Below are 105,445 nucleotides of genomic sequence, written 5' to 3' on the forward strand. Positions count from 1 at the left end.
CTTCACCAGGGTTCTTTTTGGGAAGGAATTGTTGCTGCAAGCTGTGGAGTTCCTATTGCCAGTGTTGCCAGTGTGGCTTTTACATGGTCCTTTGTAGGTTTATGGAAGTTTTGCCTGCTTTTTTGACTTGAGATTGAATGAAACAACAGGGGAATTATACTGAAGAAGTGGAAATTGGTTGATCGGGAGAGAGGGAAATGCATTAAGCTGACAAAACTTGTGCTGATGACATTGCACAGTCAGTATCCCATTTGTTCAAATACAGGAAAGGATGTAGCTTCTCACCTACAGTCCCTAGAATCTTTGTAGCCTATTTAAATGGTGGCAGCCAGGCAGGGATCATGCCTGCAAAATAGATCAAATGTATGCAGACACATAGAAAAAATAAAAGGCATCATGCTTTTGGCTAGTCCTACTTTTCCCTAGCACCTCACTATGACTTTTCTGAAAGCCAGTCATTTCAAAATCTTCTAGAACATTTGACATTCATGAAATTTCAAATAACATTAAAAGGATAATCATTAAATCTTCAAATCTTTATCCTTGAAACTTAGTTTAAAGGACACAATTGCACTCAGGCTTAACTGATAAAATTAACTTAACCCAATCTAGTCAGTGAATGTATGTGGAAATCAGTGTGTGACTGCAAGACTGGCTGCAAGGCTTTAGCTGACAACTTGCATTTATATCCTGGCATGGAGAGCTGACTGCCATAATGAGTGCTACAGAAAATCTCCTATGTGTGTCTAAGAAACTGAAATTTTAATGTTAATTAAAATTTAATTTTTAAAATTTAATTTTTTATTTTAATTTTTTAATTGCTGAAAAAGCCTCTGTTGGAAAATTGGTTTTTGAAATCTTGTTTAATTTTGCAGTGTAATTTTAACTATCCACCAGTTAAGAATCAAATTAACCCTGCTACTCCCTATAATCTATTTTTTTGATTTGTGGAATGTGAAGTAAAAGAAGCCAATTGTTATTACAGCATCTTCAGGTTCCTATGTTTCATCAGAACAGCAGAATTTCCCTACCCATACAGAGCATCTGTAGATTCTCTGCAGACACTACTAAACTGTTTCCAATAAGAATGAAAAATACTGCCTAAAATATACCCAAAAATTAAAAGCCTGAGGAAATGTGAGGCGCCAAAATACTGTATGAGCTGTCCAAGCTAACACAGGAAGTACTGTACCCAAAAAAAAAAAAAAGAAAAAATCTGTTTCGCCGAATTCTCCTTAAATGTTCAATCTTACAATCTTAAATATGGAATTTATGTGGGATTCGAATATGTCCTAATTTTGGAGTTTTTGACTAACGTCTTTAAATAGTCACAGTTTCTATTACACCCACGAATGATAACTTTGCATTTGCTGGTTGTCTCCTTTTTTTTCCCCTCCACCCTGTGGCTTGCAGTGACAATGTGGCAATTCACAAATGAGTGGGTGACATAAAAATGTCACTGTTAATCCTCACTGCTATTGATGCAAAAGGTCTATTTATGTTTGCTGGCTAAATCCTGCATCTAACAGAAGGCATTTATTAGTCTGTTGTTAGAATAATTGTTTCTTTAATGACATGTGATGTTATATCTGATTATGCACAGAAGCAGAAAAGACAGCTGATAGAATTATAGTGCAAATTGCAGTCTCACAGGGAGATAATAATAAAATCTTAGGTGTTTTTTTCCTGAGAATTGTTCTGTATTACACTAATTTACGTCCATTGCTTCTGCTTCACTCCAGAACTATGATTAACTAGAACTTCCTTATGTTTAACCTTAGCTACACTTTGTTGATGTCAAGTGCTGGAATAAAATTGGGGCATGTATCTATCAGGCAACTTATATTTTATCAGCAGCAGTATCAGTATCTTGATTGAGCAGGATCTACAGGACTAATATTGTCATCAAGAAGTTAAATTACTGTAAAAGTTATTCTTTTTAATCTTTCTAAAGTCAAAGGAGGCAACAAGGACTTTCTGAGAGGAGAAATACTTTTAAGCCAACGTAAATTGTTATGGTAATTATGCAATACAGAGGCAGAGTTCTCCATGATTTGCATACCACAAACTATGTCACAGCAAATTAAGGCATTGCAGACCAATTGTTAGTCCACGGATTAGAGTCAGTTCAAGAAGTTACTCCATCCAACTTTTATTTCTTTCGTTGTTCTGGTAATTAACTTCAAAAGAGCCACATGAATGTAAAAGCCCTGTACCACTGTGTGAATAACCAGCTGCTTCTCTGAGCTCTGCCACAGAATGCTCTGTGCCTCAAAGCTTCAGAACTGCTGCTCGGGGTAAAAAGTGTTTCTTCATTTTGGAAACACTGTAATAGTCAATAAGCACATTTGGTGTTTTGGAATCCTGGCCATCAGAAAAGCTCTGAAGCAGCAAACCAGCACCTGGAGGTGACCACACACGATTCTTGATCCTGTTCTATGGTGTGAAGTTATACCTATGCAGGCCCACCTGAGCTTACACTGGTAAGACATTAATTCCCCCTGTTCCATCCCTATCCCACTCCCAGATATACGTACCCACAGCCTCTTACAAGGGACCATGAAGGTGAGGTCCTTTAGCTGCTACCAAGACTGAAAGCTGAGCTGCCATTGCCATCAGAATGAATTATGGTCTCCCTGAGGACTTTGGTGCTTGGGGAGTTTAGTTCTGCCTCAGGGTCAAAACCAGATGAACAAGGATTTTATGAAAGAACTTTTTGATTTGGACAGTAGGAAGTATTTCAAAATCAAGAGCTACAAAGGGGGTTGGTTCTTACTTGTTTTCTTAAAGGGACTTGGTTTGTACTCATTTCCTCAAAAGGTGTTGGGAAGGTCACAGGCAAGGATATTGAGTCTATTCTTTCAGGAGGGGCAGTAGGCTGATGGATCTTGTATGACTAGCTAAATTAATTTTCTATGTAACTCTGCAGTAATTCTCATTGGATCTCTTTTCAGATATATTCCTTTTTTCTCTTTTAAGAATTTTACAGATTTGTTTCCTCACTTCATATTACAGTGTAACTCTGTACAAATAGGTAATGGTGTTCACACCAGGGAGCTTCCAGGGGCAGAGGAATATAACACTTTGCAGCACACAAGACTGGTCATCTGCAGCGTTCTTTGCAAACTATTCAGCAGGCATTCATGTGAGGGGAAAAAAAGGAACATTGACAAACAGAAGAGATGACTTAAGAAGAAACCTAACACCTCCCTAGTTTTTACTCTGAATGTTGTATCAAGCTGCAGTTTTCCCATTCTTGGTTGTCAAAGAATGGGAACTAAAGCTCCAAACCCATCAAGCTACCTTTGCTCATGTAAGATTTAAAAGAAACAATGGCCAGAAAGCAAGCAATGGAAATTTGTACTGAACTAACCAAATCCTCCTTAACAAATTTTTGTGGGTTTGAAAAAAAAAAATAAAAAAAGAAAGAAACAAGAAGTAGTCAGAAGTTTAAGAGAACAACATAATAACAGCTCCCTTTAAAGTAATTGAGATAAACTCTAGCACAACTGGCTCCTGCTTTACCAGAAAAAAAAATAATAGCAACAGTGGTCAGTGCTCCTTTTGCTGCCAGGGTTTCTAGATAGTTGTACCCCTAAATGCTAGCTTGATTTTAAGAACTTGATTTTTTTTTTTTTTTTTTTTTTTTTTTTGTTTAATCACTATGGAAAGTATTCAATTTTTCAACACTTTTGTATTTGTAATAGTTTTTCTGTGTTTCTTTTCTGTCATTATATTCTATGACCTTGGTACTTAAAAAGGGTCAGAGCTGGAGCTAGTACTGCTCAGGAAGACTCTGTCATTCTGCAATTAATTAATTTATATCAAACTTTTCCAAGCTGGACATGGGGATTTCCTCATGCTATTTAATAAAAAATATATTGCTAAATCTCCTTTCCTGTTCTAAAAGTCTCAAATTAATATTTTCTACAGAATCTCAACCTCCCAAATACATTTGCAGTTTAAACTGTTCTCCTTACAAGCTCTGCTTGGACTCCAGAAGGTCCCTTCCCATCCACATTCCTCAGCATTTCAGTGACTGTCAAGTTGGGATAGCAGCACAAAAGGCAGGAACTGCAACTGGTGTTGCAGTGTTCTTAGGAGTAGGCTGTGTACTGAAACCCATTCAAAACCAGGGCACTTAGTCAGACAAAAAGGAATTATGCCAGCAGTAACCCATACTGACGTGGTTGCATCTGGATGACACTTCCAGCTGTCTTCACGTTATTTATCTTTTTGGACTTTCTTGGTAGGAATAAACCCTGGGTATTTGAGGCTGGTTTGTTGACATGATGAGAAACAATGATGCTGTAAATTCACAGGATCTGGGAGGAGAGAAAAAAGACAAACTTTGAGCAATCCTCACTCCAAAGCCATGGCTTTCTCTGGCACTGTTTAGAGCATGTCTACCAACTACTCAAGACCTCTGCTTCTTAGTGTAAGGGGTACATACTCCATGGCCCCAAACAAACTTTTTTTCATCTAAACTCAGAGGCTCTACACAGAGAAAAAGGTATTGGAGCATTATGAATCCTGGAGAAAGGTGATGGATTCTTATAGCCCAGGAACAGACTCCTCAGAGTTATACAACCAGAGTACAGGTAAAGTACATGAGCTCCCAGGTGCTGCAAACTGAGCTCTGTCCTGCTCACACTGGGTGAGAGACCTCAATCTCTTCCAAGAATGGAATGAAGCACCAGCTGAAACTGCTTGTCCTGACCAAAAATAACCCTACCAAAAGTACAAGGTGAGCAGTTTCTGCCAGGTGAGAATTGGTTCACAGGTTCAGATCTGAGGGACAGAGATAGGACAGAGCTAGTTCCAGTGGAGAATGGCCAGGCTGCCCCTTCTGGCAGGGGCAGAGTTCTGGTAACCCTCAGATTGCACATGTCCTCCATGCATCCTGAACACCACATAATGTAGTTTAGCTTAAACCTGTTTTACTGTCGTTCCCAGCTAAAGGCAGTTATTTTCTTTGTGGTTTTCAGGGTTCTCTTAGTGCTAGAATTCACACAGATGTATTTTGCAATTACAGTTTCTGTGCCTTAAATTTTTATCTTACTTATGCTAATGCATTTTTCATCTAGCCCAGCTTTTCCTTCCTGTGAGGACTTCTGTCTTCTTCTTCCCAAGACAAGTGAAGCATCACCTCTCCTGAGACCAGCAAATGCTTCCAAATGCAGTACTTGGCAAATGGCAACTCACAAAAGAGAGATCTGATGAAAAAATTATTGTGCAACTGAATATGCAAATGAAGGAATTGGTCCCTCCTTAAGTGTGCTCAGAGAGAATGAGTACAAGGAGACCAGCCAAATCAGAACAAAATGGAATGAAGATATCCTAACCACTTAAATATGCTTGCTTCTAAATGACAATGGAGTCTCACTAGCCAAAACCTACTGTACAGAAGACTGGTTCAGCTGAATACAAGCCCCACTACTGCATCAGAATTTGGTGCTGTGTTTTATAATTATTGTGTCTTTGCTTTGCCCTATGCCAAAATACTTTTTTTTTTTTTTAATCCATGGAGTACATAGTGTATGCAGAAAGCAAGCAAACACTACATTGCAGCAATATGTCCTTTCAAATAATGACATACTGCCAAAATACTCCAATTGGAAAGTTTCCACTGAGTTATTTATGAAGATGAGGCTTTATCCTTACGGGTCCACTTATGCCTCACACACCTTACAGTTCCATCTTCCATCAGATTAATATAAATATGCCTCTGCAGAGGGACTCTTCTTCCTATAAATAAGCACTTCCACCTCAAGATGGTTAAGCCATTACAAGGCAGTACAGTTCATGTGCAGATAAGATTTTAGAGCTGAGACATCCTGCCCTTAGGAGGTTTTTCATGGTTTTGGCAGAAATGTTTTTTTCATTCTCTGTATTAGCAGCAGCAAATAGCTGTTTGATAATGGCTTTGAAAATACAGTAAATACAACTGTTAGGAAGATGAAGAAGATGTAACCTGAAGCATAAATTGAAAATCAGGCAGAAAGTGATTTGAAATTTTGGGGTGGAATTGAAGGATAAACAACAGAGCTACCAATACCAAGGCTCATGTTTTCCCAGCAGAATCACTCAAAACATGAAATCAAGGTGCCCAGTCCCTTTGCTCTTAGAAGTGGGAGGCTGGTGCATCAACAGCTGCCCCAGAGGGGAGGAAGAGAAGAGAGCCCCTTCCTCTGGAATTTCCTCTGGGTCAGGGTGGCATCTCAGGCGCCACACACAAACAGGGAAGGGGTTCACAAAAATCAGTGTTCTAGTGTCTTAAATCCATATATACAGGAAATGTAAATGGATTACACTGTCAGTCAGAATTTCTGCTTATTTATCATCCATATGGAGGTCTCGCTCTCTAAATGGATTAAAGTTGTTTCAGAACAAGGGGTTTTGATTTTCTTCCACTGGCTCAAGACTTCTCCATCTGTGCTCAGTGTAGGCTGGGAGTCCTGTGTGGATTAATTTTCTCTGAGTCCTGCCAGCAAACCAGGACTGGGGCCCCTCAGGACATTCCCCAGAGGAGATGGGCAGCAGGGCTGCAACTCCTGTCTCCCTATGGCTGTTTGCATCCCCTCCTGTTCTCTTCTCTTCCCACCTGGAAAACAACTTACATGCACAAATGTGGGATTATTTCTCCCACAGAGAAGTTTTGGTAATGCTGCTAGCTTTTGTGATTTGATGATGGACTATAATTGTCCATTAAGAGAAAAAAATAAAAATCTTCTTAAGAAAATAGTTTGTTTCACTTCTGCATTTTTTCAAGATGAAATAGCTTTCTTTTGATCTTTCTGACTTGGTAGTTCCTTGAAATTTACTTTCTACTATGTTTCATATGTATGGCAATTCTCTAGGCAGAAAAAACAACGCTTTTTAGTCAAATCGAGTATTTTATTTATCCTGAAATTATTTTTCTCAAACCTTTTAATTTCACCAGCCATTTCTGAAAGGTTTCTGTTTTGATGCAACTTAAAATTATTATTCCCTGTCATTTCTTTCTGAACTACCTGTGCTTCAAAATATCCATTATTTTCATTATCCCATTTCCAGGTAACATGAATAACCAGCATCTGGTTTCAGAGGAAGATATTTTCCTTATTGATAATTCTACGCAGAAATTCTTAACTTTCTCATTAAAAAATCGAAGTATTTGAGATCCCTCATCTTAATAATAGCTAGAACACACTGCCTGTGGTAAGTTCTGTAGAAACTATGGCTCTTACATATTATCTGAAGCTGAGCCAGAAAGTAAAAGGACATGAGAGGAGATGTGGCATCTTGAGAAATGCATTGATTTCAGATCTGGCTTCAGAGCATTTTCACTGTCTGTGAAAGAGTATTGGAATTTGTCTTTCAGAAATCCTTAGGAGACAAATTTTAGATATTCAGATTCATGGCATTCCATGTGGATTTAATGTTTAGCTTATTTAATTTTTTTCTATGAACTCAGTCCTTGTCACTGTGCAGGTCTGACACTCCAGTCCTTCCAGCTATTTTTAAAAAATCTGTTAATCAGAGATAATGCTGATATCTTCCTCTCATGGTTCCTTTTACTCATAGCTCCTTTCTACAGACCACACTTCAAGCACTCCCAGGAGCTGGGTTGGTTCTCTGCTAGTTTAAAGGATCATTATTTTCTGCAGAGGAATATGTAGAACTGCAGCTTTGGATGTCAGCATGTATATTGTAAGCACTGGGGCTACTTATGTGAGAGGACTGGCAGAGCATTCTTTTTCTGGAATATGGCACACTTTAAAAAGAAGAGTTTATGAACAAGGCAATGGTACAAAAATCATTTCACCAATACCCATTACACCCAAATATCTGATGTGAAATAATTAAAAAGGGATTGTTATCTAAAAGAATTTTATATCTGGAAGGGATTTTGAAAACAAGCACACATCACAGGCTTAAAAAGAGGCTAAAAAAAGTAGACAGATGGTCAGTTATCGAATTAGATGCAAACAGGATATGGAAAGATAATTTATTATATTCCTTCTTCCCAACTTTTCATATAGACACTGGACTTGGCAAGCTCTTTTTCTGCTGAGTGCTTGCAATAGAACTGAGAGCTCTGAACACTGTTAGACCCAGCAGATCTAGTTTTTGCAGGCTTAGTCCTACCAGCCACTATCCCTGAGGTGCTGAGTGCTTTGGCCTTGCTTGTTCATTTGCCCTGCCTGTGCCCATGATTTCACAGTGCAATAAATCCAGCATTAGGGCTCTGAGGTCAAAATCACTGCAGCCACACAATGTAAAGTGCTGACTTACACCAAACCCTTGCTGATGAGTCAAGTTCTCACTGTTAATCTGATGTGCTGGCAGTGTTGGGACTTTTTTTTTATACGAGCTTTAGTATCATGTTTGTGTTGCTCAAGCTTTATGCTGGATCACCCATCATCTCCTGTGGCCAGCCTAGGGATTCACAAATCCCCTGTCACCCTCTTGCTGACCCCATGGGGCTGGGGCCTTGTGTCTTTGCCTGATCCATGTTATCTCTGGCCTGTCATGTTCAGTGCCAGATTCTGACACCCTGTTTTCTGCTGCATGTGTACAGCTCAAGGCTGAGTGCCTTTTCAGTAGCAAACGTGTTCTGGTTATTCTTTCACTTCCCTGGAAGGTTTTGGAGCAAATCAGCAGAGGGGAGGGAATGCAGTAACCAAAACAGGATGTGGGACTACTGCAACTGGAGCTAGGGAAAGCCTCCTTCTCTGTTTCTCCTTCCCTTGGCCATATCTCTGCTGTCCTAGACTACCATGAGGCTTCCCCCAAGTCAGAGTGAACCCCAGCTTGTTCCTGCAGCCTGTCCCACTGCCCTGCTCACTGGAGGATGGAGCAGGGGCTGAGGCTGGCCCTGCTGCCAGGATTGCACCATGAGCAGTATGGATGCAATTAGACAAAACCTACCTGCTCCCACCTGCTCCCTGCCTTCCCAGGCCCTGCTCTTCCCCAATATGTAATTCCTTTCTTGCCAGCTATCTGGCCCTTTAGTTCCCTGCTAAAGACCCAGCAGGGATTCAGTTTTCCTTAATTTTCTGCCATCTTAATGAAATAACTTGGCTCAGAGAAGGGTAAGAGAAGCACCAGTGTCCAGCCAAATGACATAGCAGTAGAAAATATTTGAGAGACTGAGAAAGAAGGCAGTGGTGGCACTGGCACAGCAGGAGGCTGCCTTCAGCAGGCTTTAGTCTGTGCGGGCTAACCAGTGATACTATTTCCTAAAATCACTATGTCAGAAACACTATAAGGTAAATATGACCTATGAAGCCTAAAACCAGCATGTAACACTGGATATGTGAAAGGTGAGAAAAGCAAGTCTGTGATCATTTGTCTGTGCTTGTCCCCATCCTGTGACCTGTGCCACTGGCAAGGGAAGCACATTAATGTTTAACTAATGTGTTTTTCCAAGGGCCAGGTAGAAATTTTCAATGCACTGTAACCACTCAAAATGTTGCTCCTCTCTGCCAGTGGAGCCCTCTGACAGGAGCCTATTCAAGTTCAGTTGTTCTGTCTGACCCTGGTCCAGAACTATTTATCTCAGCAGGTATCCAGGAAGGACAGATTTTATCCTGCCATGTTGTGGCATTTTGCTATTTTATTTCCTTCTCAGTGAGATTTAAGCTGTCAGAGATTTCCTAATTTCCATGGTGATGCAAGAGCCTATACTGTAGATCTACATGCTGGAAGACAGGGGTTTTTTTAGATTATTTCTGGCTTTTCCATTTCTGCAAATAAGGTGGAGAATATGGCAGCCAGTTTGATACCCCAACGAAAAGGAAAATAACACAACTGCCCTTCAGAACTACAGTAAGTGCTTTGGGCACTGCCAGGTTTTCCAGAGGTCCTTTGAAAGAGTGCTACCCCTCTTTAGTATTCCCTCAGCCATGGAGCCCATGGACTCCTTCACCAACACACCAGGGCTGGCTGCTGACCCCCTGCCAATCTGCAGGGCTTGTTTTGGGTCCCCTTCCCCTGCCCTCTTCCTCTCTTCAAGGAATCTGTCTTGAGGGAGTGCTGCCATCCTCCTTGGTCTTCACTCAAAATTGTGGAAGTACCACCTCTATTTTTTTTCTGAGGCTTAGCTAATATTTTAAATTTTAACAAACTTTTGGGTTTTTTTGCTTTTTCCAGCAAAACTGCCTTGAGAAACCCAGATGTTTCCCTTTCCAGTTACAGGCATGACAATGTCCCGCAATTTCTGGTGAAATCTTTCTCGTTTCACCTCATGTCTGTGAAATTACAAAAGCAATTAGTGCAGATATTAAAATAGACCAAAGCACTTTTCCTTGAGCTTATTTTAGAGTGTTCCTGATACAGTGCAGAGTTACCTCCATGGAAGCAGGTCACAACCCATGCTATCAGGCAGGGGATTCCCTGTAACTCCTTCCATCTACAGGTGATGATGGGATGGAGCCCCAGCTCAAAAGAAAGATACAGAGGATAATGATTTACCAGCCACGTAGTGCTTCAGGACACAGCTTGCAAGTAGAGCCCAGTTGCTCCAGCCTCCTGCTGATGGACCAGGGACCCTTGCCAGCACATCTTCTCCTAGGTCATCTAACAAGGTGGCTCCTAGGTTGGCAAATTGCTTTTGAAGCTGTAAACAGAAAACTAGGAAAGCTTATCAAGGCCACTTCCTGTTTGGAATAAGTCACACAGTTAAATTTACTTGAGTATTGTTCTTCTTGAGATACTGCATGTTCTGTAAAACCTCCTCCAGATAAAAATAGATTGAGAAGATAAAAAATGCTTGAAGTGGTCCTAATCATCATGATGAGAGCCAGGAGAAACAGATTGTCCCTTGTCTGCTATCAGTGTAATTAATGGCCTCAAGTTATGCTGGGGGAGGTTTAGATTGGATTCTAGGAAACATTTCTTCACTTGAAGTGTTGTCAAGCACTGGATTAGGAAGTGGTGAGTCACCATCCCTGGAGATATTTAGAAGACATGTGGCACTTGAGGACCTGGTTTAGTGGTGGACTTGGCAGAGCTGGACTAACAGTTGGACTCAATGACCTCAAGGATCTTTTCCAATCTAAATTTTTCTGTGATTCTGTGATTCTGGGATTCAAATTCGCTTGGGTTTCTGTTCCCCCAGCCTGGCAAACTTCATAGCTAGATCTCCATTGCTTCAGGGATGTCATGGCAGAGTGGCTGGGACACTTCTGTTCTATGGCAAGACTAGAGTTACTGGCACCAGCCCTTCTGATGGAGCAGCAAACACAGGCTTACAGATCTCAGCAGCACTGCCTAATCAATGTGAGTAGTGAGGACCTAAGCCTTAGACCTGCCCTGATACCTCTGCCACATTTTCTTGTCCTACTAGTAAGTTTTCCCATCATGTATTGGTTTTTCCGTATCGTGAGGTTGAGAAATTAAATTCTATATGTCTGATACTTGCTTTATGCAAGGACTTGTCATCATCCTGGCAGCACAATTCATCCTTTTTTCTTTTTTTTTTTTTTTTAATTTGTTCAAAGCAGAAGTGAAAAGAAAGAGCAGCAGGTACCAAGCACCTCTGCTAAATGCCCCCAGACTTGCACAAGAGCATAATTGTATCCTGAGCTGCACAGAGAGCAGCACTGCAGGGGCAAGTACCAGTTCCTACAGGCCTGCTCACTGCTTTTACTCATCCCCTCCCAGCACTTTATGTGGACAAATTTTAGGTTATGTGAATGCAGCTATTTTGGCCAATTCAGTGTTTGCAAAACACGTTGGCATGGTCACAAGAAGGGTACCTGGGAAGGGCTATGAAAGCCTTGCCAGCTTTCTGTTAACTCAGGAAGGCCATAGAAAAAGCTACCTCACTTTTATTACACATCTTGTACAGACATGTTCACACAAAAATGTGGCAATAAAGATGGATCACCCCTTGAAAAAAATTCCCCGCAGCTGAAGCATTACATGTGATCAACACAGAGCCATGGGGTCCTGCCACCTGAGCTTCACACTTACAGATACTTTAATTTAGGTCTGGATCTGTCCCTTCATGCCCACAGGCAGCATGAGATGGGTAAAACAGCAAAAGGCTGTAGTCTTTTAAAATCAAAATTCTCTGTAAAGGGGCACTTTTTAAATATAGCCACTCAAAACACAGCTGGGAAAAAGAAATCCAGCTCCTATCAGTGCTTGTTGTATGGAAGTGAGGCCTCCTGCTTTGATCCAGCTTCAGCTGCCATCTGCCACCTTTCCTCCCCAGCCTCTCTCTGTCTGAAGCCATCTGAGCAGACACAGCACCCTGGGCCAGCACAGCCAGGCAGGGGGGACGACAAGCAAGCAGCCAAGTTCAGAGCCCCAGACATTGCTACTGGGAGATTTTTCCACCTGCCCAAATGTGCTCTGATTCACCATCTGCTCCAGGCTGAACAAAAGAGGAATTACATCTGAAAGAGCTCCTGAAGGATACGGCTAAATGTGTCTGCAGTGCCTTTTGCCTACTTGGCTGCCTGGCTCCTTGTGACGGGTTTGTGGCACCTACCCAAACCTGACTCAGAGCTGCTCCAAGAAATACTGGGGATTTGTTAGTTTGTGAAAGGAAAAGAGAGTTGGACCCTGCAGGTTTTGCAAATGGGTAGCTGACCTCTGAAACAGAGATGGGAATCACTCACCTTGGTGTCAAACAGGACAGCTAGGGGAGAAAGTGATGGCCTTTATCCCTCCCTGTAGGCACAGAGAAAAGTGAAAAGCCATGTAACCACCTGCAGAAGTTTTAATAAATAAGTGCGTAGTGGAAGTTTAAAAGCTTGCTGCTCTCTGCTGAGCAGGCTGTCTTCTGGGGCTGTGGCTGCCTGGCTCCAAGAAAAACGTCTGTAGTTGATGCTGACACCTCGGCTGTTTACTGCAGAAAAGAGGTGGCTGCCATCCCACAAAGGAAAAGCTGAAATCTTAATGCCATCAGTAAGAAATGGGAGGGAGGAAGGAATAATTTTTACCACACATAGTGAGTAGTAAAATGAAAAGGAAGTTGCCACCTTCAGGTCTGAAGCTGAGTCCCAGTTTTACAGCTACAGACTGGAACACAAATGATTCTGGCCAGTAACTGAGTCACTTCAGAGGTCAGAGATCTGCTGGTACCTGCCCATTACAAACATCCATAATCTGATGGTGACTACTGGCTCATGTACCAAACAGTAGATGAGGATGTACTTAATCCATCTATGTCACACCAAGATTGCTAGTTAATTAAAAATGGAAACTCAGCCCCAGGTCTGAAGTGATAACGTCAGATGAGGATATTATTGGCATTAAATTGCTTCTCTCTCACATCCCATCTCTTCCAGATGGGAATTATTTGTACTTGGATATGTGCAAAGTCTTTAATTAGCGTGCTCAGAGAGTCATAGATTAGAAGATCTAAACAAGACAAAAATAGTAACAATTATTATTCCTATGGTAATCTTTTCCATTACTAACTGTTTAAAAATATGTTTAATATGCTAAATACTTACTACTTATTATTTCCCCTGTTTAACTCTTCATTATTTTAACAATTTACAATTTTTTTTTACTACTTTTGTTTTAGCTCCTCAATATCCTTACCATGAGCCTGATCCTGTTGGGCTAAGAGGTCCAGAGGAAAGGAGGAGATAGTCATTACCCCAGATTTTATAGTTTGATTGCAGTACAAGACAAGGGAGTGATTGAGTGCTGAGGCAAAGCGAGGCCATGCAATTTGTAATAGTTGGCCCGCTGCTTGCTGGTGGGTGTCTGTGAGGTTTGGGACAATGTCAAAGAAGGATTTTGAGGAGGGGTTGTAAGGAGGATCAGGGGAGCACTTCAACAACACCTGTGGGAATGGGCATTTCAGGGAAATGGGAAAAGTCTCGGTGCTCCTCTTAAAGGTGCTTAATGAATGGGGCTACTCAGGCAGGGGCTTCAGCCACCCTGGCTTGTTCACTACATGTTTTGCTGCTAAAGGAGGTCACATCTGCAGTGCAGAAGTGACACAACTGCCTTTGTGAAATGCTGTTTAAGTTACCCTTTGCATAGGAGAAAATCGTAGAAACTGAGAGGAGTCAATTCCTGTGTTCCTCAACATTTTTGTCCTTCTTGTCAAAGAAGGACGTGAGATCATTTGTACAGCAGTGTCACAGAGATTTGCACTTACAGCCATGAAAAAGGGCCAAAGTCTGAAGGTTTGTCTCTCACCACTACTTCCTTTCATTGCTCTTCAGTCATATCAGGGAGTGACTGTGTGAGCAATTGTTTACAAATACCATCCTGCAGTCTTTTCCTGGATCACATGCTCATCTTTCATGGAGCCATCACATACTGCAGAACACTGATTTTACCTATTTTGTGGCTGAAAGTGTGGCCAACTGCACTTCAGATCGACTGTACTTGAAATAGTTGTTGATCTGTTACCCAGGTATGAGCATGAGCATGAGCAGCCAGCCTGGGCTGCTGCCAGCAGGGACAGAGCATGGAGATGGTGAAGAGCAGGAAGATGATGTGTTCTGAGGAGTTCTGCTTGATCTGAGGGCAGCTGAGGAGTGGGCACCTCCACAAGCAAGTGCCATAGCAACTGGGCAAGACAGGAATCTTTGCAGAGACAGGCTTTTTACACAGAAAAGTGTTTAGGCAGTGATGGTTCCAACCAATCCCCACTCATGGTAGTTTTCTGTTCCAAGTAATTTGCAGCAGAGAGCTACATCTCCAGTTATTTACTGCTTTGCATTGAAAAGAATAGAATTAAGGTTACAGAAATTAGGAGGTACTATTTCTAAACAGATCACTATCAGTGCAAATAGGAGATGTAATGGAATATGTTAGTGGCTTCCTGTGTTTTCTTAGAAGATTGATGTGGGTTTGGCCACATTTTCTTTGGGAAGAACGTGGTGAGACATCACCACTTTTTTACTTTGCTAGTTTTTACATCGTGCATGCCCTACATTGGAGACAGTAATTCCTTCTAAATAACATTATATTCTTTCCATAGTACACCCTGTGACTCAGGTACAGAAAATCTGTTGCTAAACCTCTATGCTACCTGCCAGTGTACTGGAAATGAGTAATCCTCACAAGTAGCAGCAGAACAAACACCCTTAGAGAGGAAAAAGGCCCCTCCTTTCCTAAGAATGGAAAGCTTGATAATGGTCATTATTTAACAGACTTATTCATAAGCAAAGAGAAAAAGAGCATCCCAAGAGAGACACAACTAATTCTAAGGACATTGTCTTCTTAAAAGTCAGGCTGGCATGCCAGACTGCTTTGACCCTAGACAAATGCCCTGCTTGAGAAGCTGAAACTTCCCTAACATTTCAAAAATACTAAATACTAATATACTAAATTCAAATATACTAAAATAATAATCTATTATTATTACTGACCAGACAGGATGAGAAAGGATGAGAATACTTCTCTCATTTTTTAAGATGTGTGCACGTTTTAGAGGTTTCAACACTGACAAGGACTTCATATGCAGAAGCACCAGGGCATTTTACTTTGAACATGGCTATAGGACAGAGACTCAAGTTCTTTCTTTAACTCCTCTCATTTCCACATAAAAAAAATTGAAGCCCAACCATCAGTCTTCTCACCATGAGCCCACAGGTAAATGAAGGAGTTTCAGTCTCATAGCCACAAAGAGTGCAAAGTACACTGAATCAGACCCCCTAAAAACTCCTAAAAATGAGATTTAGTTTTCTTCCTTGGTTGTAATTTTTTTTAAGTTACAATCTTCTTTTAGTTCAAATATAGAAGCGTAGAAACAGAGCTTTTTATTTTTCACTTTTTAGTCCTTAAGGCTACAAATAATTAAAATTTTGCAACTTTTAATTTACTACTGTTTTTAAAGAGACTTTCCTCTCTAAACTGAGGAAAGAAACTTTCAGAATGAAAAGACCCAGCATTTGTACTTTTGGTAAAAAACCATTAAATTCTACAGTCCTGGAATATTATAATGAGTATATGCAGTAATTAATGCTGCAGTACAATACACTGTGGGTATATTGTGGTATATCACATTAAAAACCCACTTTCAGTGAAGGTAAAGACCTTTGATGAGAAATAATAGATCATTTCCCATTTGATGGAGAGAATGGTTGATGGTGTCTTCCTAAGGATGTGTTTTTCTTTTAGCCACATCTTACATTTCTCATCCTTCTCTGTGTCCTCAGCAGAATCTAAATGAGTACAATAAATACTGCAGGAAAATAGCATGTACAGCAGGTAATTAATTGCAGAACAACACACAGAATTTTTTTTTTTAATGAGACAAGAATTACAACCAAAACCCACCTTCCCTATATTTTATACATGGTTAATATCAAAGCACTTAGAATATCATTAAATTTTGATTGCTCAACAGATATCAGTTATCTTCAGGCAGGTTTCTGGAGCAGATTGGGCTGCAATGCCCATGCATGAGAGCGAAAGGAAGCTTTCAGCAGAGTGAATGGGGACAGACAGAGCAGGGCTGAGAATTCAAATGCCCAGCAGATCAGCTCACTCAGTGGTAGATAAAGAGGGGTGAGAAGCTTGGGAGGAGCCAGTCTGGAGATCAAAGCACAGTATTTCCCTTAATGCAGGTCAGCATAAGGCCTTGCCATCTGGCCACAGACACTGGCAAATACACTTGAGCCATGTTTTAATAAGGACTTAACTGTGTGCTGCTACCAGGGCTAAACCATAAAACTGTATTTCCTGCTGGGATGAATGCTAACCTTCACTGAACCAAACTGACTGTTCCTGAGGGAAACTCCCAGCACTTTTCCATGAACTGAGTCTAATCCTTAAGACTGGCATAACTCCTGGAAGAGTAGTCATTGAGTTCATGATGTATTTGAATGTTGCTTCACCTCTTTAGGGTATGTGCTTGTAAACATGGCAGGCCCAGTGAAGACACCTGGGAGAGGCTATTCTTTGCAGTGAAAGCTAGTGACTTTCTGCAGTTGTAAGAAACAGTGTTGCAGACACATAATATAAAATATAGTGCACCTGAAATAACTCAGAGGACCAGGCTGTACAGTCAGTAATTCCTGCACCCATTACATTTCTTAACAGGTTGATGACAGACCCTGAGACTACACATTCACAGAGTATTCAATCAAAAGCACAGGCAGGTTACATGTGGGTGACAAGGAATGATGCTGGGACAGGTGGAATCAAGTGGAAATGCAGAGATCCCTATTACTGCAGACAGAGGGCTGTGTGCATCTTTCTGGAGTACAGCATTCTAAGAGCTTGATCCAAAAATGACTGCTTAGGTTTCCTGTACAGTTGTGTCTGAAGCAAGACAGATGAAATGCCTGCTGGAGATGCATACAGGTGGCTGTTGCTCCCTGGCCACAGAAGGAGCCCAGGCCCTGCACTGGGAGGATGCACCAGTGCTCAGCCAGCCACAGCTGAATGGGGGATCCCACAGAGCATGATTAATTGTGTGTGCAGTGCTCAGACCAGGGCATCACGTCCCATTTCTTCTTGTAGGCAAATAGTCCTGTGACTACAAAAATGTCATCAAGAGATGTCCTGTCTCCAGGAGCAGCATTTCATGGGAACTGAGTACTTTATTGCTCTGGAGAGACACTGGTGTCCAGCTGATACCCCTATAAGAATCACACATTCAGGAAATACACGTTTTGACACACACATTTTGAAGTGACTCAACCAAAAACATCTCCTACTCTGGGATATAAATGGAAGGCAAGATCCTTGGAACTTTCATCTGTGAAAAGACAATGGGAGAGACACTGTCTGGAGTCATACAGGAATGGTGCTGTCCTTCCCATCCCTGCAGTGAGCCTGGGCTTTTCTGCTCCCCCAGCCAGTCAATGTGGAATGAATCACTACAGCACAGCTTGATGAAGCAGCAAGCTGTGAACACATTTCCTTGTGTTATCTAATGGTGAAACACAGAGGATGTGGCTAATTAGGGAATTATCCTCACCCTGGCAGATTTTCTCAAATGGAAATGGGTTTTGAGGTTTGCTGGCTGCTAAGGATGAAGCTGCTGAGTACATAGTCACAAAAGCATTTAAATGTACATACTCCTCTGCAGGTTACCTGCTATGCAGCAGTAGCCACAAATATGGCAAAAATGTAAAAAATGCAAAAGATCAAAAATACAACCTTTTTTTTTCCCTTAGGAAAATTCAGAGATTGTGTGCTGTTAATTCATCTGAAACCATGATGAAGCTGTGGATGGTCATGTCAAAGAGCTATGGATGGGTGATGAAAGCAATTTGCTGCCAAAGGTGGCAATAAACCCACACACCATCTGAGTGTGAGCCATTTCTGTAAGCAGATGCAGCTAGAGCTTTTTTTTTTTTTTAATTATTTTTTTTGCTGTGAATAGTACCCTTGTTTCTTTCTGTTCATCTTCTCAGGAAGAGGATTTTTGTGTTTGTTTGTTTTGCCTTTTCCAGGGTATTTGGAGCTTTAGATCACGAATGTATTTTTATGGGGATAAAAAGGAACTTGGCTTAAAGAAACATAACTAGAACTAATCATTGAAGATATGGTTGATAGTTCTGGCCAGAAAAATACCTTGGTTTCAATTGTTTATAACTTTGAACATATGGTCTGAAATTTTCCATTTGCGGACTTCAGTTTGATTTAAGCAAGGGCTTTGGGCAGGGGGATGCTTGTTTCTTTCCATGTCAGCTGAGGGAGATAAGGCACTGCAGAATAACACTAAGTGGGGGTTTTCACATAAAAAACTATGTAAAGATTGCAATATCACCATCCTCACGATGAAAAAAATTGCAGTTTGGCATGAAATGTGTTTTTTCCTATTTCCAGGTTACAAATGGCAGAAAAAAATGAGTTGCATATGCTCAGTAGAGACAAGGTAACAACTTCTACATTTCTTTTCTGAAAACATGGTCGAATTTAGAGTTGCATAGACCCTTCTCTTTAAATGCAGTTTCTCTATTCTCTTGACTGTTCTGGGGCTAGACAGAGGAGCTGAGACTCGGAATCCCAGAATCACAGAGTTGGAAGAGACCTCCAAGACCATGGAGTCCAACCCATGCCCTAACAACTAAACCATGCACTGAGTGCCACATCCAGTCTTTATTTAAACACATCCAGGGTTGCCGACTCTACCACCTCCCAGGGCAGACAATTCCAGTACTTTATCACTCTTTCTGTAAAAAAAAAAAAAGGAAGCCTTTCTCTTCTATGCATTCAGAGTCCCAGAATGAATTTGAGAATAAACCCTTTGCTCCACGCTGCCCTTGGGTTACTGGCTTTTGATTTAAGAAAGTACAGAACAATAAGATTTTCAGAGGGTCTAATTTGCTTTGGTAGTTTTAAGTTACAGCCTTAGGAGGTGTCAGCCTCATGCACAGCATGCCTGGTTGTGCTCCCTTACCTGTTTCTGCCTTCTCTGCAGCAGGAGCTGGTCTGACCTTCCCAGTGCTGACCATGGGAGTGATGGTTATGAGAGAATCAGGCACCTTGCAGAGATGACATACCCTTGGATATACTCCTGTCTAACAGCTGTGACAAATCCCCAATGATTCCAGTGCCTACCACTGCAGTGGGGAAGGAGCTTGAATTTATTAGTGAAGAGATACGAGTGCTTGTTCCAACACAAAAACAAAACAGAACAAAGAAAAAGCACCCAAAGTTGCCCTCAAAACATCAAAAGCAGCAAGACTAGTTATTTAGTACTAATTGTGCTGCAATAGCTGGAATTCAATGTACAGATCTATCTGAAATCTACTGGGGAGATGCATTGTAAAAGAAAGTTGTCAGCAACTATGTGGTTGAAATATGAATAAATACACTGTTTGTTGTGTAAGTAAATACACAAGAAGAAGAGAACAGGATCCACAAAAATACCCATCATTCACATGGCCAGGGGAGCACATGTCTCCCGCCTGGGTAAGCTGGTATCTCATTCTACCTGAATTTTCACTCTCTGACCATCAGTTCATGTAAGTGCCAACCTGCTTGATGGGGAAAGAATGAGACCCTTCCAGGAATATGGGCTTGATCTCAAGTTCCAGAAAAAAGCACTGCCTTACCACTGTTTCCAGCAATGCCTGTGCAGAAGTGAATCCAAGAAAATGATCTTGTTCACATCCCGTTGCTGTCAGAGCCCAAAGCAGCAGCAGGCTGTTGGCTACTCTTTCATAATCAGTTGCAAAGACTGAGGCATCTGTAACACATCTTTGGGGTTTTTTTAAAAACTGGTGGTGCTTGTGGCAATGGACTGGAGTGATTGCAGAAATGTGCAGAGCAACCAGCTCCCTGGCCAAAAGCCAGGCAGATCCCAAGCATCAGGGAAATGATGTAGCTGCAAGAGCTGCTGAGGTCAACAGCTGAAATCTGTTCTTTGTTGGGTTTTAAAGTATTTCCCACCAGGCTCCAGACAAAAGTTGCCAAGACAGATTGAAGCAAGAGCAATTTAACAGCATGTTGGGAATTAAAAGCCCAGCTCTGCAGGTGGAAGAGGATCTGAGCAGTGTGGCAGCAAGGGGGAAGAGCAGCAAGGGAAGGAAACAGCTGGTGCAGGTGTTCCCACCAGAGCACCATGGACAGGAGCAAACCCTGTATCACTAAGGCAGGAGATGTTCTGCATCAAAACCAGAGAAAGAAGGAGCAGTTTTCCAATTTGACTATGCATAGCCAAAATATCTCAGGAACTCCTTCAAAATTTCATCCACAAACCTATGAAATATGATCACTGTTGTTTTCATGGGATTTCCAGCATTGTCAGGGAAAATTACACTGAAAAGTTTTTTTTGAAAGACAGTGTTATTATAGCAGAATTTAAACTTAAGGCAGAAAAGTAATTCAAAGGCAAACAGAGTCTCCTCAACTAATCCTGCTCAGAAATCTTTTCTTAGCATGAGATAAAAATGCATGTTAGATCCTCTCCTGTTTGGAGTGAGGACATTTTACAGTTGTTACTGTACAGATTACATCCAAACAGTACTCAAAATATGGCAGAAGTTTCAATAAGTATCTTTTATCTTAATTTAAAATCACAGTGAAAAGACATTCAAGGGTCACATATCAGGCAGTGTTGTTTCCACTCTCAGAAGGAAGTTTTCTCATCTGCAGAACCTGAAGTTCTCTCTCCTCTTTCTTGAGCAAGGTCATCTGTGGGCAAACCGGGGCCCAGAAAGTCACCATTAAAATCAGATGGCAACTTCATTCCTATCCTCACTGCAAAACACATCAAATCTTCACACCTCAATTTACTTGCCAATAACACTTTAGAGTGGAAGGACAGCCAATGTAGGTTCATCAATTACCAGTTAAGAAAAAAATTATGTAATCAGTGAGTCTGAAGTTCTACAAAACACAAGCTCTAGGAGTGTCCCAAAAGAGATTAAATTTGAGTCAAAATTACTCCTACAAACCAAAATTCATGCAGGGAGTCTTTTATCTTAATGCTGTGTGTTTGGAAACAGGTGGGATTTTTTCATCATGATAGCTTGCTGTAAGACAAAAAAAGAAGAAATCATATTGAAGGAAAACTTACATTTGAATATGTCAGTGGTAATAAAAACATTCAATTTACTCCAGTAAATTTAGCATCCAAAAAAGAAGGTTTAAGCCTATCTCCTTTTTTTTTTATTCTGAACTTGCATGGTCCCTCTCTCCTCTCCTCTCCTCTCCTCTCCTCTCCTCTCCTCTCCTCTCCTCTCCTCTCCTCTCCTCTCCTCTCCTCTCCTCTCCTCTCCTCTCCTCTCCTCTCCTCTCCTCTCCTCTCCTCTCCTCTCCTCTCCTCTCCTCTCCTCTCCTCTCCTCTCCTCTCCTCTCCTCTCCTCTCCTCTCATTACTGCTCTCATCAGAGTGGAATGTGAATGCCTTCTAACCACACATTAAATGATGCCTCGAGGTGCTGTCATACCTGGTTTGCTGTCTTCCTTATCATCTCCCCAAGGCAAGATGGGTATCTGTGGTGTTTTCAAAGAGGCTTTTTTTAGATATACCTGCTGCTCTATGTTTGTATTAGATTAGACAGATTGAAGAAGTACATGTGATGCTCACTGTAGATGGCAACACACTTGTGTAATTCCAAATGTCATCTTAGTTGTTTAGTCTATTTATTTCAACACTTGTTTTTCACACATTTTGTAGCTTTAACATCCTTGTCCCTAACACAAGCTGCTTCCTACTTCTTTTGCAAACTCCTGTATGAATTACTCTTGTAATGATGTATTTAAAAACTGCTTGTCCTCTGCAGTGCATTCCTGTCCCAATCACAAGTCAGTGTCCTCCTTGGAACTGTGAATAATGGGGTTTTTTGTAGATAGTTACTTTTTAACGTTGTTATTTCTCTGTCCTGGCTTGTCCTACCCGTATGCAAACAGTCAGCAGAACCAGGAGGAACAGGGTGAACAGCTGGGCTGGGGGAAGAAGTGGGAAATTATTCAGCTGCTTTCATTGCCAAAGCAAACACATTGTGTACCTGCACCATCAGCACATGGTAGTCAGGCTTTAAAAAAAAGAAAGAAAAGAAAAAAAGAAAACAGGAACAAAGAAAACTCCCATGGTACAGAAGATGTGTCATGCACAGTGCAATGTGGTAAAGGACAGTAACCTCAGTCTGGTCTGTGGTGAGGCTTCTGCATGCTGAGCCCCTTGCATGAGCTGCTGTGTCAGAAAAACGTCTGCTGCCTTGGGGTAAGTGGCAAAGGGTGTTCCTGCACCCAGTAGTCATTAGATGTGAGATTAACAATTCCCTGTGTTGTGTTATTCCCTATAACCAATTGTAGACTCAGAGTGCAGGCTCTAAATTCCCAGATCTGAAAAGAGGCAGAGGGGAAAATCTCACGGTTCTGGTGAACAGTATGTTGTCCAATCTCTTGTCCTAAGAACTCTTCCTAAAGTTTCACAGTTCTGGAGTCAGAAAAAAGTGTTCTGGGAACACTGGCACAGTGGTGGATGTTGTGGTACTGTTTCAGCCAGAGCAGAGCAGCCAGCCCATGTACTCCAGAGCAGTTATTCTAACAGGGACTGCTTGTTACACTGAATTGATGCAGATAAGCTGTGCTGACTTTAACAGAAATGCAGTTTCACCCATGCTGGGGGGATACATTGCTTTGACTTGAACTTGTCTTATTGCACTGATGGAAAAACCATGTACAGGCGAGCCCTAAGATCCTCAATTCCCTGTTACTTGTTTTTGACTCATGGCCATGCTGAGAAAAGGCAAGACTGTGCTTGTTTAGTCAGCAGATGAAAGTTGTCATACTAGAAACACCATTATGGCAAGATTAGCACTGTGTGGAATTGCAATCATTAGTTAGCACACCAGCATATAAATAAAAAGACAAATTGCTGACAAAAAGCTTTTTTATATTGGTTGCAAATGAAAGTTGAGAGGATGGGTGCTTTCAAAATAAGGAGGAGGTATGACAGCTTTTGTTTGACCTATGACACATCCCTTGGGATGAATACTATTTTCTGTGGGAGTATTTTGATATAATTCCTATGGTGGCACACTCTGGCTGCTTTATTAGAATTTAGCCAAACATCCACAGGATATTAAACATAGAGATTAAACCAGTTCTGAAAAACAGATCAGCATTTTCCAGCAAAGCATTAAAAAGGAGTTTTTCTTTATGAACTTAGCAAAAAAACCACAAAACATTGAATCAATTCTTGTAATTTAGGGAAGGGCGGGTGTTCTTTTGCTCTAATTTTTTTCTTTTTAAATGGAATTGAAGATCAAACAATGCACTTGGTAAGTGTCCTACCTCCTGTTCAGGGCAGATGAAGGGCATGGGGGGTACTTTGTCACACACACTAATGCTGTGAGTTTGAGTTGCCTGCTTGCAGCCCTCTCATGGCTTCAGCCAGCTCTGGAGCCACCAGCACTGGCCTGCAGACATCTGCTCCCCTCTCCTGCTGACAGACTTAATTTTAGCTCCAAGCCAAAGGACAACACAAAGGCCACATTTTCTTGTTTGTTGTCCCTGCATAAATATTTCCTAACCCAGTATCATGAAGAGTATTTCAGCCTCAAAGGAGTGATTTGGCAGACAGCCTAAGAGGTGTACATACCAAAGGACACAGAGAAAGGGCAGCAAGTGGAATCAAAACACATATTGCTGGTGAGCAATGTGTGTTCCTCCTCATGGCAAAAGATGGAACACAGTGAGGCTTCTACCAGGACAGGACAACTGGATGGCAGACAGGAATTTCAGTATCATGACCACATATGCACAACTCCCTCAGCAAACCACAGAGCCCATGACATGGCTCAGATGGGATGGGCCCTTTGTTGTAAACTAAGCCTGTGCCCGATGCAATGCATGGATAATCTCCTATAGTCTGAAGTGGGATGGGCTTTCTGCAGTCTTGCATATGAGTTTCCAAATTATATACCCCAGAAAGTCTATCTGTCATATCTCCACAAGACTTGCAGGTGTTTTCTACCAAAGGCACACAGGGCTGTACATAACCACAAGCACAAATCATAAGTACATTTCTTGTGTCTATTTTAAAAGTGAGCAGACTGCAGAATTACCAGAATTACAGAATTATCTGTAAGCAGATTACAGAATTGCCTTCAATGAAACTGTATGATGAAGAGTTGAAGCACCATGTGCTAAACATGACAGGGATGAATATTATATTGTAAAGATGCTGTAATTTTTATGAGTTTGCTTGGTTGTAAGGAGTTATCAGAAGCAGGTAATTCAAGGGGCAAAAAAATTGGGAAAGGCAATAATGGCAAGGCAAGGTGGGGTTCAGCCAATACCATAAGCCCATTGCAAAACAGCAGGGAGATGGGAAATGCCCTGGTGAGAACCCAGAGCTGGAGCTAGGACAAAAGAGGAGACCAAAATTTGAAAGGTGCTGATCTGCAAAGAAGCCAGGTGGAGGGTGTATGCAGCTGTGTGTGTGTGTGTGTAAAGGGAACTGTCAACACCTCCTGGGTGAAACATCCATAATAAATGGTGACCTTGAACTCAAGAATGAGAGCAGCCAAACCAACACCTACAGTTAATGGGGAAATGTATGCATGGGCTTCACTCTCTCCATCCTGTCTTCTGCTCTTTTCCTCACTTCAGAGGAATAAACAGTGTTTTATTTCAGTGAATTTGTGTTTGGATGATTTGTCTGTCAATCACCTCCCTTCCTTTCTTACACATTTGGGTCAGGTCTTGGCTGGACACCCGTGTCCTGTCTGCAGCCAGGGTAGAGTCCATGGTGGGAGGCAGCTCCTCCATCCCCAAGGATGCCACAAGAGCCCCTGAGCCACTCCCTGGTGGTACCCACCACATGCCACCAGCTGGTGGGGCAACTTGGGCAGCAGGCTCAGGCCAGACAATCAAAGCTAAACGAGATATGATCTGCTGTTGGCATCAGCCAGACTCGCCACAGACAGAGGCTGCAGGGTGCCCAGAAGAGCTGAGACTGTTGGATCAACAGACCTGGTAATGCCTGTGGGCAGGAGAGACTGGAGAGTGCCCCAAAGGCACAGACTTACCCCAGTGAGTACCTTTAAAGAGAGGCACTTGTGAAGAAGGGATGTCCCTGAGCACACCTTTTTTTTCTAGGGCCTTGGCTGGTTTTAAGAGAAATGACTGCATGGAAACACACATTAAACCATAAGCCAATAAATATTGTGGGCTTTTTCCTACCACAGTATTTTGCAGTGGTTTTGAGTACACAAATAAATGCTACCTGAACCCTGAGTAAGTTTGGTGTTGCCTGCAGTGAAGTGATTAAATTCACTCTCATCATCTTTGTTTAAATGATTGTGACACCATAATCAAATATGTAGAGATGATTCATGCCAATTTAAATTAGTGTATTAAGAAAGCACCATAGTTTCCAAGAACAAAAGAGTCAAGCAGATGCATTTAAAATAAAAATATGTTGCAACGAGAGGGAGGGGACTATACAGTAGAAAAATAAAAACAAGCACTATAAAGAAATTCAAGACTTACAATTCTTAAAAGATTCTCAAGATTCTTCCTGGACATAATCAATGTAATCAAACTGGTTACTGGTGACACTGCCTTTCCTTGGGTTCAGCTCAACAGGGTTTGGCTATATGTGTCCTGCAGCATGGATGAACAGAGGTGTTTTGAACTTCTCCTCCACCTGAGATCCACATTCTTGAGAACTGGTTTATCATCAGGACCCACCAATGTGCCAGCCTGACTGCCCCAGCCCACATCTCTCACATACTCCTTTCATACCTCGTGTACAGCCAGTGACTCTTGGCAGAGTCAATGCTGTCAGCCTCAACTGATAATGCCAGAAGTCATGTCCCACCAGAAATAATCTGAAAATGCAAGGGCCTTATGAACTGAGCTTGCCTACAGGGGTTTGAATTCCTTCTGCATCACATGTGATGGCAAAATGAATTCTAACTGAATTGCTGAAGGAAAGCCACAGTGACATTTAAGAACCGCCAAACACATTAACAATTGCATTTGGAGACCAGCAATTTTACTCTGAGCTCCACCCAAGAAACTGGAACAGCACTATTTGCAGTCATGATTATTCTTAGCTAAGTTGCCATGGAACAAAGCCTGGTTAATCCTAATGGACTGATTCAGGAACAATCTCTCTTTCTAATCTTATTGCCTAATTCTCTATCACTCCCATTAGGTTAGTATTTATTTAAGAAGAAAGAGCAGCAAGATTTTCAAGCAGTCGTCATTTCACTGTGTAGAGTGGTAGCAGCAGCACAGTCCTATCACTAAGAATAATAAAGGATGTTTTTGTTTCTCTTTGAAGGAAGCAGGGTAAAGAATTTTTCCTTCCAGCAGCAGATCAGACCTCCATTGAATTTTCCTTGAATTCATAGGATTTAGTACATATGAGTTCATGTGTTCTTTTGAGCCTTGGAAATGACAAATGTTTGGTCAGTGATACCTTTACCAGAGAAATGAATGTTTTGGGCAATGTGCATATAATAAGACAGATGTGCTGTTAAAAGAAGTTGCTGTACCTTGCCATTTTTCTGATGCCAGCTTCATGGGCACCTTTCTTCTATGACCTAAGTGATGATCCAGCCTCTTCTATTTGCTGATAGTAATACATAACATTGATTTCAAACACCTCACAAGCCTCCTGGAAACCAGTCAAGAAGTGGTGTACATGCTAGCATTCCCTAGGGAATGCAGGCAACCCAGCAGTACAGCAGGAGCCTGCTATAAATGGCCTTGTGTTGCAATCAGTTTGTGGGGGAGAAGCTCATGCAATGTCCAGTCACTTGGCTCCTCCAGGCTCTGCCATACAAGTGTAAGCAAGGCTCCCAAGGTAGCTGACTCATATATTGTCACACAGTTCTTGGCAACAAGGTGTGTGCAGAAGTACTGTGGGGAGAGGTAAATTCCTTGTGGGTTTTTTGAGAATTGATATATCAGATGTGATAAATCATGGTCAGGTAGTGAAAAGGAGATACTGGGGAGAAGAATGCCATTCATGTTTGCAATACGCCTCACACAGAAACACACAGATCTGCTTTAATAAATCCTTGGGAAAAGCCATGCAAGCTCTCTGCTTGCAGAGCTAAGCTTGCAGTGATTAAAGCCACAGCAATATTTTCTTTACAAGAAATAGCACCATAAGGTCACTGCAGACATCACCACTCTGCTCAGGGTTATGGAGAATAAGGTAATTTAATTTTAAAGTGCCTCGTCACTGGAATAAATTTGAGAAAGATATTAAAACCAGCCCTGACCTGAAAATAGAGGTATCCAAAGCAAATAAGAGTTTTGATGAAACAGATGGTAACCATAATTAACTTTGGCATTTTCTGCCATAAACCACATAGTTTTAACTCAATTACTTGGCCCTTCTTTTCTTTTTTTTTTTTTTTTTTTTTTTTTTTTATTAAACAAACCCACTTCCATCTAGTCAGCAGCAAGCTAATAGCCAAACAATAAAATAGCCAGTTTTAAGAAATCTGGATAGGACACAGCCCAGGCCAACAGCCATCAAAGGCTCCAGTGCCTGTTTTCTCTTAGCTGGGAGATCATGGAGCTGCTGCACCAGAGCCTGGCAGGAGGCCTGCCCTGTGCTGGGATCATATCTGCTTGTTTACACAAAATGTAAAAACCCATCCTGCAGCTGCTGCAAAGCAATGTGAACTATGCTGTACAAGCCAGGGGCGGTGGGTTAATTTTCTGTTATTTATCAGCAAAACTGGAATCTTCAGCTATTCGCACATAAATGTGCCGACATAAACCAGTTCAGATAAATAGCTCTGATTCTGTTGTAAACACAAAGGTATTTGAATCTTTCCTTGCTGCTTCAAAACCACAATGAAGGCTATGCCAACTATCCTGCTTAAGATCATTTATCTTATTTTGTCAGTTCATCTTGCAGCGGGAGATCATTACTCAAAAGGAGAATTGCGTCCAAGCGATGCGACCACTCTTGCTGATCATTTTAATACAAGTAAGACATCCCTGAAGTTACTTTTGTCGCTTTAGTAAAAAGTCAAATTTTTAAAAAATTCTCACTGACAGGATGAAAAAATCAGATTGTGAAAATCTTCTGACTTCTTTTTTTTCTCTGATGCTTTTTGCAACACCCAAGAGTGCATGTGTACCAGAAAAGTCTGAAATTGACTATGAAATTGAGGGAATTAAGGACTTCTGATATTTTTCTACTATAAATTAAGCAGGAAGGTTCCCATGGCCAAGTCTGTATGTTTGTATTTTTTTCCAATTTCAACAACATTTTGACCATGTCAAGGCCAAGTTCATAATTTTTTCAGTTTCATTATTGCCTGGAGTAATGAGAGCAGAGAGAGAAAATGCTGGAGATGGCCCAGACCACAGCAAGTCAATGCAAAATGATGAAGGACAGACATTTCAGGGCTTGTTTGTATTTTGTATCTGCAAACTGCTTTTGCCTCTGTAAGTCAAGTTGTGCACGGCCTCACTCATGCAAAATTCCCTAGGATTTCAAGGGGAAATATGACTGCAAATGGGCAGGCTGCATCTGAAGGCAATGACTCAGAGCACACATGTTGCAGATAATTCATAGAATGCTTTGGGTTATAAAGGATCTTAAAGATGATCTCATGCCAGCTCCCCCTGCCATGGACACCTTCCATTAGACCAGGTTGCTAAAAGATCCATCCAACCTGGCCTGGCAAATCCAGGAACAGAGCATCCATAAATTTTCCGTGTTCCAGTGCATCACCATCCTCACAATAAAGTTCTCCCTTATATCTAATTTAATATTAGATATGATATGAAAGATAAAAAAACATGTCTCCAGCACAGTGACAGCAAGACTGTCACTGTCTTGCTGTGCCTCAATAACAAATTAGTGCTGTCAGTGCTGGAAGTGGAAACACACTAAACCCAGCCAGGGCTACCACTGCCTTGAAGGCAGACTTCCTATGACACCACCAACTACACCTGGATTTGTATGCTCAGATTTCTTACTTAGAGATTGTCCTCTCTCTATCTGCGGAGAGCTTAACCTGGATCTAAATTTGGTTTCTCACATTTCTCTTTTGCATCTCACTAGTTCCCTCCAGTGCATTTCTGGGTGACTCTGAATCACTGTGGGATTTCTGTGTGTCCTTTTCAGTGTAAGCTTTGGGTGAGAAACTGTGCTGGGGTCTTCCACAAAAGCAGTGGGAGCTGCAACTGCTGTGAGTGAGTGTAGGATAATAGTTTGTAAGGATAGTGCAGAAGGCAATCTTTCCCAATGAATTACACTATACTGATTATTGAGGAGTAAAAACAGCCTTGCCTGCCCAATGAATTTGGGTGTTATAAAAGAGTGGGCTAGCTGGCTGTAAGTTAGAGTACCAGAGTCTGCTGGCTGTGCTGTGAGGAGGAAGAGATATGTGGCTGTGCAAGGCAAGGTAAGAAGATGCTGTGTAAGGGACTGACAGGTCAGGTGGCTGGGAAAGTGAAGCTTGGGGTTAGCCAGTCGTGCAGAAGGAAACTTGCAGAGAGGAGTCAAAGCTGTGTGGAGCTGCCTGTGAAGAAAGGAGTCAGTGCTGTTATGGAGTTGGCTGAGAGAGGGCATGAAAAGTTTTTAATAAGGGACTGGTGATGGTGCCAGTCATGTCTATCTTGACATAATTACTACAAGCAAGACCTGAGGGGAGTGCTCATGGCCCTGCTTTATCCCCCATCTTCTGTCAGTCAACAGGTCTGAGATTTTTAAGCCCCACTGTCAGCCACAGGCTGTCTCTCTCTCGTGTGCAGCAGCTGCTGTGACTGCACTGAAATCCTCTTTGCACTTACAGAGCTTATGCCCAGCACGGGTCTGGGTACAGCAGGCTGGCACTGGAGGGTCTCGAGTACAGCCCAGAACTCCAGTGCCCCCATGGGAAGGACAGACCTCTGAAACTCCCTTAGAGCTTTTTCTTTCTGAGGTGAGAGGAGTAGTGGCCTAAAGAACAAAAGAGAGGTCATTTTTTGGTGATTACATAAATGTTTTGAGCACCTTTGTAAATAATGCATGTGCTGAGGGAATGGGAGTCCTGCACAGCAAGGAGGAGAGTCAAAGAAAACAAACAAGTGCTTTAAAACAAAAGACTTGGGATACAGTGGAGAGGAAATCAGTCCTAGGAGAGCCAAAATGAATTCATCACAGCGAGGACAAAAGCCCAGAGCCATTCTGAACCACTCGTTGGTGTATCATCATTATTACTCTGTGCGTGTATTTAGCGTGTTTAAAGCTGATCTGCTCATAAATTGCTCTGTAGCTCCCTCTAATGACAACTTCACCAAAACTGGCTCCGGGAGGGAGAGAACAATGAAACCTCTGTGCCCTTGATGTAGCACAGAATCGTACAATCACTGAATGACTTGGGTTGTAAGGGGTCTAAAAATCCTCTGTTTACAGCCCTTCTGCCATGAGCAGGGACACCTTCCCCTAGACCACCTGGCCCTGAACACTTCCAGGGATGGGGCATCCACAACTTCTCTGAGCAAGACATCAAAGAAATAAAAAATGGCTGATACAGTCAATCCTCAGGCAGATTTCTTTGCAGCTACAACAGAGGTACTGCCTAATCACGAAATGTGTTGCTGATTTCAGAGCAAATTTTAAAACTTGGATAATAGGGAGACTAAAAAAAAATTATGTGATCTAGTAATGCACAAACAGCAATGTCAGAGCTGGATCATTTATAAATGGATAAACAGGATCATTTAAAATATGATAACATCCATATTGAATTGGTTGAAAATTAAGTCTAGAAGTCCATGTATTACAATTCAATGAGAAGCCATAATTCCTCTTGTGTAGATTAAAATATACACCAAATCTTGCAACACATCAGTGAGAATTTCCATGCTAATGTTTTCTGACACTTAGCACTCCTATAATCATTGTGAATACCCTGGAGATCAGCACAGTCCAAAGAGGGGGTAAAGCCTGTTCAGTTTCCAGTTCTGAAAATTATTTTATTTGTGAAATCTTCAGGAACTTAGATATGAGAGAAAGCTGTAACAAAATCTCTTACATGTGAACAAGTGATACTAGTAAAAACCATGCTGTACTTGCACACATATGCCCCTTTCTCTCCAATGTGTATTTCTCTCACAGGCATATCAGGAACATTTAGTTTAAGAGTTTGTGTGAACTGCAATCTGCATTTAGCCACAGCAATTATTTTTTTAGGAGAATTTAATATTCCATACTGTCACTATTTTTAATGCTGACTTTGAAACAAAGACACTTGTTTCAGAGTACAGAGAAAGAGTCTTAATGGACAAAAGGTTGGGTACAGAACAGCATTCAGAAATTAGAGGAAAACAATATTTCACAGGTTTTTTTGTATAATTTCCACATAAATAATTGATTTATGCAGTAAAATACTTCAAGAAAACCATTTAACATTCTAACACACATTGATATGCCTCACAGTGAGGTAGAAAGCATTTCATTTAACAGGGAGGTCAGTGGCTCAGCTGATGCAAATCCCAGAGTGTTCAGTGGCACGGCCTTGGAACGAACCTGAAGTGACATGCAGTGAAGGACTCATTCAAACAGGAATATTTTGGTCCAGATAGGCTACATCGTAGAATCACAGAATCATGCAACACTTTAGGTTGGAAAGGTCTCTTAGTTTAAGTCCAGCTGTTAGTCTAGCACTGCAAGCTCCCCCACTAAACCATATCCCCACGTGCCACATCTATATGTCTTTTAAATACCTCCAGGGTGGTGACTCCCTGAGCTGCCTGCTCTAGCCTGTCTTGACACTCCTTTTTTCCTACTATGTGCATGCTCTTTTGCTAAGAAATATGTAATTACCTAACATTCACCCCCACGTGACTTTTTTTTGCCCCTTTTGGATGTTAATACCACATTTGCACCACACTGGGATGCTTTATTTAACCATAAATGTAGTCAGAAATCATTCAAAGCATTTTGAAAAAAATATATATAGTCAAGATATTTAAAGGGACTAATTTCTGCTTTACAAATCACACAGGTGAACAGTTCAACCAAAAGGGGCTAAGGAACAGAGCACAGACAGAAGGAGTCAGGCAGCTGACAGCAGTAACCCCTTAAGCCAAAGCCACAGCAGAAAGGTCATTACATTATCTTGTCAGTGCACATATGGTCCTCATGTAAAAAGCTTCTGTCCCATCTGTGAGGTTGCTCTACCAATATGTGTTAATGACATGCTGAGACATCATTTCAACTACAGAGTTATTTTATCCAAACTCTTCATTTGGTCATTACCAGCTCTCCTCCAAAATAAAACAGCATGAGGTACCACTGAGCCAATTCAGGTCTGCAGCAACTGCATTGATGAGTCCTTATAGTGTTATGTATTTGGAAACTGCAGAATGAGGGAACATAAAAGTAGCTTTAAGATTTCTTCAATGCACATCCCCCTGCTTTCCTTTAATTTTCAGAAAGATTCTGTCCTTAGAGTCAGCACAAGTATTAACATTTATAGAATGCCAGTGATATCTGAAGTATTCACATTTAACATATTTTCATCATTTTTTATCAGAAATATAGAAACTAAATATTTGCCAGCAGGGAAATCTGGACCATCTTTCTGTACTTTTTTGAACATGGGTGCAGCATTTGCTCTGCAAAGACAGGGAATTTTTCCCAAATTCAATCCAAGATGATTTACAATAGCTGCGGACATCAGCCAATTCTCAGAGCACCCTGGACACCACCCCCAGGGTGCCACGGATGTGCATGAGTTGAGTTCTCTCGACTCACTCCTGACTTAACCCTCTCTGATGGTAGCTCTTCCACTACTTCCACTCTGACTAAACAGAGAGGTGTGGGAGACCTTGCTGGTGAGGAAAAGACAAAGGTGGCACTGGATACTTCAGACTTCTGTGTGCCTGCAGCCACGAATCCATTCACCCCATTTTCTTTGCTCCACCAATGCAGCAGTAAGTTTTGGCTTTGTGTGGTCAGGCTTGGGGGTGGGTGGGGGGGGTGTCTTCTGAGAGAGGCTGCCAGAAACTTCACCCTTGCTGAAGTCAGTGAATCTTTGAACATCTGACTACTCCTAAGTAGAAGTACATAGCATGGATGCTGTAACAAATAAAACTTTTAATCTTCTGCAAGGTCAGGATGACATATACCGATATTAGGTACCTTTTTCTTAATACAAGCATTTAGTTTTTCCTTATTAGGTTCAAAGAATTTTTTTTTTTTTTTTTTTTAATGCAGGACATCTGGAAATTACTTAAAAGTTGTTTTTCCTCAATATGTTTCAAGTTTTAAGGCTTTGCATGGAGGAAGAATGAGGAATAAAACTAAATGCTGAGTGTACAAAGAGCAGAACAACTGTTTTTAATTTTTTCTCTTGCAGCACTGGAGGAAGCCTCTGGGAATAAATGCCTGTTTTTCCACTGAGTTTCACTTAAACTTTGGTGTTTGAAGTTTTGGGTTTCAGAAGGTTATACACTTTGATGAGTCAATATTAGTATAAGCATTTGAGACAGGGAATCAGAACATCTGGTTTTGATACCTACACAAACCTCTGTTGCAGTTATGGAGTGTCTAGGTACAATGAGGGCTACCCTGCAGCTTCAACAGAACAGCAAGTCTCAACTACAACACCAAGGCTTAGCTCAGCTAATGAAACATGAAGTACATACATGCAGTTTATCCATTTTGTTGGGGGTTAGCACTTGTGCCTTGGGCACTCTTTCATGAGGTGAAAGAAAAAACTTGCCTGAGCATTCAGTAAGACAGACTAAAAAGGTAGAGAAGCAGTCAAAGAAAAAAACAACCCAGCAGACAACTGACAGATAAGGGGCAGGTGTGAGGAAATAATGCAACTGAGTTGGCAGGAGATTACCCATAAGCAACTTAGCCAGCATGTCTGTGAATTGAGGGTGCAGTTTCAGAGTTACCATAAGCCCATCTGAATTTACTGCCCCTTCTGCCCAAAGCAGGAAAGAAAGCTTTTTGATTGTACAGCTCAGAAGAAACACCTGGTCAAGTACTCCAGATAACACAAATTAGCAAGAATTCCTTTGACTTGACTTCTACTAAATGAACTAAAATTTAATACTTCTTTTATAGAATCTTTCTCAGCATAGACAACTGTGAAGCACAGAATTCTTACTTTAAAACACTGAATCCTAAATGATCTTCAGGGGTTTTTTTTTAATTAACACAATTAAATTACTTATTAATGTAAGACTAATCAGTGCCAGTAACATTGTGTGTTCATATACTGATGGTTACACTCCACATGATTTCTCTGATCTAGACATGAGCAACATACGGATATACCAAGACAACTACTTAAACTCTTAGCTATGCTGAAGATAAAATATTACTGAAACTAGTAATTCTTGAAAGAATGTCCCCCCAAATATCAAATGAAATGAAGTTGTAATCTGAGACAAAAATGGCCTTTTCTGACAAATACCTCCAAGTTCTTTGCAGATTATTAGTCTGATTGAATGAAAGCTGGTGAAAATGCACTTTAAAAATGACTGGGCATTCCATACAACTAACCACATTTTGCCATAAAAAGATGAAGGTATGTTTAAGTATTGCACATGCAGCCACAGCTAGCATCCTTCTCTAACAACCTCCTCTGATGTTCCTTTATTGTTTCCATTTAGTACTTTCCCTTGAGCATTCTTCAGGAAAAGGACTGAAACCAATGTCCTTCCAAGAGTACACAGAAGAGATTCCTCTCCAAGGATAGGGATCATATAAAAGGAACTGCCTAAAAGTTCATACAGAAGTATTTTCTCAATCATATATATGATCTATTAATGTAACAGCCTTTAAAAAGTTAGAGAACCTGCAAGTTGAATATTGAATAATATATTACACTGAAGTATATATTGAAGACATTATGCTAAGTCAGAAAATTATTTCACTATGCTGACTTTCATTATTAAATATTATTTGCCATTGCAATAAATAATATTTTCTAACACCTGGGAAGTAAAGAATGACTGTATGATTCTGTGCTGTCCTGAATAAGTCACTTTTACTGGCTTTTATTTAATGCCACCTTCTACACTGAACTGCAGCCACAGAATGTCACAGAATGCATTTGAATCACTCATATAGACAGGATAGGAAGGCAACTCTCACTTAATAAGCAGCACTAAGAAGTCACCTGAGTGTAGAGCTTTAAATACCACTGCCCTTCATTACAGAAATCCCCTTGAAAGACAACAAAGATATAAGCTTCAATCAAACCAATCTGAAGCTCTGGTTGGAGCTTATACTTGGAGACTTTATTATTAATTTAATATTAACACCTTCATATCCTAAACCCATATTTAAAACAGCTTGTCTAGGTATAATTCAGCTGGAGAGGACTTCCTTCTTCCTTTTGCTGCCTCCACTTAAAATCTACATTCCTTCTGAATTATAAAGTACTTATGTGTTTTTAACAAATAACACACAAATCACACAAAGGGCAGCATCCTAAATAACAGTGCATAAATTCTTGTTTTCCTTCATTTACCTTTGACATGTTCTTCTGAAAGAAATGGGAAATTTAGACTAACCTTGCTTAGGGACGACTGAGACTGACAGATGGAAAGTTGAAGGTTTCAAAGTAGACCTCCTAGGTAATTTTGTATCTCTTGTTGCCAAAATTACTTTTAAGATACTACATTGAACACAAATGTTTTGTTCTTGACATTAACAAAAAAAAAATAATTATGGCCAACACCAGGTTGGGTTTCTTTTTATTGTTAAAACATTAAAGCATAACATTTCACCAAATACAGGAAATTTAGGGGTTGTCTGACATTACAAACATCTGGATCATCAAGAGAAAGTGTTGAGCTATACATAGTCTGACGTTAATCTATCAATTTAATGTATATTAGTATGATTAAAACATGGCCAAAATACATAATCACAAAATAAGTACCTTGATGCTTCTAAATCTGAGACAAGTCAGAGAACTGAGTGCAATAAATTTCCAACAAATGTCTATACACTCAATTACAACCTTAGGGCAGAATTATTCCTGGAATATTGGTAGTTCCTCATCTTCTGGCTCATTCACATTCAATGTAGCGAAAATTTTGATTTGAGAACTTGATTAAAAACATTTTTAAAAATACAACATTTAACAAATGTGAAAAAAGAAGCTGTCTTCACAGGAAAATATGGATTGCTTGCCACTCCAGTCCTTAATTTCCTATATGTTTTACAAATCTTTACAAAACTAATTTGTATCCATTTTGGTTTCAAAAACATAGTACATCTGAAAAATAAAATATGACTCTACTGATGGGTAATACAAAGACATGATCACGCATTTAAAATTACTTTCAAAAGTAAATCCTTTAAGTAATACAGCTATAAGACAAGTTAAACATAGTACAATAAACCATGCATCTTCTGACTTGTCAGATCAGCTAAACTACTTGGTTAACATACAGTAACACTTTTGAACACTTTGTAAATCCAGCTTTTCTAGCACAAGGAAAAAAAACAGATTAAATTTGTTCTTCAAGTGGTTCAAGGCTGTCCAAGTGTTTTTTAGATATCTCATCACTATGACGGCTTTGGCAATGGGTTAAATGTTTCTTAAAGCCTCGGGGAAAATTTGATTCAAAATTACAACGGGGACACTTCAACAAACTTTGACCATGAGCAGCAACATGATTTTTAAGAAGAGACTCCAAGAGAAAAGCTTTGCCACATATTTTACATTTGTATGGGCTTTGAACGTTATGCTTGTTAACTAAATGGTGCAAGACAGCACCTTTTTTCATTGCACGACAGCAACAAATTTTGCAGTAATACTTTCCCTTGCCACGCTTCATGTATTTTGCTATTTCTTCCTCAGAGATGAAAGCCTCTTTCTCTTCAGTAAACTGAAGCACACACTGTGGCTGCGTAGGAGTAGTTGCATCCATTTTGCTCTCTTTGCTGTAATCAGATGACTCCATATCATACTGCTCTTGGTCACTGTTGGATTCTTGCTCCTTTATCTCCATTGAGTCCATTGCTGTTTTTCCACACTCACTACTATTTAGTTCAGAATCTGAGTTCTCCTGGTTTTCCTTCTTGGGCTTCTTTCTTGGGCATGAATATAACATGTGTTCAGGTGATTCTTTGGCTAATATTGATTGTTCATCCTGTGAGAATAAATCATCCAGTGGTTTCTGATCGTCTAAAGTGTGAGAGAGAAAGTCACTCTCACCAGACTCACTAGGTGTTTGGGGCTCAGAAAAAAAGCCCGAAGCAGACTTGTGAGGCTCGGAAAACAGGATGGTCTTCTGGATTTCAGAAGGTACAGTAGTTTCAGCATGTCTCTGGACATCAGAGGTTAGAGCAGCAGCAGGCTTCTGCATCTCAGAAAATACAGCATGCTTTTGAACATCAGGGGAAACAGCAGATTTCTGGCAGTCTGTGAAAACAGCTTGCTTGAGTGTATCAGGAGAAACAGGAGTAGGTTTCTGGGACTCAGTAAAGAGGCCGTGTTTCTGAACTTCAGGAGATATGGATTTCTGAGACTCTAGAAAGGAAGTAGACTCCTGAACTTCAGAGGAAATGGAAGTGAGTTTTTGGGCTTCAGAAAACAGGGCATGCTTCTGGACTTCAGAAGAAACAAGAGCGGATTTTTGGGCTTCAGAACACAGAGCTTGTTTTTCACCTTCAGTAGAAACAGCAGAAGTAGACGTCTGATTCTGGGGCTCAGAAAACACAGCACGTTTCTGAACATCAGCAGAAGCAGTAGGATTAGATTTACGAGTCTCTGGGAACAACACTCTTTTCCGAGGTTCAGGGAAATGAGCCCGTTTCTGAATCTCAGATGAAGCAGCAGAGGGGGATCTCTGAGTTTCAGGAAAATACATAGGTTTCCGTGACTCAGTGAGTTTCCAAGATTCAGGAGATACTGAAACACCAGGCTTACGGACCTCAGGAAAGAAAGAAGGCTTCCAAGAGTCAGAGGAAACAGTGTGACTAGACTTTCGAAGCTCAGGAGAAACAGGGGGAGAATGCTTCCATGTGTCAGGGGACAGAACAGGTTTCCAGCCTTCAGGGTAAACAGATGAGATGGGTTTCCAGGGCTCAGAAGAAACAAGAGTAGACTTCTGGGATTCAGAAAAGGACGTAGACTTACACGAATCAGAAACAAGTCTCCTAGATTCTGGCAATACAACCGGACCAGGCCTTCGGGACTCGGGGGCAGACCTCCGGGATTCTACGGACACCGACATGGCAGGCTTTGAAGCCCAGGGAGAAACTGGGGAAGACTTCTGCACTTCGTGAGGTGAAGACCTCCAGGGCTCGGGGGAAACAGCTGGCCCAGGTCTCCACGACTCTGGTGAAACTGCAGAAGCAGGCCTCCGGCTTTCAGGAGAAGAAGCAGACGCGGGCCGACGCGTTTGAGAGGGATGCCGCCGTGGCTCAGGGGACGCCGCCGGGGCATACCGCCGTGGTTCAGGGGACACTGCTGCAGGAGGTTTCTTTGGCTCTGGGGACACAGCTGGGGAGTATCTGCGGGGCTCTGGAGACACAGCGGGAGAATGGCGCCGGGGCTCTGGAGACATGGCAGGGGAATGCCGGCGGGGCTCTGGAGACACGGCTGGGGAGTGCCGGCGGGGCTCTGGAGACACGGCTGGGGCTGGCTTCTGTGGGTCAGGGGATACAGCAGGAGAGGGCTTCTGTGGGTCAGGGGACACCACAGGGGATGGTTTCTGTGGGTCAGGGGACACCACAGGGGATGGTTTCTGTGGGTCAGGGGACACCACAGGGGATGGTTTCTGTGGGTCCGGAGATACAACAGGGGAAGACTTCTGTGGGTCAGGGGACACAACAGGGGAGGGCTTCTGTGGGTCAGGGGACACAACAGGGGACTGTTTCTGTAGGTCAGGGGACACGACAGGGGACTGTTTTTGTGGGTCAGGGGACACGACAGGGGACAGCTTCTGTGGGTCAGGGGACATGAGAGGGGTGAGTTTCTGTGGGTCAGAAGACACTAGAGGGGACAGCTTCTGTGGGTCAGGGGACATGACAGAAGATGGCTTCTGTGGGTCAGGGGACACAGGTGAGACTAACTTCTCTGGATCAGGAGATGTAGCCTGGGCTGACTTTTCTGGATCTGGGGAAACAGTCTGGACTGACTTCTCTGGCTCTGAGGAAGTCACCTGAGCAGACTTCTGGGGCTCTGGAGACACAGATTTCTGAAGCTTGGGGGAAACAACAGATTCAGATTTGGGGAGCTCAGGAGAAAGGGCAGGCTTGAGTGACTCAGGGGAAAGGGTAGGTTTCTGTGGCTCCAACGTGACACTCTTTTTGGATGAATCTGAATCTCCCTCTATCTGTTGCTCTTTCTGCTCTTCATTCCACTTCTCAGGTGCTGAATGCTGTGCTTTGATGTGATAATATACGTTGCAATACATCTTGCTGGTAAAGAAACATTTATGGCAGTGAAACAGTTTTGCACTTTTTTGATAAAATATAAGTTTACCCAAACCAGCAGCATCCATTTCATCACAACACTCTGGGTGAACGGTACCCATATGAATTTGTATGTTTTCATAGTCAGTTCCCCTGAAGCTGCAGTAGTCACATTCCAAGCGCTCTGGGGTTTTACGTAGTATCTGCAACATGTCCATTTTTCTATAGGCAGTAACAGTTTCCACAGCTCACTGCACCCTTTAAAGAGGAATTTTCAGTTCCTGCAATAAAGGAAAAAGATCTGTATAGTTATTTGTCCATGTTAATTTCAACTCTGTCATTCCTAAATAATCACATGGGCTTTTCCCTGGTCACCTTCCTCCCATTTTAGAAAGCATAGATTTTGCACAGATATTGACTACTGCATAGAGAAATCCAAATATAGGTGTCACCAACTCCTGAAAATCATTTTGCATCAGTAAAAGTTGAAAAAAGTGTATATTTAACAACAGGCCTTCCTACCTATGTAAAAAAACTGGAAGCAAATGATAAAAAAAAACCACAGATGATGAAGAGCAAAGTTTGAATTTCATTTGGTAAATGTGACTTGTTTTCTCCATTGTCTTCTCTTCCCATATTTGATGTGCTTTTATTGACATTGTATTATTTACATTATGCATGTAAACTGAAAACAAAAAGTACTTTGGAAAGTACTTGAAATATTGCCACTGAGATAAGGCATTTAAAAAATGCATCTCCATGATTAAATTTCAAAAGTAATCAGCAGTTTTTGACAAAGACGAAGAAAAATTCAAGAAAACAGCAGCCTAAAGCCTAGGCTGTTTTCATCGGTCAAATACTGACTTCCTTTCACTAATTACATGAAAAAAAAATAATGCTGATTATGAAAACTTCATCTATTATGAAAAGGACTTTTCCTGTTCCGTAATTTCATCTGTTTCCCAAATAGCAACTAAAATACTATTTTAAAAAAAAGCAGGGTTTTTTTTTTCCCAGTTGGTATATTTAACAGTCCACTGTATCCAGAACACTGTTTTCCTCACCCCAAACATGGAAATTTCTGAAAGTTAATGTTTTTCTGCAAGACTTCAAAAAACCCAATATAACAACAACAAAAACAAACCAACAAAAAACCCATCTCAAAAACCAAACAAAAAAACCCCCAGACAAAAATAGCTTTTAATGATTTGGCTAGATTCCCTTATTTCCAACAGAATTTTACCAGATTAGCTACAATAAGCAGAAAACCAAGTCTAGCCATATTCTGTAGTTACATCGACATAAAACTGGAAGACAAAAAGGACATTTAACTTAAATGCACACACTTTTTCTTGTAGGTTGAAATTAAACAGTTGTTACATGTTTAATCATGCTAAGCTATCAATCTAATTTTGAGGATTGTAAAACACACTGCTTCAAAACACTCAAAACTGTTGTTTTATTTTAACATTAATTTATCTGTCTAAATATATATTAGACTAACAAGTCTAAAAATATTCATTCAAAGCAAGTTTTCTTAATTTATTCCTAAAGCATTTTCCCCCTGGTTTCTTATGGAAATTAGGCTTACACAAACACATTGCCCTACAGCCAATCAAACTGGACAAAGCAATCCAGCCTTACTTTGCATTTCTACACCTTTCATGAAAATCAGGAACTAAAGAATGCAAGTAATGCCTCCACTGAGGCAGAATATGTCACTTAGCAGCAACTTCTTCTGTTTAGCCTCTACACAAATAGTCTTGAAACATTCAGAGCAAGCAGTATCTGATTCAGCTTGTAATTAAGGAAAAGGGGAAGGAATTAAAAATACTATAGCAGTGAGCTGCTTTGGGCTTGGGGCAGGGACAGAATGAAAGCAAATTAGCAGCTCTGCTAAAGGATGAGATGGATACAGCAAAAAACAAGGAAAGAAGGATTGGCTGAGGAGCAAGGGGACACAAATTCTTAAGAAATAGCAGTTCACTAGCTCTGCTACTTATGGAGCAACCTCCTTTGCATGCACTACGCATACACACTTCACATTAAGTCACAGGAACAGTTAGATTTCCAATTGGGAAGCACGGCGGAACCACATATGGAACTTTAAGAAGGATCCTGCTTTACAACCATGATACAAATGCACAGTAACCAACCACAGCCTAGCTACAAATAATTATTCTGCTCTGCAAACACTGAAGTGGAAGGACCTTTGGGGTATAAGTTGCAGTTTCCCAGCACTTCCCAGCCATACAAAAGACACCCCAAATTGTAGCCCACACCACATTGAGTGTTGACCCAAAACACTTCCCAACATCTTATAACAAATTTTTTAGGTCTGTAGAAGATGAAAACAAAACACAAAGATGACAGCAGCAAACAGTGGGCTGTATCCCTGCAACAGAAAATAACTTGCCAATTGTAAAAATCCATAGCACATCATGTCTTAGTACTCCAAAGGACCTTCAAGTCTTGATTAATTATAGTTTATGGTTTGTTTGCAGGACTTGGGAAAATGGGAAGAAAGGAAGATTTAAATTTGAATGCAAAAATTTCTCAACTGCTGATATGAGTGAAATAAAATGGGTTTGGGTTTTTTATCAAGTCATAGCAGAGCATAATTAGGACAATAAGACATACTGCAGTAATCACATTTTTAGACTTGAAAGGGAATTTGTCAATCCCAAAATTGGTTGTAATCCTGTATTATCCATTTTCTTTTCACTAGAAAACCAAAAAAGGGCTTTTCCAGTTTGAATTTGTCACAGTTTACAACAAAGTTTACCAGACAATCTTTTCTACTCTCTTCATACTTTCCCTGCTCTTCACATGTCACCTGTTGCCCTTGCTGCAGTTTTTTGTTATTCATTGAAATACACTTCACCCCTCCTCCCATCCTCTTCTTCTATTGATGTCTACCTTACCTTATGATTAAAATTACCACTTTCTTTCCAAATACAACAGTTAGAAAAAAATCAGTGGCTCCCTTCTGTAAATTGTCCAAAGCTGCTAAGCTTTTTTGACCATGAGATTATTCTGGAGCAAAGAAGTTACAGGCACAGTCCAGACATCCATAAGTCTTTATGGTCAAGCCTTTTGCATAAGAAATAACACTAACGAGCTGAGAGCACTTTCTCTCACATTGCCGTCACTCACCATTTTTAGTTCTGTAACTCAACCCACTGTATCTGGCAGTCACTGAAGTAACTGCCTCTTCTGCTGAAATCTCTACTTCATTGAGGCATCCTACTAAGCAAGACAAGTCTTCGTTATTGCAGCACCTTAGGCTACAAGTCCATGGAATAGTAAATCTAGTTTTAGATTAGTTACTGAGATCAGTAACAAACAGTGCCGAGCCCCCACTAACTCACGTTTGTAAATTTAAATTTGCTGAAGCAATTCTGAAAGAATACACTTGGTGATGTTGCTGGTTCACTTAGCACAGATCTAAATAGATAGTTTGAAAGATTTTCCTGTGAAACTCTCCAGATTCTGTCTCAATATTGAGCTCCAAAGCCACTGTCTCTACGCAGTTTTGGTTGCTGCCCTCCTCTGTACTCAGGTTTATCACACAAATTACTCTGCTTCACACTGCTCATAGCCATCAGCTCCTGCATAAGAACTTGTTCTGCACTGGATCCTGCCTTGCCTAGACGGGTAAAAATGCAAGGAACAACATGTCACTGTTTTCTAAAGAGTCCCACACCAGCAGAGCCAGCCAGCCTAGAAACCATATGCTCAGAAACCAGGTCCCCACGGTCCTGGTCCAGCATGAACTGTGATGTAATCTGTGCTCAGCAGCATCTTTTTGGCAACATTAACAGAGACGGACCATGCTCCCTCTGTGTAAATGCATTATAACAGACATTAAATGGAACTAGTTCTGTGCTGCTGCAAATCAAACCAATAAACAGGGTACGGAAAATAACTGGTGTGATCAATCTGTTGGGTGCTCCAGGGGCACTGCAGAGAACTGGACTAAGTTCTAAATCCCAACATGATTCTAGTCCTCTGAAGCTCTTTGAGGAAAAGTATGAATTTCAGGATGAAGATCAAATTGTCATGAGCAACAGCTTTTCCATGAACAAAGCAGAAGACAGATGGCCACTGGAGTATCTCTAAAGACTTCTTGAATACTCCTAGGAGGACAAAGAAGCTGCCACCTCTATTTGTACCACCAGTGCAAATAACTGCTGTGCAGGCCCCAGGCCACTTTGTTTAGCTGAACATTCTGCCAGGCCATAACTGTTTTGTAAAAAGACACCTGAGCATTTCCCTGTTCAAACTCTCCATTAACGGGATGTGCAGTGCAGCAGTGGCTATAACTGAGACTGTGCTGCATGCCACTATAACACCACAAAGCACAACACATTCCTTAATTGCTCCTTCTGCACTCCCTCCTACTTTTCTCACTTTCCATGGCAGCAACACTGAGAAAACAAATAAAGATGCAGCCAAACAGAACTAATTATCTGTTCTGAGAACACACTATATCCAAAGCAGAAGCCTGAAGCCCAGCATTTATGCCTGCCCTGCATCTACAACCTGCCTTCAAGACAAAATACTGTGATTCCACAAGGATTCTGGGGCTTACAATACTAAATTTTAACTTAAGGCAGCCAAGACTCATTCAGAGTCTTCCTAAGACATGACATTTCCCACTGAAATCTACCTGAACAGGAAAGTGAGTCTGGCTAAAAGCTCACTATATCCTTAGACATCAAGCACCAACTCTCAGCTCTTAGCTGACTTGAAGTGACACAGATCACTCAGGTTTAAAGCTGTCTGAAGAGACACAAATCTCAGCAGTGGGACCACCAGTCCCTACTGCTGCTCCATCAGCCACTTCTCCCAACCCCTCTTCTTGCATGTTGAGAACCCACATACAGAGGTTCCCACCAACTCTGCTCTCCACTGAGATGCTTAAGATTCTTACACCAGTTCCTGTAACCTACATTGCAGTTCTGGCCATAATCTCCTCCACCAGAGGAAGAAAAACAGAAAAATAGCATAGGAAATGGACTGGGAAATGAACAACAATCAGTGCTTTTCTTGCTTTGTTCTTAGCAGCCAAGAGACTAAAGTCATGATTTGGCAGAAAGAAGAAGTACCCTGGAAGTCAGAGGCAGTGAGATAACCGCAAATACAACCAAAAGTTGGTTATGAGTATCACAAGGCAGCCACAGAGTGGAGTCAAACAGCATCAGAAGTTTCTGTTGAGCTCATGTTAAACTGAGCGATAGGAGCGTCCTAAACCAATGCACAGAGAGGAGAGACCTCCTGATGTCTTCCCAGCCAACACATCCAGCCACATCAGAGATGGTTCCTGGATTCTGCATCCCATCTTCCACAAGGATCCCACTTAAGATTAAGCCATACTTTCTACAGTTTCTCAAAAACCTCCCAATGGAAGAAAAGTGGGAAAATGCAGAGAAGATACCTATATTTACGGAGGAATCAATGCAGGGGATGGAACAACAAGACTCTTGCAGTGAACAAGATATTTCTACTTTTTAAATCCACTCCAGTTTCATAGCTACAAGTCTTCCAATCATTCATGGTAATTTTTAATAAACATATTCCACACTTAGCATTGCAACATTTAATATTTACCTGCATTTTATCTCTACAGAAGATAAGCTGTGACTGTCCAAGGGAAACAACGAAGGTCTCACAGCTAAAGATCTAGACTGTCTGTGAGCACAGAGAATTAGATTTCTTTTAACATTACATGAAGAAATTCAGAGTACAGCAACAAGCAGTCTCCACATCATTGTTCAAAATCAGACTGTCTCAGTTCTCAGTGGAAGAAGAATCTATAACTCTTTGTCCCTCAATAAACAATCAAGCCTGGTGCAACACAAGCACATAGAGGACATGCAACATATTTTAATGACACCAACACAGCTGGGAAAATGATCCAGAAGAAAGCCCTGTGATTTTCTACAATGCCCTACAACAATGCATAGGATTCCCAGTCACCAGTCACTGTACAGGAAGGATCACTGTTTATTTTTATCAGCCTTGGAAGTTTCTTGCAAGCAAGCAGTTCAGTCATAACCTCTGCCAGTGAGGCAAGTCAATACTAAATTTGTTCCCAGCAAAAGAAAGCTGGGTGAGATACAGCAGCATCATTGCCTCTGCTAGCAGGAACAGATCCAGACTTTTGCTGGGTTTAAGAAAAAGAAAAAATTACATGTTCTTGCAGTGCCAAAAAGTAAATGCAGTCTGGTGGCAGCATGATGCTTCTCTTGAAGCTACATCCCTGTGTTGTGACTGACAAAGAGAAGTTTAGCTCCCAGAGGAAGCTGCACACAAACATTCCACAGTGGGGCAGAGCAGGCACTTCAAAACGCACTAGGCAGGTAAGGGCATCACTTCCAAGGCACCATGAACAAGACAGGCAGCCCTATGCTCCTGCTAGTCCAGAAGTGTCCACAGTATCTGACTACAACCTCACATCTGAACTCCCAGCTACCAGTCAGTCTATTCAGGCTAAGTTCCACCAGTGACAATTGCTGAACAAGGTCTTTAAAATTACAGCTATACAAGGCACAAACACTCTAGCCCAACCAGCCACTGAAACAGCAAGATATGCTAAGAACATGGGAGGCACCAGATTCAGGCAGGAAATGCTGTATTATGAAGTTCCATGTTTCCAGGAAAGGTTCAAGTCAGAGGAGATCTATAAAGTGACAATACTTGATGCATATGCAGCTGACTTAAGAAACACAAAGCATCCAGAACTGCAGCAATTTTGCAATATTTCAATCTTTGTAAAAGAGAATGACAAGTCTACACAACATTAGTTCTCAACACAAGATCTAACAATTGCAGAGTAAAATCAATATACCTTTGATAGATTCAAGATAGAATTAATTAATTCCATGTACTTCTGACACAGCTTTTTAACTCTGTTCACAATTCCACTTAGTTGGCTTCCAAAAACGTCCCCAAAAACGTTATTGCTGCAGTGCTGCACCTGAGCTAATGAAGTGCCACTAGACCCACTAGTCCATTACAGTCTAGGCAAGCACTGAATCAAGGCTGTGAAACTTGGTGATAACAGGCTAAGAATTCCATTTACACTACCCTGAAAGAATGAGGCTCAAGAGAAGATTATGGAAGAGAAACATGAAATCCAAAGTTTCGACATTCCTCACTTGCAAAAAATTCATAGAATCATTGAGGTTGGAAAAGACCTCTGAGATACTGAGCTCCAACCTGTGACTGAACACTACCTTATCAAGCAGACCACAGCATTCAGTGCCACGTCTTTCCTTAGACATCTCCAGGGACAGTGACTCCAACACCACTCTGGACAGCCCATTCCAATGTCTAATCACTTTCACAGTGAAGAAGTTCTTCCTAACGTTCAATCTAAACGTGCTTTGGAGCAATTTAAGGTTATGTCCTCTCGTCCTGTCAGTTGTTGCCTAGGAGAGGCTGACCCCCACCTGGCTACAGCCTCTGTTCAGGTGCTTGTAGAGGGTGGCAAGGTCCTCCTGTTCTCCAGGCTGAACAACCCAGCTCCCTCAGCCGCTCCTCACAGGACATCTCTCCAGAACTCCTGTGAGCCTCGGTTCTGCACCTGCTTCTCGGCTCCCACGTGCGACGCAGCCGCTCCCGACAGCTATTTCTGTCACCGGGAACGGGCCCGGTCCCGGCGGGGACACGTCCCGTGCCGAACTCGCTATCCCAGGACAGCGGACGGGCAGCGTGCTCCTCCTGCTCCTGGCTCCGCCGGCATCACTGTAACTTTCCTGCGGGGAGGGGGTGCCTGCGGGCTCGGCTCCCGGGGCCGCCGGCTCCCCGCTGCCCGGCCCTCCCGGGGCCGCACCCCCGGCGCCGGGGGCCGCGCCGCCCGCCCATTCATCCCGCCCCTCCGGCCGCTCTCCCTCCCGCTCTCCCCTCTCCCTCTTCCCTCCCCTGCCCGGCCCCGCTGGTTTTGTTCCCCCCGCGCCGGCACCGGCAGCCGCCGCCGCCCCCCACGCGGCGGGGGCTGGACAAGGGGAAGGCCCAGGCCCGATGCCCAGGGGGAGGGAGGGAAACGCGCCGGGCCCGGCGGGCGGGAGCGGGGGGCGAGCGGGACGCGGCGCCCGCACTCACCGTTCGGCAGCTCCGGGACGGCGGGCGCGGGGCCGGGGGGGCCGGGCCGGGCTCCCCCCGCCAATGGCGGCGGCGGCGGCGGCGGGAGGCGGGACCGGGTCACGTGCCGCGGCCGCGGCGGCGGGGCCGGGGGCGGGGCCGGGCCGCGCCGCCCGCCGCGCCCGCCGGCAGGGGGCGCTGCCGCACGGGGGGCCCGGCCGTGTGTGGGAGCCCACAGAGGGTTTGTCCAGCGCGGAGAAAATGCCAGAATCCCAGAAACACAGAGTCACAAACTAGGCTGCGAGAGACCTCCGAGATCCTCGACTATGACCAAACACCACAGTGTCAACAAGACCGTGGTACTCGGTGCTTTGTCCAGTTTTCCTTAAACACCTCCAGGGACGATGACTCCACCACCTCCCTGGGCAGCCCATTCCAACAAACAATCACCCTCTGAGTGAAGAAATTCTTCCTAAAATCCACCTAAAAATTTCTTGATGCAGTTTAAGACTGTGTCTTCTCATCCTGTCGCTGGTTGCCTGGGAGAAGAGCCTGACGCCGATCTGGCTACAGCCTCCTTTCAGGTGATTGTAGAGAGCGGTACGGTCTCCCCTGAGCCTCCTCCTCTCCAGGCTGGACAATCCAGCTCCCTCAGCCGCTCCCTATGTGACACTTGTTCTGTCGCTCTTCTCTGGATCTGCTCCAGCCCGTTGATATCCTTCCTGAATGAAGCAGCCCAGAATGGACACAGGATTCTAGATGTGGGCTCACCAGTACCAAACAGGCCACACCTCAGGTGCTGTGTCCAGTTCCTGACTTCTGTCAATTCAGGAGCTGCTTTTTGTCTTTTGGTTTCTGCAGTGCTTTTTGTCTGGTGTGTAAAGAATGACCGACTCACAGAATCACAGAATCAATTTAGTTGGAAAAGACCTCTGAGATCAACTCCAGCCTATGACTGAATAACCCCATCTCAAGCAGACCACAGCACTTGGTATTACGTCCTGTTTTTCCTTAAACAACTCCGGGGATGGTTACTGCCTGGAGGTGTTTAAGGAAAGACTCTCTGGAGGCTGAGGGGCATTTTGTTAAGCGACAATCTGGTGGGGGCAACCCAGGTTTTTGTTACTAGATTCCTTGGGGCACATTAGTGTGAAACGACACTGAATGAGCAGTATTTGTAAATAAACAATGTAGCGTTTATTATAGAACAACTAGTTTGCAGAGGAAAATAGGCATGGAGCCATTTTGGTGGTAATTATCTATAGTAATACAACATGAAAGCATTGCAATATGAAAGTGCAACAACATCACAGAAGAACACACACAAGGGGAAAGAAAAAAAGAGAAAGGACTAGAGAAGAGCGAAAGGGAAAGGGAAAGGGAAAGGGAAAGGGAAAGGGAAAGGGAAAGGGAAAGGGAAAGGGAAAGGGAAAGGGAAAGGGAAAGGGAAAGGGAAAGGGAAAGAGAAAGAAGAGTGTAAGCCTCACAGCAAGACTTGGCTGCTGCACAGTCTTGGTCGAAGTGGTGGTCAAGTAATGAGGGTAGTCCTGCATAAATGGTGGGGGAAAATCGGCAGAACACACCATCTCTTGGGTTTGTGTTCACCCGGGTTCAGGTGACTGCAAATCAGGTACCTCCTCAGGAGCAGGGAGCTTGATGTAAGAGTGCGGATCAGGGGACACCTTCTAAGACAGCACAGCTGCTCAGCGCTGTCCAGTCAGTTGTGCCCCATTATGTCCCATCGGAGATGAACACGCTCTGTTAACACAAGAATTCTCTGGCATTTCCCTCGGGGAGGAAGGGGAGCCCCACTGCCCAGTGGTTTGTGCAAGGAAGCACAACTTAGCATGACAAGGGGCACAGTCCTCTCCACAGGATCCAGCTCCTATCTCACTCACAGCCCATCATTCACCCTGTGCCTTGTCAGATCAGAGGTTTAGCCGCTACACGACTAAAAGCTTACCTACTCCATCTCAACCAAGCACCCTGGCATCTCCACAAATGAGGAATGCTTTGAGTCATTGACTCCTAATGTTCAGTGCTCTCTGCATCTTCCAGAGGAGGGAAGCAGGAGGGAAAGATGCTAAGCTTTTCTCCCTGGTGCCCACGAGAGGACATGTGGCTCAGAGCTCCTTCAGGGAAGGTTTGGCTGGACATTTGGCAGCATTTCCTTACCAAGAGGGTGGCCTCTGTCAGGCAGCATTTAGCAGTGATCTGTTGCATCCCCTGGCTGCTTGGATAGAAGCAGTATTTTTCACCAGTTGTATCTAAGTTTCCAACAAAATCCATCCTGCCCATGCTTTGAAAATGTAGCGGAAGTGTAGTGATCAACTACAATTACTGATTGATGAGGAATTTCTTTCTTTATTCCACATCTAGATGTCATGGAGAAATCTAGCACTGCAGGCTAGATGCCCTTCTGATCTTCTGTGTAGTTATGTCCCAGGCTCATATCTCTTTGTCTACAGGTTATACATTCATCTTTGGGAATTGTGGTTTTCCCATGACTATCAAAACCAAACCAGTTGTTTCCATCCCAGTCTTCAGCTAAGAGTGCTCTTGATACTCATCCTCCTTATACTTGCATTTCATCTGTTTTTTATTATTCAAAATGCTGACTCCTGCTTTGTTCATTCAGGGAATAGTGTTTAAAGTCAATCCAAGGCCAGCTAATAACCTGTCATTCTAACTTGATCCTGAGCTTTTCATCTCTTTCTGGTTTGACAGTACTTTCACTCATCTTACAGATTTTGATTTAATTTCCAGCTTCTGTAGTTAATAGAATAATTTCCATTGAGAGTGGAATCAAACACTTAATTAAATTCCAGATAAACCAGGTGTACCCCATTTATTAGGTTTCTTCTTAGACAGACTAAGTAAACTTCTCTTCTTTATCCATGCTATTGTTATCTGTAGGTGATTTGGAGTACTTGGAGGATTTCCTGTCAACCTAGCCAAGCTGTTTTCTCAAGGGAGGTAAAAAAATCTCACAGAGATTTCTTGCTGGATTAACAATTACAGAGCAAAAATTGCACTAGAACACAGAGAATACTAAAGAACACATCTCAACCACAGTGAATAACTATTTTTAATGGACTTTTTTTTTACTATACGGTTAAACTTTGTTTTCTAACTTGTTAAGAACTTTTTTTCCATCTAGGGATTTCATTTGATTTATGAAATTATGCTAAAGTTTCATAAGTCTCTCCCCTTCCAGTTAATATTATTGTGAAAAACACTTGAATATAGTTTGCAGTTCTAGATTTTTTTTCCATAAGCAAAATGTAAAAAATTACCATATTCACCTGTGAAGTCTCTCAGTAAAATGCCAACAAGCTTTTGAAGGCCTGGAGTTTAATCGTACAAGACAGCTATTTTTTTTCTTTCTATTCCTTCCCTCAGGCCCAGAAATTACTTTCTGAAACGGCCTTTTTCTTCTTATTATGTGGTAGTAACTGTAACAAATAGAGCAACGAATCTGTTACCTAACACTGTAGCTATGGAGAGCTCACAATTCATTGGAGACACATCTAAATACCCCCTGGATACATTTTTACCTTATGTAAGTGTTTTTCTCCTTGTTATTTGATCATTAATTAAGGAATATAAAAGTTTCCAATGTACAATCAACTTTAATCGTTGTATTTCAGGATGTAAAACGTTAAGGAAACAAGACTGAGACTATTTAACCCTGGAAGTGTTTCCATTCTATCTTTGATATCTCGATTTTCTTGACTGAATGTCTGAGAACATAACTGTACACATCCTCTTGTTTCTGGATGCTGATGACCTTCAACAGCTGTCAAAACTGTGCAAGATCTTCCAGCAGGTAATGTCCTATATCAGTGCCCATATTCAAGTTCATTGTTAAGAAAAAAGGTGAGGTGGAACTTCCCTTCAGTTTCAGCCAGCAGAACCATCTTCATTTCTGCACAACCAGATATAGGGAGCAGCACAACACACGCATACCTGGGCACAGATCAGAAGGCCAAGCCCTTCATGATGTGGACAATCTAAACCCAAACCTCCTGTCTGGCCAGCTGGAGCCCTGCAGAATTACTTTTCAATCTGTTCATTAGAGTTGGCAACTGAGATCCTGGCAGAAGAAAAAACCCAAGACACCAACACTTTAAACACTTCAACTTTTATGCAGTATCTTCATATTTGATTTTAGACTGTATCAACATTTTAAAAGAGAATAGAAAAAAAAAGAATCTCCCATTTCTGCATGTTTTTGTATCTCCTGCCTTCTGCACATGCTGGGAGCCATTTATGGATCTTGCATAGACCATGAGGCTATAGTAGCCATTTTTGCTAATCTTTGCCCTTTTGGAGTGTGTTGGAGAATTTTTATTATTTATTTTTATTAATAATCCAGGCTGTTAATTGGAATCAAGCAAAGAACACTGCAGTTCAATGTCTTATGTATTTGTGTCAATTTGAATCAAAATACTGTAATATTTATGTGACAATAATGAGCCTCTGATAGTATCCACGTAACTGTAGATGGGATATGCAAATGGGGCATATTCAGGAGATCAGGTGTGGCCTAATGAAGTGTAAATCACAAAATACATCTGGAAAATATTTATTTTTTAGTTATGTAACAATGAAGAAGTTTGGGAGAGATTTTAACTGCTAAGAGGGAAACCTGCACTTGGAAAGATGACTTTTCCAGTTTTCAAGAACTTCAATGAAAAGTTCAAGTGGAGGCACAGAAGACAGAGTGAATGCCTTTAAGTCACTTAGAAATTATCAGATTAGATTCTGGTTTCCCATTTGTCTCAGATATTTTTTCTTTGTAATGAAATAGTTTTAAATAAGTAACTTGAGAATTTCAAGTCTCTCCTCTCATCATATAAGATTCAAACAGCACCACCAACTCACAAGTAATTTTCCACTGATTTTCAACATTCTATCAGGTTTGGGGAGGGAAGTACTCCTCCATTTTCCTTTTTAGGCATATTTTATTCTGATGTTCAATATTATTTTGTGCCAAAGAGTGGGTTTTGTCATTTCAGGCTTTTGTTTGGGCTGTTCAGGACTAACACTGCAAATAAATGCCAGAAGAGAAACTGCATTCAGCATGAAGAACAGTATTGGCTTAACCACAGATGGACCTCCAAAGACACTCCAAAAACAACTTTCAGCCATTCGGTTTTAAATTAAAAGAAGCAACAGAATGTATTTTAAAACTGAATGTGAACTTGTCTGTACAATGTTTGGAGTTGAATAAACTTCTCTTTAAAGCTGGAACAAGCACAAATGCAGGGTTTTTTACTGAATATTTACATTCCACATCAGTTTCCTGTAACACAATAGCTCACGACAGAATGGAGCCCAATCTCCATTTGACAGACAGAATGATTTCCATCTTCCTAAACGTCAATGACCTTGGAATTCAATAAGAAACAGGGCAAAAGAAATTTGGTGAAGCTATCAAGTGAGTGAAGGTTTTTTATTAAATGTAGAACATTATATTTTAAAAGCAAGAAAACAGATGGCACTGAAGTCAGCTGTGATGTAACCAGACACAATTCCCATTCTGTGGGGATGCTGTCTCTACTTTCAGCTAAGCTGAATTTGCAAAACAAAGTTACTATTGTGGCAATGAAGCTCTCACGCCACGATGAGTTTGCACAAAGGCAGGCAGCAAGCCTGCATTTATTTGATGTCATCGGGAGAAGCATAAAAGAATAAGTGAGCACAGAGCAGGTGGCAGCTCCGCCAGCAAGGGAAGCAAGCTTAGGCCCTGCTGCATTCCTGTGCAGGAGACACTGGAGTAGGGACTTGGAAATGTATCTTGCTGCTTTAGCCATTGCACTTTGCAGAATTCCCATGAGGTACATGCTCGATTCCAGTGGGCAGTCTTCTCTGCAGATACGGCTGCACAAGCCATATCCTGTTTCCACAGGCACAGACTATCCTGCTGGCTCTGCCCAAGATGACCCATGAGCGCAGAGAGGGGAGGCTCAGGGATGTTTTCCCTGTTGGCAGGAGGGGTAACACTGTAGCAGTGAACCTGCAGGCAGCATTCCACGCATCCTGGTGTTCCTGGGGTAGCCTGGCTGCTCCTGTCTCTCCTGAGCTGTAGTTGGACATAGCAATGCACAGATCCTGCTGATGGTGGACATTACTTCCTACTGCCCTTCCCAGATGTGGGAAGACTGGATGCCAGTATCTGCTGCATAAGAGAGGCTGTCCCAAGGGTTCCTTGAGTGGCACTGCCAAGTCATCAGACAGCTGGGGCTCCTTGGGATGCAGCTCAGGCTGCAGCTGTGTGCAGATGCTGACTACTGCACTCTCCACATCCAAATTTGAATGTCCTGAATATTCCTTCCATGTGAATATTGAATCAAAGGACAGGCTCTCTGCCCCTATGGGCAGGAGGCTGCATTTACAAGAACACAACAATTTGTCACATGGCTGCAGGAATTTCTGTCTTGACCTGAATCTCCAGCTAGATTTGACGGACACAAGTGTTTAAGCTCTGACAGTTTTTACTGAGATGAGGTTTGAATTAGAAGTTCCAAGTGGAAAAATACTGCTAAATAACTGTGTATAGCTAGTTCTCCATAACGCTATCAAGAGGTGCTTATAACCAAGGATGCAGGTGGAGGAGAAGCCCAAAAGCCAAAAGATACCAAACTCGAATTGTGAGCATGTGCAAAATCCCAGCTCCTCTGTGTCCTGCTGGTTCTTCTCACAGCTGAAACACACCCCTGCTCCAGTCACCACAGGGCATCCAAAAGGTGGGAAATGCTTTTGAGCAGACTCTCATCTGGTGAAGATCCCAGCTCAGCCCAGCTCTACTGCAGAATTTTCCTGACGAGTTTCTTTGGATCAAGCCAGGATTTTTCACTGAGGGGAAAGCCTGCCCTCCCAGTGCTCAGCCAGGACACCAAAACAAAATCCTTTCTCTTGCAGTCAGGATAATCTTGGCAAATGAGATAAACTTTAGATGGAGCTAAATTCAGATGATTCTTTAGCAGCAGTTTTACTTAATATTGAAGTAATTTTAGTTGGCAGCTGACTTATGTAGCCTGATACTAAAATTGTTCTCAACTGTATTTTTATCTGCTTCTGAAGCATAAAGCAGTATAATAGCATCTTACTTATTTTTTTTCTGGAGTAATAGATGAAAAAAATACCACAGTATCACATCTCAAAATCTTTTTTGCTTTTATTCCATTTAATGCTTAATATCTGGTAAAATACAATAAATAATTTTCAGTCTAGGACAATTAGATGTTATGCTTAATAATAAAATGTTCAGAGAGGATGTAAAAATAAATTAGTATCTTACCATTTAACTTCAGACATTGAGACAAAGCAGGTCTCAGTTTTAGACAACTGAGAAATTTTCAGCCATGAAAGATAAATTTACATATTCTGCCCTTTCATAAACACACATCTATGGTTGAAACCAACAGAAAACACACACACACACACACACACACACACACACACACACACACACACACACCACACACATCTGCCTTAGAAGGCAGAATTTGGCCTAGATCTTACAAAATTGGTACCTTGCAATTGACATTCATGTGTGTTTAATTTTTTAACAAATAAAACTGCAGAATGTTCCTGTATCTTATATTTCCCAAATCCTGTTACTGCAACTTATATGAAACATTAGCATATAAAAAGTCAGCACTGTACAACCACTTTTTTTTTGTCCAAAAGTCAGTATCAGAACAGTAAAAACCAGCTAATTAATTAAAACCAGATTTATTGTTAATGTGCTGATTTTTGCGTTAGCTGTGTCCTGTTTTAAGCGCAAGGAATCTATTAAAACATAAAAGGCAAAAGTGGCTCAGAAAATGACAAACTCTGCAAAAACATACTTGTAGTTTTACTAACACTTATCTGGCACTATGGTTAATTGAAAACCAACATAAACACCATGAGGTACAGATACCACTGGACATTCCTCACAACTGTGCAAACTGTGGGCCTCATCCTGCAAACACCACTGGCTCCAGAGCTTTGGCCCAGGGCTGGTCCCACTGAGTCTGATTGTAACATACTGCAGCAGCCCCTGCCCCTGCCATTTGTAGGAAGGGGTCCTGTGGACCCTCAAGTCATGCACCAAATACATGTACAGAGCCTCAGATTTCAAACTGCTACAAATTTCCATTTCATTTCTTTAGACTCAAAAAGATGACACAGCCTCCTTAAAGTCTTTTATAAATATTCCCTTAAAATTGTTAAAAGGGTCTTCTATTTCAAGGTAAATCTAATAAAATATTTGAACTGCTTTTAAATTAAGCGAAGAGTGCTTGAGCTGCTTTTTGTAAAAAAGCAACAATATTCATTTGCTGTAAGATGTTTTATATATCTCCAGTCACTCTTCCCTTTATTTTACAGAAAATAAGAGGCAGAGCTATTATTATTTTGTTGATGCAATTGCCTGTGGAGGTGTGAAATGGATTTTTTTGTGATGATGCCGAATCTTAAATTCATTCCTTTTCACAAGCCTTTTCCCCCAGATTGTTTTATTCTGCTTCTTCAGTCTTTTCAGAACTAGCTCCAGTTGAATTATCTGCCTCATACTTTTTATCAAGAGCATCTTCAAAGGATTTCCCACTGCAGTCATAGGTTTTACTTGTAGGTCCCATATGGGTTCGGATGCGAGCTCCTGGCTGGTACAACTGCATGGCTGGACGATCCTAGAAGAAAGGAGATAATGGTTAACACTCTGAGAAACCCATGTGGGACACATATGTGGAATTTCAAAGTTTTGAATCTTTACAAAGAAAGTAGATATTGTGTTAAATTACTTTACAGTTCATAAGAACCAGGAAAAAAAATAGGATGTAATGAAAATTGACTGGGTATTCAATATCTAGTATCCAATATGTGTTGTTTGTAACACTATTCTTGGGAGCCAAACATTTTGAATAAATGAAAAATGCTGTAAAAATTAAAGATCCTATGATACATTTGAAATAAACAAGAAGAAATATTGCAGAAAATTATCAAACATGGTATTACAAGTAAAACAAAAGAAATGTTGCTACCTTCACTAATATCAGCTAAGAACAACAATTGCCTGTGTGCTTGCAACTCTGCAGATGAATGTCAAATATTACATATAAGCATAAAAATCCAAGACAGACCAGCAGGTAACAGCCAGAAAATTATCCTCAACTGATCATTAATCATTACCCAATCATTACCAGAGTTTAAACATGCAATGCACATTTGAATTATACAGATCAAAATAAAATTGCAGTTATTGCTCCACTTCATCTTGCCTTCCATACTGAGTATGAGAGCAGGGGAATTCATCCACCGATAATAAATAAAGTAAGTACAATTTGAGCATGTGCAGGCTCTGTGAGCCACCCAATCATAGACATGCTGCTCTGATCCTGAGAAAATGGAAGAAGGAGCCAGTTTACACAGAAAAGACACCTCAAGCCTGCAAATGGTGATGCTCTGGAGCTCTTCATAGCACTCTTTATTTTTGAAATTTTATTAGTAAAACACACCAGTTAGAAACTCTGCTTAAGAAGTCTTTTCCTGGTAAGGGTATTTTACTTTCATATAATGTTATGAAGCAACCAAAAGCTCACTGAGCTTTTTGATCAATCTTTTGTTAAGCTTAGCAGACAGTCGCCTACTTAAAGACAGTGGCAGTGCACTGAAATTGTCCTACATCAAACTATACCAATTTTCAATTGCCTTCATAATTTGAAGTAATTCTGGATTTTTGTTCTTTTATTCTTTTTTCTTATTCTCAGTATGCATTTCCTCTTTTCTTTTTCCTCCATACTTTTTGACCCACTTGTCTTTTTTTCATTCACTTTTTTTCTCCTTCTCTTTAGACCAGATGTCAAGATTTGCTACTGAGCCTTATGACTAGATCATTCTATGAAATGCCTAACACACCTTTCTATATCCCAAATAGCTGCATAAAAGTAGATCCTCTGACAAGTAGACAGTTTATTAGAAAGTTTATGAAAAGGGTCCAAATGACTTTTCCTACCACAGCCTCTCTAGCCTGTAGTTTGCATAAAAGCTATCACGTTACTTACACTGGAAATTTTCCATTTTCTAATTAATTCCCACAAACTTCAGAAAGAGGTTCCATCTCTGACTAAAAATTTGTGTTGGCATTGTCAACATTATACCTAAGTTGTAAAACTGAGCCAGTTCCAAGGTTGGAGATTAATTTAACAGATTTCAAGAAAAGCATGGCAAGAGTGAGAAGAAAAATATTTTTTCCCATCTTCCTGTTACTGAACTAGCCATTTTTCTGACTGTTATAGAGAAAAATGTAGAGCCACCAATGAGGAAAGTGGCTAATGTGTAACTGCAGATAAATCTTAGCCATCCTGCCCAGCTGACTTCTGCAAAAAAATTCCTTGGGCACATCAGGCTTTCTATGTTTGCACAAGATGACTTCCTTGACATGCACAGTGAGTCCACCTGAACTTGTTCCCTGCACACTCCATGCAGACTCACTCTGCATGTGACCAGTCAGCCTTAGCCCACAGTACAGATCAGGCACTTGCTTTGAAAGAAGAGTTTCATATGAAGAATAAATTCTATGTTAACAGTGTTTTGCTCATCTTTTGTGGAAAATCTAGGATCACGACAGAGAGAGGGAGAGAGAGAGAGAGAACTGGGCTGACAAGGAGCCACATCCTGAAAAGACTCAGAAAAGACATCTGTAAAATCAGCCAGCCTGAGAAAAACAATACCCATATCTCTGGGAGACAATAAGGGACAGCTCTACTACACACCCTGATACAGGCCCAGCTCACATTGGTTTTGCATCTGCTCTTTTCCTGACAACAGCTATGAAGATAAATTTATCCTGATGAAATGGCAGCCTTTTCATACTGGCAGGTATGCAATACTGAAGAATCCATACATTTATGCTCTCTGAATTAGATATTTATTTAAGTCTTTATTGTTGCTCTATCAAGCAATGCCTGACAAATCCATAATATAATTATTTTATGAGAGTAATGGAGGTACATTTTTAAAAGACTAACATGCCACAGTTTTTTCATTACAGATCAGAAGTGTAACGATTTTAATACACTTATAAAATGTAAGGCTTCCAAGAATAGTATTCTTAAAATGACAGGGTTGAAATGAAGACAGAAAGTCTTCTATATATTGTAAATATGAATGAGCCTGTAGCCTTATTTTAATTGATGTGTCCTTTGACAACAACCCAGAAAGAAATCTCAGTTTTACTGAAAATGAGATAAAGAATTCTTTTGAAAAAGCATCTTTATGCTGAATTCGCAGAAGTTAAAACCTGTGATCTTGAATCACATTTAACTAATGAAAGATTATCCTAAATGAATAAAAGAACCTTATTTCTTATGCGCTCCTTTTTGGATGCCATGTCATCACACTTGTCCTCTTTACCCAGTTTGTCTACTGCCTCCACAGTGAAGCTGTAGTTGTAGTTCCCTTTCTTTCCTCTGTCTTGGTTGTATCCTTTCCCCCATTTCAGCTCTTCTTCATTCCTTCTCATAAACTTGTCAAACTCATAGTGAGTTCTATGCTTTCTGCCATCATCCAATCGATACCTTTGTCTTTCAGGTTCTTTTTCTCGAAATCTTCTCTCCAAATCTCTTTGCTCTTTGTCACTATCATTTTGTGACCTATGAGTATGTATAAAAAGAAAGAAAATCCAAGCAATTAACAGTAAAAAAGGAGCTACAGAAAGATACAAGTCAAAGCCTTCCTTTGACTTCAGAAGTATGTAGATAAGTAATACGGCAAGGCTGTTTTCTTCTCATTACAAAGGGGTTTTATGCTGAATGTTTCACCCATGTATGTCCAGCCCTTGACCATGCATTCAGTTCAGAATGGCAGAGAAAGCTTTACCAAGCTTTTGTGCAACTGTTGTGGAAGGCCCATTCTTCACCTTTTATCCCTCTTTGAAATCCTATCAATAGTTCCCCAATACCCTCCACATAAACACATACTGCACTATTAGCTCTTGTAGCCTGCTGTTGAGGTGAGTCATGCATGCAAGTATTCCCTTGAACAGGAACATTCAGGATCTGAAGGAATTGTGCAGGTATCATGTATCAACTTGTAAATTATTTACTGACATCATAACTTGAAAAAGACATTTGTGAAAATAAATACATATGTTCCAGGCTTTTATTTATTGTGTCTCCAAGTAACCTAGCCTGCCTTTGTACATTTCATTTTGGCAAAGGCCATTACCTTACCACAACATGATACTTAATTTCTGCTATGCTGTAAATGGTTTATATTATTAAGACCACTGGCAACATTTTGCTGCCTGTCTAATAAAATTCTCAGCTCTCTTATTCACTTCATTGTTCCAGTTCAGCAAATGCATTTTTCCCTCATATGGCCAAACTGCAAATAATGAAGAAAGATTACAAAATAGATTGAACTTCAACAAGAACAAAGACAGGCAGTTTCTTTTTATTACATATGCATAAATACTTAAAATTAAAATAGCAAGTTACTTTTGATAATCTGCTCATTGATAATCTGGGATAATCTGGATAATTTGGGAAAATGCAGATAGAATCAGAGAGAATGGAGATGTTTTTTAATGGTGTAGTGATTAAATAGTGATATGCTTCTCATTTAGAATTATTTAATACAAATAAAAGTGTATCTCTATATATAACTTTTTTCCCCATGTAACAGAAATGTGAAAATTGTTAGCATCTGTCATGAACTTGGGCATTAGTGAGGCTGTCAAAAGAGGGTCCCCATCTCAGGAAGAGCTGAAAGTCAGAGCAGAACCTGAATGAGAGTAGGTTATTTAGCATTTTTCAAGACTGAGCTTGTGTCAGCATAACACATTCACCAAGTGGAAGCAACATCCCAGCTGTCACAGACACCTGATCCAACCGCAATTACACAGATCGTGTACCTGTAGCATGGATACATTTATATAAAATACTATGTTAGTTCCCAAGGGGTATGAGGCTGTAAGTTGCTTTGTTTCACGTTTAATATGCTATTCCAGAACCTAACTCCAAGTCCTAGCAAGGCACAGGGCATAACCTTCCAAAAAGCCAAAAAGACCCTCTGAACTTGTAATACTGCCTGGTACTTGTCTCTCCCCTTGTCTGTTACTGCTGGGGAGGAAGTGCTGCGTCTAAAGGCAGGCAGATAACAGGGATACAAACTCCTGTTCAAAGAGTGGTTAAAGTAGATTCCTAAAATTCAGTCACAGTGAACAGGCAGGCAAGAGTGGAAATGGCAGAATAAGCAATTTCAGAGCATAGGTAGAAGACAAAGTTACATGGTCAGGGAAACTAGAAATGAATGGAAGTAAAGGGAATGGAAGCACATTTCTGTTTGATGTAGTTACATTTGACCACGTAACTTACGCACTAGATTTTGATTTGTGGCAGGAAGCTATTGTTACTAAGCCTTTGACATGGTTTCAAACAGGCAATTCAATCTCCTGAATGTAGAGTCAGCAGTTACAGCTTACTACCAATTTCTGAGTCAGTGACAAAGTAGTTTCAACTTCAAATCTCAATCCAGCTGAAATAGCTCATAGCTTGCTACCTACCCACTAAAAGTCAAGATGAAATCAGCACTTGGAAACACAAGGTAATGCTTACTGCACCGGTGCAGACAAACAGATTCTGTTTTACATGAGCAAAATGTACATTAATGCCTTATAAAACTTACAGGATCAATAGCAAACAAATTTACATGGCACTACCAAAAATTTAATCCATAAAAAGTCAGGGAAGTAGTGGGGTCAGCATCTCTGGAGGTGCTTAAAAGACATGTAGATATGGCACTTAAAGACACAGTTTATAGTGGCAGTTTGGCAGTGTGGGGTTAGCAGTTGGACTCGATGTTCTTAAAGGTCCATTCCAACCTGAAAGGTTCTATGAGTAGCAAACAATTTGCCCCTGCAAGTGTTTCTGTAGAGCCTGCTCTGTTTCCTTTCTTGAAGACCATCAACAAAAAAGTTACTGAATATTTTCAATTTCAATTTCAGCAGGACATGGAAGTTTTCAGGAACATTCAGAACATACATATTTTTCTTAGTTATCTATCTTATATATCTTATGGGTAAATCCTGCTTGCGATGGGACTCACGTGCCAAAGGACAAGAATGAGAAACAACTGCTGGAAACACTTGTAACATGAGGCATTTCCAGACTACAGCAGTAATAGAACTGAGCTTTACCTCTTGTTCCTACCATTGCAAATGTAACACAAAAGGCAGTGGGAGATAGAAATAGCCTACCGCATGTATGTATCATAAGGCTTTCATTCAATCCTTCACTATTTTGTCATTGTTCCACTTACCTAACACATTTACGTGTTTATTGCAGCTAGCCCATGTGTGAAGGAAAAGTATGGCATTGTGGTCAATTTAGTCTTTGACGTGTAATAGAAGGACAGCCTTACCTGAGCTCTTGATGGGGAACAGGTGAAATAACAACAAAATGACTTGAATGACTTGAATTTTCATGCAGAAATCCTTCCAATCTGCGATTTCATAGCATTTCACCAATAACAAATTGCATCCACTAATACTGCCACCAGGTGAGTAAATTGTTACAAAACACCTTTTACCAAAACAACAGGAAGAGATTTGTACACAACAGAATGAAATTGGTTCTTTGGTGACAGAACATCTTGTCAATGCACCACTTATATTTAAGGCTTGCAATGAAAGCATTTAAGACCTAAATTAAAGACTAAAAGATAAATATTATTTACCTTTCCTTAAGTTCTTTCAGTGAACTCTCCAAAGATTTGGATTTTATGCTCCCAGATCCAGGTGATTTATCCCATTTGTTTTCCTCAATGTCAGCTTCTTCACCTTTTTCTTTGTGCTTTTCACTGACCAGCTCATCTCCTTTTTCAGGCTTCTTGAGAAGCTAAGAGATATTTGTTCATATTATGATGCAAAATTATTCTTCTCTACTGTACAGACATTTTAACAAGTACTAAATACATCAGTAACCTGCTAAGATTGGAGATATCTTATTTATATGCTACGAATGTATTTTACAAAGTATGAAATTTAAAGTTATTTTAAAAGGGCAGTTTACATTTGCTAAGGAGTGACAGTCATTAACAGGCATTCAATTGCACACTTTCAAATACGCTGAGAACACTGGAAAAAGCACTTACCTATTCTTCTCAGAGCACTTACCTACTCTTCTTTTCTGAGTTAGAAATATAAATACATTATTATGGTCTATGGTTTCTTAGAAATCATGTAACAGAGCTCAATGTCATTGCCTATAAAATAAGAAGCAGAACCTCTACAATACTACAAAGAAAGCAGGATTAATACTTCACTCCTTCAAATATTATATATAAAATGTGTGTCACACATGAACTACTTGGGATAGATAGGCAAGTAAAAGTAGATGCTTAGTACATCCTGACACAAACACAGATGAGGAAAACCTTGTGATATTAGCAGAAAATAAGTCATTACATTTTTACCTTGAAGATTAGGATTTTCAAGAAGTCTGTTCCTTTCATAGCAACCCACACAGGGTTTCAGCAGTGTATAGTATTAAAGCCATAATCTTTACAGAAGAACCAACTGTCTCAAATTATTACCCTAACATATCAGTTCTAGGCAGAACATCTCAGTCTTTCCATTCCACCATTTCATTTCTGAAATGAGCACAGGTTATTCTTCTCCAATAATAAAACTTCTATAATGTTTCTCTCAGGTAATATTATCCTTTTCTTTCAGAAACAGAAACAGCTTTCAGGATCATATCACCACAGATATATCATAAACACTGGGGTTCTTTTGACAAGTAATTTTAGATAATATATTTTAAGGATTAAGTCCATTTTCTTATGAACTTCTAGTAATTTTTTTATGCCCAGATATAAAAACATGTAATTCAGCTTCAGAATTTACTATTTTTATACCTTAAGGTGAAGAAAACTCTTTTCCAAGAAGAAATGAGGAAAGATGTCCACAGTTCCGTGGCTTATCATCACCACTAAATCTGAGTCAAGTCTGTGTGTTCTTGCTTTATACTACAGATTCTTATACCAAATAAAAAGCCTTTCCAATAACAGAAAATTTGGTTCAGATGAACTGTTTTATCTATTTCATCTTATGCAAATAAGATGGTTTTATATGGTCTGACTTCATAGTACAAGTTACACACGCCTAAGTGATGTCATTAAAATCCATTTAGATTATTGAAAGGCAGTGCAACCTGAAATTAGCGAGACTTTGCTATAACTTGGCTAAAGCATACACTTAAAATACATTAGTTCTGAGCATAACCATAAATATGTGTCTCTGCACACATGGCCATATGAAAATTTGAATGACAGAAAGTGTTAAAGCTATGTTTCACAGAAACACAGAATCACAGAATATTCTGAGTTAGAAGAGGCCCACAAGGATCATCAAGTCCAACTCTTAAATTAATGTCCCATATGGGGATCAAACTGACAATGATCTTCCAACAGGCTGGCACAGAACAATTTGATTCTGTCAGGTAATGCTGGCACAGAGTGCAGCAGAATTGTATGAAGATAACTGAGTTACCTGCACCAGCACATCATGGTAGGTAAGGCTATCAGTCATACTTTTAAACAACACTTTGTCAAAGCCCTGCATTATTTTCTCTTCCAGTCAAAACTGGTTTGGTGTCTCCACACTGTGCTATTGTCCAATAAATAAACATTGAGATACCAAAGAACTTCTGGATAACTTCAAAAGAAGCATAACTGTTTTTTCATTGATCTCAGTTACCTTGATCCTTATTTCTTTTTCAGAAATCTTCTTTTGCTTCTCCACTTCTTTTCTTTTACGTCTTTCTTCTTCTCTGCGCTTCCTTTTCTCTTCCTCCCGCAAACGCTTCTTCTCCAATTCTCTCCGCCTTCGTTCTTCTCTCTTCTCTTCTCGTATTCTCTGAAGAGTTCAAGAATAATTAATTGTAACTTGTCCAACAGAAAACCATATGAAACATAAATGTGGAACTTCAGGCAAAAGTCTGAACGTACCTGCTTTTCTAATTTTCTATTTTTAATATATTCCAAAAGGGGTGTTGTTCTTCTAGCTAAAACACAAAAAATTTGTGATATAGTGTTCAACTCCTAAAATGTACTCATTTCTTTACTGTAGTATTAACCTCCTTTTTCTAGCTTTATCTAAAAGGGAGCTAAATCATAGATTAACTATTTGTTTCATGTATTTTTGAAGCCATTCCCATTATTCTGCTTTAGAAACACTTCATTGCTTCAACAAAAGTATGTTGCTTGATTATTTGATGTTTAATTAAAGATCATATCCTTTAAGTTCAAGAGAATGGCTTTTCTCTCTTGCTCATTGAAAGGTTATTTCAACAGAAAAAGAAATGTGTTCAGAATCTATTCCTACTTTTTACTTTTGTACATCTATATTGTTGTTCATACATAGCCTACATTACTGTAAACTCACATAGCACTTTTCAATCCCAGTTTTCAATGTACATCATGAAGGAAACATTTTCAGTCTCATATAACATTTTCATTTACCTGACATTTGGTATTTACCTTTCCATGGGAAAACAGGAGGAATAAGAGATAAGCAGTTTGTCCCAGGTTACATAGCAAAGTATCAGCACATCCAATAAAACTCTGGCTTCCCAAGTTGCTAATAAAAGGTCTTGTCTACCCAGTCATTGTCTACACAGATCACACAGTCATTTTTTTACTACAGAGCTGTCTCCACGCTCTTAAATCAAGTCACCTGCCTGAACCATCCCCAAATTCTACAAAAACTTGGAGAATATAATCAAATTCTTTATCATGTTCCTTATCAAATTCTTTATTCATGACTGTCAGTACTGAACTCAGATTTCAATTCAGCCTGTACTTACAGCTGTGAGTAGTTACAACAAATTTTGTCAGTTTTAGATGTCCCAGAATAGAAAATGTTTACTACTTGAAATTGCTCTAGTTATGTATTGGATTCTCCGTCAAACCACAGAAAAACATTCCCTACTGAAATATATGACAAAATTTGAAAGAAAAAAAGAAAAAAAAAAATTAAAAATGTTTTCAAGAAATTTGACATGGCCAATTAATCTAATGAATGGGAGGCAACCCATTCATTAATAACAAAACTTTGTTACACAGTTATGAATGGGAAGGCTGATAGGATTCACTCTTTCTTTTTAGCAAATATCAGTGGTAGGAATCAACAACCAATAAAGATTGTTCATTTGGTATTTTCCTCCCTCTATCCCTAGATTTTCCATGCCTTCCCATCCTCCCCACCTGCCCATCATTTTTGACAAGTTTTAAGTACCCAGAACCCCCTTTCAGACCCTCAGATCTGAATTTTGCCTCTCTCTCCTCCTAGCTAAGTTCCCCTGTCTGAGCAGTGGCTGCCTCTGGGCACCTTTACCTGCTGAAAGAGATCACAAATTGTAACTGGAATGTCTGGGGAAAGGATAAGCTGCACAGAGAGTTCAGAACTTGAACCTAGTCATGACTAAGACTGTAGTGCAAGAGGTTTAATGAGAAATTATAACTTGAAGTTCAAGGGAGAGAAGCAGTGTGATGAGTACTACCAAAAGAGGAGCGGAAAAAAATAATGTTTATCAAACTTGAATCTTACTCATCTTATTTATGGGTCTCATTGCAAATACAAGCCTAAGAGCAATTTCTTAAAATGTTTAAGAATCTTTAAAAGAAAATAAATTACTAAATGAAGAGCTGTGTCAGCAAAACTTTACATTTTATCTTGCTGTCTACAAACCAACCAGAAAAAAGAGCTTATCTTCATCTTGCTACAGGGAAAATCTCTTTCATATCTCTCTGTCACATGGAAACTGATCAGCCAATGAATCTGGATGATGCATAAAACATGTTGGTTTGCAGTAACTTTACATGGAGAAATGCTGAGAACGTGAGGCTCAATTCTGCCAGCAAAGTCTTGGGCACATCCTTCATTGACATCAGTAGGAGTAGCACCTTTGATAGTGGACACAGGGAAACCATTACATAATTTTGCTATACCTATGCTACCTCCTGAAAATATCTTTGGTTTTGTATTTATAGCAATGACCACAGCTTTGAATAGCAGGAAAAATAAAACAACTACTTTGATTTCCTCTGATTTAACAGAAATGAAACACTAGAAGTCTTAATGTTTACAGCTGCCTTCAGTTAATATTGTTAACTCAGAAATCTGCAACTCTCAAGATTAATCAATTAAACATCTTCATTGATAGAATATTTTTAAGTTAATGAATCTTCTTGAAACCATAAACTTTTTGTAAATTGCAAACTCATTAAAATTTTTTACTGCCTTTACTCTGCTGTCAAATACAATGGAAGATTTGGGGTAAATAAAAATTATTGGGTGACTTCCCTATCTAAAACAGCAACAACCAAGTTTTATTGATAACAGAGTTATCTAAATGTCCATTTCCACTTCCCCTAAATTAATAGAGTTCCAAATTTCTCCAGTCAACTCTCAAACAGCAGTAACATGTGACAGGAAAGGGGAAATGCCCTCAAGATGCAACTGAGCAGGTTTATATCGGATACTAAGAAAAATTCCTTCAAAAAAGACTGTCAAGCATTGCAACAGGCTGCCCAGGGAAATGGTGGAGTCGCTGTCCCTGGAGGTATTTAAAAGTTGTGAAGTTGTGGCATTTCGGGGCATGGTTTAGTGGTGGACTTGGCACTGCTGGCTTAATGGTTGTACTTGATGTTCTTGAACAGCAAGTTTCCAACCTAAATGATTGGATTCTATGGTTTTAATCATAAGATGTGGCCACTTATTCACTGTAAAGAAATAACAGCAAAGGTCAATATTTTTTTTCCTACTCAATTGTCACACCTAGAGAAAGACTAAGTGTTCTGCAAGTTATCACTTGAAGATACATCAAAATTCCACATCATCCTGAAAACTGCATATAGCACTGAAGATTTCAGTGCCCACCTCATTTAAAATTTCCCCCAGGACTGCAGAAGTCATGCTGCATGCATACAGAAAATAAGGTGTTGCCTTACTTTCAGAGCTTTTCCAGAATCTTGACTGTGAGAATAGAGAGACATAATTTCCTGTTTCTTAATAAAAGCAGCTAATATCAGGAATCAATGATTAAGTATTCAGCTATTTTGTATTTTAAAAATAAATCTTCCATCTTCTAATACATCTGTAGGTATTCAGAATTACTACGGGTCTATTTCTGAAGCCAGTGTATGTGCATGCAAAAGTTCAAGTGAAACCAAGCGATTTCATGCATAGAGACTTAAAGGTTTACTGCTATTACTCGCCTAGAAAATGAATATTTAACTGTGGTAATATAAATCTGTTAGACTGAACAGTTCAGCTCTTGCAGGTAATACCATAAATATATAAAAGTAAGATATTGAATATTCTCAATAATAAAAAAAAAAATCAAGAAAACAGACCAATGAGTTCCCTTGTTTTGGCCTCAATCTCTCCCAAAAGAATCTCAGGATTGGCACAGATCTTGTCTTCATCAGTACAATAATTCTCTAAAAATTTTCTATATTCTGGATCTGTGAAGAAAAATTTTTAAATTATGTTAACACTTTGCAATGCGTAACAAATTTTCCACTGTGATGTCAAGAAAAGATGTTTACCGTCTTCAATGCTCCCAGCTTTGGCATCTTTCTTCTTCAGCTTCTTTTTTGAAATCTTCTGGAATGGAGCAAACTCAACCACTGCAGGATATTCCAAACCTTAAAAAAATTTAATCCTTAAATTTTTGAGAGGGAGAAACATTCCCTACCTTCAAGCAAGATTTTCAAAACTCTTGAACATGTGTTGGGAAGTCTTATGTGAAAACAAAAGTAAATGTTTCTACAATTCACTCCTAAACTTCTAATGAAAAGTTACATGTAGAGGTATTTTAAATTCTCAAAAAAAATCACCTTTTATTAGGATATGCTGACAAGACTGTGAAAATGAGGATGATTACTGTTGCAAAATAAAATTCTTGCATTATTATTTATAGCTCCCTTTTTATTCACAGATATTGAGTAGAAAAATCTATCACAAATCTCAGTCTGACAAGTGATTAAGTACTATTGGGAAATCAATCTGAAACTGTTGAGTTGCTTTTCTAAGGATTTGTTGCCTAAAAGCCTAATAAATAAATAAATAATGTGTAATATGCAATCAAACAACAAAGTATCTCCTTTCAGAAGCACAGCTGTAAAATTCAGCATGTATTGTGTGAAATTGTGTGAAACTTCTCTGTTTATGATGGACTGTGCAACTCCTGCTTGTTTTTACTGGCAGGGATTCTCTGCTTTGAGTTGTGCCTTAAACGCTGGCTTCTTCTTTGGACTGGAGTCAGAACTGTGTGTGGGTTTTGAATTTCACTTGGTTTCCACAAAGATTAGACTTTGCTCAAGTTCACAGAAAACTTGTCTTCTGCCTGCTAGAACATTTGTTAACCGTACTGAACCTCCTAATCCTTGTTTCAGTTTTAGCCTCATAATGCAATACTGCCACAAGCCTCACCAGAGAGCACTTCTGATCAAACCCTGTGCTCTTTAATTGTACAAGCAATCATGTCAAACAGGCCAACTGTGTCCAAGTTCAGTTTTGCAGAGTATTCTGGATTTAGTCCAGCGTAATATTGAAGAATGTGCTGAATTTCGGCAAAGTCTTAGCAGAATCATAAAAATACCTTCTTTCTAGGTTTTAATCTTAAAACACCCAGAATTTTAAACCTGGGAAATGCACACTGCTAGGAATGTGTTGTTCTCCATCTCTATAAAAATCATCAATATATGAGGGACATTAGAAGCAAATAAAAGATCTCAGGTAGGAAATGCTGAAGAGAAATTCATTAGTTTGACAGCTTCTTTAGAGATCAATTTCTAGTACAAGTCGGCAGGACTACTTTTCACAGGATCTCTGCTACACTGAGTGTACAGAATAGAAAATGTCTGTACAAAAGAGCCACAAATCTATGTCTATTTTACATAAGTTATGCAAGTTTTTACAGAAGGTATGCCCGAATGAGGCAAGGAACTGCTAAAGTTCTGCTAAACCACTTCTTATTGATGGCAGTTTCATACTCCTGCAGGAGACCTGGATTTATCCACACCTACATTACAGACTTCTATTTTACTGTTAGGCAAACATTTGCAGACCAAACATTTTAAAACTAGCAATCTGTTTTGCCATTCTTGTTTTCGGAACTCAAGTTGTCTGCAAAGGCCCTAAAAATTCAATCTTTACATGTCTTAAAAGTGAGCAACCAAAATGTTGAAGGTTTTCTCTTGCTTTTTCCAAACAGGAGTAAGTGGCACACTGAAGATATAAAAATCCATGCCCACAATGTGTTCAGTTATTATTGTAATGCATTGTGAAACTTGCACAAGGTAATTTTCGTAGTATGATCTTGATAGTGCATTGCCTAAAGTACAAGAATGCACATAAAGCATGCACACCACATAGAAAATCAAGACTGCATGGACAAATGTATTTTGCACTTTATTTTAAGTGAGAAATGTTAACATATTTTTATGTCATTAACTGCGTAGTGAGGAAATAATGGCATAACTAGCAAAAAGGAATCAAATTGATGCTCAAAAATCAAAATGATATATGTATACACACACATTAAATATCTTACAAATAGTCCAACCTTTATTATCAATGAAGACATAGCCATCAAAGCGATCTCTAAAAAGAAGGATGTCCTCAGGATTTCTAAAGTTAATGTATGCTCTTGAGTAGAGATGAGGATAAAGGCTGCAACAAGAAACAATTTTATTTTCTTTTACTTATTATTCTTTTCAGGGTTATGGAAAACATAAAACCAGAAGGATCACATTGTAATTCTCATCTTCTTTGAGAAACTGCTACCTTAAGCAGCCTTTACGTTTAAATATGCATATCTAATTATATGTATATGACAAAAAGTAACAGAACATTAGAGTTCTGTATGCAACCATGAAATTTATTCTGAACTGACAAAAATATTTCCAATTTATTTTGTCCCCCTATATTGCAGAGCATGCATTTCCAATTGTGACGGATCAAAACTTTAATATTTCCCAGTTTAAGATATATGAATAACAGCAGTGCTTTTGGGGAACTTCTTGGGCATACTAAGAAAAGTCTTGTGTCATTGAAACAGAAAAGCTTAAGTAAAAGATTGCAGTGAAGGGGCAGTTTCCAGGCTGTTACTATATTTAAATATATTTCCACCTTTAAGAAAGAATAAAAAACCTAATAGTTGGCACTATAATCCACTGAATTATACACAAATAAATAAACTCCATTGGATATCCATGTGTTATCAATGTACATGCAATGTCTAGTTGTGACCAACAGCTACTATGAAAATCCAAAGCATTTCTAGCAAAAGAAACAGTACTTAAAATAATTCTGATTCTTCAAGATTTTATTGGCATAGATCCACTCCATGGGCAAATATTTAATGTGCCCAATAAAAACCTCAGGCCTGGCACACCACAACCACGATGAAACTGACATAATTTAATGAATTAGAACCCATCAGCTAAGTTATTGTGAGTCATGGCATGTACATGCTTTAAACTCCTACAGCTGTTATATATAAGTCAGTTTGTCTTAAACTGACTTAATGATGACTACATATTACATCAGGTTTTTCAATGAATCTTAACACAAGCCCATATCTGTAAAATACCTGTGTTTATAATTCCATTGTCACCTATGGTCTGTCTTCAGACCAACTTACCACTGACACCAGGAGACAATAAACACACAGAGCTACAATAGTATTTCAATCCCACAGCTCTTTCAAAATCAGATTTCACAATGACTGAGAAAGCAAAAATACGGATTAGATCATAGGATCCACACATGTGGCAGCTCAAAGCAACACTGCTCCCAAGTAATTTTTTTCTTTTTAAAACATGCATCTAATACGGATTCCACTTAGTGTTAGGAGGAGACCATAAAGAGCAGTGCTGTCAATAACCGATGGTTTCGTACACCCCACCAATTTTATATTTGATCCGGCAGCCAGAAGAAAAGTTAAAAAATGAAAACAACCTAGAGGACTTTTTCAATTTAGATGCTTTGCAAATGCCAGCTATGAAGTGTTTCTACACATTGAAGAGGAAAAACTATTTCCAAGGAAGAGGAGAAGAGCCATTTTATCCATATATACCCAGAATATTTTGATATTCTAGGATAGGAAAAGCATTGCATGAACTGTAAGTGGGTAACCGCAAAAATGCCTGCTAAGGCATGGCCAGGGCTGAAAAATGCTATAGCATGGCTGTAGAGTTATCACCAAGATGCAAAGCAGATATAAAAAGATTGATTTCTTCTCATTGATTTCAAAGATGACAAAATATAAGGCTTTCCATAATTACACAGAGTTAAAATAGGTATTTTAAAAAGAGGGAATTTTATTGTGGCAATCTATAGCTGTACTGCAAGCAAAGTGTCTGTGCTGCCTAATGGCTACAACAGTAAAGAAGTTTCAGATAACTGGGGCTCCCATGAAGAAGGAAACTTCCTTTTCTGTCATATCAACAGCACTATTTTTATGTTTCATGTGCTTTGAGGTTTAAATTAAATGAGGCCTGACATCAGACTGATATGATCCTACACTTGAAGAGCTAAATATTCATCAAATCTTGAGGGAGCATTATTTTTCATTCTAGTTATTATTATCTGAGACTGAGGAACTGAGCTTTAGTCTGTATCTAAATAACTACTTCACTATTCTTTCCATCTTCAGCTTTTGTAAAATACTAGAAGTTTCTGTATATTAAAGACAGTTACTTGGACAAGCATCCACTCCTACATTACCATGGCACTTCTCTGCCTCAGTGCACAGCAAGCAGCTACATCATACAGCTGGATTTTCTTTTCCTGCAGGAACTTAGAACTTTATGGTTGGACACATTGTGAAACAGAAATGAAAATACAAAGGCTGCCTTCCTTGCTTCCTTTAGCTGGTATATCAATGGCATCTCTTCCGCCACATCATCTTTTCACCAGTGTAATATTTTTCCTAGCTTTTTCAGCTTTAAACAGAGTGATTATATTTCAAAGCTGAGGAACATGGTATGGTTACTAAGCACTTATTAGTAAGAAAGAACTGAGTCTGTATAAACAGAACTCTGGAAAACAGATTTAGAATTTACCTTGCAAGTAAGGGATCTAGTGTTGTTGCTATACATTACTAACATCTCCAAGAACTTCACACGCATCAGCAGAAATACACAATATAAACGCATGGTTGAACAGCAGGATATTGATGCGCAGCACAGTAACACAGCACTGTCTGTCCATTACTGTTGCTATGTATCAGGGTAGAAGGTTGCAGAAACAACTGTGACAATGCTTAGCCAGTAGAAGCTCCTTCTCTGAAGAAGCCTCTACAAGAGTTGGTTCTCATAAGCATGTGAGTTAGCTATCAGAGTGCTTAGTGCACAAAATCCACCCAGTTGTGTATTTCAAACTCGTCTTAGGCTTCTTACCCAGCAAAGTGTGCAGTGTGCCTTAAAAAGTGACTAAAATTAACGTTCTAGGTGGGAAGCCAACTAAACCTAGCAAATTTGAAATACTTAGCATTGGCCTGCATATATATCACTTTTACTCTAGGTTTCAGACACCTGATTTCCAGCAGCTACTCCCCACCCTGGGTTACGTCTTTAGCTATCCATTCAGAACTCAACAGCGTGGTCACGCAGCAAAGAATGCACAGGGCTTCACAGGGCTACAGGCTCTCTGAGGCTAACAACCCCTCCTAGGAAGAAACACGTGCTTGACTTTTGTACTTAGTATTCAGCAGTTACTGGCTAAAATACTCTCTACTCTTCAGGATTTTGTCTTCCAGCTGAGTCCTACAGAAGGGCCAGTGAACTCTCTGTCTCCTCCTTTTTTCAAGTATCTATCACCACAGATTTCATTCAGGATCTGACATTCAGTTTTATCATGAGAGAGCTGGTTCCATTTTGCCATATGTTTGCTGTCTATAATGCTGCTTTTCATATGTATAACGTTTTGGACAGATGCACTGCACATGTCGGCACTTGGAACAATCTCTATGGAAATAACCCAGATGAGTCTGAGTGTACACATTTATTCATTCCAGCACAGTTTCTTTTTTTTTTTTCCTCTGCATTCAAGAGTATTCAGTCATTTAGGGTACATTTATTTCCATAACACTTAGTCTATAATCTTTTTAAGCCCTTATTTTTCGAGCAACTTTAATAACAAACACATTCTAAATGCTTACTGCTTCTACAAAGTACCTTTTAACACAATTGTACAAAAAGACTGATATACAGGAATGCAATTTTAAATAGTTATTTACAGTCTAAACAGCAACATATAAACTATAAAAACAGCAATCTCATCTTAGTAAAATACTTATCAACTTATGAATCATGGTGGGCATTTATAAAATACATACTTACATTTTTAGAGAGCTCTACAACTAAATTTTGGAGAGTCAACTCCTCCAGCCATTCACACAGTAATTGACAACTCATTGACATTGTCATGTCAAGCTAAAATCCCCTGGCCTTCATCCTTGTAATCTTCTGTGGTCATCCATATAATGGCTGGAACTGGTACAATTTCAAATAAACTTAGTCTTTTGTTTTTACAGCTATAAATGAGCAGTTTGCCTGGCAGAGAAAGCAGAAACACTAGAGTTGTGTCAATCAAAGCTTGTCAATTATTTCACCCAGAACAGAGTAGTGGTGGCTCTCTCAAAGCACTAAAAGCTCTGCCCCTTCAGTGCTGCACTTCCTGGGTGCAAACCTACATCCTACAGCGTTACTGCTGTTTACCTACAATCATCCTGAGCACAAAGTTGGGAAGAAGTTATGGAGGGAAAAGGAGGAGTGCTCTTGGGAAGAGTTTTATCACTCTCTGTGATACATGGCACGGCACTGACTATTTGAACTGCTTTCATGCAAGCACAGTTTGTTCAGATTTCTTTATTTTTATAAGCTCACAAAACTATCAACAATTCCTGACACTCAGCACTCAGTGCCAGTCCAGAGAGATTACCCAAACTCTAAAGGGCCAGAGATCAATCACTTGACTAGTGATTAGTCGAATCTTTAGGTTTCTTCAGAAACCTTTACAAGCAAACAAAAATAAAAGACTACCTGGAAAATCTAGTTAATATTTGAAGTCTGAGTACAGAACAGTCTGTTAAGAAGGTGGAGTCTTTATTATAATCTATTAACAGTTTTGTTTGCATTTTGATGTTAATATGCAAGAGAAAATGAATGTAATGCAGTGAATCAGATGAATCTGAAAAATGAACGAAACACAAGTCACTTTCTGAAACAATTTTACTGAAATGGATGTAACTGAAAAATACAATAATCACATGAAATTTGAAAACGTTTTATAGCTTGCTTATAATGGGACACTGTAAACTTAAAGATACACTTACAAGGATATTATGAATATTACAAAAAAAAGAGAAACTGGAGCTGATATGCATATTTTTGTTTGTTTTGTCCTCAAGGATGAATTATCTTGGAAATAAAAATGTAGAAACAGCTACAGTTATATTTTTCTAGTGCCCTTACCAACAGCAGCTAATAAAGAATGTCAAGAGAAAGTTTATTAAAAAGGGGAAGATGGACAAATTCTTCGCCCACTTCATAACTGCAAGTATCTGCAGCCTAGGAACCTTGTAATACCAAACTTGTACCTTGTGTTTAACAGGTTTTCATAGATAAATATTAGTCCAATAAGTATTTGTCTAACTGCTCCTGACCCATTTCAAACATCTATCATTTGTGGCATGAATTTCTGTCAAGTTCTAAAATCTGACTGAGCTTATATAAACTTCTGTGAGGTAATTACACAGGGCATGTTAAACTGAGATGTTGCAGCTCTTAAGGAAACTTGTCTGCTTCTGCATCAAAGCATCTCTATGCCCATTTTCCTTTCCAACAAACAGATCCTCTTCACTGAGTAGCTTCTTCAAATCCTTCTCACATGACATTTCTTTCATCTTCACATTTTTATTATCATCGAATTCTCTGGATTGCTTGCCACTATGCACGTGGTACAGGATCTAGAAAAAAGCTATTCAGTGAAAGACAGAGAAAACATGCCCACCTTGTCCTGTAGATTTTCTTGTAGATTTCCATTAGCTGGAATGACATGAGACACATGCACAGAGTTTGCTGAAATCTTGTGAACTATCCATAACATGACAGAGTGTGGCAATACAATGCTGTATACTCAAAAAATGTTCTCTGCTGGGTAAGAGAAGACTGAGATAAATCTTAATTAAACTTTTACTTTCTAAAAGTTTATTGTATATTCCTGAGTGGGTAATGTAAAGAGATGACTCATAAATAGATATAAATGGGTATGTGTCAGCATTTGAACAAAGGGGACAAAAGAGGCAAGGTGATCTTAAGCCAGTCAAAAGACAAATAATCAGCCAAGCCAACACTGCAGAATGGTAGTGCAATGTCCATGTAACCTGTGTAGTTTGCTGAAAGAACCTGTAGCCATACAAAGCTGGTAAAGATAAACCCATTCAGAAAAAATACACCTTTTGCCTGAAAAAAAAATTTTTTTGAAAAGCAGGATGACAAATAAAAGGAGCAAGTACAAAACACTTAATGCTGAAAAATCCAACCCAAAATGGATTTTTGTTTTTTAATGAGTTTAGATTTGTGAAGGCAGAAGAGAATGACATGACAAATAATAGCTGAGAGAAAAAACAGTATCTTTCATTGGTAACCTGCCATAGATGCAATTAAAGGAGTGAATGGCAAGATTTTTGGGTAATCCAATTTCATCACATAGGAAAGAAAACGAAACTTGGTATATGCAACTGTTGTCAGTGCCTTGTCTTTTCTAAAGAGGCTGACTCCCTAAATTCTTATGCGAACTTTTCTGGAAAATTAAAATTGGATTTTTTTAAACTGTGAATTGGCATTTGTAGATCTAAACAGAGTGAGAACTGACACTCTTCTTCAAATTTTTGGTTTGCCTTTGGTATTTTCCCCTTATCAAATGAACAGCTGGGACAGAAGCCTTAAAGAGGCCCATTTGGAAACAGAGATGACAAAGTTCAGAAGCGCAATGTAAGGCACCACAAAGACTTGCAATCAGAATAAATTCTCTTTCTGCACTTCACATCCTTTGTGGTTTTAACAGAAAAGCTGAAGCACCTACTATTATGTTGCTGCACTTACGTGCAACTACCTAGGTCAGAAACTGTCATAATTTCTCTAAACAAACATTTATTTCTTCTTGATTGTGAAACTGACTCCGAGAGAACCCCTAACTTCAAAATTCGGTCAGAAATAGAGCCGGGATCCCTCTGTAGTCAGTGGAAAGAATCTCAAGCCAGTGGAGAGTTGATTCATCACACACTAAGATATGACAAGATGGATCTTATACTTCAGTTTTTCAGAACGCATGAAGATTGAGCATACGTGGTGTTTTGTTTCTCTTCTGGAAACTGATTTATTCCAGAGGAAATTGCATTTTACCACTGTGATGCTGAGTAAATTACATAACTACACCAGCAATTCAGATTTAATTTAAATCAACCAATATTTCTTCTTTTTTACTTTTGCATGAGACAAAAATTACTAAAACTAGATTATTTTAAAAACTGTATGAAGCACATAAAAATCCATGCAGGTAAACAAAGAAACTAAACTCAGATGGAACTCATGAAAACATTCTGTGATTGTTTGCCCCAGGCTGGATCTTGCTCACAGCCAATTAAGCAGGCTGTAACAGTCCACAATGAAGGTTAAAAGAAACATCAGGGTTTCAAACTACATTATGCCCTATTCATATAAAAAAAAAAAAAATCCATTTTAAAACATCCAGAGAAAAGGAAAAGAGCAGGAATGCCATTGTCTCTGCATATGCAGCCAGCTTTCAGAAATATTTCAAGTAGTAGACTGAACTGTTAAAGGACAATGAATCAAAACCTTCCTCCTTTTGTGGAGATGCCAGGGTCCTTGATGGAGATGGAATAAGTGAACTTTTAGTTGTGTAATGGCTAAACCTCTGATCTGATAAGGCACAGGGTGAATGATGGGCTGTGAGATAGGAGCTGGATCCTGTGGAGAGGACTGTGCCCCTTGTCATGCTAAGTTGTGCTTCCTTGCACAAACCACTGGGCAGTGGGGCTCCCCTTCCTCCCCGAGGGAAATGCCAGAGAATTCTTGTGTTAACAGAGCGTGTTCATCTCCGATGGGACATAATGGGGCACAACTGACTGGACAGCGCTGAGCAGCTGTGCTGTCTTAGAAGGTGTCCCCTGATCCGCACTCTTACATCAAGCTCCCTGCTCCTGAGGAGGTACCTGATTTGCAGTCACCTGAACCTGGGTGAACACAAACCCAAGAGATGGTGTGTTCTGCTATCTTCTCCTCACCACTTAGTCGGGACTTTCCTCCCCCACTCATCCTGCCAGATCTGGATCCAAGATTGTGCAGCAACCAAGTCTTATGGCAGGACCAAGGGGTGGTGAGATCCTCAAGCTCTTTTACTTTGTTTTTCTTTCTTTTTTGCTTCACACTCTTGCTCTTTCTTCCGTTTTGTTTCTTTCCCCTTGTTTGTGTCCTTGTGTGATATTGCAATGCTTTCATGTTGTATTACTATAGATAATAACCACCGAAACGGATCCATGTCTGTTTCCCTTTGCAACCAAGTTGTTCTACAATAAACCCTACATTGTTTATTTGCAAATACTGATCATTCTGTGTTGTTTCACACTAATGTGCCCCAAGGGATCTAGTAACAAGAACCTTCTGAGGCAGGCCACAACAATAACTCAACAAAAAAAAAAAATAAAAAGAACAAAAACATGTGATTTGGAATGTCCCACATACCTTGATTAGGTTTACAGCACCTGAAAACCTACAGAAACAGCTCATCCTCACCTGGGATCAGCAGTGCAAAACTCAAAATAATCATGGGCAGGTAGAGGATGCAGCTGTTCCTCCAGTTGCTCCTTGGTTAGACAAGGAGGAAGCCTTCGAATAACCACCTGCATATTTAAAAAGAAATAGAGATTTACATTTGATCTAAATACTATAGAAGCAGGCGGCACAAATTCCCTCAGTTTCTGCAATTGTTTTAAAAATTCTGACAAACAGCCTGAGAACCACTACAATTTAATTATCAACCTAAGAAACAGATACTGATTACGTAAAAATCTTAAAGCATCTCTAAAAATTTACTTAAACTAGCTTTTAAGTTTGTTACAGCAGTATTTTAGTGTAATAGGTCTCTGTGTCCAGCTGCTCCTGGCAGGGGTTTCAGGCCAGCCTCTGAGAGGTGGCCCAGCACCGAGTGCAGCCAGCTCCAATGGGTCCACACCACGGCACAGCTGAGCCCCTTAAGCCAAGGGGTGATGACTCTGGAAAGGCATTTAAGAATGGACAGGAAAGGTAGCACAGCAGGGGGTGAGACAGAGGAGTAAGGGGTGAAAAAGTTTAAGACAGCCCTGCAGACAAAAAGGAAAGGAGAAGGAGGGGAGGAGGTGCTCCAAGTGCCAAAGCAGAGTCCCTTGAACAACATCACGGTGACACAATGTGGTTCCCCCACAGGCCATGAAGGACCACAGTGGAGCAGACATCCACCTGCAGCCCATGGGGGACCCCATGGGCCAGCCAGTGGAGATGCCCTGAAGGGTCCTGCAGCCTGTGCAGGGGAGCCCACACTGGATCAGGGTTATCAGGCCTGCAGCCCATGAAGGAGACTCATGCTGCAGCAGGTCATGAACAACTGCAGCGTGTGGGAGGGCCACTCCTGCAGCACTTAATAAAGGATTGTATCTCATTGTGTCCCATGTCAGGTCCCCATGCCAGAGGAGGGGAGGAGAGTGAGGAAGAAGGAGCAGCAGAGAGGAGCTGTTATGTCCTGTCTACAACCCCCATTCCTCATCCTTCTGCAGTGCTTCCAGGCAGAGGAGGGTGAGCCTGGGAAGGAAGAGAGGAGGTGGGAAAGTGTTTTAGTTGCAATCTCTTTTTTCTCAACAGTCTTCTCTAATTTTAAATTAGCCGTTAAGTAAATTAATTCTCTCCGTGTTAGAACCATACTTCATCCTGAGTTAGAAGGGACCCACAAGGACCACTGAAGTTCCACTCCTGGCCCTGCCCCAAGAGTCACAGCATGTGCCTGAGGGCACTGGCCAAGTGCTTTTTGAACTCTGTCAGGCTTGGTGCTGGCCATGTTCCCGGGGAGCCTGTTCCAGTGCCCAACCACCCTCTGGGTGAAGAATCTTTTTCTATATACAACCTAAACCTCCCCAGACAGTTTCATGTCATTCCTTCACATCCTGTCATTGGCCACCAGAGAGGAATTATCAGCGTCTGCCTCTCCATTTTCCCTTGTGAAAAAGCTGCAGGAAGCTGCCATGAGGTGCTTCCTCAGTTGTGTCAGTTTTTCCTGCGATGACACTTTGTTTTTTCCATCACACCTTCCTCCTGGATCTTGCTGAGAGGAGTGCAAGAGCACCTGGCTGGAGGTCAGCCACCCAGAGTCAACCCACCACACCCAGCTAAACTGCCCAATAATAAAGGCCAGGAAACTGTAGAAACCTCTGGATGATGCCAGCACACAAAGCAGTAAAATGGCCATCCAGCTTCAGGCAATCTGTTTTAATTTCTGAGTACTTTAATATCTGAATTTAACTTTACTGAGTCCTGAGTCACAGTCATTTTCAGTGCTTCAGTTTTCCAATTAAAAGAAAACCATGAATGAATCAAATGTCACAGTACTCAGGGACTCACAGAATTGTCAGGTTGGAAGGGATCTCTGGTCCAACGCCCTGCCAAGGCAGGGCCACCTAGAGCAGGTGCCACAGGAACATGCCCAGGGGGCTCTGAATGTCTCCAGCCAGGGACACTCCGTGACATCCCTGGCCAACCTGTTATAGCCTGCTATTTGAAAGGTGCTAGAATAAAGACGGAGAAGAGAGATCCGCTCTTGCCCTTGACAGAAGCTGCTTTGCCACAGCAACGGCCAGCCTTGACTTCACAATTAAAGGTGAAATGATTTCCAGCGCTGACGCTGGGGGTCTGCCAATACTCCAGGGAATGAACACCCCCATTCTAAAGATGAAGAAACACCCGTTATAAACACACGAACCCCCTGCGATCAGGCTCGGTCTGTCTCCTCACTGCAGCCTCCCTCTCCATCCATCCTCTCCCGTCTCCCACCGGAGCCGCCCCCGCGCCGCGCTCGCGCCCCCTCACTTTGCTCAGCGCCGTTTTCTTCTCCTCCCGCTGTTTCCCCGGCGCCGGGTGAAGCGGCGGCGGCAGCGCGGACGGCGGGGAAGGCGGCGGCGGCGGGTTCGGCGGAGCGTCCGTGTCGCGGCGCGGCGACTCCTGCAGCGGCGGAGCGTCCATGAGCCGCGTGTGGAGCCGCCGGCCCGGCCCCGGCCCCGCCTCCCGCTCCGAGCGCTCGGAGCCGCCGCGGCCGCAGCCCGGCGGAAACCTCGCGAGAACGGAACGGCCGCAGGGCTGGCGGGAGCGCGCGGGGCTCCCCGGCGGGCCTGGCCGGGAGCGGCGCATCCGTGCCTGTCCCTCCTGGAACCCCGCCGGGATCCCACCGTGCTGGTGCCAAGAGAAGAGTCAGGAACGTGCCCTCCCCGCACGGCCTCGCCCTAAGCTCATGGGTGCCTCGTCAGCCCGCCCTCAGAGGGCCCGTAGGGCGGAAAGGGCACACACCGAGGGGTGTGTTACTCACAATACTTGGATGCAGGGTCTGAGGGGTAGCCAAAGTCTGGGGAGAAAGCAATGGGGAAAAGAAGGCCATTAATCATTACTTGTGTAAGACAAGAAGTCTTGTACCTGGAAGAGAGGTTCTGTGATAATTAAGAGGCAGTGCTTGCACTTCGGCAGTGTAGGTCAGCGCCAGTCCCTGAGGCCGCACAGCAGCCACAGCTCTTCCGGACCTTTGCGCCTGGCTTCGTCAGGAGCTGTTGTGATGGGACAAGGGAGAGTGGGTACAAACGGAGAGGGGAACTTAGGCTAGATGTTAGCGAGAAACTTACTGTGAGGATGGTGAGGCACTGGAATAGGTTGCCCAAGGAGATTGTGGGTGCCCATCCCTGGCAGTGGTCAAAGCCGGGGTGCACAGCGCCTTAAGTAACCTGGCAGGGTCCCTGCCCATGACAGCAGGGTTGGGACTACAGGATCTTTAAGGTCCTTTCCAACCCACACTATTCTATGATTCCATGATTATTCCAAGTATATCAGTCAAAGCAAGGCTTTTTAGTCCTAGATTGCAATCAACAAATTTTGCAGTATCTAGATCCAAAAAATTTCTTGAAACTCCTGTGTGAGTTGGAGTATCTCCTATAATTGGTGGCAGAGGTACAGCAAGCTCCAAAATAACAACACATCACACACTTGTCTGGAGCTATCAGAACTAGACAGAGGGAGCAAAAATGCCTGCAATTTAATCAGAATACACAGGGCCATTTCAAATCTTCAGATCCTGCTGCATTGATAGTTCTCAAACAGCTGTCCACAGCATGAAGGAAATACATGATCTGAAGTGGAATAATAAAAGTAGGTGGCATAGGCTGAGTAAACTGAAATCACTGAATATTCTGAGTTAGAAGGCACCCATGGCACTGGTATTATTTAGCACCAGGCTCTAATCAATATGTTAACAATTTTCAAATCTTTTAGGCAGCAGTACCTGTGAAGAAATTTTTGGAGACATTCATAGCATAAACCTTGTTTTCATATCTGTTCTGAAAACCTTTAAGGCAACACTCATCTCCTCACTCTGGGACAAAACTAATAATTGGAAGAGAAAGAGTAAAAATTTCTCTTTTGGGGGCATATTTATAAGACACCCAACCTGAGAGTTGTGGACCCTTGTACCCACCAGCCAAAGCCAAGTGAGGCAATGGCAATGGCTTGTAGCAGGAATCAAGAATCTGAGGTCAAGTCAGGCCAAAACTAATAACCAAAGTCCTCATGAGGGCAAGGACAATACTAAATTCAACTTGAGCCAGGGTAAATGTCATAATAACCCAGTAAGGCACTAAGCTCTATCTAGGAAGAGCAGGACAGGTGATGGGAGGTGCAGAAGACCAGGGCAAGCTGCTTGGCAGCAAGGTGCTGCCATTACAAAGACAGGGATTTGGACAGAACAAGAACAGGTCAAAACGTTGAACAGAAGATAAATGAGAAGAGAAAAACTTTCCCTAAAGTTCTGTCTGAGACATACACCATGAGCCAGCTCACAAGCTCTAACCCAACTGTAGCTGCCTAAAAGGCTTGGAGCCAAGCCAAACCAAACCAAGCCGTATCAAGAATTCCTCTGACATCCTAAAGAGTCCTTCACAATTTAGGACACTTTGCATACATTTCTTTCTAGGTAATCTTTAATACCGATAAACAAAGGTCAGCAATAGCCAGCCAAAACACCTTCAGCAGATACCTGCCAAGGCACAGTGTCATGGTAGGCTGCCCTTATAGCAGTGCCCATTCTCACTTTTCCATCTGTTTCCTCCCACTCCAACCATTCTGCCCCACTGTTGACAAGTAACACAGCAGTGGCTTGCTCTCCTTGAATCTAAAAATTGACCAGATCTAGAAAATATTTTAAAATGCTGTTCCAGATCCCTGATTTCATTCACAATGTAATGACACAAGGATTTGTATTACCACAGCTGAGGAAGTAGCACAGTAGATTGCTACAGGCAGGAATAACATAAATCAGTGTTCCCATTACAATTGACACAGCATCATGTTGTAACTGGGGAGTGCAGGAAGAAAGATGAACTTTTATCAATATTTAAAACCATTTTGCCAATGAAAAGAATTAGTATCAGAGAAAAAAAAAAACAATTCAAGATTTATATCCGAGTCTGACAGCAGTCAAAAGGCCTGATTCTGTAGAAGACTGTTTTGCCACCTTCCATTTAGAAATTGCCATGATGTCTTACTAGAAAACTAGACTTACATATGCTGGATTAAAAATAATGATACAAAGAAAGAGGAGTTTGGCTCCTTGAGAATCTTTGAGAAACTACTTGCAATATCCTTCTGTGTACAGCAACAAGCCTTTGCTGTCATATTATCCATGAGATAGTTTTGGTTACAATTATTCAGGATACATAAACACAGATGTAAAAATAACTATCAAAAGATTCTTTAAAAGAAGAGACCTGCCTAATAGAGCAGCTGTTGAGACTCATTCATTTTAGGTTCTTCCAGAGTGTCCAGGAAAAATCCTCAGTTTATCTCAAAGAAGCCACCTGCACCACACCCCAATTACCAGGTTCCAAGAAACGAAAGCCCTTTGTATGAACTGTTTTTTGCCAGCCACACTGAAGAGGGACCTGACTCTGCTCAGGCGATACACATGCTTTCTAAATGATTAATTTTCCCAATACTCTGCTTGGATACTTTTTCACTTAAGACTCATGGCTCATACTATGTTTTTCAGGAGAATGTGTAACTTCGGTTGAATTGTTTCAGAACTAGGAAGTAAAACATTTTTGTTTACCCTATTTTCTCATGTTTAAGAATATATGGGAATGGTACTGAATTTTGCACTCAGTGCAAAGTCCAATCCATATTTTCTAACATATGGAAGGGAAATTTGGGTATCTCCAGTTCCCTTTGTGGAACCACAGTACAGTTCCCATTGTTACTGGGACAGAACCCAACTTCTCTACGCTACTGTGCCAGTCCTCGTAGGAAAGCAATGGGATCACCTGGACCCAACAGATTTCCACAGTGAGAGTGTGTGCAATTTCTGAAAAAATACAGACTCCTCCCCAAACTTTTCCTCCCTTGACACCCTTGAATTCCAAAGTGCAGTTGTGTCTAAAACTTGAATTCATGTTCAGTAATGCACAAGCATGTGCAAAATAGCCAATAGTATGGATTCAAACTATGTATATGACCTGCATCGATGCAGTGAGGTCTTCTTGATTCAGATGGGAATTCATGACAGTGCTATCAGGAAAGGAATATTTATAAAGTAGGAACAATAAAATTCCTGGTGTTAAGTACATAGTAGTTTGAATTCATATAAAAAATAGCAAATTCATGAGAGACAACACCGTAACAAAAATGCTAAAACAAACATACTACAGTTAGACAAAATGAGCTCTCTACCAGTATTTATGGTCACGTACTATGGTCTGACATTGATGTTTCTAACATCATATCACTTTCATTCATTTCAATCTCAAATGTTTCTTCCAATGGGCGACTGGTATCAGTACTTTTCCTTTGATTTGATGTCTCTAATGTTACTATGCCGCTTTCATCCAGTGTTTGTCTCTCTATGTCAAATTCTCTGAAATCCCAGGGAGGTGAAATTATGTTCTTTAATGTCTTCACTGTGTGTACATCAAAGTCATAACATCTTAATTTGTCTTTGATCTCTGTTCCTAGGAAAACAGACAAACCGTTAGTTTATTTCAAATGAATACTCCCAAAAATGTAATCTCAAAGAAGCTATAATTCAGAAACTACTATAATTCTCTGCTTTCAGACAATCAAGGAGCTGCTGCTGCTTAATGACTGAAGCTGAATGAGTTGTTCTGAAAAAAATCCAGCAGCCTCCTTTCTCAAAAAAGCACAATACAAGAAGCACAACTCAGATTCAAAAGTCTGTTTTGAGAAGTAATTGCCAATTCCCTTCCCAATTCTCCAAGGGGCTTTTTTCTTGTTTAAGTTACACACAGTTTGGTTTGCATTAATGCACATCACATGGCTGCATGGTTCTTCCAGATGTGTTAAATTACTACATATGGAGCAAGACAATATTGGGAAGAAACATCTGTTTCAATTGTGTGAAAAATTTGCAGGAAAAGCACTTGAGCACACAGATGGCTTTTACTTTCAAGGCTTCAGCCTTCTTAACATGCTTGACAGGACATAACTGTGTTCACTACAGATAAATCACTAAGTTCAATGAAGCAGAAATCTAATAAAATATAGAAGTTTTTTGCAGAGAAAAAACTTTTGTAGAAAATTTAAACCTATGGCAATATAATGCATTACTGTTATGAAGCCCTTTTTTTTTACCATATATAAAGCTGTATTTTTGGATTCAGAAGAACCTATTCTGTTCCCCACAGAGACAAGTTTTGACAAGGTGAAAATACCTTGCTCTACAACAATATTAGCATTAGTGCTCTGATTTCCTAACTCCATACCTCTGTTTAATTTTTCCCCCATTCCCTTAGTGATCTAAGATGCCACAAATCAATATATTCTATAAAAGAAATCATCAACACCTTTAATGACAAAGTGTTTCCTTTCTTTATGCTGGTGAGAGTTTACTCTCATGATGCTCACAAAAACCAGTGGCCATCTGCAATTGCTGCTAAGTTCTGACTCACTTTGCCATTAAAAAAACCAACTAAAAAACCCAAACAAAAATATCGTCTGCTTTGTGAGTTAGTTAGTGGTAGGCAGTACTTCTTGACATAAGAATAACACTCCTCTCAAAGGACTCAATGGCTTTAAGACACACATAAGTTAGAGACTTACCAATATAGGCTTCAGAATCACCAATGTACATTTCTATGCAGTGTCCAAGCATTGTGACAGAAAACGTGTCATCCCGCCTGAGACCAAGGGCCTATTAAAAAAAACAAAAAACCAGTAAAAAGTATTTAGTAGCAAATAAAAACATTTACATGTTAAGTCTGCAATGGTTCAGTTTGTTGGTTTATTGTTCCACAATGCTATCTGAGCATAGCCTTCACTGTAAAAGCAAAACATTGCACAACCAAAATAACACTATCATATGAACTGGCTGAAGTAGTATGCAAGGAAAGGACAAAAACAAAACCAGAAAAGTACATATATAGACAGGAAATCATTCACATGTCATGAGATATAACATATGCTGCTGTTTACTTACTGTAAAAGTTCTAGGTTGGTAGTATTTAAAATTATTTCAGGTGCATGAGAAGCTTACGTACATAAAATATAAATTGCAATTCCAAGTTTGCCAAAGAGGCCATTTTTTATCCAATCAATCAAATATAGAAGGTATAAGAAAAAAACCAAATTAAGATTGTAAAATGAAACCTCATTTGGAGGCTGGGAAAAAAATGCTGCTTCTTTACTCTAAGCCCAAACCAGAGTGCAGCAGTAAATAACAGAATCTGTGACCAGCCCTTCAGCTGAAGCCAGTTACGTACCGTGTGGAAATAGTCAATGGCGCTTTCAAAATTGCCCATGAGGCTGTGTATGTAGCCAATGGCAGAGTAGGTAGAAGCATTCTGAGGGATTAATACCAGAGCCTGGCGATGGTATTCCAGGGCTTCTTCGTACTTCCTGTTAGGGTTAAGTACAGGGGATCTATTAGTAAGCTTCAAGGTGAAAGGTGTTTTTACAGTACCCTGTAGGTATTTTTCTTAGAAAGCAGAACACAGTTGTGCCAGAACTTTAAAATTATTGCTTCACACTCTGAATTCCATAATAATGGAATGTACAAAAGACTCATGGATATTGACAATTTTCTTCCTCAGTGTAATTGGGAAATCATTGTTCTCCTCATGTAGCACAACAACTGCCTACAGCTAGGTCCCATTTGGAGACTTTAGCTGTTTGATATGGTAAATTGCTTTAGATGTTTAATGCTCCTCATTGTAGCACTGACTTTCTTTCTGTAGCTTTCATTTGCCTTCCCGAGGGAGAGAAGGAGCAGTATGAGACTACATCATACATGATTCAAACTGAGAAAAGCTCTCTGGGCAGAAATTTCACAACCCTTAAGAGCTGCATACACTGGTAGCTTTGTCATTTTGCAACATGCTCTATCAGAAAAGGAGATTTATGCATATCCATGATATCTATCAAATATCAACCTGTCTTTGAAAATTACCTATTAATTACACTGATTATTGCATTTGTTTTTTTATAAAACAAGTATTAAATGTACACGACAACATTACTCTGAGAAATTAAATTGTCACATTTGACATCCTAGTTCTACATTGTTAAAAATAAAGATAGATATCGCTTGTTCACAAGAAATTTTAACACCTAAAGTGATAATGAAATTATACAATGAGCAACACATGAAGTTGGTAGAGGGCATCAAGTAACAATTGAGGCTGAAAGATTATGCAACCATTTGCTTGCTGCACAAACTTTTCACATTACTTCAATTTCATTTTTACTCAAAGTATTTACATGTTCAATTGCCTACCACTGTATTTGAATATGCTGCTTGCAAATTTCAACCACATAATACTATGAGTAGACATATATCCAGTAAGTTTTTTGTAGTAGCCATATTATGTACTGCAGACACTACTAAATTAGTTATTACAGAGTTTTAAAGATGTCAATGAATATGTACAGCTGCCTAGATTCTCAGCTTGATTTTCTTGGAAGACAGTTTACAAGGTTTACAAGCAAAAATACTTTAGCTTTGATTTCTGAACTTGAGCAAATATTAGAAGTTGTACAAAGCATGATGTAGTAATTTACTGTAGAAATTTAAAAAAAGACAAAAGTAATTATAAACAAAAGTATTTGAAAAAACCCCTGAAATTATACTCATGAACAGATTTCAGAAACAGTGCCTTTTGTTTGATCTTGGCACAAGGAGTAACTGTTATACGTCCTTATTTCATTATGAAAATGAAGACTAATTGGCGATTCAAGCACAAAGCAATTACTACCAAAGCCAAAGCAGAAGTACAGCTTTCATCTACCATAATCACATTCTCATTAGCAGCTTTGAAACAAAAATTACAGTGTACACCAATTGAGCAATTAAAAGCACTAAAAATATTTTTTAAAAATTGCATTGATTGAACAAAAGAAAGTACTGGTTAAAGTCAGATTAAGGTAATTAATGAGGAAACATCTCTGTGTTGAAACTGTTAAAAATTGTATTTTGTAAAGCTTGTACTTTGCACTTTTTCTATTCATGAAATAGAAACATGAAATGAAATTTTAAATAGTTTTGTTCTAAAAAACAAAGACTCCCTTGCTGTGTTATAATGCCACTGAATATTTCTCTGCAGTAAAAAACCAGTAAGTCCTAATCCAAACAATTAATTGGCACAAACCCACCTTTATGTTAATTAAATCAGTGGACACATTTCAGCATGTGAGGACTGGGACAGTGGAGAGTTAAAATTCACACCCACAGAAGTATCTAAAAGCCTACAACTAATTCCCTTAATAAGAATCAATAGTTAAAGAAAGGCTTTTACATTAAGTACTTTAACTTTTGTGTAATAAACAGGATACAAGGGGTGATTAATGTAGTTATGTTCACAAGCTGATTTAGAGAATCTTGTTCTTACAGGGTAATTCTACACTACTCTCATGTGTTATACAGCCTTGATATACATTTGTGCAGCATTATAGAGAAATGGAGCTCCAGTACTCTCTGCTTACTTGAGTTTTCTGCAGACATGTCCTAAGTTGTTCAATAAAGGCTCCCATTTATCAACTGTTACCTGCAAAATAATGCACAATTCAAATAACTGCAACTTCCTAGACTGTAACTAAATTTTGTCTACTTTAAAAAAATAAAACCAACATACAAATGATTAGGGAATTTTGTTTATGATCAAGAAAAATTACAAGCATTTTAAACTCCTAACAAAAAACATAAGCTCAAAACATTTATTCAGTAACTCACTTTTCTATTTTTCACTTCCCCAAAGCCAATAATATTTCTTCAAAGTGATGGTAAAACTTGATGCAAACCAAACAAAACTTGTTTTCTATTTAACTAGAAAAAGTCATCTCAAGTCTCAGCCTAGGAGCACTGAAGACAGTTTTAAAATAAAATTTATACTGTATTACTTCTATCTTAAGATAAGTACAACATTTTTTGTTTTGTCACAAGCTATTACAGGATTCACTGGAATTTTACAAATTTATGACCTTACATGTTATTAGAATAAATACCTCATTTCCGATAGCTTTAATTTTTTCCAGTGCATCAAGGAACCACTTTTCTGCAGTTTTCCAGCTAAGGATTGACGGGGTGGGGGGAAATAAAAGTAAATTAGTTTTCATTAGCAGTATGAGAAAACTAGTATGAGTATGAAGTACTAGTATGAAGCAAGATTTCTAGGACATTATTTCATCATATGAGTGAAATTAGATATAAAACCCAGTAATTTAAATTTGGCTATATTTTGCATTGTGGTCCTAAGAGCTAACAAGACAAACAAACAAACAAAAAAAAACAAAACAAAAAAAACAAAACAAAACAAAACAAAAAAAAACAAAACAAAAAAAAAAACAAACCACAAAACCAAAAAAAAAAACAAAACAAAAAAACACAACCAGAATAAAACTAAATACATTGACTAAACACTTCTTATATAGGTTAGGCTTTTTTCCCCAGAATACATTTTGAACCTCCTGAGCTGACAAAATGTTTTGCTGTACAAAACTTTATAGTATGTGTGCAGATAGATGCTTTTTCAGACATTCAACTACACAACGACAGGCACATGGAAGATAGCATCAATCTCTGGATATTCCTCTAGCATTAAATTCTGTTCTTGTTTAATCCTAAACAAGGAAGAATAATGTAGAAATCAAGGGTTTAAGATGAACATCATCTAAACTATAACCAAAAGACACTATAGTTCAATATAAGTACTTTAGTAGATATATTGGCACATTACAATCCAGAATAATCCCCATTTAATATAGTATTTAATCATATATTGTAAGCTTACTCTCCATTTTGAAACGCTACCACTCCAACTTCATGCATAACAAAAGGATCTTCAGGTGCAATGCTTAAAGCTTGGCTGAAAAACCGTTCAGCCAACTTGGAGTTGTTGGTCAAACCATATTCCAGTCCAATATAGAGCATCGGCAAATGACATCTAAAAACCATACAACAAAGTGCATGTTTGTTTCTGTGTGGTTGTCAAGAATGGAGTCACAAACTCTAAAGACATACCAACTGTTTGCATATGTTTATGTACATCCAAGTAAAAGCTGATTGAAATGGACTGTTAACCTAAGGGGAAGTTTACGAGACTTTACATCTCTCTTTAATAAGAGACTGAACTCCAATAGTAATTGTAACCTGCACTGCAATCACATGTATTTTCTCAGCATTTAAGTTTAGTTCTGATGTTTTTTCCCCTAATTTCATTCACACATTTAATTTACAAATAGAATATGGAAGAAATAATTGATAAAAGAACTACATTTACTAGTAACCACAATCAAATATGATAGTTTTATATGAAATATGACATGATTAGTTCATAACTCATTTTACAACCCCTTTCCACAGCACAGAGAGCTGTTCAAGCTATTACTATATAGCAGGTGATGAGCTTCTTTGACAACCATGATTCACAAATTTAAGAAGATGTTCAGGTAGAACTTAGATTACCTATACATAAAATTTGACTTTAGAACTTATAAAGTCAGAACAGTAATCACAAATAATACAGCTAAATGCAGATGGCTAAATTATTGGGGAGAAACTATTTTTTTCTGTCGTGTTCCCTACCAGATAATTGTTGCAAATGTATTGCTACTGTTTAAAGGTATGTAAGTCAGTATTCTACACTACTTATGGTTTCATTTGAATCTTCCTGAATATGATTTTTGTACAGACCCTTTCATGAGCTGTGCAGCTGTGAAGTATGCAGCCATAGCTTGGTCATGCTCACTCTCCACTGCAAATGAATGTCCATATGCTATCCATGCAGGGCCATAGGTTCGCTCCAGTGTAGTAGCTTTGCTAAAAACAAGAGCAAGTCACAAGGAAACACATCTGAAATTACATTTCATTTGCTGCAGATGGCTACTTAGATAGCAATGCTATGCCACATGGTTGGGTATCTATTAAGATAATTGTCTGTAATGACCAGTAGTAAACAAAGTTAATTTTAAAAGCTGAAACTATTTAACACTTAGAAGTATCACACATTCTTGTGAACTGATTTTATTATTTCTGCCACACTTCACAGACAGGAGAAATTATTTGATATTACTGAACATAAAGAATTATATAGTAGCTGAACTGAGTAAAATACACAAAACATTAGTAGTGACTCAAAACTCATTGCAAAATCCTAGCTATACATTTTGAAATAAACATATTTTATCAAATCCAAGTTTAAGGAGAAGGAAATGAAAACACCAAATGAACACATAGGTTGAAATTTTGACATCTAATTGTGCTAGCCTTGAAGAAGATGAGCATTTGTCACATCACAGGCCATGTATCAGAGTATACAAAGTGTCAGTCAAGTCTTGAGCTGAAAACTGCAACCTGAGCATCAAACCTGGAGACTTTAGAAGGAGGTGCACTTGACAAGAACATTAGAAAGCTGAAGTAGATTATTTTCTGAATCTGAAGACAAGGGCATTTATAACTAAACAGCTCACAACAAGCGTGCCCAGTCTTTTCTTAAAAGCTTCTGACATGGAGATGATACACGTTCCATAAGTATTCTATCATATTGCTTAACTATCCTTAAAAACTTTTTTTTCCTAACATATAATCTAAATTTTGTCTGTCACAGCTAAACTCATTATTTCTCATCACAGATCCTAGAGAACAATTTGTTCTCTGTCTTCTGAGACAAAACTTTACATATTCAAACATTTGTATCTTGCCACCCATGACAGCAATGAAAGATATGTGGGTATTTGACTGTGTCTTCAAGTTTCTTTTCTGGAAACCACTGTGTAGCCCACTGTAAGCTGTCCCTATCCTTGTTAGCTTTACACTATCATTCTTCTCCAAAAATTTAAGCATCTTGTTACTATTTCACTTTTAGCAGACCTCTTTTCCCTTTTGCCAAAACCACTCTGAATTTTGATGTTTGTTGTTTTTGGTTTGTTTATTTTTCTCTTTAACATGTCTACAGATCCTTTCTTGCTGTCTAGGGATATTTGTATATTTAAAGATGTTTTTTTCTTCAAAACCAAAACCAAATATATCACTCAGGACAGCTACTTGAAGAAATTCACAGTGCTACTTGTAAGGAATTTAAACATTTGACTCATAATAATCAGGAATTGAAAATGTCTAAATTACTAATTGTGCAGAGAAAGAACTGGACAGCCAAATGTCAGAATTTTCCATATAATTCTTCCCTTTCAGATATGAAACCTGAACCTGGGAGAATGCCTGAGTGTCCCTCAACTGAGAACTGAGGCCTGATCACCTACAGCTGTAGTTAGCTCAGCAGCAGGAGCAACTGCAGGGACTACACCTGCCTAAAACAGGAAGGTGACTGCCTAAAGAGATACCACATAAGTCTTCCTCAGTTTTAAAGTATCTCCACGGATGAGATCTAAATTGTTACACCAAAAAAAAAGGGTAGCAACAAAAGCATTTAAGTAGTAACCAGTTCATTGAGACTTCTCTTTATGAGCTTACAAACAATCATGAACATTAAACGTTTACTTAGCAAGTAAGCAACAGATTCACTAAGGAAAATAGGAAAAAAAAATTACCTGAGATATCTTCTAGCATGTTCGTTTTTGTGGCCAACCATGAGATAATAGCATCCTACTGCAAACCATGACACCTACACATCAAAACCAAAATAGAATATTATTAGATACATCACACTTATTTTAGTGAAGCATCAAAAGAGAGGCAGACATAATAATTAGAGAAGTTAGGAACATTTTCACTGAAATCACAGTCAGCTCTTCAAATTATTTGGTATTACAGACAAGCTAGAACTGCTGGCATGTACCTTTCTAACTGGAGCTTTCTTAGTCTCATGAAGAGAGAGCTAAGTGGAAAGCTTACTGCTCTCCTCAATTATTTAATGGTAGAGCCAGATTCTTTTCAGGGGTGCAGGGATAACACGGGAAGCAATGGGTACAAGTTGCAACAGAAAATTAAGATGAAATGAAAGAAAGACAATTTTTACTGTGAAGGTGATCAACACTGGAAGAGGTTGCTCAGAGACTTGTAGACATTTATTACTGTAGCATTTGTTTTAAATTATTAATCAAAGTAAATAACTCGCACTGAATACCTTTTACAGGTACTTAATTTTACAAAAATAAACTTGGCATAAGGAAATTACAATGCAGAGAAAATAAAAGAAGCGAACCATTTCTACAGTCTTCATCTAGAAATAGATTTTTAATTCTGTAGCTCAAACTAATACATTACAACTTTTATGTGCTTTCATCTAAAAAAGAAACTACCTGACAACAAAGACTTAGAACAACTTACAGGATTATTTGGGTACAAGTCCACCAGTTTGTGAGAAAGATAGAAAAGCTCTACATAGTGGGAAGAAACAATAAAAGAAAATTACAACGTGCTAAAACATTTAGATGTTTCAAGTCTTTTAGCCTTCTATACAAAATATACAGAACATCTAACATTACTAATCAACAAGTGAAAACAATGTTCTCTTTTAGTGGCAATGCTTCAAACTGCCTCAAAATAGATTCAGTTTTGCAATTAGCTAAAGAAAACCCAACCAAAACAACCCAGAAGTCTTCACAGCACACAAATAAGCAGCTCTACTTCCCACCCTTTACGAATTCTGCAACAACTTAGGTCATTAACAAACATTAAAATAAATGCCAGTAATATTACACTTGAATGTACCTTGTCAAGGTAAAACTATTCAACTTCCTACATCTAAAAGGAATAACATACTGGCTAGATCCATTTCAAAGTAGAGTCCTGTGCATTAATATGCTGAAAATAGGACAAAAGTAAATAAATTATTATATTATTTGGAATAATTCCAAGTGATTACTTTTTTAGTAAAAATAATAATTCTATTTACTGGAATAACTTACTACAGAATTTCTAATAATAGCAGCAGTAATCAGCTACAGGACAACAATTCTCTTGCCTATGCAATTTCAAAGGAAATAGCATTACAGCATGTAAAGTTTCTATTTCTTCAGAGCACAGCGCTTTTAAATCAATGAGATTGCCCTGGAGCGCTTTGTATCAAGTCTCAGCTCCAGGAAAAAAAAATAAAATTACAACTGGCTTACAAAATTTTAACTTTTGTACCCAATGCTTCTCAAGGCAGATTTTGAAGAAAAATCAGAGTACTTGCCCTATTTTCAGATGTACTTAACTGTAAAATAAGTGGGAGGTACATTCACTGATCACCAAGAAGTACCAGTACACCTAATGACCTATGTGTATATAATGCACCATCCCAAGAGACTGCACAGCATACGAGCTCCTTATTCTATTTTCCAATTGACTTTAAAGACATTCAAGCTGCTCACTTGATTTATAGGCAGTCTGGAATGAGAAAAAGCCACCTGCAAGTAAGCTGTTACTGTAATTCCAATGAAGGTGTTGTATGATTATTAATTTGTTTGAACTAAAGAGAGGCCTTCATAACAGCAAAGGCAAGGAGAGTCTAGAATTTTGTCCACCTAAGCATACACAACTGCTGAAGAGTTCTTTCTAGTTTAATTTAGTATATTTTATTGTTGGGCAGAAAAGTACAGCCAGATACTGTACAAAGATCACCTGGAAACAGAAATCACAGTGACAGGAATGAGGCAGTGTAGCTCATGGGCCTCCTGGCTGCACAGTCCAGTGGTTAAAAGATAGCAACACTCATGACCATGAATTCTTTGCACATCTACTTCCCCCTAACCCTCAATCCTGCTGTCAGCTCTGAAATTCCCTTCTTTACCAGTTACCAATGTTCTCTTGAAACAGCAGGTAGGAGGAAAAATACATGTAATTTTTCAAATGGTATATAAGGGGGCTTCTTCACATCTTTAATTCTTTATTAAAATTGGAGCTCTACACCCTTCTGTTAAGTTGTATTAAACGTTGTGTTCCTTACCATTTGCTTTGTTAAGCTCCACAAGTGTCCCTATATGTACAGGTAAACAATTTGCATGGAAGGGATCTTTTTCCATCACTCTAAAAAAAAAGTTAAAAAAACTGTAATGCACATTTCAAAAACTTTAATGTGTTAAAAGCAAACTGCTTGTATAGCATGTAATGTCCCAGTTAATTACCGCATTAGGCATTAGAAAACTATTTTGACTAAAGACATTTCTGTTCATCTTCTCTATGCATTTGACAGCAACTTTCAAGCAATAGTCCTCAGATTCCTGAGGTTAACATCAAGCAGTATGCCTTTGGAGTCATATTTAGCTCAGTTGTAAAATTTTGTTTCCTGTGGCATTCAGAAACAATCCATGAGTCCAGACTTACAGTAGCTGAGAAGCAAACAATGGTAGTGTTCTGACCTCTCTGACCCAAGCAGTAGTGCATGCCCTGGATGTGTAACTACCGATACACAGCACTCGGCCATCAAAATTAGAAATAATGTGCTAGCTTTTAAATTAATAATATCTTTTGATCATTATAAATAACATGGCAACTTAATTGGCCAGAGAAACCAAAATTCCTAACTAACCAACCAGTTCAAACCAGTTCATTCTGAAGGCCAAACAAGAAGTAGCTAAAAAGTACACAAAATGGAAAGTACCAGAATAAGGAAGAGGATGGATGAAGGGAGGTTCAGCACAGTGCTGACTGAGCAGAGTTCTACTTTGGATACTTTGATATGTGATATAAAAATACCATGTCTTGCCAGACCCAAGCTGCACATTTTAAATATTTGAGACATATACAACACATGACATGTATATAGCAATACATATCAAATTATTACATATGTTTACCCATTGTACAACAATATTTGCTGTAAGTCCAGGCATAATTATTACACTCGACCATATGAGAAAAAAACCTGAAAGTTGCTTTGTACACTTACACTGAAGTAAGCTTGTAACACATTTTGAAGTCACAGTTGTAATAATGCCTTTCTGCTAAAGATACTACCACATCCAGGTTTTCCTGAAGACCATCTACTGATTCAGGAATCAGTGTTTCACTGGGTTTATTATACTGAAAGACAAACAAAACAACATTTGAAACAAAAACTAAACAAAAATCAGATGACATAAGTATTAATATTTTTAGTCCTAGAATAATATTTAAGAATCTTTAAAGTTCTTAAAATTTTTATTGTTAAACTGAAAGTCCATAAAACTTGTATTTGTAAAATGATTCTTTTAAAGTACTTAAAAGCTTAGAACACAAAAGATGCTTGCCATAGTCAATATGTTTCATGTAGGCTGTAGAAATTAAAACTGAGCAATATATATTTTTAGTGCTCTTTATCACCTTATCTTTGGATAAGAATAGTCTGAAATGATGTTGTTATAGCCTAATACTTTCAGGTAACTGACATTTTGTCTACATTAACATTCTTTTTCCCCAGCTATAAGTTTCTCAATAAATAAATTTTCAAAAACATAAATCAGAATTTCAAGTTGTCACCACAGCAGAAAACAATTAACAGAAAACTGTTACACTACTGCATAAAGTGAGATGTACTGCATAAAAAAATTTAAAAATTAGAAAATTCCAGATTTATTTTAATGTTCAGAATAAATGGGATCCAAGAAAATTTACACCCAAAGTCAAGACTTTTAATCAATTCTCCAGATTTTTGGGACTTACCTTTTTCAATTTATTCTCAAATAAAAAGTGAAGCAATTCCTGTTCTTCTTCTGTACATTGTCTATTAAGAGGTAGAGATTCAAGGAGTTCTTTTTCTATATGAATTAAAAACAATGAAGTGGTCATATTACAGAAGAAACAGCAAGACCCTACATTTTAAGAACTTAAAAGGATTTTATGATGGTCATTCCAACTGCAAGGACTATAATAGCACAGATACACTGAAAATTGTTGTATTGCCTTAACTTTTATCTAGGAAAACACATCTTGAGAAAGCAATTAAATTTTACTTGTATTTGAGAAATACTTCTCTCCAGACCTTCCTGTGCTGTCAGCATATGGTGTGATGTTAGAAGATCAAATGCTTCAAAGCAGTAAACATCCAGCTTCAAGGCCTCTTTGTAGCTGTAAGTTGCCAGGGTTCTATTATCCAAAGCATCATAGATCTTCCCACGTAAAAGGCATATAGAGCTCTTGATCTGGTGGAAAAGCAGGACTGGATGTCAAAGACTGAATCAGTATTTGCAATTTAGTTTTGAGTACAAATCAAATGTGCTCTCTGGAAAGTAAAAAGTATTTAGTGTGTGTTAGAACCTGGTTTTCTAGTGCTGTCCTTAAATAAAAAGTTGTCCTTACTATCTCAAAGAAAAATCCAAAGAATAATCTGTCAGGTAACCTACTACCAAACAAACACATGCTTGAAATAAACAACAGGAGGACACAGTTTATCTTTCCTAATTCTGGCATCCAGCTCTCTGATACTGAGTTGTAACCTAATTATACTGAATTGCCTTCATATCCAACAGAGAGAAATTGTCACTTCCAAAGGCAATACACTTCTCAGCTGACCATTAAACCACATATTTCACACAAGACAAGAATGACAACAGTAGAGATGAAAAAGGCCAAATCAATGGACTCAACTGATCTGAACAGAAAAATATATCCTTGTTTTCAATCCAAAACATAGATATTCCAGAAAACAGTGAAAACCCATAACTACCAGTTCTGCTACAATGTTTATTAACTAACATGTTCTTTCCAAATTCCCTTGATGGGTAATCGGTTCAGTCAGAAGGCCAGAAAAGTGTCAGCAGAAGAGAAAGCTGACACATTACCAAACTCTGTCATAAAACTAAACAGTCCTTTAATCCCATTATACCAGCATTCAAAATCAGTTCACAACAGCAATGTAACCCACTTTGCCACTTCAGTCTTACAAGGAAAATGCCATCTGTCAATCACCTACACTGTAATTTCAGCTAATAAATTTTAATTTGTATCTCTGAAACTAATGACTCTTCAGCCTACACATCATAATACCAATCTCTTTAAACTGTGTCTACACACAATTTTTTCACTGACCTTCAAAAATTTCAACTTTACCTCATGTAATTTTCACAAATGTGATCAAAGAATATCCAACTGAGAACAATACTTGAGTGACTATGAAGTATTTCACTAAAAATAATTGAAGGAGGAAAAAAAGTAGCTTTGTTATCTCAGAACCTGCAGCCCAAGTGAAAACAATGTAAGCATACATTATCAAGAAAGAGCTAAAAGACTGTACAAACCAATGACAGATCATCAAGTTCCTGCAAGGTGTCTGCAAAAAATTTGTAAGAAGTTGTTGAAAAGCACTGTTTATTTTTGCATACAGGTGAGCTAACACACAATGTTTACACACAACAAGAAAGCTTTAATGCAGTTTCAGATTCATAGAGCTGTGAAATCACTTTCTGACTTCACAGGTTTTTTTCTACAAAAATATTTTTTAAAATAATGTCACTTACTGAGGACTGTGACATTTCCCAGTCTGTGGTAGAATCTTTCAACCCACTTTCATCCTTCAAGTACTTTTCAAAAAGTCTTTTGTTGATTGGCTCCTCCATATCAAGAATGTCCAAGGCCTGTTGATGCTCTTTTGCAGCATACTAACCAAACATGTGCATGCAAAAAACAAGGTTTTGAAAAATTTGTACATAAAGCACCAATAAACACAGTATCATGTTTCAAAGCCATAGGTTATAACAACTAGTGTTTATAAGCAGGTTTTTCATGCATGCATTTTCTTATTTGACCATTTGTCATTTTATAATTGCAATTAGTTCCTTTACTGATCATCTATTATATGCAAAAATTATAAAATTATAAAAATAAGCAAAAATTATAAAATAAAGCATGCACAGAAAAATGTATTATTCAGCATTATGCAGAGAAACAGGTATGGTTCTAAAAACAGTTAACACAAGTTTTAATAAAATACCATCATCTTATTCTTATAAGCAGCACATTATGCTGTTTCAAATTTCTGTATTTAATCTACCAATTGATTCAGTTGTGTCTCTGAAGCACTGCATTTTACCTTTTATGTGTGACATTTTATACAGAAATATAAAGCTTCTAACTACAGTTATACAACCATAAATCACATCTCCTATGGTCAGATTACAATCAACTAAATAAAAGTGTAACCATGAAGACATGAGACAAAAATGATTCACATTTTTTGCCCACAAAATATTAGAGGAGTATTTCCTGGGATTTCTTCAGATTAGTGCCACAATGGATACTTCAGTGACCCAACTGAAATCAACTGTCAGAAAACTTAAACCTGTTGTTTCAAAGAACATATATATCTACACTGCCTATCAGGTACCTAAACTTCCCAAGATATGCCTTTAATTTAGTTTAATTTGTTTCCAGTAGGGGTTAAAATGTGTACTCACGTGACATCTAGCTGCAAGGTAGCGACATGCCTCATACAACTGAAAGAGAAGTTTCATACACATCAATTATAAAGAGAGAACATGTTTGCTTACACTGCTGGAGTCCCTTTTGCTCTCTCCTTTTTCAGTTCTATAGTTTCTTCATTCCTTTCACCACCAAAACTCCTTCCTGACCAAGCGAGCCTGTAACACTTTCTCTACTACTAAATTACCAAAGGAGACTTACTTGACTCTTGTCTTTACCACTCATTATCAGAGTGGAAGGAAAATTGAAACAACTACATTTGAAGTGACAATCCACCTTCCCATACCTGCTGCAGTGACATCCTTGGACCTCTTTCCTTTGCTGTGACCCTATCTGGGGACAATGCTTTAAACCTGATTGATTGAACAAAGGGCCTTATAAACTAAACAATGCAGCTTTCTTAATTACTTCTCTCATAAACATAATCCTGTGATGGTGAAGAAGCCACGGTGGTTAGCAGAAGAGCCTTAAAAGAAGGGTAAGAGTAGCATGTCTGACTAAAATGACTTACCTTATCCAACTTCCGTGATCGAAGGGCGTGTGCTGCCCTATGATACTGAGCTGTTAGGTAAAGACATTGGGCCAACCAGTAGATATCCTGTGGTTCCTCTAAAGCAAAAGAGCAAATTATTAACCATTGCTTTACTCAAACATTTTAATAAAGAATGTTCACTTTTGCTTCACTAGAGAAGTATCTTCCCCCTGCTTTAGCATCCTACTGAGTTACACCATTTAATTTACAAATATATATAAAGTACTTACAGTATCTGTCAGTGAGAGATTAAGAGATAATCAGATTTTAACTTTAAAGACCTCAGATAGTGCACTGGACAGTGAATACAAAGAATGTCATAACAGAGATGTGTCTTGAGAAGGAGACAACAATAATACAGATATAAAAAGCAGCAATTGAAGATTACCCTGCTTGTGGACAAAGGGCAGAAAAAAACCAATCCATAAACATCTGTCTCGAGAAGATGATCAGTGGGACCCTCACAATAGTGAAAGCACTAGACTTCCATAGCTTGGAGTTGCAATCTCAGAAGCACAGCTTAGTGCCCTCCTACCTTACTGGCAACCAAAGCCTTTGAGGGATCAAGTCCCTGGAATCACTTTAAGAAGTGCAAGTGCCAGTGGCCGTGGACAGGATCAACTCCCTCCTAATGTAAATCTGCATTGTATTTGTCACCCAGGGCAACCCTGAGTCATGTAGGAAACCACCACGGCCTCTTGCTCTTGTTTTACTGTTTCTTAGGGAAGGCAAACCTTAAGGTTTGCTCAAACATGAATTTTAACACAAAGTTCAAAAGGGAAGGAAGATGAGCTCTGGTCTGTTTAGGAGAAGGCATTCCAAAGATCACAAAATTGCACTTAAACTAAACTCAAAATGTCCACATTTGGCCAAGAAGCACTAAATCTCCACCAAAACAGAACACTATTAGAAAGAGGTTAATAAAATACAATGTAAAAAATAACCACTTACCATGAGAAAGTGAAGCTACTTTGTCAGCCCAAAACAGGGCACTTTGATACTGTTGCTGTAAAAGCATGATAGAAATCATTAGAAATCCTTTGGGGTTAGCTTTTCTGGATAATTTTGAAATACAGTGTATATCAGTCAGATTTAATATTCTGTGCGTGTATTCTCTAATGAACGGTGATTCACATTTCATATCTTTGTAACTTTAAAAACTAGTTTTAAAGGGCCAATACTGTAATCTCCAAGGAATACCCAAAAGTAATTTAGAGTTGTTCATTTATCTCCAATAAAATGCAGGTATCTTTCACCTAAAGTTATGTGCTGTGTCAGTATGGCAATAGGTCATTAGTTGAATTGTCATGACTGAAAAAGTAGCAAGAATCCCCATCTCCAGTTTAATAAAATGCTACATTTTAGAAGAAAGAGAATACTATATTTATTAAAAAGGGCACCAAAATTAGTTTAGGTAACTTCAGCAGCATCATCTCTGATCAAGAAATGTTCATTCTTTAGTCAAGATGCTTCAATTCACATAAATCCATAGTGTCTACATGCACTTCCCCCTATCCTTGGATACACATTTTCACTCTTGCGACTCCAGTTTGCCAGAAGTGAGTGGTGGCAACCAGAGATCAGACAGAAGTAGAATTTGCAAGTATATCCCACTAACCCAGCCACCAGATTTGGCAAAATCCCACAGAATTCGCTAGGATTATCTCCTGATAAGATCATCAGGAATTCTTGCTGTTCCTTATCCCATTCCATGCAGAGAAGTGGTATGATTCCCAGGATATGCTGGACACTTAACAAATATCCTGCCATTGCAAGGATTTGTAAGACTTGACAAGAGCATGTAGCAAGAGGACAAGGGGCAATGGAATAAAATTGAAAGAGAGTAGGTTTAGATGTTAGGAGGAAGTTCTTTGCTGTGAGGGGGGTGAGGCACTGGAACAGGCTGCCCAGATAAGCTGTGGATGCCCCATCCCTGGAAGTGTTTAAGGCCAGGTTGGATGAAGCTCTGAGCAGCCTGGTCCAGTGGAAGGACCCCTGGCAGGGAGTTGGAACTAGATGGTCTTTATGGTCCCTTCCAACTCAAACCATTCTGTGACTCTCTGAAGACTAAGAAAGTTTTGATGGCTTCTCTCCTCTCCTGCACCATCCATTGCAGTTGTGGTGTTTGTTCAGAACCTCAGAGACTCTCATGTTTTTGGAGTACAGGTCTGGCAGGCTGTTCTGAAATACACACACTGATGTTATCCCAATCCTCATAAGGCACACTCCACGACTTAAGAGCTCTCTTCTATCATGTGTTCCTACATTTCCTACTTGATGGGGATTAATAATACCCAGCAAATTTGTGAAGAGAATAGTTTGGCTTCAATCAGCACTCCAAAGTGGGGGAAAAAACCTACAAAACGCCACAAACTAACCCCACACTCATTTAATAGCTGTCTACAAGAACAGACATTTAAATTATTATCTCAACCCCACAAAAGAAAGGTGTAATCCTGGCCTACAAGGCACTGCATGACTTCTGTTGAGCAGTCTTACAGTACTATAGGATGACTTATTATTACACAAAAAAGCAATTTAATGGTCCTCCTGATGCCCCTTCCTCAGAAGTGCACAGCTGTCTATACAGCTGTGTGGCAAAGCAGCTTGGTGAAACAGTTTAACACAAAGGAGAACAGCAAACCAAACCAATCAAACCAACCAAATTAGCTTAGGTCCCTAATCAGCCTTTCAGTCAGACTTGCTGGCCACACAGAGAAATGCCTTTGCTGATTTAAGGGGTGTGCTTTTCTCAGCAGTGATTCCTGCACCAAGTCTGAACTGGAAGTAGAGCAGTTTGATGCTACATTTAACTTAATTTATTTATACATTTTTTCCTCTTGTGTAATTTTTTTTCTTTTTTGCCCTGCAGCATCATAATTGCTGAATCCATCAACAAATGAAAACAACCCTGCCCTCCTATGAGCCATCTGCAGCATTGCAGGAGTGTGATGGGCAGTTTAATTACCAGGCAGAGAATCACAGAATGGTCTGGGTTGGAAGAGACCTTAAAGATTGTCTAGTTCTAACCTGCCAGGGGCAGATACACCTTCCACTAGACCAGGCTGCTCAAAGCCTCATCCAACCAGGCCTTGAACGCTTCCAAGGATGGGGCATCCACAGCTCCTCTGGGATCCTGTTTCAAGTTCCACCCTCACAGTTAAGAATTTCTTCCTAATATCGAATCTAAACTTAACTTCTTTGAATCCACGCCCCTTTGTAACGATCATAGAATCATTAAGGCTGGAAAAGACATCCAAGATAATCAAGTCCGACCTTTGCCAGAACCCACCATACTCACTAAACGATATCACCAAGCGCCATGCCCACTTCCAAGAAGTGACTCCACCACTGTGCTACGAAGTCAGTTCCAATGCCTAATCACCCTTTCAGCGAAGAGATTTTTTTTTTTTTCTGATGTCCAACCTGAACCTGCCCTGGTGCAATAGAGGCCGTTTCCCCCTGCCTTAGGTAAGTACGGCCCAGCTTGCACAACCCGAGGGCGGGATCCTGCAAGGACGCCTTGGCTGCACAGCAGCCCCACGGCGGCTCCCCTCCTCCTCCTCCTCCTCCTTCTCCACACGAGAGAGGAACCGGGAAAACCTCCCGGGAGGCCCCGGCTCCCGCTGGAGACCGCGCCGGCGGCGCTCCCGGCCCGCCGCACCCCTCTGACCGCCGCTGCTTCCCCTTCCAGGAAAACGCGGCATCATTACAAAATTACTCCCTCTCGCCTTGCAGAGGCCAGCACCGCTTCCCGCCCCGCCCCGGCCTCTCTCTCTACAGACTCCACGCCGAGAGCGGTGTAAAAACCCGGGGGCTTGACGCCCCCTCCCCAGCAGCCCCCGCTGGGCGCTCACCTGGTCGATGTAGTGCCGCACTCGCTTCCTGAGCCGCTCCAGGTTCATCGTCCCTCCCGCCGCGCCGCTCTGGATGCCGGAGCCGCCGAGGGACCGCGGGCCGCCCGCCGGTGCAGCGCCCAAACCCGCCCCCCGCCTCTCTCCTTCCCTCCCGGAAACAGCGCCCCGAGCGCGGCGTTCCGGGAGCGCTGGACCGGCAGGGATATCCCCCCGCGCGGGCTCCTGCCTCCACACGCCCCTAAATAAACATGTCCTGGGACTTTTCTCTACAGTGTTTGCTGGAGAGAGAGAGAGGAATTTGTGGTGAGGAGCTTCTTCACGATTTCGGAGTGGAGGATTGTCCGTGTAATGTGGTCCGAGGGAATGGCCTGAAGCTGAGTCAGGGAAGGTTTAGGTTGGGTATCAGGAAAAGGTTCTTCACCTAGAGGGTGGCTGGGCACTGGAACAGACTCCTCAGGGAAGCGGTGTCAGCACCAAGCCTGACAGAGCTCAGGAAGCTTTGGGACAGCGCTCTTGGGGACAGGGTGTGGCTCTGGGGATGGGCTGTGCAGGGCCGGGGGCTGGACTGGACGAGCCCTGAGGGTCCCTCGCAGCTCAGCGCACCCCGGCATCGTCTCGGCCAGGGCTCCTCTAGGGAGCGATTGTCCTGAGAGCCCCCTTCGGCTGCCGCAGCCTTGCGGTGAAAATGTTCCCTTTGCAGGTGGATGGTGTGTCAGGAGGTTTTCTATGAGTCCTGCATCTCCCAGGCATTTTTGGTGTCGCACGGTTTAGGGAATCACCCACTAGGACGCTGCTGAAATGTGTCAACTTTCACTACTGCAACCCAAGTGCTGCGAACCATTAAAGTGCCTGATTTGAGCTAATTCAGGTGTCGCCGATACATCTTGGAGCAGGTATGCATGAGACAAGAAGAATCACCTGTCTTTTCTTCGATGGAGAAGGAAGACTTGTGTCAGGGTTATAGGTTGGAGAAGGCCACAAAGGTGGCAGCTGGTCACAAGCAAACATACTCTGTTT

The 105,445-nt window shown here is 40.1% G+C and overlaps 3 protein-coding genes and 1 long non-coding RNA gene across 9 annotated transcripts; 1 reads left to right on the plus strand and 3 right to left on the minus strand.

The window, feature by feature from the left end:
• Positions 1-36,051: 36,051 nt before the first annotated feature.
• CHAMP1 (chromosome alignment maintaining phosphoprotein 1) lies at positions 36,052-47,940 on the minus strand. Of its 2 annotated transcripts, XM_056515681.1 has the most exons (3): positions 47,854-47,913; positions 47,202-47,507; positions 36,052-40,025 (listed from the first exon to the last, which is right to left on the minus strand). In XM_056515681.1, the coding sequence occupies exon 3, from the start codon at positions 39,960-39,962 to the stop codon at positions 36,831-36,833; it is 3,132 nt and encodes a 1,043-aa protein (XP_056371656.1). In that variant the 5' UTR covers positions 39,963-40,025; positions 47,202-47,507; positions 47,854-47,913; the 3' UTR covers positions 36,052-36,830. The 2 variants fall into 2 exon arrangements, with proteins under 2 accessions (XP_056371656.1, XP_056371611.1); XM_056515636.1 differs by lacking the exon at positions 47,202-47,507 and having other exon boundaries at positions 47,854-47,940.
• A 73-nt stretch (positions 47,941-48,013) lies between these two features.
• Positions 48,014-53,095, plus strand: LOC130266477 (uncharacterized). 2 transcript variants are annotated; one of them, XR_008842900.1, is made up of 4 exons: positions 48,014-48,628; positions 51,235-51,394; positions 51,483-51,661; positions 52,854-53,093. It is a non-coding gene; the product is annotated as an uncharacterized LOC130266477 (long non-coding RNA). The 2 variants fall into 2 exon arrangements; XR_008842913.1 differs by having other exon boundaries at positions 48,033-48,416; positions 52,854-53,095.
• A 1,903-nt stretch (positions 53,096-54,998) lies between these two features.
• UPF3A (UPF3A regulator of nonsense mediated mRNA decay) lies at positions 54,999-81,377 on the minus strand. Of its 4 annotated transcripts, none has more exons than XM_056515982.1 (10): positions 81,037-81,377; positions 78,718-78,824; positions 70,461-70,567; positions 68,440-68,538; positions 68,245-68,355; positions 64,837-64,892; positions 64,586-64,744; positions 62,563-62,723; positions 59,239-59,477; positions 54,999-56,516 (listed from the first exon to the last, which is right to left on the minus strand). In XM_056515982.1, exons 1-10 carry the CDS (start codon positions 81,352-81,354, stop codon positions 56,449-56,451), a joined length of 1,425 nt encoding a protein of 474 aa, XP_056371957.1. In that variant the 5' UTR covers positions 81,355-81,377; the 3' UTR covers positions 54,999-56,448. The 4 variants fall into 4 exon arrangements, with proteins under 4 accessions (XP_056371957.1, XP_056371829.1, XP_056371906.1 ...); XM_056515854.1 differs by having other exon boundaries at positions 59,183-59,477; XM_056515931.1 differs by having other exon boundaries at positions 55,001-56,516; positions 59,403-59,477.
• A 1,784-nt stretch (positions 81,378-83,161) lies between these two features.
• Positions 83,162-104,574, minus strand: CDC16 (cell division cycle 16). The gene is made up of 18 exons (XM_056496199.1): positions 104,429-104,574; positions 101,523-101,577; positions 100,551-100,648; positions 100,015-100,053; positions 99,079-99,219; positions 97,605-97,764; positions 97,286-97,380; positions 96,534-96,667; positions 95,592-95,671; positions 93,989-94,038; positions 93,250-93,323; positions 91,397-91,522; positions 90,495-90,647; positions 89,710-89,773; positions 89,191-89,252; positions 86,973-87,108; positions 86,314-86,404; positions 83,162-85,205 (listed from the first exon to the last, which is right to left on the minus strand). The coding sequence occupies exons 1-18, from the start codon at positions 104,474-104,476 to the stop codon at positions 84,940-84,942; spliced, it is 1,872 nt and encodes a 623-aa protein (XP_056352174.1). The 5' UTR covers positions 104,477-104,574; the 3' UTR covers positions 83,162-84,939.
• Positions 104,575-105,445: the final 871 nt, after the last annotated feature.

The sequence above is a fragment of the Oenanthe melanoleuca genome, chromosome 1, assembly GCF_029582105.1.
Source record: "Oenanthe melanoleuca isolate GR-GAL-2019-014 chromosome 1, OMel1.0, whole genome shotgun sequence".
Classification (NCBI taxonomy): Eukaryota; Metazoa; Chordata; class Aves; order Passeriformes; family Muscicapidae; genus Oenanthe; species Oenanthe melanoleuca.

What these genes read in the sequence shown, in the direction of transcription:
- CHAMP1 (XM_056515636.1), bottom strand. Translation starts at nt 39,962, where the DNA reads ATGGACATGTTGCAGATACTACGTAAAACCCCAGAGCGCTTGGAATGT.
- UPF3A (XM_056515854.1), bottom strand. Translation starts at nt 81,354, where the DNA reads ATGCGCCGCTCCCGGCCAGGCCCGCCGGGGAGCCCCGCGCGCTCCCGC. An exon ending in AGCTGGGAGCATTGAAGACG is followed by an intron (nt 68,356 to 68,439) that starts GTAAACATCTTT and finishes TTTTCTTCACAG; the next exon opens with ATCCAGAATATAGAAAATTT. An exon ending in CTGAAAGAACTTAAGGAAAG is followed by an intron (nt 59,478 to 62,562) that starts GTAAATAATATT and finishes ACATACTCATAG; the next exon opens with GTCACAAAATGATAGTGACA.
- CDC16 (XM_056496199.1), bottom strand. Translation starts at nt 104,476, where the DNA reads ATGAACCTGGAGCGGCTCAGGAAGCGAGTGCGGCACTACATCGACCAG. An exon ending in GGAGCTTAACAAAGCAAATG is followed by an intron (nt 94,039 to 95,591) that starts GTAAGGAACACA and finishes CCCACTATGTAG; the next exon opens with AGCTTTTCTATCTTTCTCAC. An exon ending in TTAAAGCTATCGGAAATGAG is followed by an intron (nt 89,253 to 89,709) that starts GTATTTATTCTA and finishes ATTATTTTGCAG; the next exon opens with GTAACAGTTGATAAATGGGA.